This window comes from Amphiura filiformis, chromosome 2 (genome assembly GCF_039555335.1).
Source record: "Amphiura filiformis chromosome 2, Afil_fr2py, whole genome shotgun sequence".
Lineage (NCBI taxonomy): Eukaryota > Metazoa > Echinodermata > Ophiuroidea > Amphilepidida > Amphiuridae > Amphiura > Amphiura filiformis.
In genome coordinates this window covers 17,110,501-17,242,086 of record NC_092629.1, presented here as the reverse complement: position 1 = coordinate 17,242,086, position 131,586 = coordinate 17,110,501, and the positions used below count along the sequence as shown (strand labels likewise).

Sequence of the window (131,586 nt, the reverse complement as noted above, 5' to 3'; positions counted from 1 at the left end):
CATGGCACATGGGCCTGTGCCCACTCTGCCCTATGGTAAATCTACCCATGGGCCTATGCGTACAAACTAATTTTGCAATAAGAAATATAAACTGAAGTGTGCAGTTTACGTGCAAATAAATCCAATGTATTTGCAATATTTTCTTGATTTAGTTGTATTTTGATCAGATTGGTACATAATCATGTTTTTTCAATCAAAAGCACTGAAAACCCAAACTTGCCCATGTTAAAAGTGATATATAGAGGATCTCAATGCGCGCGAAGCGCGCGAAAATTTTGGGTTTTAAAGCGGAAAACTTTTTGGCCCCCCCTTTCCCACCACCTAAAACTTTTTGGTTCCCCCTCTTTTAAGGTCCAAAACTTTTTGTTTTGGCCCCCCCCCCCCCTTTTTACCATCCCCCCCCCCCCCCCCACCAAAGTATTTCTGAACACTCCCTGAGGACCACTCTTTAAAGACCCATCAGTGATTCCAGCGCTGGTATTAAGTGTAAAAACAAAATGTTTATAAATTGCTTACAAGTGAAGGATTAGTCATTCAAATTGCCATGTGGTGTTTTTGAAATGTAAAATGTGGCAAAAAACGAAGAAAACAGAAGTTTTGACAAAGTTGAAGCCCCATTCAAATACATGCAGCTATTTTATATACGGATGCCTTACTTTGTCTTTAATATATGGCTTTCGGCTGAACCACTAGCAGGCTATGTTAGTACATCTATGGTAATGACAATTAAAGGTACCAAAATCTGAATTTTGATGTTTTTACGATCTTCCGGATGAGCAAATCACTGAATGGGTCTTTAATGTTGTCGAACGATTTCTTCTTCTGACGACCCTCTTTCTTTTCCCTTCCACCTTTCCTTCGAGAATTTGGAGCTGTCTTGTGGCCTTCCAAAATACTGATCTCTGCGCATGTCGTCTACCATAATCCTGTTCTCATCTGCTTTGCAAAGTGTGCAACTTCCTGCTGCATAACGGAGAGCACTACCTTTCAAGGTCTTCACTGTCTCTTCTTGTAGCAATCTATTAAAAGATGAATTATGTTCTTCATTTTGTAACATACTTTATGTTCATGTTTCCATGATTGTTTTTTTTTTTTTTTTTTTTTTTTACAGACGAGCATTATGGCCGTTCTTCAACTAATGATCGTAGTATCGCTGATTTATGGACAATTATATCTTGTCAAAGGTAAGTTCAGTGGCATATATACAAGGGATCAAAAGAGTTAGACTGCAGCAGACTAGAAATTTAAAAGAGTTCACGGCGTAAATATAAAAACGTATGGTTTCTTTACAATGATATCCGGCGAACGTTGCTTGTGTTTGGCCCTCTAGTGTTGCACCAAGTTAGGTACCACCACACTTGATTTTGCGCGGGACATTTGATTGCAGCCTGCTGTAACTTCTTTCATGCTCTTACATAGACTATGCCATAGTCGATTTTTGATAAATAAAAATATGATATCAATCAGGATGAGCGCATTTCAGATGTGTATCACAAGTAAGTATTCAATAAATAGTCATAACAAAAGGTTTATAAACAATTAGTGACAGTAAAAGTAATGTGTACGTATGTTATCGAATGCAACATATCTTGGCTTAATTATGAGGGGTCACGTATTGAACAATTCTGATTTGGGAATCAAACAGTTTATTGACTGCGAAACCCTCAGTTAATATCACTTGGGGGAGCTAGCAAACAGAGGGAGTACGGTGACTGAAACAACCCGATCTCCCTATAAATTAGTAACAATTCTACAGCTGGTCTTAAAATTATCAGATGAATCATAGTGCATTGATAGCACCATCTTTTGTTATTAAGTTCATGCAATATATTAAACGTTTTAAAGCAATATTTTACATCATAGAATATAAAAACATATCATTTGAGGTTGGGGGGGGGTATGAGGAAGGTTTAGGTATGACACATACACATTTGTGGGCGAGTTTTTCAAATGTCAAAAAGGAAATGCGTGTAAATTGAAGTGGAGTAAATTACAAAATATCTAGTAAATTAAGCATATAGACATATTGGAGGTGTAGTCGGGTGAAGTATGAAGGACTTCAGTATTGTTAGGAAGTTTGTTTAACCGAAAAAAAAAGGAATTGAAAGAATGCAAAAATCAATCATGATTTAACATAAAGTCAGTTTCAAATAATGGTGTCTTTATAATATTATAATGGTGTCTTTATTGCGCATTGTGTGTTCTCATTCAAAATACATGGTGCCTCGTGGATAAAAAATTAAATTGGGTATCGCAGTAAAAAGGTTCATAAAAATTAAACGGTAAGAACGAGTTACTTCATTTTTTCACAATTGGTGATTGTTGAGTGTGGTATTGATAGAAACGTTCTACAATGGGAAAGTTCAACTTGGTTCTCACGCACCCTGTATTATGTTATTGTGAATACGATTAATATTATTATGAACCTATAAGCGAATTTGTAACGACTGCGTTATTTTCTGAGAAGTCTTTAGCAAGGATGATGTATACGCACTTTTGTGCGTAGATAGGAAACTGGCATGTACAATCTGAAGACAGTGACGGCATACCTTCGAGCATAACCTTTGATATTAACCCAGCAAACACAAAAACGTTTTAAATAAGTTATATTTTGGCTTTAGGTTTAGGTAAAAACGTTTTAATAACATTAAAATGTCGGGTTATATAAAGGTCATGATAACGTTTTGTATAAAAACACACTACAACAATATTTTTAAATGTTTTCAAAAAATGTAAACCATTTTTGCAAACATTTTTGCCAAATATTGTGTCAATACTTACAGACTTGACATTTAATATGGAATATTTTTCGCAAAGTTCCAAGACTGGTCTGGACGGAGTGTGCATAGACCGCATGGGCTAAATATTCATTGGGGTGTGTCGGGAGATGGTGTAAAATAATTGTTTGATAAAAAATGTGCTTTCGATATGTTTACATTATGGTGCTCATAATGTAGTGAATTTGCCTAAAATGGCCGATTTCGGGAGGCTGAATTTGAGCTTTCTGTGGGACACAATTTTGGACTTTATGCAGCGTGGTTCTGTTATTATCAAATTTAAAGGGGTTTGAGGTGATATTTCTTAAACTTCGTCAGCAACTGGCATTCATCACAGCTGAAATATACTTACAATGTACCAAGTTTTTGAACAGGGGAGGAGCTTAAAAATAGGGATCTTAAAAGCAGTACGTACTCAGAAAGTTTGAATGGCCCCCCGGGGTCAAATTTTATAAACGTACCGTACAAAAACAACTGTGCGGATTCCCGGTTGTCCAATGAACTCACAGTGTTTCTTTGTGTGCAGTAAGATTATAAAATTTGGCCTCAGGGGACCATTCAAATTTTCTGAGTGCATACCACTTTATTGAGCCATATTTTGTAAAGCTCCTCCCACTTTCAAAACTTTTAGATCACAGGTGCATTTCAGTTCTGACGAACACCTATTGGTATTTAGGTTCAATAAAATTCCTCAAACCTCAATAAATTTGATAATATCAGAATAATGTTGCTCAAATTCAGAAATTTAACCCCACAAAATTCAAATTCAGTCTCCTTAAATCCGCCATTTTAGGCTAATTTACAACGTTATGAGCGCCATATTGTAAACTAATTGAAAGCACATTTTCTGTCAATCAATTATTTTACACCATCTCCCGACACACCCCAATTAATATTTAGCCCGTGCCGTTTATGCAGACCTCTACAAGACCAGTCTCGGAATTTTGCGAAAAAGTATTCCATATTAAATGTCAAGTCTGTAAAATAACATTATGTTAAAATGTTGAACCTAGCAAACACAGAAGTGTTCTTAAAATGTTTTTTCAAAACCTTTTAATAACATTTAAATGTCGGGTTATATAAAGGTCATGAAAACGTTTTTAAAACGTTATTGAAAATATTTTGGGCAAACATTTTTCGGAAAATATTTTTTCAACCCCAAAATATCATTCTGTTTAGAATGTTTTGTATCAAGTTTTCAAGAATGTTTTTGGAATGATATTAAAACGTTTTTATACCCTTTATATAACCCGACATTTAAACGTTTTCTGTTTGTTGAGCAGTAGATTATCAAAAAATGTTTTTTAAGGTTATGAAAACGTTTTATACTCGTAATATACCCTTTATATAACCCGACATTTAAACGTTTTCTGACAACCTTTTATAACCTTTTGCGAATGATGTCGAAAACGTTTTGTGTTTGCTGGGAATACACTGCTCAATTTTTTTTCGTTCTGTTTTTTTTTTTGTATTTTGTTTTTACTATTATTATAATTACGTAGTACTTTACGAACGCACCGCCGGGTAGGCGTGTGCCGCTGTCAAAAAAGCGTATGTTGGAATAAATAAATAAATAAATAAATAAATAAATAAATAAATAAATAAATAAATAAATAAATAAATAAATAAATAAATAAATAAATAAATAAATAAATAAATAAATAAATAAATAAATAAATACATAAATAAATAAATATATAAATACATAAATATATAAATATATAAATATATAAATATATAAATAAATAAAAAAATAAATAAATAAATATATATATTATTATTAGTGAAATTACCACATCGTAATACAAATTTGTTTCGTATGGATGGTTTCACCCATCCACACTCGTCAGTTGCAATGTGTAAAATGACAAAGAATATGTCTTGAGTTTTGATGCGCCCGCAAGAGGAATTAACGCAACCGCGTATCTTAAAGTTGCGCAACACAATACGCGTCTTAAGTGCGTATCCATGTCTGGGCCTACTTATTGCTAAACATGCTAAAAGAGCGACTTATTTATAGTTACACAGTAAATGTTTTTTTCTATGCCTGCAGCCACTTGCTAGTTCGTTTCTGTGGTTCAAGGTTGACATTTGTGGTTTAGTTATAAATATATAATTAAATATATAAATAAATAAATAAAGATATAAATAAATATATAAATAAATAAATTAGTGTATGATTGCAGTGGCAGCATCATTTTTCTGCTCCATGGGAGCATTATCATTTTTAACATGACAACATTAGTAACTACATTGTTAAAAGAATTGCTAAATAAATCTCAGATCCATTAACAATAATTTGTAATCTCTCTCAGGGAAGGTGTCGTTCCAGATGAATTAAAAATAGCAAAAGTAATTCCTATCTATAAAAAAGAGAATCCTGAATGTTTTTCTAATTATCGTCCTGTTTCAGTTTTGCCATATTTTTCAAAAATACTTGAAAGACGTGTGTTTAACAAATATAACATATTAAATGATAAACAGTTTGGATTTAGATCAAAACATTCTACATATATGGCAATCTTAGAATTTATTGACAAAATCAGTAATTCAGTTGAAAAAAAAAGAAACAACTTTAGGAATGTTCCTGGACTTGTCAAAAGCCTTTGACACTATTGATCATAGCATATTATTAATATAAATTGGAATACTGTGGATTTAGAGGTAATGTCCTGAAATGGTTTGAAGATTATTTATCAAACAGAAAACAGTATGTGTATTATAATTCATGTAAATCTCAATATAAAAATATTCAATGTGGAGTGCCCAAAGGATCAATCCTGGGCCCAATATTATTTCTTTTGTATGTAAACGAGATCACAAACACCTCATCGATTCTTGAATTTGTATTGTTTGCCGACTATACCACCATCACCTATTCACATACAGACATTTTGTCTAAGTATGATCTAGTTAATAAGGAATTACTTGAAGTCAATAATTGGTTTAAGGCGAATAAGCTGTCAGTTAATACAAGTAAGACCAATTATATGGTACTTGGAACTAACCATAAAACATCACGCAAATCAAATAACATAAAAAAGATATCATATTGGACAATACTACCCTAGAACGGGTTGACAAGACCAAATTCCTAGGAGTGACAATTGACGAAAATTTGTCATGGAAAACTCACATTGATAATATCAAAGAACATTTCTAGAGGTATTGGAGTAATAAACCAAATTAAGCACTTTGTACCAGAAAAATGTTTTATATTCACTATATTGCACATTAATTCTTCCTTATATAAATTATGCTATTTTAGCATGAGGAAATACATGTAAGAAATACTTAGAGAAGATTTTTGTACTGCAAAAAAAGGCACTTAGAATCATTTCAAATAGTCATTTTTTATTTCACTCTGCTCCTATTTTTCAAAAGTATGAATTACTTCATGTTTATGACACATATCATATGGAATTAAGCATATATGGTCGAATCCAACCAAAAGTGTGCACGGGCCAAAAATAAAGGTCCAAAATAAAAATGTCTTCACAATTTTTTCCTTTTGCCCATTGATTGAAAGCATGTTGGCCTTATAGGAATCAAAAGTGCCATTACTAATCTTGAAAAATAAATCCAGGACGTGTGATGGTAAATGTGACATCATAACCCAATCGCAATACGAATCACTGTCGCAATACGAATCAACCTAAAACAAATGGAATATTCCCATTAATGCTTTTTTCATGTAAAGTAGACCACAGGGTGTCAGGAAAATGCTCAACCAGAAAATATTTGTTTTCATTTTTATAACTCGATCAATATGATCTTATTCAATTTATGCTAGTTTCTGTCAGTTTCTGTGTTTTATTTATCAAATGAGTATGAATCAATTTACATATTGTATAAGAAAGAGTGGGATATCTGTTTTCAGGAATATTAGGACTATACGCGTACACCTAACGCTTCTGATAGGTGAAGAAACCCGGATATTCGTAGGTAACATGATAGATTTAATAATATCTATATTGAGTTTGGAGGTTCAGATTTTGCTATTATGTTAATGAATGAATACAATGGTTGTTTTTAGATCTGTTTCAGATGGTACGTCCAAATGTATAAATGTTATTACCTTAGATCAAAAATATTTTGATGATTTTAGCAAGATTTTGAACACTTCATTTTGATATACAAGTAGTTAAACAGCAAATTTACATAATAAATATTTGTTGAATGAATCCGCATATGGGTAATAATATTGTCCGGGGGTACCGCTTAAAGTTTTTGACAATTAATTTCCATTGGTAGGGACACTTCATTACACATGTGATGTATTATGCTGTATTCGTAAGGAACATATCAGTATTTGTAGGTAAGAATTAGACTTTTGGTGGATATCGCAATCAAATCTTCATTTTATAAAGCACTTTGAATGTATTAATTTCTTTATGTGCGTTTATTGATACTAGAGACCCTATCGTGTATTGATAATGTCGGTTCACCGCGGTTGAATGAGGATTGAAGTAAGAAACAAAGAAACTAAAGTGACTTTAATTTGCTTAATTGCACACAAATCGCTTAAACCCGTTATTACAGACCATCACTGTGTTGTCTAGATCATGAGACAATGAGAACAGTCGTTTTTGTCCATGGTATTCGTAGGTAACCTTAGCTCAGAAACCAGAAGGTCGGTAAACGTTTAAAATGATGCACACATGACAGCTGACAAATCCAAGTATTTATCCCTTTCTAATCTTCCTCGAATCTGATTTTTCTTTCAAATGATCAGACCGTCGCGTCGTCTATTTCAGTACATATTTTCAACAATTAAGCCGTATTCAGTTTTGCATGGCAGGCATGTAGGCCTATGTGAATTCGCAACTTTCATTGACATATAATTTGATAGGGAACGTACGGGCCTTCTCTATGTACCGATATGGGCATTGGCATAAATGGCGGTGTTTCACAATAGGGTCATGAAGTCAAATTGTATTTGTAGGCAACATTCGGCTACCAAAATCTATCTACGAATACTTACTTATTTTGTTAATATCTCAGAAATTGTTAAATACAGGCTATTGAAACTTGGTAGTATTAAAGAGTGTATTACCCTGCACCTATTGCTTAAATATAATTTACTATTCTCCCAGTTTGTGGAAATTACAGAGCTTTTAACATGTATTCGGAGGTAATGCATACCTTTGTGCCATTTAGAATTTCTGGCAGCTAAACACAATAATAAAGATATCTGAATGCAATGCATTTCAGTATTGGACATATCAAAGCTTGTATCAATCGCGCATTTATTAGTGATTTCTATTTTTTAAAGATATATCTAGGGCTATGAAAAATTGTATTCGTAGGTAATGTAAAAAATATCACTCAAAAATTATCACAAAAAATTCATAATTATGTACAAATTATGTGAAAAACTGAACAGGCAATCTTTGAATACACACCGTTCAGGAAATCAATGTAGAGGCAATCCAATGACTGCTTTTCATAACTGATGTAGATGTTTTTAAAAATACCTTAAGAAATATTTTGAAAAATGGTTCAAAATAGCATTTTTTGGGTCTCTGTGTCTAAGCTTTTCACAGATGGGGGTCTTATTATATATGGCGCGAAGCGTATGATCAAGGCGAATAAACACAATACAAAAACGAAAGCCAATTGTGTAATAATTTTAAGTTATGGCCCTGAACATGCCGTGAACACTTTTCGTTGGATTCGACCATAATTATGTTTAAACATTTCTCAAATCAGCTACCTGTAGCATTCGACAACTATTTCATGCAGCAGATAAATCGACATAAGTATCACACAAGAAATGCCGACGACTACAATTTATGTCATACAAAAACAGAATTTGCTCACAAAACAATAAGAGCTGCCGGTCCTAGGAAATGGAATATTACTGATAAATATATAAAGATGGCAAAATCAGTAAACCAGTTTAAGTTACAAATAAAGAAAAGTATAATAAAAAAATACATCTAATATTTAGGCATTATTCAATGACCTCCCCCATCCCCACCCATCTCCACCCCAACTATCAATTTCTTGTTTGAACTGTGGAATGTCTATTTATTGAAATGTTTAAATATTTACTTTGGTTCTTTCTTTGCATGTAGTAGTATACAAGTAAGGGTTCATGGACAACAGGTATTCCTGAATGCCGCACATCCACTTTGACAGAGCTATGTCTATGAACGGTCATTCATTGAGCAAAAAAAATTCGCGCATTCGCGAATTGCCGCGCCCCGCGAAAAAAAATTGGCTTAGGATTTTAAAAATTGGCTTTAAAAAAGAGTTCGGGAATTCAAAATGGAAAAACTCGCAACGTTGGCCGGGATCGCGAGTCTCAAATCCGAGGCGACGAGAAATGAGCTCTTGAATTTTTCGGCTCATTTCCGTCGACAACTGGGCGTGGAGTATAAAGGATCCAAGAATTTTGCGGAGGCTTGCAAGAACGGGGAATCCTTGTGGCGTTGAAATGGCTCTTTGACGAGACTCAACTCGAAAGGGCGATGCAAGGTGCCGCTGAAGAAGGACGCGAAGACATCGTGAAACTCTGCAAAGACTGGGGTGCCACTGATTTTGACGAAGCGATGGCATGTGCCGCCGAAGGAGGGCGCAAAAACATCGTGAAACTCTGCAAAAACTGGGGTGCCACTAATTTTGGTTGGGCGATGGCACGTGCCGCCGAAGGAGGGCACGAAAACATCGTGAAACTCTGCAAAGACTGGGGTGTCACTGATTTTGACGCGGCGATATCATGTGCCGCCGGAGGAGGGCACGAAGACATCGTGAAACTCTGCAAAGACTGGGGTGTCACTGATTTTGACGAAGCGATGGCATGTGCCGCCGAAGGAGGGTACAAAAGCATCGTGAAACTCTGCAAAAACTGGGGTGCCACTAATTTTAATCGGGCGATGGCATGGGCTGCCGGAAGAGGGTACGAAAACATCGTGAAACTCTGCAAAAACTGGGGTGCCACTGATTTTACTTGGGCGATGACATTGGCTGCCGGAGGAGGGTACGAAGACATCGTGAAACTCTGCAAAGACTGGAGCCACTGATTTTGACGCAGCGATAGCATGCCACTGACATTAACTCAAGAAAAAAAGCACGCGCTCGGAATTTCCAAGCGCGTGCTTTTTTTGTGTCGCGAGCAAAAAAAATTAGCTTATGGCCAGCCCAATAGAAAAAAAAATTGATTTAAAAAAATTGAAATATATAATAAAAGTATGCCGACCGTAAAAGAATTACGATCCATAGCCAAAGATGCTGGCCTGAGGGGTTATTACCGTTTGAATAAAGAGAATTTGACGAATTTGTTGCGAGAAACTGGCAATTTACCGATACCTCAACACCTCCAATCTGAAAGACCAATACCAGCTCCCCGATCTCAAAGACCAATACCAGCTCCCCGATCTCAAAAACCAATACCAGCTCCCCGATCTCAAAGACCAATACCAGCTCCCCGATCTCAAAGACCAATACCAGCTCCCCGATCTCAAAGACCAATACCAGCTCCCCGATCTCAAAGACCAATACCAGCTCCCCGAACCCAAAGACCAATACCAGCTCCCCGATCTCAAAGACCAATACCAGCTCCCCGAACCCAAAGACCAATACCAGCTCCCCGATCTCAAAGACCAATACCAGCTCCCCGATCTCAAAGACCAACACCAGCTCCCCGAACCCAAAGACCAACACCAGCTCCCCGACCAAAGACCAATACCAGCTCCCCGAACCCAAAGACCAACCACCAGCTCCCCGAACCCAAAGACCAATACCAGCTCCCCGCACTCAAAGACCCGTACCAGCTCCTAGACTCTCATTGGAAAGAAGAAGAAGGGCGCTTGAATTTGAGCGAGTCGCGTGCACAAGGGGAAAATGCATACAAAATTTTCAAATGAACGTACCCAAAGGTCACATTCTCGAAAAGGACCCTAACAAGTTTTTGAGCGGAGTAAAAGAGAAAATTATCGCTAAACTCAAAGAACAGTTGAAAAAGATGAAGGGCTTTAATTTTTTGTTGTGCCTTCAAATTTCGATGGCAAGAACGAATGGTGATGAAATAGAAACCATGCAGGCTTATTTTAATCACGGACGGCGACTATTATCGAGCGAGGAGGATATTGATCTCAGCGAACAATTTTCTATTATCTTGAACAAAATCGAAGAGTTTCTCAAGCTCGGATCTGGGTGGTGGGTTGAACGTATAGAAGCATTGTGTCTTGACATATGGGAGTACAATCCGATCCAAAGACCCGGTGGTTCGTACATCGAATTACCAAAGTGGTTGAAAGACAAAAAGGCGATCGTCAACGTAAAAAACAAGGACAATAACTGTCTAGATTGGTGCTATCGCGCGTGGAAATACCCCGTAAAAGTACACCCAGAAAGAACATCGAACTATTCAAAGCACGAGGGGCTAAATCTTAAAGGATTCGAACCAAACACTCCTATTCCAGTTGAAAAACTTTACAGAGTGGAGAAGCTAAACGACGTGGCATTTAATGTATTTACTCTAGAGGGTAGTACTCCCGCTCGAATACATCTAAGCAAACAAACAACCGAAATTCCTAGAATCAACCTCTTGCTTCTAGAGGAAGGAGATAATTCTCATTACGCTTTGATCAGGAATTTTGATCGATTTCTCAGCGATATGAATAATAACAAAAGAAGAACGTACTTTTGTGACAAATGTCTTCATGGGTTTTCTAAGCAAGAACTTTTACAAGAACATTACCCAGAATGCGAAGGCCCCGGAGAAACGGACGCTAAAATCGAAATGCCAAACTTTCCTATAAGAAAGATTTTAGATGAAAAATGGGAAGAAGGGAAGCAAATGTATCTGGTCGAGTGGAAGGATAGCAATAAAAAAGAAGAGTGGCTGTCGAAGGATGAGATTTTGAAAATGGAGAGCAATATACTCGTGAAATTTAGGAATTTTAGCAAACAATTAAAAGCACCCTACATCATCTACGCCGATTTTGAGTCTTTGATCACCAAGGTGGAAGAACAGAAAGTGAAGAATACGCAAAAAATACACCTGCACGAAGTATGTAGTTTTTCGTACATTGTCGTGAGAAGTGATGGTCATACCGAAAAAAGAATCAGTTACAGGGGGCAAGACGCTGACAAGAAATTTCTCAAGTGCGTTATACGGGCCCCCCCAAAAAAACTCGCGCGGCAAAAATTGGCCCACCTCTTTTGCGGGAAAGCGCCGGCAAACCTTCGAGCTTCCAATTTTGTCGCGGAAATTTTTTTTCGTCGAATTTTTTGCGCGCGTTGTCTACGCGCTTTTTTTTTGCGCTAGATTTTTGCGGTCGACAAGTCCCCATGGCAGCGGCGCGACAGCTTCTCGGCAGCGGTGCACGCTCGAGCAAGTGCCGGTGGCAGCGGTGCCAATTTTTGTCGCGCCAAATTTTTTTTTTGGCTTGCGGAGAACCAAATGTTTTTTCGAGCGAGAAATAAATGGCGAAAAAAAATATAGCGAAAGAAAAATCGACGAATCGCGAAGTTGGAGAAGTGGTAGCACCCGCGGCAGCGACGCAAGCCCGCGGCGACAGCGTACACCACACCTTTCGGGAAATGGGAATTCGATCGGCCAAGACCGTGGGCAGACACATTCTGCTGGAAAACGCCTACGATTCAAATCTTGTCGCGGACATCGCCAAGGTAGACTACGCGGGCGAAGAAAAGTATTATTTATTTATTTATTTATTTATTTCACAATATTTCAACAGGGTAACCTGCTCAATAAAAATTGATTTTCAGCAGGCCCTGCTTAACGTATAAAACACAGTTTTACATGTTAAAAGAAAATGAATATTTACATAAACATATAATCCATCCATAAAACCATGATTAAGAGACACGTTGACGTAAAAGACATAAAAGATATGTATATACATTATTGAATATTTGATAAAATCATTAGAAACTTCATAAGAATTGCATAAGAATATAAATATCAATAAACATATAATCGAACCATAAAAAACCATAATATTGAGAGACATGCTGATGTAAAAGACATAAAAGATATATATATATATATACATAAATAGGATAATTGATAAAAAAAACACATTAGAAAATACATAAGAAATATACATTGATATGCTAAAAAACCTATTGCAATTGAAAACATAATTTAAGAATGCAGAGCAAGATGATGACTCATAAATGGCAAGATACATTAACATAATTTCAGATCTTTTGACATATCTTTGATGTGTGTACGGAATGGCATACATAAAATAATTCTCATGGCAGTATTCTGGAGTTTTTGAAGCCTATTTATATTAGTTTCCGTACAACTACTCCAGACAACCATTCCATAATCAAAGTGAGGAAGTATCAATGTGTTATAAATTGTGATAAGGGAACTCTTTGGTACAAATGGCTTAATTCTCCTCATGATACCAAGGCCATTACATACCTTTCGGCAAACGTTGTTAACATGATCATTCCATTTTAAGTTTGAATCAATAGAAACACCAAGATACTTAAACGAATTTACATTTTCAAGTACAATATCATTCATAGTTACATTAAAATCACTAATTTGTCTTGTTTTAAAAAGTACCTTCGCGGAACCGGGTTGCGTCCGCTCCCGGGACTCGATCTCTTTGTGGACGATATCTACGTGTACGGGTACCTCGAGCGAGACGAAATTGTCCTTCGAGGGAGAAAGGCGACTCTTCTTCTCGGAGATAGCGGGCAGGCCAAGAAAGTGGTGGCCTCGATCCAAACTTGCGTCGGCAATAGCTTTGGAATAGGCGAGAAGCCAATGCACGTGCGAATCGTACAGACGCTGCTCTGCGGCGGGGGAGGAAACATCTGCAAGACGATCGCCAGAATCGAGCGAGACAGCGACGGCAAGACCTTGGAAAATTGGAAACTGCAAAGAGGAGCCGATCCCGCGGCCTACGTGGTAGCCAAGATAGACGTTTCCAGGGTGCCGATTCGAAAACTCCACGAAAAGATCGCGAAATTCGAAAAATGTCTCTACTGCATGGGCTACGGAATCTACAGCATAGACTACACCCAAGATTTCTCCGGAACCATGGACAGAGCGGCTCTCTGCGAGCACCTGGTTTCCGAACTAGGATTTTGAGAGGAGGGCGATCTCGCGCGTGCCATGGAGAACGTCGAGCCGACAATCCTCGACAACACGAAATCCGTAGGAAACAACGTTTGCACCTGGGTTTCCTCCGACGCCGAGACGGGGAAAACGATTCGAGCCATCGTCTACAACAAGATCGTGTCGAATTTCGAAGCCGGCGAGGTTCTCGAAGATTTTGGTGGACACCTGGCCGACTACGCGCACTGCAGCAAGAAGACGTTGCGAAAAGTCTTCGAGCATCCCGACGTGGCCGAGCGCGGTTGCACCAGGGTGGAAGTCTCGCTGTACGCCTGTTCGGTGGGCGAAGAAGTCTCGATCGAGTTCGGAGAGGGCGTGGTGCGACGAGTTCTCGACTCTACGAGCCAAGAAGCTTCCAAGCTCGAATGCGCACCGATTTTCGTGGTCCAGCCCGCCGCCGAGCAGTATCGGCTCTTGGCCGAGGCGGTCGATCGTTGCGCCATCCTGGCGGACGTTCCCAACGACACAATTTACGCTTGTTGGTACGCGAATACCCAGACGGGCAAGATGGGCGGAGTGGTCGCGCGACCGACCAAAAATGTTTGCGACGATCCCAAGAAGTGGGACAAGGCCGTGCTTTGGATGGCGGCTACATACGGATTTCAAATGTGTCCAATTTTTCGCGTCGACGTGCTGGAGGACGACGCGAACCTGAAAGAGCCCGAAGCGCAGGGAATTCGCTTGGGAAAACTTCGATGCTACACGAAGCCGCGCGAATCCACCACGATCCTCTCTGCAACAAGCCCACGCAGGTAGAAATTCTAGAGGACCGCGATCGAGAGCTATCCAAGATTCTTCCTCCCACGGACAGAATCGAGTGGGCTTGGCGCGTCGACAAGACCAAGCACGCCATCGGCGTCGAAAAGATTCCTTGGAACCTCGAGGAGGTGTCGACCGAGCGCGAAGTGTCGACTCTTTCTCTCCGAAATAGGACGGAGGTGCTTCGCGAAAATGCCGAATTCGAAAGGATCGAGGAGTGGCGAAGCGAAAACGAAGCGGCTGTACGCGGGAACCTAGACCGAAGAGAACTCGAGATGCGAAAATCGAGCAGGAAATCGACGCTCGAAGAGACGCTATGAAAAAGAAAAAGAAAGTCTTTTGGAAGGTTTCGACTCTGCTAGAGAGGTACTCCGAGAAAAGAAGGTTTCCGAGATACCTCCCGGCACGGAAATTCGAATCCTAGGCTTTCGATTTTTGGAAACGAGGTTCGGACCCAGCGCCATCGTCGCGACGCAGTGTCGACCACTACCGAGTAGAGCGGAAGACTCTGCCACCGCTCCGCATTCGTGGAACTCGGAGGGAAAAGAAGCGATCGATTGGTCTCGAAGTCCGAAAGAATTCGGACTTTGGTCGACGTCGAGTCTTTTCAAAATTCTCGAAAGAATGTGGAGCGTCTATTGCTTCCATCCTCTCGAAAAGTTCGATTCGCGTTTTCCCGAAATGCCCCCAAATTTTTTGGAGAGTTGGAAAAGGGGACAAACCTTCTACGCTTCCGACGAGAACGCGGTCCTAGTTTTGGAGACGAAAGAGCCCGTAGAGTTTTTTGGCCGAGAAGGCAATATGATCCGCTACGTACCCCTCGAGATTGTTTCGGCACCGTCGGATTCTCTTCGAGACGAGATTCGCGAGCTTTTGCGAGGCGTGGAGGAACCCGATCAGCGAATCCGATCCGCGACGCTACAGGAAATTTGCTTTCCAAAACCCAAAGAAAAAAAGACTCTCGCCTAGCTCGAGCCGGGAGAGTACCTATGCCACATATACGCAACTGGCAAGTGGGCGGGCAAGACCAAGACGGTGCTCTTTTTGGTGTCCGCGGAAAAAGGAGACGCTCCCGATGGACCGGGCGTCGAGATTGCCGTGCATGGACCATCTTTGGAGGAAGAGATTGGGAAGATGGACTTGGCCTCGTGCAGCGCACCGTTGCGGTGTAGGATCGGCGATCTTCGATACACCAAATCGCGAAAACGAGATCGATTCTTTTCTTGCGTGGTAGAAGGGTTTCTTCGCAAAAAGCTCGTATATTCCAGAAGAAGTTTCTCGAGCTCGAGTAGGAAGAAATCGCGCGGAGAATCCGGGGCAAGAGTTCGAGGATTCTCGAGAAGACGAAAAAAAGCACGCGTCGGGAAAAAATTCCCGACGCGTGGTTTCTTTTTCTCGCTGGCAAGGGGTTCTCTCTCTCTCGCCGCGAAAGACTATGCGCGCTAGCCTAGGGAGACAGCTGCTTCCTCTTCTTCCGAGGAGGATCGAGGACGAGCGATCCCGAAGGATTCCGTAGCTTTCGACTACCGTCCGGAAGCGATCGTTAGCAGAGCTCGCCATTCTCGCGGAACAATTCTATCCTCCCGTTGGAGTGCTGGTGTCTCCACAGATTGCCTTCTTTTTCGCTCCGTCCGGAAACGTTTCCGAGTCGAGACTTCCGTCGTCCTCGCGATACCAGCTCTTCTTGCCCTCGGAATCCCTTTCGAAATACAGCGTCCCGTTTTCTAGCCGAATTTTTCTACCGAGACCGCCCCATCGGGTTTCTATATGCGGCAGACCGTTTTCGTGGAACGTTGTTCTAGTTTTCTTTTCTTTCAAGATTTGGTGGCGGCCATTTCTTTTTTTCCTAGTTTTCTTTTTCCCCAAAGATTTTCCCAAAATCGTTTGGTGGCTGCGCTAGCGCGCGTCCACGAAGGATTCTGCGCGCGGCCTACGCTTCCGCGAGGCTTTCGAAGCAAGTGCCAAGGGGATTCTGTAGACGCGCTAGCACGTCCACGGGCTTTCGAGGCAAGAGCCAAGAATTCTCGAGGCAAGAGCCAAGAATTCTCGAGGCAAGAGCTAATAATTCTCGACGCAATCCTGCACATAGCCTAGCAAGAGCCAAGGATTCCAAGGATGCTGCTGCGCGGGCACGATTCCGCAAGAATTCTCGAGGCAAGAGCCAAGGATTCTCGAGGCAAGAGCCAAGGATTCTCGAGGCAAGAGCCAGGATTCTCGAGGTAAGAGCCAAGAATTCTCGAAGCAAGCCTCGAGGCAAGAGCCATGGATTCTCGAGGCAAAGCCCCGAGCGTAGCCCGGCAAGAGCCAAGGATTCTCGAATCTTGCCTCGAAAACCGTGGGCGCGTGCTAGCGCATCCGCAGCAAGAGCCAAGGATTCTCGAGAGGCAACCCGGGCGTAGCCCGGCAAGAGCCAAGGATTCTCGAATCTTGCCTCGAAACCCGTGGACGCATGCTAGCGGGTCCGCAGCAAGAGCCAAGGATTCTCGAAAAGCAACCCCAGGCGTAGCCAAGGATTCTCGAATCTTGCCTCGAAAACCGTGGGCGCACGCTAGCGCGTCCGCAGCAAGAGCCAAGGATTCTCGAGAGGCAACCCCGGGCGTAGCCCGGCAAGAGCCGAGGATTCTCGAGAGGCAACCCCAGGCGTAGCCCGGCAAGAGCCATAGATTCTCGACTGGCTTGCCTCGAAACCCGTGGACGCGTGCTAGCGCATCCGCAGCAAGAGCCGAGGATTCTCGAGAGGCAACCCCGGGCATAGCCCGGCAAGAGTCAAAGATTCCGAGGACGAGCGGGCACGCTTCCACGAGCTTTCGAGACAAGAGCCAAGGATTCTCGAGAGGCAACCCCGGGCGTAGCGCGGCAAGAGCCAAGGATTCTCGAATGGCTTGTCTCGAAACCTGTGGGCGCGTGCTAGCACGTCCGCAGCAAGAGCCAAGGATTCTGCGCGCAGGCGTGCTTTCGCGAGGCTTTCGAAGCAAAAGCCAAGGCAAGAGCCAAGGATTCTCGAGGCAAGAGCCAAGGATTCTCGAGGCAAGAGCCAAGGATTCTCGAGAGGAGCAACCCAGGCGTAGCGTGGCAAGAGCCATGGATTCTCGAATGGCTTGCCTCGAAACCCGTGGGCGCGTGCTAGCGCATCCGCAACAAGAGGCAAGGATTCTCGAGAGGCAACCCCGGGCGTAGCGTAGCAAGAGCCATGGATTCTCGAATGGCTTGCCTCGAAACCCGTGGGCGCGTGCTAGCGCATCCACAGCAAGAGCCAAGGATTCTCGAGAGGCAACCCCAGGCGTAGCCAAGGATTCTCGAATGGCTTGCCTCGAAACCCGTGGGCGCGCGCTAGCACGTCCGCAGCAAGAGCCAAGGATTCTCGAGGCAACCCCAGACGTAGCCTGGCAAGAGCCAAGGATTCTCGAGGCAACCCCAGGCGTAGCCCGGCAAGAGCCATGGATTCTCGAATGGCTTGCCTCGAAACCCGTGGGCGCGTGCTAGCGCATCCGCAGCAAGAGCCGAGGATTCTCGAAAGGCAACCCCGGGAATAGCCCGGCAAGAGCCAAGGATTCTCGAATCTTGCCTCGAAACCCGCGGGCGTGTGCTAGCACGTCCACAGCAAGAGCCAAGGATTCTCGAGAGACAACCCAGGCGTAGCCAAGGATTCTCGAATCTTGCCTCGAAACCCGTGGACGCGTGCTAGCGCATCCGCAGCAAGAGCCAAGGATTCTCGAGGCAACCCCAGGCGTAGCCCAGCAAGAGCCGAGGATTCTCGAATCTTCCCTCGAAACCCGTGGACGCGTGCTAGCGCATCCGCAGCAAGAGCCAAGGATTCTCGAGGCAACCCCAGGCGTAGCCCAGCAAAAGCCGAGGATTCCGAGGACTAGCGGGCACACTTCCACGAGCTTTCGAGGCAAGAGCCAAGGATTCTCGAGGCAAGAGCTAGGATTCTCGAGGCAAGAGCCAAGAATTTTCGACGCAAGCCCCGAGCGTTCGCGGCAAGAGCCAAGGATTCTCGAATCTTGCCTCGAAACCCGTGGACGCGTGCTAGCACGTCCACAGCACGTAGCGAGGCAAGAACCAAGGATTCCGTGGAACGTGGCATCGCGTCCACAGCGCTTCCGCGGGCTTTCGAGGCAAGAGCCAAGGATTCTCGAGAATCTTCAGAGATTCTTCGCGCTGGGTTTTCCAATTCGGAGAAAGCGGAGAATCTCTTTTCTTTTTTTCGAAATCGATTGGAAAATCGCGCGCGCTCTCTCGAACCCGAGGAATCCTAGCCGCTAGCCTTTCCTTTCGGAGTCCACGGAGGAATGACAACGGGGATTTCGGACTCGGGTCTTCCGGGGCACTCCCAGATCTCTCGACGCCCGCTGGGAAACGTACGAAAGCGAAGCTCGCCGTTGTCTCGGAACCACTCTATTTTTCCATCGACGTGTTCGTGGCGTAGTAGCTTTCCTTCGCGAGTCCAAGTTTTGCGGGATTCGTCGGGAAATACTTCCATTTTCAAACTGCCATCGTCCCTACGGTACCAGGTCTTCTTGCCCTCGGGATCTTCTTCGAAGAACAGCGTCCCGTTCTCTAGCCAGATTTTTTCGCCCCCTCCCCAGAGCATTTCGTAGTATTTTCGGCCGTTGGGGTGGTACTTGGTACGCGTTTTCTTCTCCTCGTCCCAGAATACTTTGTCGTAGCAAGATTTGGTGGCGGCCATTTCTTTTTTCCTAGTTTTCTTTTTCCCCCAAAGATTTTCCCAAAATCGTTTGGTGGCTGCGTTCGCATCCGCAGCAAGAGCCAAGGATTCTCGAGAGGCAACCCGGGCGTAGCCCGGCAAGAGCCAAGGATTCTCGAATCTTGCCTCGAAACCCGTGGACGCATGCTAGCGCGTCCGCAGCAAGAGCCAAGGATTCTCGAGAAGCAACCCCAGGCGTAGCCAAGGATTCTCAAATCTTGCCTCGAAAACCATGGCATCGCGTCCACAGCGCTTCCGCGGGCTTTCGAGGCAAGAGCCAAGGATTCTCGAGAATCTTCAGAGATTCTTCGCGCTGGGTTTTCCAATTCGGAGGACGCGCTACGCTTCTCCGCGGGATTTTCTACGCGCCAAAAAAAAATCGCGGCTACGGAGAATTTCGAGCTCTCGCGAATCCTTGCCGCGGAGTATTCGGGAAGGGGGAATTCGGTTCCGAGAATGGTTTCGAGAATTCTTTGGCTCTTGCCTCGAAAGCCCGTGGACGCGCGTCCAAACTAGCAGGGCTGCTCAGCAAACTAGCAGGGCTGTGAGCGGGATTTTTTTTTGCTGTAGATGATTCTCCAGATATCTGTATGATTCTCCAGATATCTGTAGATGATTCTAGATATCTATAGAATCATCTACAGATATCTGGAGAATCATCTACAGATATCTGGAGAATCATCTACAGATATCTGGAGAATCATCTACAGATATCTGGAGAATCATCTACAGCAAAAAAAAATCCCGCTCACAGCCCTGCTAGTTTGCTTATAGATGATAAGCAAACTAGCAGGGCTGTGAGCGGGATTTTTGCCTATGCCCGGGGTTGCCTCTCGAGAATCCTCGGCTCTTGCTGCGGATGCGCTAGCACGCGCCCACGGGTTTCGAGGCAAGCCATTCGAGAATCCTTGGCTCTTGCCGGGCTACGCCTGGGGTTGCCTCGAGAATCCTTGGCTCTTGCCAATCTACGTCTGGGGTTGCCTCGAGAATCCTTGGCTCTTGCTGCGGACGTGCTAGCGCGCGCCCACGGGTTTCGAGGCAAGCCATTCGAGAATCCTTGGCTACGCCTGGGGTTGCCTCTCGAGAATCCTTGGCTCTTGCTGTGGATGCGCTAGCACGCGCCCACGGGTTTCGAGGCAAGCCATTCGAGAATCCATGGCTCTTGCTAGGCTACGCCCGGGGTTGCCTCGAGAATCCTTGCCTCTTGTTGCGGATGCGCTAGCACGCGCCCACGGGTTTCGAGGCAAGCCATTCGAGAATCCATGGCTCTTGCCACGCTACGCCTGGGTTGCTCCTCTCGAGAATCCATGGCTCTTGCCTCGAGAATCCTTGGCTCTTGCCTCGAGAATCCTTGGCTCTTGCCTCGAGAATCCTTGGCTCTTGCCTCGAGAATCCTTGGCTCTTGCTTCGAAAGCCTCGCGAAAGCACGCCTGCGCGCAGGGAATCCTTGGCTCTTGCTGCGGACGTGCTAGCACGCGCCCACAGGTTTCGAGGCAAGCCATTCGAGAATCCTTGGCTCTTGCCGCGCTACGCCCAGGGTTGCCTCTCGAGAATCCTTGGCTCTTGTCTCGAGAATCCTTGGCTCTTGTCTCGAGAATCCTTGGCTCTTGCTTGCCTCGAGAATCCTTGGCTCTTGCCTCGAAAGCTCGTGGAAGCGTGCCCGCTCGTCCTCGGAATCCTTGACTCTTGCCGGGATATGCCCGGGGTTGCCTCTCGAGAATCCTCGGCTCTTGCTGCGGATGCGCTAGTGTGCGCCCACGGTTTTCGAGGCAAGATTCGAGAATCCTTGGCTACGCCTGGGGTTGCTTCTCGAGAATCCTTGGCTCTTGCTGCGGACGCGCTAGCATGCGTCCACGGGTTTCGAGGCAAGATTCGAGAATCCTTGGCTCTTGCCGGGCTACGCCCGGATTGCCTCTCGAGAATCCTTGGCTCTTGCTGCGGATGCGCTAGCACGCGCCCACTGTTTTCGAGGCAAGATTCGAGAATCCTTGGCTCTTGCCGGGCTACGCCCGGATTGCCTCTCGAGAATCCTTGGCTCTTGCTGCGGATGCGCTAGCACGCGCCCACGGTTTTCGAGGCAAGATTCGAGAATCCTTGGCTCTTGCCGGGCTACGCTCGGGGCTTTGCCTCGAGAATCCATGGCTCTTGCCTCGAGGAAAGCTACTACGCCACGAACACGTCGATGGAAAAATAGAGTGGTTCCGAGACAACGGCGAGCTTCGCTTTCGTACGTTTCCCAGCGGGCGTCGAGAGATCTGGGAGTGCCCCGGAAGACCCGAGTCTATTCGAGAATCCTTGGCTACGCCTGGGGTTGCTTCTCGAGAATCCTTGGCTCTTGCTGCGGACGCGCTAGCATGCGTCCACGGGTTTCGAGGCAAGATTCGAGAATCCTGGCTCTTGCCGGGCTACGCCCGGATTGCCTCTCGAGAATCCTTGGCTCTTGCTGCGGATGCGCTAGCACGCGCCCACGGTTTTCGAGGCAAGATTCGAGAATCCTTGGCTCTTGCCGGGCTACGCTCGGGGCTTTGCCTCGAGAATCCATGGCTCTTGCCTCGAGGAAAGCTACTACGCCACGAACACGTCGATGGAAAAATAGAGTGGTTCCGAGACAACGGCGAGCTTCGCTTTCGTACGTTTCCCAGCGGGCGTCGAGAGATCTGGGAGTGCCCCGGAAGACCCGAGTCCGAAATCCCCGTTGTCATTCCTCCGTGGACTCCGAAAGGAAAGGCTAGCGACTAGGATTCCTCGGGAACGAGAGAGCGCGCGCGATTTTCCAATCGATTTCGAAAAAAAGAAAAGAGATTCTCCGCTTTCGAAAAAATATGACTACAAAATTACACGGTCTACCGGGAGATGTCTGGGACGAAGAAAAGAAAACTAGAACAACGTTCCACGAAAACGGTCTGCCGCATATAGAAACGCGATGGGGCGGTCTCGGTAGAAAAATTTGGCTAGAAAACGGGACGCTGTATTTCGAAAGGGATTCCGAGGGCAAGAAGAGCTGGTATCGCAAGGACGACGGAAGTCTCGACTCGGAAACGTTTCCGGACGGAGCGAAAAAAGAATGGTCCCGCGAAGGCAATCTGTGGAGACACCAGCACTCCAACGGGAGGATAGAATTGTTCCGCGAGAATGGCGAGCTCTGCTACCGATCGCTTCCGGACGGTAGTCGAAAGCTACGGAATCCTTCGGGATCGCTCGTCCTCGATCCTCCTCGGAAGAAGAGGAAGCAGCTGTCTCCCTAGGCTAGCGCGCATAGTCTTTCGAGGCGAGAGAGAGAGAACCCCTTGCCAGCGAGAAAAAGAAAGCACGCGTCGGGAATTTTTTCCCGACGCGTGCTTTTTTTTCGTCTTCTCGAGAATCCCTCGAACTCTTGCCCCGGATTCTCCGCGCGATTTCTTCCTACTCGAGCTCGAGAAACTTCTTCTGGAATATACGAGCTTTTTGCGAAGAAACCCCTTCTACCACGCAAGAAAAGAATCGATCTCGTTTTCGCGATTTGGTGTATCGAAGATCGCCGATCCTACACCGCAACGGTGCGCTGCACGAGGCCAAGTCCATCTTCCCAATCTCTTCCTCCAAAGATGGTCTGTGCACGGCAATCTCGACGCCCGGTCCATCGGGAGCGTCTCCTTTTTCCGCGGACACCAAAAAGAGCACCGTCTTGGTCTTGCCCGCCCACTTGCCAGTTGCGTATCTGTGGCATAGGTACTCTCCCGGCTCGAGCTCGGCGAGAGTCTTTTTTTCTTTGGGTTTTGGAACGCAAATTTCCTGTAGCGTCGCGGATCGGATTCGCTGATCGAGTTCCTCCACGCTTCGCAAAAGCTCGCGAATCTCGTCTCGAAGAGAATCCGACGGTGCCGAAACAATCTCGAGGGGTACGTAGCGGATCATATTGCCTTCTCGGCCAAAAAACTCCACGGGCTCTTTCGTCTCCAAAACTAGGACCGCGTTCTCGTCGGAAGCGTAGAAGGTTTTTCCCCTTTTCCAACTCTCCAAAAAATTTGGGGGCATTTCGGGAAAACGCGAATCGAACTCTTCTAGAGGATGGAAGCAATAGACGCTCCACATTCTTTCGAGAATTTGGAAAAGACTCGACGTCGACCAACGTCCGAATTCTTTCGGACTTCGAGACCAATCGATCGCTTCCTTTCCCTCCGAGTTCCACGAATGCGGAGCGGTGGCAGAGTCTTCCGCTCTACTCTGTAGTGGTCGACACTGCGTCGCGACGATGGCGCTGGGTCCGAAACTCGTTTCCAAAAATCGAAAGCCTAGGATTCGAATTTCCGTGCCGGAGGTATCTCGGAAACCTTCTTTTCTCGGAGTACCTCTCTAGCAGAGTCGAAACCTTCCAAAAGACTTTCTTTTTCTTTTTCATAGCGTCTCTTCGAGCGTCGATTTCCTGCTCGATTTTTCGCATCTCGAGTTCTCTTCGGTCTAGGTTCCCGCGTACAGCCGCTTCGTTTTCGCTTCGCCACTCCTCGATCCTTTCGAATTCGGCATTTTCGCGAAGCACCTCCGTCCTATTTCGGAGAGAAAGAGTCGACACTTCGCGCTCGGTCGACACCTCCTCGAGGTTCCAAGGAATCTTTTCGACGCCGATGGCGTGCTTGGTCTTGTCGACGCGCTGCCCACTCGATTCTGTCCGTGGGAGGAAGAATCTTGGATAGCTCTCGATCGCGGTCCTCTAGAATTTCTACCTGCGTGGGCTTTTCTACCAGCACGTCGACGCGAAAAATTGGACACATTCGAAATCCGTATGTAGCCGCCATCCAAAGCACGGCCTTGTCCCACTTCTTGGGATCGTCGCAAACGTTTTTGGTCGGTCGCGCGACCACTCCGCCCATCTTGCCCGTCTGGGTATTCGCGTACCAACAAGCGTAAATTGTGTCGTTGGGAACGTCCGCCAGGATGGCGCAACGATCGACCGCCTCGGCCAAGAGCCGATACTGCTCGGCGGCGGGCTGGACCACGAAAATCGGTGCGCATTCGAGCTTGGAAGCTTCTTGGCTCGTAGAGTCGAGAACTCGTCGCACCACGCCCTCTCCGAACTCGATCGAGACTTCTTCGCCCACCGAACAGGCGTACAGCGAGACCTCCACCCTGGTGCAACTGCGCTCGGCCACGTCGGGATGCTCGAAGACTTTTCGCAACGTCTTGTTGCTGCAGTGCGCGTAGTCGGCCAGGTGTCCACCAAAATCTTCGAGAACCTCGCCGGCTTCGAAATTCGACACGATCTTGTTGTAGACCTTGGCTCGAATCGTTTTCCCCGTCTCGGCGTCGGAGGAAACCCAGGTGCAAACGTTGTTTCCTACGGATTTCGTGTTGTCGAGGATTGTCGGCTCGACGTTCTCCATGGCACGCGCGAGATCGCCCTCCTCTCGAAATCCTAGTTCGGAAACCAGGTGCTCGCAGAGAGCCGCTCTGTCCATGGTTCCGGAGTAATCTTGGGTGTAGTCTATGCTGTAGATTCCGTAGCCCATGCAGTAGAGACATTTTTCGAATTTCGCGATCTTTTCGTGGAGTTTTCGAATCGGCACCCTGGAAACGTCTATCTTGGCTACCACGTAGGCCGCGGGATCGGCTCCTCTTTGCAGTTTCCAATTTTCCAAGGTCTTGCCGTCGCTGTCTCGCTCGATTCTGGCGATCGTCTTGCAGATGCTTCCTCCCCCGCCGCAGAGCAGCGTCTGTACGATTCGCACGTGCATTGGCTTCTCGCCTATTCCAAAGCTATTGCCGACGCAAGTTTGGATCGAGGCCACCACTTTCTTGGCCTGCCCGCTATATCCGAGAAGAAGAGTCGCCTTTCTCCCTCGAAGGACAATTTCGTCTCGCTCGAGGTACCCGTACACGTAGATATCGTCCACGAAGAGATCGAGTCCCGGGAGCGGACGCAACTCGGTTCCGCGAAGGTACTTTTCTTCGCCCGCGTAGTCTACCTTGGCGATGTCCGCGACAAGATTGGAATCGTAGGCGTTTTCCAGCAGAATGTGTCTGCCCACGGGCTTGGCCGATCGAATTTCCATTTCCCGAAAGGTGTGGTGTACGCTGTCGCCGCGGGCTTGCGTCGCTGCCGCGGGTGCTACCACTTCGCCAACTTCGCGATTCGTCGATTTTTCTTTCGCTATATTTTTTTTCGCCATTTATTTCTCGCTCGAAAAAAATTTGGTTCTCCGCAAGCCAAAAAAAAAATTTGGCGCGACAAAAATTGGCACCGCTGCCACCGGCACTTGCTCGAGCGTGCACCGCTGCCGAGAAGCTGTCGCGCCGCTGCCATGGGGACGTGTCGACCGCAAAAATCTAGCGCAAAAAAAAAAAAGCGCGTAGACAACGCGCGCAAAAAATCGAAGAAAAAATAAATTTGGGGGGTCCGTATAAAATCAGTGGCACCCCAGTTTTTGCAGAATTTCACGATGTTTTCGTACCCTCTTCCGGGAGCCCATGCCATCGCCCGATTAAAATTAGTGGCACCCCAGTTTTTGCAGAGTTTCACGATGCTTTTGTACCCTCCTTCGGCGGCACATGCCATCGCTTCGTCAAAATCAGTGACACCCCAGTCTTTGCAGAGTTTCACGATGTCTTCGTGCCCTCCTCCGGCGGCACATGATATCGCCGCGTCAAAATCAGTGACACCCCAGTATTTGCAGAGTTTCACGATGTTTTCGTGCCCTCCTTCGGCGGCACGTGTCATCGCCCAACCAAAATTAGTGGCACCCCAGTTTTTGCAGAGTTTCACGATGTTTTTGCGCCCTTTTTCAGCGGCACATGCCATCGCTTCGTCAAAATCAGTGGCACCCCAGTCTTTGCAGAGTTTCACGATGTCTTCGCGTCCTTCTTCAGCGGCACCTTGCATCGCCCTTTCGAGTTGAGTCTCGTCAAAGAGCCATTTCAACGCCACAAGGGATTCCCCGTTCTTGCAAGCCTCCGCAAAATTCTTGGATCCTTTATACTCCACGCCCAGTTGTCGACGGAAATGAGCCGAAAAATTCAAGAGCTCATTTCTCGTCGCCTCGGATTTGAGACTCGCGATCCTTCCAACGTTGCGAGTTTTTCCATTTTGAATTCCCGAACTCTTTTTTTAAAGCCAATTTTTAAAATCCTAAGCCAATTGTTTTTCGCGGGGCGCGGCATTCGCGAATGCGCGAATTTTTTTTGCTCAATGAATGACCGTTCATAGACATAGCTCTGTCAAAGTGGATGTGCGGCATTCAGGAATACCTGTTGTCCATGAACCCTTACTTGTATACTACTCATGTTCTTCTCCTCTTTCTTTTTTTTTCTTTCATTTGTTAAGTTTGTGCAATATATTGTAACTTAGCCTTAGGGGCAGTGTAAGGGGGTGCTCGCTTCAGGCCTTTGGGCCTTTTGAGCATCTCCTCATTCAAATTTTGTGTCTTTTATATATATTTTGTTGATTTGAATGAAAATAAAATACGGATGTATGTGTGTATGATGATGTATGATTAGTCTTTATAGTAATACGCGTAATCACTACTAATGTTACGCAGGCTTCTCTAAAGAGCCAGCATCATTTTTTGTGCTTCAAATGACCTTTAACCTGTAAGATATACGTTTGTGGTGTCGTCACTTTCTTGTTTTGTGCTGCTATCGGAGTTGCAAGGGCCCGTCTTTAGTTCGTCTTATACCGTCACTGTTCTTTTATAGATCTCTATTTCCTTATATTGGTTTGAATTTCAGCATTTTATTTACCATTTGGTGTCGACTATGATACGCTATTTGCGGATGGATGTAGTGACTGTATATCCGACCCTATCTCGTTTGCACCTACTGTACTGAACTTCTACGGTGACCAATACAGTGAACTCAGGGTACGTATCATTTTATGGCCAAATTGTCGTTCCCACTAACCTTGTGTTCTCTTAAATTTAGTGTCCTCCTGATTTAAGAAGTTCCTGATTTTTACCTGAACAAAAATCGTCCTCAAGCTCTAGGCTAGGCAAAGCAATCGTTTTCAAAGCTACTATACAGAGTGGTCGAAAAACAACTTTACCCAATTTCATAGGTTGATTTCGGTTGCATATCCTGAAAGAACATCTTTCTAAAAGTATTTTGTAAAAATGAATGCAAATTATAAATATGGCGTCAGTTTTAAGGTAAAGAGTCGAAATAAGTCGAACCAAAATTCATGAAAATCCAAAATTTTGTACTTATTTGACCTCAGATGACCCCTGATGACCTTGAAATAATTGTGTAAAATTTGTCTTTCCATTCTGACCAAGTTTCATGTAAATGCAACAATCTTTAATGATTTGACCTCATTTCACCTCTGATGACCTTGAAATGACGGTGTAAAATGTTGCCTTTCTATTTTTACCAAGTTTCATAAAAATTCAATAATCTTTACTTATTTGACCTCTGATGACCTTGAAATGACCGTGTAAAATTGTGTTTCTGAATACTTTCCATATTGACAAAGTTTTATTTTAACCCTAACAATTTACTTCTTTGGTAAATCCCATAAGCCTTTGCGAGTAGACCTGTGATGTCGTCACGCCCACGCGCACATCGTGCGAACTTCACGGCTTTCAAATGCATATACATATACATACATACAAAAGTTTCTTAGGACGCAATTCGCCAAAGCAACATTGCGTTTATAAAAATAACATGAGCAAAATACATAAGCCATTACAACCATAAAGTCAGAACAAGTGTGTTTTTAAAAGTTTCTTGAAAGTGATTGTAGATGAGGCTCCCCTGATGTGTTGTGGTAGACCATTCCATGCTTTGGCAGCAACAACAGGAAACTTGTGTTCTCCAGCAACAGAGTTGAATCTGTCAATTGCAAGACGTGAAGGATCATTTGAAGATCTGAGTGGGCGAGCAGTAACATAATAAGAGAACATTTGAGCAATATAAGCAGGTGATTGATCATGAAGTACCTTGTACACAAGAAGCAAGATCTTAAAAGTTACTCTGTGTGCCACAGGGAGCCAGTGCAGTTTTGATATTAAAGGCTTAATGTACGATTTCCTACAAATTTTAAATTTGTCATATACTCAAAATGCTGAAATAATACTAGTAATAATGATCGGGAATGGTTTCTGTCCATTTTGAGCTGAAATAACGAGGTAACGTGAAAGAAACACTGCTTGTTATTTTGGCCGTTTAACACGCAGTTCTATTTAGGTGCAAGTTGTGACATGTGTAAACATTACAAATATGCCAAAAAAATTCATATTATAAGATCGTACATTATGACTTTAATGGCGCAGCTTCAGTTCGACGACCAACAGCATAGCACGCGCTGCACTGTTCTGTAGGCGTTGCAAACGGCTCATATTCTTAGATGACAGGCGAGTATGAAGCGCATTTGGAATCAATAAATCTCCGGATTCGCCAAATATTTCTGATGTGGAATCAAATACAGCGGCGAAGATTGTCAATGTGAGAATTAAGTGACATTGTGCTATCAAAATAGACACTGAGGTTTCTGACGACTGTGGATGGCGTGATCTTTGATGAACCAATAGTGAGTTCAATGTCAGTTAACTGAAGATGCCTGATGTTGTACGCAGAACCAGCGACAAAAAACTCTGTTTTAGCATCATTGAGTTTCAAATAGTTCACAGTTAACCAGGCTCTGATTTCTGATATGCAACTTCAGATCTTGTCAAGAGCATTTTGCTTGTCACCAGTAATCCGAGGATTGAAAGATACATATAATTGACAGTCATCTGCGTAAATGTGGTGGTTGATTCCATGCTTCTGAACAATGTCACCTATCAGAACAGTGTATGCAGAAAAGAGAAGTGCAGAAATGCAGAAAAATGCACAGTAACGTTGTTTGCTATAAACTTATTTACTTTTTTTGTTCAAAATACCTAAACTGAACAATACGAATATTTGTTTTAAGCATGTTTAATATCCTCTACCGTGTGATAAACGACAGACAGGTTCAATATTTTAATCGTAGTGGAACCGGGCACCGACATCGCCTGGTTAATAATTACATTGTACAGCAGAGACACTAAAATGAATACCCGGGATCGATACGCGTGAATGTGCTATGCACGATCTGATATTCAGACGATAAATCTTTGGATAACGGGGTAGAAAATGATAAATATCTCCCGTAATTTGTTTATTCTAAAGAAGCCATATTTTTATTCTTGGACTTGAATATATGTGTTGAAAGGATATGATAGTCGTTAGCTTGCGTATTGAGAAAGAACTGTGCGTATTGAGCTCAAACACTGACAAAAATTCTGATTTTATATGTGCCGAACTATAGCGCAGCGTAGGCCACTCGTGGAGGCAGTCTAAAAGCTGATGACCCCATGTAGTCCTGGCCCTGTCCTACAGACCCGTATACATTTTTTCAAAGAGGAAAGTTTGAAAGTTGATTCGAGTAGGATATGCATAGGTCTTCCAAATTCTACTAGGTGGAAAATTCCAAACCCGGGCAAACTCTGTATAAAAAAATGGCCATTTTACAAAATGGCCGCCAAAATGTACTTATGAACCAGGTAAAAGGACAATAACTCTGAAACTACTTGACCTAGAGGGGTGATTGAGGTGTCTATCCCCACTAAATGAAGGTTGTCTGATTGAATGAAGGGGGTTTCATGGATGTCTGAGGTCTGGTACACCTGAAATCCAAGATGGCCGCCCGTAGCAACCATAATCATCATATTAGCCAGGTGAAATGACAATAATTCGGAATCTGCTTGACCTACAAGGGTCATTGAGGTGTCTATCCTCACTAAATCAAGGCTGACTGAGTGAATGAATGAGATTTCATGGATGTCTGAGATCCAGGACACCTGGTATCCAAGATGGCCGCCCATAGCAACCATAAATCATCATATTAGCCAGGTGAAATGCCATAATTCGGAATCTGCCTAACCTACAAGGGTCATTGAGGTGTCTATCCCCACTAAATCAAGGTTGGCGGAGTGAATGAAGGGGTTTCATGGATGTCTGAGGTCTAGAACACCTGAAATCCAAGATGGCCGCCCGTAGCAACCATAATCATCATATTAGCCAGATGAAATGACAATAATTCGGAATCTGCTTGACCTACAAGGGTCATTGAGGTCTCTATCCCTACTAAATCAAAGACTGTCTAATTGAATGAAGAGGGTTTCATGACTGAACATGTTCATCAGGACTGTTATCGAAAATTATAACAAGATTTCATAGTTCTAGTCCAATAAGATAGTACTCACTGTGGACGTTTCGAAGTCTAGAAGACTTCTTTTTCAACACTTTTTATGTTGTGACGATCTTCAGTTTACCGCAAAGGATGCTGGTTGCTTAGCAATGCGGTTGCCAGATGTATTTTTCTTGAGAAGATCGTCAAACACGTGACTGAGATTGTATTGCCCCTCGTCTCTGTTCATGGTGGTCCCTTGCTTTGTGATTGCTACTGCCTCTTTAATCCAACGTGTGTACCTGTCTGTCTCTTTGCCCAGTACCTACTCATCCTAATCTATGATATGGTCTCTCTCTAGCACATGATCTGTAATAGCCGATTTGTTGACCGTAGATTCAGAAGCTTTTCTGTTCGCCCTTGTGCGAATATTCACACTCGCCTTATCAGCCTCTGCCCTGTGTTCGTCAAGCCTTTTGCCAAACTTCCTGCCGGTCTCACCTACATACGAGACGTTACAGTTCTTACATGGGATAGAGTAGATTACATCCGTGGTGTTAAGCGGATTCCTCTTATCTTTGGGGTGAACAAGCATGTTTCTTAATGTATGTGCAAGGAAAGGACAGTAAAATACCATTTCCAGACATTATTGTTCGACGTGAGGATGGTACCATCAAGTACCATCCAGTATCTCAATTTCAATTCTTATCATCCATTACATCGCACCTTATTGGAAAGAAAGAACAAGATCATCACAGAAGAGCATGATAAAGAAGAAGAAGAGACCACCATCAGGAAAGCACTTCATACTTGAGCTATCCACTATGGAGCATAGACAAGGTTACTCAGCAAATGGATACTCCCAAACAGAAGAAGAACAAAAAGAAAGATGATACCATCAAGTCCAAAGGCATGGTTGTAATCCCATACGTAGAGGGGGTTTCTGAACGCATTGCAAGAACATTTAAGAACTATAATATCTCGTCTGCCATGAAACCACACTGCACAATAAGAAACATGCTTGTTCACCCCAAAGAGATGGATCCGCTTAACACCACTGATGTACTCTACTCTATCCCATGTAAGAACTGTAACATCTCGTATGTAGGTGAGACCGGCAGGAAGTTTGGCAAAAGGCTTGCCAACACAGGGCAGAGGCTGATAAGGCAAGTGTCATGTGAATGTTCGCACAAGGGCAAACAGAAAAGCTATTACAGATCATGTGCTAGAGATAGAGTGACCATATCATAGCATAGAATGAGGCTATTAAGGGTACTTGCCCATGAATTTCATTCAGGGGCGTGTTTGAAAAACGGCACAGCGTATTAGTAAAAGGAATAAAAAATACTAATATTTACACCAGGGTTCGAACCACTGCCGATATGGATGCTGAACAGTGAACGATGCCACAGTGCCACATGCCTGACATGCCTGGTACCATAATAGCTTCCAATAGCCTACCCCACCGTAAATAGCTCTCTTCAATTCCTCGCTGTGCCAATTATACTTGTCATGTCCGTAATTTCGAGGCATATTTTGTTCAAAAATGATAGGAAGGACTGTTTTCAGCCAAAATATTGGCTGTCACCAGATGCGCAATGGTACCGGGAAGTGTTGCAGATAGGTAAGCGTACTCATTATTTATTCAAAATATATTTTAATGAATTCAGATGCGAAATCCGAAAAGGGATTGACAGGTCAAAATTCTCACACTAGAAATATTGTGAAATAAAATCAAATCAAATTTAAGCTCCGCAAACAACGTCCAATTATTCCTATTGGTGTTTGCTACTTGTGTATATAATAGATTATGATTTGGGGCTAATTTGAGAAGAGTTATGGCCTCGAATTTCAAAATACACCGAGTGACGTTTTTTGATTATAAACCTCGTCAATTCAAGACTCTGTAAAAACAAATCAAGAATTTTCTGGGATAATTGCAACTTAAGTATATGAAAGTTATGATCTAAGCTACCAGATGCATCATTAATTTCCTGACTATGATATTTAGTTGTGGGAAAAGATTACTTCAAAACGCCAAAAATTTCAACCAAAAAGAGCATGTAGCCTTAAAGGTACTGGGCAAAGAGACAGACAGGTACACACGTTGGATTAAAGAGGCAGTAGCAATCAGAAAGCAAGGGACCACCATGAACAGAGACGAGGGACAATACAATCTCAGTCACGTGTTTGAGGATCTTTTTAAGAAAAATACATCTGGCAACCGCGTTGCTAAGCAACCAGCACCCTTTGCGGTAAACAGAAGATCGTCACAACATCAACAGTGTTGAAAAAAGAAGTCTGCTAGACTTCGAAACGTCCACAGCGAGTACTGTTTTATTGGACTAGAACTATGAAATCTTGTTATAATTTTCGATAACAGTCCTGATGAACATGTTCAGTCATGACACCCTCTTCATTCAATTAGACAGTCTTGATTTAGTAAGGATAGAGACCTCAATGACCCTTGTAGGTCAAGCAGATTTATTTTCATTTCACCTGGCTAATATGATGATTCATAGTTGCTATGGGCGGCCATCTTGGATTTCAAGTGTCCTGGACCTCAATCATGCATGAAACTCCTTTCATTCACTCAGCCAGCCTTGATTTAGTGGGGATAGACACGTCAATGACCCTTGTAGGTCCAGAAGATTCCGAATTATTGTAATTTCACCTGGTTAATATGGTGATTTATGGTTGTTATGGGCAGCCATCTTCGATTTCAGGTGTCTTGGACCTCAGACATCCACGAAACCCCCTTCATTCACTCAGCCAGCCTTGATTTAGTGGGGATAGACACCTTAATAACCATTGTAGGTCAAGCAGATTCCGAATTATTGTAATTTCACCTGGCTATATGATGATTTATGGTTGCTATGGGCGGCCATCTTGGATTTCAGGTGTTCTGGACCTCAGACATCCATGAAACCCCCTTCATTCAATCAGACAGTCTTGATTTAGTGGGGATAGACACCTCAATCACCCCTCTAGGTCAAGTAGTTTCAGAGTTATTGTCATTTTACCTGGTTCATAAGTACATTTTGGCGGCCATTTTGAAAAATGGCCATATACAGAGTTTGCCCGGGTTTGGAATTTTCCACCTAGTAGAATTTGGAAGACCTATGCATACCCTACTCGAATCAACTTTCAAACTTTCCGCTTTGAAAAATGTATACGGGTCTGTAGGACAGGGCCTGGACTAATGGCGTATACCATGCTCCCTCGGCTCATTATGCGTCTAAAAATTATTAAACAGGTCGGAACAAAATGGCCATGCGTGGCTGTGGATTCAGCCTACCATGGCGATTTCTGTCTCACACATGGTAAAAGAAAACATTTTATTATCTTAACCATGAGCGACACGCAAACATTGCGGAGTCGATACTCTTTGGCTCTACCTCATTGGTTATTCCTCATCTATTTATTGGTCTTCTTATTTTTTTGACCCTCTTTAGATAAATACCAACAATTGGATTCTACTTCCTGGTGATCCTGGGTCGACAGGTAGGTGGAACTTCGCTTCGGGTATAAATGAAGCATCTATTGCTACTCACGCTTTAGACTACACAACTGAAAATGTGGGATCCATGTTCTATAGGAGCATAACTAGAGACTCGACAAATGAATCTCAATTCAATAGTGTAGACAAGTTGTTGAATTTGTTTGATGTACCTAATACCGTGTCTGCAACTTGGATGTTTGTTTTGACGTATGATGGCGTTCAAGATTGGTGGAACAGCGTTAACTTGGTAAGTTTCATTTTTACATTCGATTTTCGTTGACTGAAGATTCTTCCAATCCAGAAGTTGAATTTGTAAGCCCGATTTTCCGTGCTACATGGTTCTTGTAACTGGTACGGATCTCGTAAATTAATATCTCGTTATTTTGTCGTGTCATTTGTTTAACACCATTTAATTTTAACTTTAGTTTTAAGGAATCGGATAGCAACGTTTGCCTAGTATTTTGTGGGACATGACAGCACATCAGACATATCGAAATGGATTCTGATTACGAGGAATTTCCTTCTGATATCAAATAATTTTGATTTTTTGAATTCGCGATATAATACAAATTTCATGACAATTTATTAAAAATTGACCATCATTTGAAAATGTTGACCACAGGCGGATTTTGTGGTATGAAACTTTAACAACTCACGTCCGGCGCGTCTGCGTGGTTTACTTCGAAGTTAACCACGCGTGCGACGCGGCCGCATCGTTGTTAATCAGTGATGAACAACGGTAAAACATGATTGAATCCCTAAATGTCTGTTATGCTCTCATGTCCAACAAAAAATACTGTGCAAACGTTGCTATCCGATCCCTTAAGGTTGCGCATTAAAAAAAAAGCTATCAAATTTAACCAAGCTGGTGTTTTTTTAGCCATTTCCAGTATACCTTTTTTTATGTAAATATTTATTCATGTATCTATGTATAATTAAATATCTGAATACAAAACCCACCCAAGTCCAATTGAGCTAAGCATGGGAATCGGTATAAAAGAACAACACAAATCACCCTCTACGTGCGTGTATTGAGCATTTGAAATCCATCATATGGAAAGGTTTGGCTACAAAAACGATTGTCTTATAAACCATCTATGCACAGTTTCCACCTCGATACACCTCACCACACAATTTCGTCCAAGCTAGCAGTGAATTGTCTCTACAGTCTTTCATTACATTACACGGTTGAGTGCATGTCATTAAATGAAAGAGCTCACTTATATTGTCCATATACGAGCTTCATTTCAATGAGCAATTCGCTGTCGAAGTGACGTAATAATCGGATTAACTACCATAGCAATAGATTTGGCACACCAGCCATCTTGCGAGGGCATTATAACATGTATGCCAAACATATTAATTTGCAAAGTTCATTGAATTTAAACTGTATGACAAAACAGGCGAAAATAGTAACTTTTTGAATAGATTGCCCTGCACTACAAGCAGGTTGCACTCATCACCTGTGTATGTTTGCAATCATAGATTGAATACAATACCGTTCTTTTCAAAGATAATAATCTTACAGGTGCGAGTGATCAGCATTTCTTTGACATCTACGTAATGGTTCAATGCACAGATACCGCGTAAATATTGTAGTGCCGGGCGATCTATTCAAAAATTGTATAAATCTATTGCTATGGTAGTTAATCCGATTATTACGTCACTTCGACAGCGAATTGATAGAACGTTTAATTTTGATTGTAAAAAATAGGTATACTGTGATCAGCTCGTAATCGGCGGGAATATTAACATCGCGGATTAATATCAATTTATTTTATTTAGAGAATTGTCTTGTGACACCTCGCTAGAAAAATCACAAATTATTAATTCAAGTCCTGTACTTGTCTACTTTCTTTAACATGCACATTTTAGATCTTCCAGATGAACAATATCACTCTTAACGTGGATCTACTTTTTTGGCGTAGTGGTAAAAGCCTAACAATTTCCTAACAAGTATAAATGCTGACTTTTTCTGGTGATTATTGATCGTGCCCTGTTCAAACTTCGCAGGTAAATTCATGGCAGTGTATTGTGGTGGCATCGGGGTCAGAGTCATACGTCATTTACAAATGGGAAGATATGCAGTCATCTGAAGAAGCCGATGGAGCGTCAGGGGTAAGAATAAAAGACATATAAAGATTGCAGAAAGCGTTTGTTATAATGTAATAACGCACGCAACGATATGCCCTACAAAGTGTTCTCTGCTACTTAGGCTAGATGAAGGGGTCTGTTCTGGCCCATTTCGTGAAAAATGTAGAAGAAATACCGTAACAATATTAAATCATAATAGCTGAGATTATTCTTGCTTATTCCATAGGGTTTGATAATCCATATGACATAATAATTTGAAAATGGGGGATAACTTTGCACGGTTTCGTAAAGTTATATTTTCGCGACCTGGTTTTATTCTACATAATGCTCATAGAGAGCTAACAAACTACCCAGCGAACACACAACGTTTTACAAAAAAATGTTTAAATGTCAGGTTATATAAAGGGTATAAAAAGGTTTTAATAACATTCATAAAACATTTTTGAAAACGGAATGCAAACAGAATATTATTTTAACAAAATATTTTACAATAACGTTTTAAAAACGTATTCATGATCTTTATATAACCAAAATATGAATGTTATTAAAACATTTTAAATAAAGGTTTTAAGAACATTTTTGTATTTGCTGGGTACATCAATAAACCATTCACCTTCACTTAATTTATCCTATAAAGGAATGTTTGTGGTTATTTCTTGTCTAATATTAATGAAAATAATGTTATGCTTAAGCCTTAAGGCGACATACTCTTTATGTTAAAGTAATATTTTCAACAACTAAATATCATAGTCTGGAAATTAATGATGCATCTGGTAGCTTAAATCATGACTTTCATATACTTAGTTGCAATTATCCTAGATGATTCTTGATTTGTTTTTATGAAGTCTTAAATCGTCGAGGTTTTTGATCAAAAACATGCATTCGGTGTAATTTTAAAACTCGAGGCCACAATTCTTATCAAATTAGCCCCAAATTATAATTTGCGGAGTATAAATTTGACTTGATTTGATTTCACAATATTTCTAAGGTGAGAATTTTGCCAGGTCAATACCTGATTTTTTGAAGCCATTCGGATTCATAAATATGTGATATTTTGAACGGAAATTGAGTACACTTACCATTCTGCAACACTTTACCGAAAAGACGCTGTCGGTCTCGCGTGATCAATTCCTCTCATGAAGAAGTCGTTTTTATTAATAATTATGTTAATGAAAGAAAAAGTGCCCCTCTGACAAAAAATGAAAGAGAAAATCAGGAGGGCAAAGGAAACTAGAAGGCCTTATATTTGTACCCGCATGTTATCGGTGTACCCAAACTTACAGTCCTTATTTGATGAGGACTTAAAAAATAAAGAAATTATAAAAAGTCGCCCAATTGGGCGGAAAATGTGTAAAAAGTGAAAGTCCAAGTCACAAGCTTTAATTTAATGTAGGTTGCACTCTCGTAGCACTTAAAATAAAGAAATTGTCAAAGGCCGCTCACAGGGCAGGCGTCTCTCTTACTCTCCATAGGTTGCTGTTGTCAGTCTCTCTTATTCACAGCGAGGCTATGCAACATGATTAGGGGAAAACTATTCCAGAGGGAGTTTGTAAATTAAATGGAACAGCCATTTCAGAGGGAGTATGTAAATTAAACGGAACAGCCTATTTTGGGGCCATTTCAGAGGGAGTATGTAAATTAAATGGAACAGCCAATTACGCTTCACGCTGGTGTTTCCAATTATTATATTATTATACGGATCTGTCTGTTTAGTCCTGTGTGTGTGGGGTGGGGTGTATGGGTGTTAGTAACAATATAATTTTCTCAGGTGCTATCTCTGTACAAATTCTGAGCCCGGAAGCTGCTTTATTTGATGAGAAACGGCCGGCCCTGGGGCACATTATATTTGACTTATGAGGACCATGTACATATGCGGGTATAAAGAAAATCCAGCCCGATCTGGGCAAAAATAGTGTAAAATACTAAATTGTTGCACGCTACGTGCGCAAATTGTCCCAATATTAAGCCGTTTTTTGGAAGCTCGAAGATATACAGTCTGTATTGTATGATGCAACTGCAATTGTTTTCGTCTGTGCCACGCCCCTGGCTCCACCTCCGAAGAAAATTACAGCCCCCCTTAGGTACAGTCAAATATAAGTTTGAAATGGAATCATTTACTTTCAAACGGGTTACCCGATTTTAGGTACAAACTTTCATTTTTTGCGGCCATTAAGGAAGTTTTGATTTTAAAAGTTGTTCAGTTCAATTTGATGTCAGAAAATATGATTAGACACCATTTTTTCAGTATCCTTCAGAAAAGTCAAAACCCTTTAGTCGTAACTATAAATTTCACAGATAGAGCAAACTATTCATTGGTTCACCACCAGCTCGGTAATGACAATAATGCTTTATCGCGGTTGCGTGTATCGCGGTTGCGGTATCTGTTTATTAACCCTAACACCTGTAAATACCACAAAATACCACGATGAAAAATTCTGTGCATGCATTAATCCCAGGGTCTGCGATGACGCAATCGCCCTAAGTGTGATATGCTCACGGAGTTGCTTGCCGGGCAGCAATAACCCGTGCAGCTACCGGTCCGCGAACGTGTGGTTGGCATGCGGGGGTCAAAGGTTCGAATACCGGGGGTGCCAAGTCAAAAATTCTTCTTCTTCTTGAAAAATTCGGATCTTCTTTGACATCCGATATCAAAAAGCATGGGTCAGTGTTAGGGTTAATACGGACATCAGTCGTGGAATCCTTCGACCGATATCCGTATTTAAAACAAGAGAACGGATATGGGTATGCTTACACTTGCATGTTTTCTCTGCGCGAGTAATGTTATGCGCGCGAAATACGCACATAGGTCACAACAAGGCGAACCAATGTATATAGGCCTACATTTTTGGATTTCTCTATGGCAAGACGAACTTTGCAACAAAGTTGAGAACTTGAGATATCTTTTCATTTTTTCCCTGTTTAACCTTCTTTGGCCCCTACCAAAAATTGCCAAAAATCCTTCAGGCATGTCAAAACATTGCGGCTGTTCCTCTACTAAATTATGCAACACCATGTTATGCAAATACAAAAGCGACAAATGCAGCACCCTCAATGCACACTCAGTGTATAAGCACTACCACCATAATTATTATTGTACACCGCGACTCTGTCACCGTTAAAACGTGAAGAACTACTCCCTACGGCGACTATACAGTTTTGTCCCCTGTTTAACCTTCTTTGACCCCTACCAAAACTTGCCAAAACTGTGAACATGTTGAAGAGGGCAGCCCAAGCTAAATTTGTTCAGTATCCTTCAGGCATGTCAAAAACATTGCGGCTGTTCCTCTACTAAATTATACAACATCAAGTTATTATTATACAGAGCCGTGATACTAAATATCAACATAATAGCATTATACCACGAACATGAATGTACTATACAATAAACATTCTCAACAACAAAAGATGATGGAAAAGTAGTTACTCCTTTGAGCATCTTTAGCAAAAGTGATATCTAGCTATAGTTGTATGATGTGACAGAAGATTATAATCATGATTATAATGAATCTGTGCTTGTAAATCAAAATCAGATCTACGGCGACAAAAAAATTCAGATTGTGCGCGATTTTGACAAGCATATGTCCTCATTTGAAATTATACAGCCATTTCACCAATATAGCTCCACAGTTAAGGGGTACTACACCCATTGATTTTTTTTGGCATTTTTTTGCATTTTGTGAAGAAATTACAAAAAAAAATTGGACAAAGTGGTATGCAAAATGAAGGGCAAATCTTCTCGTTTTATTGGTGGCATCTGTATCAATGTAGCTTACATGCTTTTAAAGATAGAAGCCAAAAGGAGGTACATCACTGATGATTTAAATTCACTTCATTTTGGAAAGCTTACTATCAACGGATTTCGTTAAAATTTTGGATATGTGTTGCTAACAGTTAGGGAAATAAAGTTGATATGTAAAATGGGAATAAGTGGTTCCTGATTTCTTTTATGACTTCATGAACTTGGTGCTCCACAACTATCAAAAAGGAACTGGTTAAAATGCTTCTATTTTCAATGTTGAGCTATATTTTGTATTTTTAAGTTGCGACATTATTTCACTGAAACTTAATTAAGCCATAGGTAACAGGTTACCACAACCATACTACAGCAAGGTTGAAAACAAAATTGTATTTCTTGTCACCTATACCACCATATTGGGTAGTTTTCCGTAAGCTTAACTTTTGTGATTTTGGTAACTATTTTATATTTATTTGTGAAATCCATCTCAACTAGGCATTCTAAATTGTACTCACCATTTACATCCCAATGTATATTAGTATATCCACCTTGCACTTCTCGATATATATCCAGTTAAAGACAGACTATCAAAATTATGCCTCATTATATGATATCACAGACTCTCACATGTGTATTCAAAATTGATGCTTACATTTGACCTGAACCAATTGACCTATAAGGCCGTGTGTTTTGAACTCGCCACCCTCGCGTTACATCACAAATATTATGAATTTTTACACCAATCAAGTTTCAAATTAGAATATCTCCACAACTATCAACCCTAAACTAGCAAAAGTATACATTTTTGGAAAGCTGAAGGCAAAAGCAATTTAAATATACACATTTCAACTCATTGTACAGGGTGACCTTGAAGTTATACAGGGTGGAATAAAAAAAATCCAAATAAAAAATGGGTCACTTAATGCATTGCTTATTACTAACTTGCAGTTATAAACTGAAAGTAAACAACATTGATTTGGTTAGATGTTAGGGGGAGCCTACTGACTTTGGAAGAAAAAAATCACAGCTGTTTGGTAATCTCGGAATACAGGGTGTCCCAAAATATGTTCAAATTTTTTTACAATTCAACATATTTTGAACTGAAACATTTTACCCCTAACCCATGCAAAAAAAGTAAGTCCATATTTAGATTCCTCATCAAATTTCCTCTCAGAAAATGCAAACTTTGACTATGATAGGACAAGTAATTAAAAATTTAGGGCAACTTTTAGATTTTGAAGACATCCGCATTGCTTACTACAGTGTTTAATATGAAAACAGGTAGTTTTGCACATAAAAGTTTGCATTTCATACACTAAACCAATCATAAAGAGTTCAAAATGATTAAAAACAATTAGCAGAATAAATAATCTTTCAAAAGAGCTCTTAACCATGTCTGTAGCCCATATGGATGCAAAGATATGATCAGTTGATTCAACGCGCACACACAAAATCTTTATTTTCCATAGACTTTACACATACCGCCACCGCCTCATCCGCCACCGCCTCATCCCCCACCTCGGTCATTCTGAACTCAAACAACTCTAACTCCACTATCTTAGCTGATAAACAATTCTCCTTTGGAGGTTTGTTAGGGCACACATTTAGCTACAACATGACACCAAACACACTTCAATACCTTTTGTTTAAGCGGAGATATAACAATTTGAACGAGTCTCGATTTGGAAAAGCGTAACAACACTACCATTTTTGGGTGGCGAGTTCAAAACATGTGGCCATAACCTGACATACGGTGACCTAATAGCCTTTTCTTCTCCTAACAACACATTATAGTATTAAATTGACTAATGACTATGTATCCATTGTATAAGTGTTTATTTAATTTATTCAGTGTTATATTTTGCATGCACCACTAGATTTTCTATAGAGAGTATAACAAAGGATTTAATGTATTCTATTCATGTACCCTACTTGAACATGTTGAATAGAATAAATTATGGTTTGTTATGAAACACAGATCTGAGTTACTAGGATACAGTAAACAAAAAATATATAGGGCGAAAATGACTTACTAAAATGGTTAAAAAAGTTCAGGACATGAGGTGATGAACATATTTATGTACTTCATAAATTTGCAAGAAAAAAAAAGAGGGGTACTGATGAAAATCAGGGTATTATTCCCCCTTAAGCGGCTATGTGGTTTTCTTTTTTGGCTTAAAATGATCAGGGCAAAGAATAACAAAATTAAAATTTGAGCGAAATTATACATTATGGCTTGATGCGCCTGTCACACTACACCGAATAGGTCTTCCGTACAAGAAACGGATGGTATTTTAGCAAATCCGTTAGTGTTCGTCAATGTTCGTTTTATGTTCTTCGTATGTCCTGCTATTATCCGCCAAATGAGTTTCGTGTTAGGTGATGTTTGTTTAGTCCGTCGACAATCCGTTTCAAGTTTTGTGCATGCACAAAACTTGAAACGGAGTGTGCCGAATACACATGTTCGGAAGTTGTCCGATGTGTGTTCGTACTGTCCTGTATATATACCCTGCGTGTGTTGCTTATCTTCGAGTTTCGAGTCTCGAGTCAAATTTTCGAGTCTCGAGTTTCGAGTCTCGAGTTTCGAGTTTTATACTTCGAGTTTCGAGTCTTATTTTTCGAGTTTCGAGTCTCATATTTCGAGTTTCGAGTTAAATTTTTCGAGTTTCGAGTCTTATATTTCGAGTTTCGAGTCTTGTATTTCGAGTTTCGAGTCTTGTATTTCGAGTTTCGAGTCTTATATTTCGAGTTTCGAGTCTCATATTTCGAGTTTTGAGCCTCATATTTCGAGTTTCGAGTCTTATATTTCGAGTTTCGAGTATCGACAGTCAAATTTCGAGTTTCAAGTTTATAATATCGAGTTTCGAGTCTCAAATTTCGAATATCGAGTGTCAAATTTTCAGGTTTTGACTTTATAATATCGAGTTTCCAGAAATACAAAAAAGTATTTAAACAAACAAAACAAGCAATCACAAAACATTCACAGACATACATATTAACACACATATTCACAAAACGTGCATTTTCACGATAATGAAATTCACAACGGACCCTTTCTAATGGACAAATGACATTCAAAACCCACTCATATTATTTCTTGGTCAAAATACTATAAAATGGGTCAGAAATAACTAATGAAATTCTGCCTTCTAGAGAGTTATAATCGAGACTCGACATTTAGACCCAATTTCGAGTCTCGTCATTTTAAAGAAAACTGACCTTTTCTAATGGACTAATGACATTTAAAAGCCACTCATAATATTTCTTGGTAAAAATTATTATAAAGTAGGCGAGAAATAACTAATTAAATTCGGCCTCCTAGAGAGTTATAATCGAGACTCGAAATTTAGACCCGATTTCGAGTCTCGTCATTTTAAAGAAAACTGACCTTTTCTAATGGACAAATGACATTTAAAAGCCACTCGTAATATTTCTTGGTAAAATTATTATAAAGTAGGCGAGAAATAACTAATTAAATTTTGCATCCTAGAGAGTTATAATCAAGACTCGAAATTTAGACCCAATTTCGAGTCTCGTCTTTTTGAAGAAAACTGACCTTTTTTAAAGGTCAAATGACATTCAAAACCCACTCATATTATTTCTTGGTCAAAATACTATAAAATGGGTGAGAAATAGCTCATTAAATTCTGCCTCCTAGAGAGTTATAATCGAGACTCGAAATTTAGACCCAATTTCGAGTCTCGTCATTTTAAAGAAAACTGACCTTTTCTAATGGACAAATCACATTTAAAAACCACTCATAATATTTCTTGGTAAAAATTATTATAAAGTAGGCAAAAAATAACTAATTAAATTTGGCCTCCTAGAGAGTTATAATCGAGACTCGAAATTTAGACCCAATTTCGAGTCTCGTCATTTTAAAGAAAACTGACCTTTTCTAATGGACAAATGACATTTAAAAGCCACTCATAATATTTCTTGGTAAAAATTATTATAAAGTAGGCGAGAAATAACTAATTAAATTTGGCCTCTTAGAGAGTTATAATCGAGACTCGAAATTTAGACCCGATTTCGAGTCTCGTCATTTTAAAGAAAACTGACCTTTTCTAATGGACAAATCACATTTAAAAGCCACTCATAATATTTCTTGGTAAAAATTATTATAAAGTAGGCAAAAAATAACTAATTAAATTTGGCCTCCTAGAGAGTTATAATCGAGACTCGAAATTTAGACCCAATTTCGAGTCTCGTCATTTTAAAGAAAACTGACCTTTTCTAATGGACAAATGACATTTAAAAGCCACTCATAATATTTCTTGGTAAAAATTATTATAAAGTAGGCGAGAAATAACTAATTAAATTTGGCCTCCTAGAGAGTTATAATCGAGACTCGACATTTAGACCCGATTTCGAGTCTCGTCATTTTAAAGAAAACTGACCTTTTCTAATGGACAAATCACATTTAAAAGCCACTCATAATATTTCTTGGTAAAAATTATTATAAAGTAGGCAAAAAATAACTAATTAAATTTGGCCTCCTAGAGAGTTATAATCGAGACTCGAAATTTAGACCCAATTTCGAGTCTCGTCATTTTAAAGAAAACTGACCTTTTCTAATGGACAAATGACATTTAAAAGCCACTCATAATATTTCTCGGTAAAAATTATTATAAAGTAGGCAAAAAATAACTCATTTAATTTGGCCTCCTAGAGAGTTATAATCGAGACTCGAAATTTAGACCCAATTTCGAGTCTCGTCATTTGAAAGAAAACTGACCTTTTCTAATGGACAAATGACATTTAAAAGCCACTCATAATATTTCTTGGTAAAAATTATTATAAAGTAGGCGAGAAATAACTGATTAAATTTGGCCTCCTAGAGAGTTATAATCGAGACTCGAAATTTAGACCCAATTTCGAGTCTCGTCATTTTAAAGAAAACTGACCTTTTCTAAAGGACAAATGACATTTAAAAGCCACTCATAATATTTCTTGGTAAAAATTATTATAAAGTAGGCGAGAAATAACTGATTAAATTTGGCCTCCTAGAGAGTTATAATCGAGACTCGAAATTTAGACCCAATTTCGAGTCTCGTCATTTTAAAGAAAACTGACCTTTTCTAATGGACAAATGACATTTAAAGCCACTCATAATATTTCTTGGTAAAAATTATTATAAAGTAGGCGAAAATAACTGATTAAATCTGGCCTCCTAGAGAGTTATAATCGAGACTCGAAATTTAGACCCAATTTCGAGTCCCGTCATTTTAAAGAAAACTGACCTTTTCTAATGGACAAATCACATTTAAAATAATTTTTACCAAGAAATATTATGAGTGGCTTTTAAATGTCATTTGTTCATTAGAAAAGGTCAGTTTTCTTTAAAATGACGAGACTCGAAATCGGGTCTAAATGTCGAGTCTTGATTATAACTCTCTAGGAGGCCAAATTAAATGAGTTATTTTTTGCCTACTTTATAATAATTTTTACCGAGAAATATTATGAGTGGCTTTTAAATGTCATTTGTCTAGGAGGCCAAATTTAATTAGTTATTTCTCGCCTACTTTATAATAATTTTTACCAAGAAATATTATGAATGGCTTTTAAATGTGATTTGTCCATTAGAAAAGGTCAGTTTTCTTTAAAATGACGAGACTCGAAATCGGGTCTAAATGTCGAGTCTCGATTATAACTCTCTAGAAGGCAGAATTTCATTAGTTATTTCTGACCCATTTTATAGTATTTTGACCAAGAAATAATATGAGTGGGTTTTGAATGTCATTTGTCCATTAGAAAGGGTCCGTTGTGAATTTCATTATCGTGAAAATGCACGTTTTTGTGAATATGTGTGTTAATATGTTTGTCTGTGAATGTTTTGTGATTGCTTGTTTTGTTTGTTTAAATACTTTTTTGTATTACTGGAAACTCGATATTATAAAGTCAAAACCTGAAAATTTGACACTCGATATTCGAAATTTGAGACTCGAAACTCGATATTATAAACTTGAAACTCGAAATTTGACTGTCGATACTCGAAACTCGAAATATAAGACTCGAAACTCGAAATATGAGGCTCAAAACTCGAAATATGAGACTCGAAACTCGAAATATAAGACTCGAAACTCGAAATACAAGACTCGAAACTCGAAATACAAGACTCGAAACTTGAAAAATTTAACTCGAAACTCGAAATATGAGACTCGAAACTCGAAATATAAGACTCGAAACTCGAAAAATTTAACTCGAAACTCGAAATATGAGACTCGAAACTCGAAAAATAAGACTCGAAACTCGAAAAATTTAACTCGAAACTCGAAATATGAGACTCGAAACTCGAAAAATAAGACTCGAAACTCGAAGTATAAAACTCGAAACTCGAGACTCGAACATTTGACTCGAGACTCGAAACTCGAAGATAAGCAACACACGGTTTGTTCGTTATTCTTTCGTTTATATACCGCAGGTGTTTGGGAGGTTTCGCAGGCGCTTGTGCCGGATGTAGGCCTATATGGCGAACATGTGCATCGATCATGGGGGGGGCACTTTCTGAAGGGTGTGGGACGCGATATCAAATTCCTACCAGTTTTAGTTATTGACAAGATAGAAAAAAAAGAGAAAACATGGAAAAAGTTAAATTGTACGTTATTGAGTAGGCCCAGGATAGTAGTAAGCCTAAGTATAGGCCTGTGATTATTATAAGAAATGCTTAAATGTGGTTCCTTGGTCCAAAAGCCTGTGAAAATTACTGCCGGCCAGTCCATATGCAGGGCCCGTGACATTTTGTCACCAAAGTCAGTATTTAAGACGGACTTAGTCTATTCCTGACTTTAACATATCTATCCATGCATGCTTGAAATTACGTGTCTGAAATCTTATATCTAAGTGTCAGTGGACCAGCGTAACATTTTAAATTTTGCAAATTCAATTCTGGCCTTCTTTGTTTATTGTTTAAAGCAATAATAGTGTAAAATGATGCACCAAAAACAATTTTCCAAATTTTCCATTTTAAAACTAAATTTTTACACAATAGGCCTAATGATGTAAATACAGTCCCCATGCAAATGGCTTCAATTGGACCTTCATTTTGAAAAATGGACAAGTCTGTCTTTTTGCATCTGCTTTGGACATCCACATGTTATGTTTAAAACAATTGTTTATATTATACAATAACCAATTTGCGGCTTTTTCAAAGTAAAATAGTATCCAATAAGAGTGCTAAAATTAAATTGATCCACAAATGGCTTCAATTGGGCCTTCATTGTCCAAATGTTTCTCACCTCTATTGCCCACCGGACGGTGGTTGCCCTGATATGTAAGATTTGTAGCCCCTTTTGTACTTTTTAGCCCATTTTTGACCATTTTCGTCAAAGTTTTTCCCCACTTTGTCCACCCTCTGAAAACGTGCTTGCTACGCCACTGCCTCTGAGGGGCCTCAAACCCTCTCAAACACCCTCTCTTCCCCCACTTTCCTGAAGACGTCCCTGCTGGTGCCACGTACATGGGACGAATTCGCCGGTCATTTATCAGACGTTGAACGATCGGATAAGACGCCTGCAGGATTATTAGCGGCCACAACGCACAGAGAGACGAATGGGCATCGGAGCCCAAATCCGGTCATTTGTCGGACGTTGAACGATCGGATATAAGACGCCTGCAGGATTATTAGCGGCCACAACGCATAGAGAGACGAACGAGAATCGGACCCGCTAAATCCGGTCATTTGGTGGACGTTGAACGATCGGATATAAGACGCCTGCAGGAGTATTAGCGGCCACAACGCATAGAGAGACGAACGGGAATCGGACTGGTGATTTTTCCACCGGATAAAATATTTTTGTATACGGTGATGTTCGTTAACCCAGTCCGTTGTAGTGTGACAGAGCTATTAATTGGAGTTACATTTGGAATGTCGAAAGGGGTGGGGGAAAACTTGGCATGCTTTTTGCGGCCGGTATGGTGTATGATTGTGCCTGTCCATACCAACTCGATAAGAATTTCTTCGTTTCCATTGTTTGAATAGGTTGGGTTCCATAAAGGAAATGGAATGGATTCTTTTATGGCAAGTGGTATAACTGACTTTCTAACACTACACACAGACATATGGAACACCGGATGTGCAGGACTACGAGCGTTTCGAGTTGATACTGATCCTCCAACGGAATTAACACCAGACTATTCTGCATCTGGTATGTAAAAAGAAGAGAGTGGACTAGACTAGACCCCTGATATCTATATTCGGCCCTAGGTTAGGTACGGAAACCAACAAAGTGTGTCAATCTTCTTATCTCCGCCAAGTTTAGCACCTCACCAGCAGTGTTTAATTGTTTTCAATAGTTTCACACGATCCGCCATCACGACAGTGCACGAAAAAGATGAAATAGCAAAATCGGTTGTTTGTGTTTAAGGGGGGTGCGTAGGGGTGTGTGTAGGTATGTGTGACGGGGTGTGGGTAAGTGTTAATAGAAATATAATGGCTGTATATATTTTTATAAATTTACTCTTAATAAATCTATCATTCTGAATTGATCCCCTTATTGGTGTACATGTATTTGATTAATTCGCAGCACCTGATTTTACCGTGACAAGTGACGCAGCTGACCCAACCAAACTTATTGTGTCATTTACATCTGTTCCGTCACCACCACCGGATGGGATTGTAGTTGAAACAGAATATCAATTGACAAACAGAGACCAGTGTGAAGTTATTGCCACACCGGTTACAATGTCTGGTGGTGAATCCGAGATCACGGGTTTAGAAGCTTACTCCGAGTATACAGTGAATATTGGGCATATTTACAGCCATTGTGGAGATATCGTACCTACCGTAGGACCGACCACCTTCTCCGTGACTACTGGAGAAGATGGTATGAATGTGTTTTTATTTCTACCCCATGTATTTGCCTATATCAAACGTCATATACAGTTATATTTGGTAACGATGTATATCTTTGGGTCGTCTCTATCTAGTGATACCAAAATAAGTAGAGACATTCGAACAATGTCCATGTGTATGGTCGCTATGGCGTCATAATGTTTGCGCACCCTCTCAAAATTGGGAAAATCTGTAGTATGGGTATTACGATTCTTAAGTTATGGGGAAAATGAATGTCAAAAGTGTCATGCATATATTAGGTGACTATCAACGGGGACTCCGTTGATTGCTTCTGGCTAAATCCATGTTAGCTCATGTTGGTAGTGTTGGAGCAGGTTGTTTGAGTCTATGTGATCTATCATGGCATGGAGGGATGATATGTTCCATTAACTTTGTAGTCACACAAGTTAGCGATACTGGGCGTACATTCCCATTGCCCTTCTTGAAAATAGCTAACATATTTGCAGAAAGTCAATCTTGAGGCAGGTTGCCAGTTTGGTAAGCATGAAAGCATGGTAAGATTGGGTAAATATGACCTACAGGACTGGTGCGATCTGCTGGCTGTCTCTTTCAAGGTGCGGATCGGAATAAGATCAGGTCCTGGAGCTTTGCCTTGGTTTAATTCCTTCAGCAGCTTTGCTATGCCCGTCAGTATAGTTCAGTCAAAAACCTCAATTCCGTGACCACTCTCTGGCTAGTAAGGTTTGACGAAATTGATTCGAAAAAAAAAGTAGCCTCCATGTCCCTCGCGAAAATCCCGGCATTTTTCGCTAGAGGCTAAAATCCAGAATGGCCGCCACCACCATTTTGAAAATTCAAGTTTTGAACCAGAGCACCCATAATCATGCACAAAGACACTTTTTCGGGTATGTCGAGTACTAGGATTCCGATTCTGACATTAGTTTAACATTACGGCATCATTTTCACCCAGAAATCCAAGATGGTGGCCGGCACTACCTTGAAAAATTTAGTTTTGAACCAGAGGACCTAAAATCGTGTACAAAGACACTTTTTTGGGTAAGTCGACCACAAGGATTTCAAATCTGTCATTACTTTGATATTACGAACTCATTCTTACCCAGAAATCCAAGAGGGCGGTCGCCGGCGCCATCTTGAAAAATAAGTTTTGAACCAGAGTACCTAAAATCGTGTACAAAGACACTTTTTTCGGGTAAGTCGACCCCAAGAAATCCGAATCTGACATTAGTTTGACGTTATAACGTAAATTTTGCCCAGAAATCCAAGATGGCCCAATTTGGTAGAGCGTAAATATAAATAAAGACGCCTTATCTGTGGGTTAGACGGCCTTATCCGGGCTTTACGTTCCTTACCTGTGGCTAAGATGCCTTAACCTTAGCATATCGCAGTCTAAATCCAGATAAGGCATCTAAACCCCAGATAATGCGCCGTAACTCCAGACAAGGGACGTATACCCCAGATAAAGCAGTCCAACCCCCAAATAAGGCGCCTTAACCCTAAATAAGGAACATAAACCCCAGATAAGGCATCTAAACCCCACATAAGGCATCTAAACGTATCAATCGTCAAACCTTACTAGCCAGAGAGTGGTCACGGAATTGAGGTTTTTGTCTTAACTCGTAGTAATATCTGGCATTGGTGGGTAACTACTTGCTGTTTCCCTTGGTATGTGCGATGTGTTCTCTTTGGTGAATACTGACTGGTACTGTTCATTCAAAGCTTTTGCCTTCGTCTTGCTGTCTGTCGCTGGCCCATTTCAGTCTTCAATGTTGGTATGTCTTGGTGTCCTAATTGAGACTACTGATGTGTGACCAAAACTCCTTGGTGTCTCTTTCAGTACGTTGTCCTGGATTTCACCAATATACTTTTCATGAGATTTCTTCATCTCAGCTTTCACTTCCTTCCCCAACTTTCTGAAAGTTTCCCAATCTTTCTTCATTCGTGCCCTCTTTGCTTTGTTCCGTTGTCTCTTTTTCTTCTTTATTAATCTTTTGATGGTGGTAGTCATGGTAGTCATACAAGGAACATGTTGCCAGTTCAGATCCTACAGTTCTTGAAATACACCAATACAACATTATGTTAAACTATTTGCAATAAGTTGTCAATAATGTTTTTTAATGTTATGAAAACGTTTTATACCTCTTTATATACCCTTTATATAACCCGACATTTAAACGTTTTCTGACAACCTTTTTATAATGACGTCGAAAACGTTTTGTGTTTGCTGGGAATCTCTCTTTAACACAACAAAAACACATCCTTCGTGTCTGTTACGGTCCTTCCTATCATCAAAACTTAGTGCCATAAATAATGTCCGGTCTTCTTGTTGTATTAAACTCGGGAAGTCTCTGTGTGTCCTCTTGCTGTTTTAATCCTTAGCAATTGATAATAAGAAATTAAAGTTTATACATTTTGGTTTCTGTCTTGTTGGCCCAATGTGCTCATTACTTGCCTCTGATTCTGTTAAGCTTGAATCATGATTAGGATTATTAGGATTGTCGGATGATCTAGCATTGGTACCAGCACCATTCATATCTTCCTTATAATGTCAAAACTGTAGATGAATTTTCAGTATTCAGGTTCCGATTCTGAGCTGCCAAATGAAAAATTATCAAATCCACACATGTGGTTGATACATGTAAAACTAATTTTTCCCAAGTTTACGTACCCAATTGGTGTTATATCGTCACATTTGTATCAATCAAAAGCTGTCTTAGCCACTGGTTTACTGATTTTGCATGGCTACTTAACCGGCTCAGCGTCCCCTTCTAAAACCAGAAGCAACAATGTTCCAATAGTCTAGTTTTAGGACATTTGGTTGATGATTCTTTGATTTACCATGATCAAGTACATGAGTAGCAACGCAACCAGTTTATACATGATTGGTAACCATGACATCGTTTTATCATTCACCATTTTCTTACTACGTCGAGTCATTGTCCCGGGGGGCACTCGAATTTTTTTTTGGTAGGGGTGTGCCACCGCCAGTTTCGAACTCGAGGTCTAAGGAACTGATCGGCCGGCCAAAAGGGGTCTAGGGAACTGATTGGCCGGCCAAAAGGGGTCTTGGGAACTAATTAACCAGCCAAAAGGGGGGTCTTGGGAACTGATTAGCCGCCAAAATCTGAAAATGGGGTCGCGGAACTAAACAATGCAGGCCAAACCAGGGCTCAATTTCGTTACGTTTTTGCCACAGATTTTTGAAGGAATCGATTTCACTTTGATCAAGAAAATCATTAATGTAAAATTGGTCTGATGGGGTGGCCTACGATGGAAATCTCAGCAAAGCAAAACAGCATTCGGATCAAAATTACTAGACCCTGCAGACCTACCTATAGCCTACTGATAATTATAGCAGCAGCGAGCAGCATTTAAAAGCCCACCATAAAAACAAACCCACAAAAATATTTTTTCAGTGCCGTAACTAAAGAAAAACATTTAGGCTACATTGAAATGTCATGCATACATGAGACCATTGAGTGAAGTATGCAGAATTTGACAACCATTCCACTATTGGCACTGAACCAGTAGATCGTAAATTACCTTTTAATTCACTGTTATGGCTAGCTGCAAGGACGTGTACATAATTATTTGAGGTACTTTTCCTTATATTTGGCAATTTTATTCCCAAAAGAGATCTCAAAATCATTTATTTCCAGCAAAGTGTTTATCAGCTGAAGGCCTCGGCACTCGCCGGCCGGCAGTGCTGCAATCACTGTTTACAATCAACCAACCAGTGTTGCCACTACTACAAAGTACAAGGAGCCCAAAATCCCGCCCAAAATCCACCTTATTCCTATATACAATGTGTTTCAATGGGGAAGAAATCGATGGAAAATTCCCTTTGAAGCTTTTTGGGCTCGAAATAGTAGGACAGAAAACACGCCAATCAAAATGCCAATGAGAGCGGAGATCGATGATCTGAGGGTCTATGGAACGGCTAGAAAATTTTGGGGCTTCAAGAGCGGCAATCAATGAATTTAGTGGGTCTAAGGAACGGCTAGCGGCTCTGAAAAAGGGGGTCGTCGCCGCGGCACATACCCGTATAGCTGGGGAATGTGAGTGCCCCCCCCCGGGGTCATTGTAAACATTGGATTGGTATTGCACGGTTTACAGAATGAAATTCAAAATACCTTGTCATTTAGATTAAATAAGTAAAAGCGTCTTCCGTTGTTCAATCTACACACAAGTTGATGTCAAATTTCTTTATGTATGAGTTATATCAGTAATGTTGCAGTAAACAGTGATTCTATATATTGAAAATTATTGACAGAACCCGATAAACCGCCAGCCAGCGTTACGAATACAGACTTGGGATGCACGGACGCAACGTTTACGTGGGATGATGTTCCATGCGGTGATCGCAATGGAGCTATCATAGCATACAAATATTTCGTTCATGATGAATCTGGTACTGAAATCGCCATGGGTGATATTGCAGATCCCTCAATAACAACGGTTAATGTGGATAATTTGATGCCAGGTACTACGTATGATTTCACTATCAGTGCGGCAACCAGTATTGGCTATGGACCATTCAATAATGTTACTTTTACAGGTGCGTGAGTCTTTAACATCCAAACACAGTTAACTGAGCATTGAATAAGGTAAAATGACTCAGAATAATTTTGAAAACTTCTACTACATTCCTTCTTTTTTCATTTCGCTTAGGGGAATCCGCGTCATCAACCGACGTTGTCAGTTGTGATGATGTGTCAGGCCAGATAGAACTAATTTCCACTTTTACATTAGGCACGATTTAAAAATTGATTACAGTGCACATCACCATCATTGGAGTAGTCTACAAGCCAGAAACAGTTGTCATGAACGACTTTATTATGCAATTAGACAATACGCTGAACATATTCACCGAAGAGAAAAAAAAACCCTGTTATATCACTGTTGATTTCAACAATGACCTCCTCAAATATGATTATAGGCCTGAAGTAAATATTCTGTACACTTTTTGCTCGTACCAATTAAATTCATCCCATGAATAGATAGGCCTACCCGTATTAAAACAAATAAGAACGGAATTACCAGTGTTTCCCTTTTGACAACCAACAAGATACACAAGTAACTGCAATTTTATTACCGACATCTCTGATTACTTTCCAATATTTACCCCATTTAACATGTTAGGCCATGGGCTAGGAACCGATCCCCCAGGGATTTTTGGAGACAACATTTTTTGGAAACCTTACCCATGTGGGAATTGAAATCAGGTTGTCTGCAAAAATGTCTACCCTTGGTTAGGCGGTGAGGGCGCTTTTTCAGAATCCCATATAATGTCATTTTAATAGCAATTCATTGTGAGATTATTTTATTTTATTTGCAAATATGGTGTAATATTGACTCTAGCCTACTTTATTAAAAGAAAAAAAAAACAATGATAGAGGGCGCTTTTTCAAAATGCCTTAAAATCCCATATAATGTCTTTTAAATAGCAATTTGAAGTAATTGTGATTTTTTAGAATTCTATTTGCAAATATATTGACTCAAGCCCACTTTTGTAACTGAGAAGCTATTATAGAAAAGAAGCTTTTTGAAAATGGCTGCCAAAATGCATTTAAATGACTCAAATGAAAAGTTATTAACATAGCCTTTGTGCTATTTAATTGAAAGGTGCTGCTAGGGGAGGATTTACAAAATAGAACTCGAATAACCACTTAAAATAATCGACATTGTATTTCTTTTTTGTTTTCCTGAACCAGTCTATACAAAGGTCATTTCAATTGTATCTCCCCTCTTATGTGGCATAACACTCTTGTCAGTGTCCAGAGAAAAACAGATGAAATGAGAGAAACAGGTTTTGAATGAGGGGTTCTTGGTGCACTTTATTTATACCGGGATATGACCCCAAAGAAAAAGGTAATATCATATTTTATCATCCATTTGAGGTTGAATGTCACAATGATTATGCACTGCTCGAGTCCCATGGTACATGCAACACCTATTAGTGATGTTGAGGAAAACCTTCTATGGGCTTATGGAACATTTGCATAAGAAAGTTTAGACGATAAAACATTTGCAAACCTGCAAAGTCATTCAAAAATGCAGCAAATCGCTAAAGATAAATCATTAATGCAGAAAGAGATGTCTCCTGTCAGTTTTTTTCTTGTAGGGCTAGGATTTCAGGTCACCTGAATAGGAAGGTTAATTAATAAGTATGTAAGTTGGATCCCTGATATGAGCATTTTTTTAATTTAATTTTATTTGCAAATAAGGTGTAATATTGGCTCAAGCCTAATTTTGTTAATTAAAAGCAACGACAGAGGGCGCTTTTCAAAAACATGGCCGCCAAAATGCCGTTAAAGGACTAATGTACTACAAATAGCTAATTTTAAGTTATTACCAACGATTTTCGTTTGGTAAATATGCATTACTTACTTGAATTAAATCTTTCATCTTATATGGCATAAAACTCATTAGCCATTACTTCAAATTGATTGTTATGTAAATGCAGTTATATGGGATTTTAAGGCATTTTGGCGGCCATTTTGGAAAATAGCGCCCTCTATCTATGGTTTTCATTTACTAAAGCAGGCTTTAGACAATATTACACCACATTTGTAAGTAAAATAAATAAACAATCTTACATGACTTCAAATTGGTATTTAAATGCCATTGTATGAAAAACGCGCCCAGGGTCAACATTTCAATTCCCATATGGGTAAGGTTTCCAAATAAGTTGTCTCCAAAAATCCCTAGAGGCGGTTCCTAGCCCAGGGCCTATATCATAATCATATCCAAGAAAATATCACCAAGATAATATCAGAGGTTTTAAAAGTGCTCTTGAACTTGTGGATTAGTCATTCATTACAAACAATAATGATACAGAAAGTGCCTATAACGATTTCAATCACAAATTAACCATCTTGTTAGGTATTCATTGTTCAATCAAAGCAACTAAACATGGATTACCTGTGGCCTAATAAAATCAATTAAAACTAAAGACAAACTCTATAACAAAATATATCGCTAAGCCCAATATCGGTAATAAAATGAAATATAATAAATATAGAAATTGCATATAATATCAGAAATTGAATTTCACAGTCATAACCTGAAACAAAATGTGGCAAACACTAAATAAACTCTTAGGTAGGAACCAAATAAAAAAAGAATTTCCTGATTTCATCATTACTGGCAGCAAACTTGTGTCATGTGTGTTGTTACCGCCCAATTGGGTGGATTAAAGCCGTTTAAAAATCAATGTTATATTGTATTGTTTTGTAAACTCTTATCATTCTTTTGTGTAAGTGCAACACAGGTGATGGAATGCAGTTTAAAATCCCCGACAAGGCCGCCTCATTTCACATTTCAGGTGGAATTAATGCAAACTTTTCTTGACCTTTATTATGGTATATCAGTGATAGAAAAAATGTGCGGTATTTAATAGAGCAGTGTCTCCTCTCACTTACATCACATTGGAATTCCACTGGGGTCAGTTCTTGGCCCCTCCTCTTCTTATTAATTATTTACCACCACCCCCCTGTGTTCCAAAATTCCACACTTTAATCTTTTCGCAGATGATACCAACATAAAAATTACCATCATTTTGAATCAAACATTAATTCTGAGCTTAATTTAATATCAAATTGATTTATTTTAAATAACCTTTCATTAAACGTTAAAAACACTAATTTTATCCTTTTCAAAAATAAATAAAACAATAAAGCCGAAAGAAATATAAATGTACTAATTGATAATACATAATTAAACCTGGTACATACTACAAATGTCTAGATATACAACAGTATTATCCGTAAAGTCCGCCCTTTTCTACCGGAGGCTTCTTTGCAAACTTGATACTGGTCCTTCACTTCTTAACTTACTGTGCAATTGTCAGGGCAGAACACAACGCTAATCTGTATTTTCTTGTTCTTACATAAAAACGAATTATTAGGACCTGTGTTAGTGTTCTTAGTTGCTCGCCCAAACTGACCCACTTTTCCACCATTTAAATATGATTACATCCATACACACGACAACAGACATTTTCAAGACGTTTACGTGATTTATCAGAAAACTCACATTTTGACAAATTCGCTGTCTTCGTTCGTGAGTTCGGCTCACGTACTATTCTTCGACACAGGTGAACACAGCATTGTTTTTGACATCACAGATTGTTAGAGACTGTTTCAAACTACGCAAGGTTATCTCATACACACATTTCGTTTCTGACCCTGTGTGCAGTCAGGTCTACAACTGGGTTTCCAGTGCAAAATAACAACTGGTTGACTTTCGGGGCAAAGGGAATTTACGTCATTATGACATCATAAAGTAAGTGCGTCTTCGCAAAGTTGGATGTTTCCGGCTATTGTACAGAAATTCGTACAAACATATGATTTGCTACCGCAATTTTGTATATGAATGGAAATTGATCTAATCTAAATAAGCTCGAAACCATACTGTGCATTCGACTTTTTATTTAACCAAACAGTACCGTCACCAAACAGCGTCACCAATGTATCCGTCATGCCTGATCCATCTGCCGAAACAAAGCTGTTAGTGACATGGACTCACCCTTTACCAACCTGTTCTGTACCCGTCAGCTTCATTGTAGAAATTGAACTCACCAATAGAGATCAATGTGAAGCAATAGCTTCTCCAGTGCCAATGACTTTCTCCACCACAACTGACGTATCTGTTGATATCACTGGTCTGCAACCGTTTTCGACTTATACCGTGTACGTGACAACTACCGCAGGATCTGTACGTGGTCTGAACGTGTCCGATAGCGCAACTACAATAGAAGCGAGTAAGTTATCATGTCTCGAACTTACTTTGTTTAGTGACATTACGGAGTGTATTTCGGGAAACCATGTATAATGCGAATGAATCAAAAATAGGGTATACATCCGGCTTTTGATTGTATCGTATACAAACATTATACTGCCATGAGAGGTTCAGGTTAAAACTATGGACGCGAGGTGAGTTCAATGGTACTATTTTTGCGCCCCTTAGGAAAAGAATAATATTTATCATGCCGAGGGACAATAGTTTTAAACAGAACATCGAATAAAGGCAGTTTTGTTTTATAAACTTCATTAATATTCATTTTTTTAATTGATTTGTTAAAAGATAATTATCAAATATTGTACGCAGCACAACCTATATTTTCCCTTCAAAAATGTTGTTGTTGTGGTTGTTTTAGCTGTTGTTGTTGATATTGTTTTTGTTGTTGTTGTTGTTGTTGTTGTTGTTGTTGTTGTTGTTGGTGGTGGTGGTGGTGTAGATATCATTGTAATCACTTTATTATGCTTACTGTCCAACTTCATTTGAATTCATGTTTTTAAGTTTGGAGCAAAAAGTTATATTTAAAATCTTAATCTTGTCATTATTCCAGCACCCGATGGAGCTCCAAGTAACGTTCAACTGGTTAGCTCGACCGACACCTCGCTTGTAATATCTTGGGATGAACCACCGTGCAATGAGAGAAATGGGGTTATTCAATATTATCCCTATGAATTCTATGAATTCCGACAAAGAGTTACCCATGGTTCTTCAACGACAAAAACTCTTACTCGAGACCATTTGCAGTGCAACAGAGTGTATCTGTTTCGAATAGCCGCAGGGACAAATATTGGCAAAGGACCTTACAGTTCTCAGATGATGTTCGCGACAAATTTTAGTCCAGGTATTGATTCACTTATGCAAAACAAATATCTAAAATATTCTTGTTAGTGTTCTCTCAGATTATGAAGTTAAAATGACAACATGACATGTTATAGCAAGCCCTAAATTTACCTTCCCTACCTGTTACACTAATTCATAATCGTATAATTGTCTTTTTAAACCATTTTATTAAATTTTACTACGTTGGCAGTACACATACTTTTAACAGCGAATTGTAATAAACTATTGTAAACCTCGCCTACAAGTATTTAGAGTGCTTTTGATGAAAGTTAAATTAATCCAGGCGCCATCCATCGACACAATAATTATAAAATTGTGGAGTTTGGGCAAATGGATTACCGCTACAAACACGTACAAACAAGTACTATTGTAAGACCAATCTTTTGGTATATTTACGACTGTTTCATATTAAATTAGCTTTGATCAAAACCACCTTACATGCTTGTAGACGAGGTTTTACGGTATATCATAATATGAGAGAAATTATACATATTCTTAAACTAGGCTGGATGCATGCTACATTCACTACTCGATAAATACAGGTAGGTTCTGCGCATCTCACATAAAATGAGTTTTTCCGCATTAATTTCTTTGCAATATTGACAAATATTTGAAATTCATACACCCCACATGATGCAGAAAGATATGACCTTAGACTTAAAACCTGAAATAGTGTCACTCATTCAGGTAATTCAAATCGAAATACATATTCCCTATTATGAAAGATTACATACTGCAGTTACTGTCCGTTTTCCCATACACAATACACAGTGCTCTTACCATTGACGCGTGACCTCTACAAATAGCCTACGTTAAAAGTATGGGGATTTGCCTAATTAACGTCGCTGTGTGAAAAATAACCCGCCAATATTAAAAGTACTCTTCTAAAATTCTAGAAAATATAGTTTTGTAACATGTCCTAAATTTTTAGCTAATTTAGATGTTTGGAAATATGCGTACTTTGGTGTTTTAGGAAGGATATGTAAACGACAGATAACACCAAAAATTATGAAGAAATTATTTCCAAACCGTGTTAAGTCTGCAAACCACCATGCTTCTCATTTTCAAGAACGCTGGTTAACAATAACACGTATTGTCTCATTTCGTAAACAAAGACCACACAGAATTGTTCTCTAGCGCTCGCTTTATAATCGTTCACCCAACTGAAATTATAATCCCAGCTCATTGCTCCATTGTACGTGTAAAGCAGAAACATATGTTGTGTGTATTTAACTAGAGAAGATATGATTTAATCAGTTGAGCTGTTTTCAATGAGTGTTATCTTGGTTTAATAGCTTTTAAAGGGGTTTAAGTCCTGCAAAGGTCGAGGTGAATTCTACTGTAGACATGACTGCATCATAAAGATCATGTTTCTAATTAATTCGCTTCATAACTTGAAATTTCCTCTGATGTTTTACTTCTGTCATCAGCCAGAGTTGACCACAAAAACAGCTTGTCACATAGATGAGTCAAAGACTTATTCTTAAATGTCACTTATCTTTGTTTGAAGCATTTGGTGGTCAAATGTTAAGTGTCACTACATGGGGTATTAATACTACAATCACTGTTTCGTTGAAAGATTGCAATATTCAAATGTTTAACTAGGGTATAAAGCAAACGTTATGTGATTCATGTTCTCAGTTCAATGCTTGCTTTCAGATCCATTCATACCAAATACAGATGTAACCGTTACACCTGTATCCAAGAACCAGGTGATTGTTTCTTGGGAGCCTTCGAAATGTCCTGCTTCTGACTTCACCGTTGAACACACGCTGCAAAATGAGGACCAGTGTAATGAGCCCCAGAGCCTGAGAACTGTAGTAGGAGTAGAAGTGCTTAACGACGAATCGGCAATCATTAATGACTTAGCACCTTTCTCTTCGTACACCATATTTGTTAGTGCAAGATCTGCGGAAGGAGCTGTGGTCGAGCGGAGTATAAACATCCAGACAAAAGAAGATGGTTAGTACCATACAAGTAGCTCTCCATAGAGTTAAGCATTTTCCTCATTTGTGAGATTCTTATTTTCTTTGAGTAGGTGAGTTAAGTTGCCGTTTCCAAAACATACCGCCACATGATCACCTTAAACTGCCTTCGTGAATATCAGCCCTGAAATACCTCGGTGTTTCCCGAAGGAGAACGGGTTTTAAATATCATTCAAATAGGAAGTGCTAAATTATTTATAAATAGGAACCAGTTCCTAAATCTTTGATTTTAAAATCTATGTGGCATGTTGCAGGCACTGACTGACTAAATGGTTTATTACCATCTACCCCAGGAAATAATTGTTTCAAGCAAAAGTATCAGGTATCAAGTTAGACTTCTCCGTAGTCCACTTGCCCATTTTGCATACTCTGGCCATTACATTTAAGCATACAACTTTGATTTATATTGATTTGTGTGCAACTGATAGATTTTCACATCTGTATCTGATCTTTTCAGTCACCGCACTCCCTCTGTTTGTTAGCTTCCCAAGTGGACTACTGACTTTGCCTTGCGGTTAAGATTTTTAACACGGGACTCTGTGGAGAGTTAGGCCAATTTCTGGCCTAACTAAAATTGGCCATGATGTAATGCATCTTTAAATGGATCTGTCTTGTGATTGGTCGCCCATATCTCGCTATTGTTTAAATCTTCCAGGCCCGCGCCATTACCATCGACTACACCGTACACAGCTATCTGTGGTATTTGCGGAGCTTTTGTGTTGACGCGAAAGTTAATCTCTCATCAAACATCTAGCGCGTCTTGTACAATAACATGCTTAGTACTTGTGGTTAATGGACTGATAAACAAGTATGCTTGACTGTGTGTTTTTAGAGAGCAAAGTCCCGGGGTAAGGTTCTGCTTAAAATTCAAAGTCCATAGTCGGATTTTCGGGGTTTGCTATCAATAAACTGGTAGATTCCAAAATCAGAATTGTTCAGTATTAAAGTGAGCCATTATAATTATGCAAGATAATGTTGCATTCAGTTACTTTTATTGTCACTAATTATCTGATATTTTTAACTCTTTATGACCATTTTACTATTGAATACTTTAATTTGAATAAACATCAGAATACTTTTGAGTTCAACGAAATGGGTTCATCATGACTAATAATAACATATTTTAAATAAAATTCGACTATGGCATAGTCTAGTATCAAGTATGAGATCTTTGTCCACGAGGACACGGATCCCCGTATAGACCGTCCCTCGGGTCCGTGGATAACGACTGGCCATATGTAAACTTTTATCATTATTAATCAACCCGAAACACGAGGTCAGAGCAATTTGTAATCAATAAAATGAGTACGGTATATTGATTAAGTTATCGTCAACACAAAGTGTCACAGTTGTACTGAGGGACGGGTAATGTTAGGAAGGGGGTTTAGCTCTGGGAATTTAGTCGCGGATTTGAAAAGTAACGGAATCGAGGCTTTGGGACAGTCTACGACTCTACGTTCAAGCAAGAGCTAGCAAGGAAGCCAAATTCTAGCATAGGGCACTATTGATATGTCAATGTGTACGGACACTTAAATACATAATTACTAGACGTAATTGATGATAGAGCGTGATATTTTTGTCAAATTTAAGGTATAGATCAATTCGAGGTTATGAATTTAGCAAGTAATTTTGTACAAAATATATGTGCTCTTAGGGTTGATTTTATATACTTGCTTCTTTGATCGATGCATTATCAATACTTCGCAACAGGCTGTTTTCATGTGTAAGAACCAAGCCACTACAAAGCATGTAAGATTCCTCCACCGGAACAAAATAATTTGTCAATTTAAAAACACAAACGAGCAACAGTTGATAAACATGTTACTGTGTCCAATGTTCATTGACATATTTCTAAATTAACACATTAATTGATGAATGTTTACATAGGTTAACACTTAGAGAATAAAGGTATTGGTTTTTAGCCCCTGGAGTGTATCTATCGTCTCATATAACACGGGCGACATCATTATTTTAAGTAAAACAACGAGGCACAGCCGAGTTGTTTTACACGACAGCGGCTAAAAACAATACCTTTATTCTCATTCTTAAACACTTCAATTCAAATAGAAATATCATAAGTATTACACATTTTAATCAAATTAAATCCTATACATTTTAAAAGGAACTACCTAGGGCTTAAAATCGATCAGTCCTGTTGTTGCTATGCGCCTCCGATTGGTTCAAATAGCGAGCACGCGTATCGCGTTGATGCACACGCGCTCACCCGTGTGATATCGTATCATATCACACGGGTAAGAACCAATGAGATTGCAGGAACGTTCTCAAGTTTTTAAGAATTATTATTAGCACATTATGGTATTTATTCAAGGGCAGATCTATTGCAAAAACAAGTTTATCTCTATTCGAGGAGAATATTTATTAAGTTACAAGTTGACACTCGTTGCATTTTTTTATGCGTATTTCTCTTGAAAAAAGAGAAATTGTGTGGGTTAAGTTCGGGCTCGTACGTGTTCTTCCCCCGTTGAAGCGAAATTAATTTTCAAGGCAGCCGGCTGATGACGTAAGTAAATGAAGCGGACACTGTAATTATCATGCTCTCATTTACTTGTGTGACACAATCACAATCACTTTGACAAGTTTGACATTAGCAACAATGAGTTGTACTATTATTTACCATAACAATGCTGTATAACGCAGACTATTCTCATTTCGGAAACAAAGCCTCACCCAGTATTGTTACTATGCGTTTGCTTTGTATTATATTTCATCCAACTGAAACTATAATAACTATAGCATTGCAATATCGCACAGGGAAATCAGATACATGAGTTTGTGGACTTAACACGGTTTATATGCTAGTCTCAGATTGATCACGCTGAATTCTAAGCTCAAATTATTTTTTTTATTTTTTGGCCCAAATATTTCTCATGATATTGATATACATATATATAACATAATATAGAAAAAAAGAAACGGCTGATTTTATCCATATGTTTAAAAACCATTAAATTTGTAATACTTAATTCAGAGGTTTTTTTTTCTGTGAACAACAACAGTATACGTTCTGTGCATTGAGAATGTTTATAGTTCCTTCTGGCAAAGCAGGCACAGTCATTTCATGACATCAACTTTTTTCTAGGTCAAATCTGTCTCGTTCGAAGGAACTCATCGCTTAAGTTGGTTTTTTGCCAATTTTAAACGTCTTATTCTCTCAACAACAAAAAAGAGTCATTTTCATTGTCCTCAAAATATTAGCTTGCCAATGATATGATGTTGTCCGAGCAATATATATGACCTTTAAATGTTGCTCAAATAGTCTTCTTTATCAATAAGCATAAATATTGCATTGTGGTTTCTTTCATACACCAGATTGGTACTTAAAATTAAGGAGCGGAGCCTATCAGGCACATATTGCATCAGAAATAACAAAATTATTAATTATATGTGATATTTTTTTATCTTGGAATAGGCCCAATTATAAACAGCTGTTGACAGGTGTAAACAATAAACAACGTGTTTTTACAGTGAAGCGTGTTTGGAATTATTGTTTTTAATTTCTTTATAGTACCCAGCAAAACTCCGGCTAATGTAAGAGCAACTAGTGCATCATCCACGACAATAACTTATTCCTGGGATGAGATACCGTGCGGTAACAGAAATGGTGTTATAACTGGATATAGATATGAAGTAACCCAGTCAGATAGTGTAGTACTTGCCGATGACACACCCCTGAGGTCCATTACGGTAGAGTCTTTGCTGCCAAACACAGAATATAGTTTCCGTGTAGCTGCTAGAACCAAGGTTGGGCTAGGAGATTTCAGCCCTGATTTAACAGAGACAACTACTGTTGGTGGTATTGATGGAAGCCTGCAGACACCTCCTCCTAGTAAGTATCCTCGAATCCCGGGGGTGCCAAGTCAAAAATTCTTCTTCTTCTTGAAAAATTCGGATCTTCTGTGACTTCCGATAGCAAAAAACCTGGGTCAGTGTTAGGGTTAATGTAATTTGTAAAAGAAAAACTCTTGTTGTACTGTTGTAGTGCTCGCAATACTCATACATTACTGTAATGAGTTCTTTCCTCCCGGAGGCGATCAAAAGGAACTTTTACAAACAAAATATAGTTGCCGAGCTCTAATATGCAATAGCAATAGTAACATCTTATTGTCTGCAATTTCTCAGATTGTCAACAAAGGCCTTGTTCGTTCGGATACCACGTGGGTGCTGATGGAGAGTGCCAAGGTATTTGAGTTTTCCTTGTTTGTTTTTAATAGCTTAAAATTTCTTTTTATGTATCAAGCTTTTGTTTTACTTTATCACTTTAGTGGTCACCTTTTCTGCCTCTGCACACCCATAGTGTGTAGGAGAACATGAAAACTAATATGAGATACTGTATTAGGATATCATATTAAGTATCATGTGAGAGTATACTCTTGTACTCCAGAAGACAGGATCACATATTAAAGAAAAAGCGCCCTCTGTTGTTATTAATCGTATTTAATGCGTATTTACAACGTTGTGAATAAAAATTTGACACCATAGAATATAAAAACTAGTAATTTGATAAGTTAAAATAAGATTTTTAACGGAATAAATCTAAATAATATGATTATGCAGTTTATTCCGTTAAATATTTACCCCATAATTTCCCTCATTCTTCAGGCCCTGCCCTCTATCGGGTGCTAATTTAAAGTTTAAGCTTGATTGCTATTGTTTCTTTGTAAGACTGCGGCGCAACCTTGAACAATATTGTCCTTGAGATAACGACCCGTAGCCACCCCCAGCCAGCCCCATACCTCATTTCAATTTTTAACATACCCATATCATGCTTTTTATATTCCATAGTGTCGCACACTTTAATATGTGATCCTGTCTTCTGGAGTAAAAGAGTATCCTCTCACATGATACTTAATATGTGATCCTAATACAGTATCTCATATTAGTTTTCATGTTCTCCTACCCACTATGGGTGCTCTGCAAATATATTTTTACACGGCAAAACTAAATTTTGACGCAAAAGGTGTAAAAATACTAGTGGTCTTTTACGACATCGAAGATTGACACCATTCATTTATACACAGCTTACTCGCTGCGAAAAAATAGCTGTTGCGTCTCTCGCAATGGCAAACCGCAGTACGCCGGTAGGACGTCGGAGTATACTATGGCCTTATAGTTGTGACTCAACCCAATGGCGATGAATTTAAACGTCGACTCATAGTCCGGGCTCGTAGCGTCTTTTTTCAGTTACTAGTTTATTCGTTAGTTTTTTTTTTTTTTATTGACAAAGTTTTGTATGCATCATTTCACAGTTGCCAGAGTGATATATTTTCAACTAACGATAACGGAGATAGATGGACGTCCTGCTACGTTCAATTTTAAACTAACAGATACAACATCTCAGGAGTATTTGCAGCTAACTTGCCGGGTGATATCATTGGTGAGTGTCACGTCTCCATAACTTTACCGGTATTTAATAACATAGGTTCAATAATTATGTGTCTTACAGTGACCATATATTGGCTGTAGACGTTTTGTGTTGATTCCTTTTTGTTTGTTAGTTGGATACAAGAATGTTTTGGACCGCTATAGTGAAATTGTGTTTTCCCCAAAAACATTTAAATTGGCAGTGTTGGCAGTTGATAAATATCAAAATGCCCGTATAACCAATTAGTATTGTTCTCTTTGATTTTCAATCAATAATCACCTTTGACTACCCCGTATTTTATTTCCAATGTATCTGAAGCTCAAGCCGATCCTGAACTTGCCTATTGAAATCCATGGTGTTTCTGGAGGCAGTATTGTATTTGACGTGGCAGTTGTCCTTGACAAGGACTCTTTAATAACTGTGGCAGATGTAACCTCCATCGTGAATGCTGCTGTTGATGCAGATGGATATCTACCAGATACCTTAAGAGTGGAATCTGTGGCTTATATCCGAGGTGAGATGCCAGATACCTTACAAATATAATTATACAAAATATCGTAAAATTCATTTGGCATGCAGGGGCAACGTTGGCAGCTTTTGCGGATATTTTTACAAGGTCAACTCCCGGGGGGCACTCCCATATACAGTAAGCCAAAGAATTAAGGGACCAGTTATGTTTACCCCTGCATATCCTAAACAAAGACAACTATGTCACAATTGGAAACAGCAGCCAATAGCTGCATCTTTTAGCTCGAATTTAAGACCTCATTTTTTGAAATTGTCCAAGAAATAAAAACACAACGATCCAAAAACCCAAGAAAGATGCCAATTTAAAAGTTGCAGTTGCTTCATTGCATGCAATATTGATTTGTACACAACGCGTTCGCTAACAAGAAAACGAGCGCCGTGTTTCCATTGATTAGCACGTTAAACTAGTGTCATGTTTTCATTGATTAGAACACAGAAGTACAACTTTTGATTTCGTTTCTTCATTAGGTTTTACATGTTTTAGATCACCGTTGTCAACCAATTTTAACAAATAAGGTCTCAAACCAGAGCTAATGAGCACAGGTACTGGCTGTTTGTTTTAATTTTGATATATTTGTCTCTATTTAGGATATACAGGGGTAAACACAACTGGTACCTTAATGTTTTGGCTTACTGTATTGACATACGCAGCAGCCTACACTGGATGATCCCCTTTTTTGAACAATTAGTCCTCAAAATTGACATTTCAACGCGCTACTCGCGCATTTTCAGCAAAATTAACGAGTTTTATCTATTTTGTACTGTAAAATTGGGTATTTTTGATTGTCAATGATGTGAAATTTAGGGCGCTCAAATATAAAATCACCCCATTTTTGACGTTGCCAACATCGAATGATCCCCTTTTTTCTGAAAATTTCAACACCGATAGACCCCTAGTTTCATACGCTGGTGGGCACAGGTACGCCACTTTCATATTCGCTCACCCCGGGGGCTCAACTCTATGCCAATCTATGTAAATCTATCAGATATTGATTTTGTTGGAAAAGAACGAAGTTTGCTCAATCAATTTCTTATATATTTAGAGCTGACATGAGAAGTAGAAAAGTCATTGAAAAAAGAAAACTTGAAAAAAGATTTTTATTTAGAGTTGATCTTGTAAAACGTGACATGAAAACATGACAATGTTGCCAAAGTTACCCCTACATGCGCAAGTTAATCACTTTTACGGTACTATATTGTCTTGCAGTCTTTGGAAATCTAAAAGCTACCGGTTGTTCAAATATCCAGTGCCGCCAACTGGGAGGTATTTACAACCCCCGGTATTTCCCCCCGTCCCAGTAAAGATAAATTGGTAAAACGTTCTACCAACAATGTTCTTGCCCTCTATAAAATTCTGCTGCCGCCATTGAAGACATTGAAATGTAGCAATATACAATAACAATAATTTTGCTTTTAAGATGAAAATAAAAGGGGTCATAGCAACAATATTATTTTCAGTAGAATCAATAATATCTTGGCTAACAGAACAACTTTATTTGGTTTCTGTACTGGTTCGGGCTCAGACGCTATGCTCAATTAACTAAATTCCCCCAGAAAACGAGTTGGGTCACTTTTGACATGAGCGCGCACATCAAATTTGCACCACATAAAATTTGCTTTCATGATATGCAAATTCATTGCTGCTTTTCAGAAAAAACAAAACAAAAGACGTTATGGCATAAATGTTATATGCATTAGAATCAGTAATATTTAGGCAAACAGGAAAACTTAACGTGATGTCTTTCCTAGTTCGGGCTCACACGCTATGCTTCATTAATCGCCCAGAAAACGAATTGGGCCAATTTTGACATGAGCGCGCATATCAAAGTTATTCGCACCGTATAAAATTGATTATCATGATTATGTAATTGCATTGCTGCTTTTCAGAAAAAAGAAAACAAAAGACGTCGTGGCATAATTGTTATATGCAGTAGAATCAGTAATATCTAGACAAATCTATGCCCCATTGTCTAAAATTACCCATCTTAAGAGCAAAGACCAGATGGTTCATAATTCAAATCAATTCAGCAACTTACACAAAGACACGAAAGTGGCCCAAGCTGTTTTAGGTCTACTTTACATTATTGACCAAATCTTTGCTTGTAGACGACCACTTTTATTGAAACAAACCTTATAAAATACGAGCTTATGTAGCTTAAGAAATTATCTTGACGATAAAGTAATATTTAAAAGGACATTTCGTGCTCCGACATCATCGCTCATTTTTGTCAACAAAAGTTGATATTTTTATACCATTGGAAACCTCTGGCTACATAATGTTTGTGTACAAACAAAATTCTTGCAGATTAATTCGTTTAGTACAAATATCGTGAAATTTGAAATACGTTCTGGTACACCAGAACGAGATAACAACACATTTTCTATGGAGCAGAACATAATCATGCTTAACTCGCAAACGCAAACTCGGAATGAAAAATGATACTAACTGTAAAATGTCATAAAGAGAGGATGCTAGGATCATAAAATACTCCTTTAAAGTCATATTATAACATTTTCAAACAAAATAGATTAGCATTTATTTGCCATAAAATGTTAGCTTTTACTGTCAGATATATCCCCTTTTATTTTTGAGCCGAACAACTACAGCAAAGCAAAGAAAATTGGAATTTACTACCAGCGCACCATGTCGCCAATACGTACCACTCCTTCGGTCATGCTGTGGTACGACCGTTTGTTGTGTATATCACCGTCCCGCACGCCGTGTACGTACTGTGTGTTATGAACATCGTGTATGCGTTCGGCTAATAATTCCATTGTAATAATAAAGCGCCGGTTCCGGCGTTTTATTCAAAATCTCGGATTTTGACAAAACTACAGCACCTAGAGTCTTGATTTTTGCAGGGTATATTGGTTTAATAAAGTACAATTTAATCGTGTAAAAAAAGGAATTTAAAAATTCAGTGAGGGCGTCTTCCTCAGCAAATGTTATAATATGGCTTTAATACAATCAATAAGTGGCATGTTTGCCTATAGTATAGGCTATACTAGTACTATTTACTAAATTGTATGAATTATTTTGTTACATCCTGTATAGTACAGTTACTATCCGTTTAAAATATTTGTGATCTAGTGTGATGAATTTAAACTCTTTGTAGATCTCTGTCCCTTTGGTTTCTGCTCTAATGGTGGGACCTGTGTGACTACCAATATCAATGCACCAAGTTCCTGTATGTAAGTTGCTTTATTTAGTACTGGTAGTAGTTGCGGTGGTGGTCATTGGTGGCAGTAGTTGCCGTGGTGGTCATTGGTGGTGATTTTGCGAATTTTCGTCGCAGCTGTTGAAATTATATCCTATATAATTTCGTGCAATAAGAATAAACAATGGGGAAACTAAATATAATTAATAAGAAAGAAAAAACACTTTACAAGCCCAAAGTGTTACAATTAAACAAGACAACAAATAAACAAAAATCCCGACCGGCACACAACCCGACATGGAATTCGAATCCACGACTTTCCGATCTCTAGACGGACGCTCTATCTATTAGACTACCAGCTCCTACTGATAAACGGTGGTCAAAACTGGGTACTAATGTAGGTAGTCGAGCTATACAATACACACAAACAAATTAGTTAGGAGAAAAAGTTCAATTTGGTGACCACTCTCTGGCTAGTAAGGTTTGACTATGGACCATTTAGAAAAAAAATAGCCACCATGTCCCTCACGAAAATCCCGGCATTTTTCGCTAGAGGCCAAAATCCAAAATGGCCGCCGGCAAAATTTTTGAAAATTTAAGTTTTGAACCAGAGCACCTATAATCATGCACAAAGACACTTTTTCGGATATGTCGAGTACAAGGATTCCGATTCTGACATTACGGCATCATTTTCACCCAGAAATCCAAGATGGTGGCCGGCACCATCTTGAAAAATTTAGTTTTGAACAAGAGGACCTAAAATCGTGTACAAAGACACTTTTTTGGATAAGTCGACCACAAGGATTTCAAATTTGACATTACTTTGACATTACGAACTCATATTTACCCAGAAATCCAAGATGGTGGCCGCCGGCGCTATCTTGAAAAAAATAAGTTTTGAACCAGATTACCTAAAATCGTGTACAAAGACACTTTTTCCGGTAAGTCGACCCCAAGAAATCCGAATCTGACATTAATTTGACGTTATAACATAATTTTTGCCCAGAAATCCAAGATGGCCCCTATTTGGTAGAGCGTAAATGTGATTTTTGAATGAGAGCAGAAGCATTATAAGTGTGGCATTCCGCCTTATCTGGGGTTCATGTCCCTTATATGGGGTTTAAACTGCCTTATCTTGGGTTTACATCCCTTATCTAGGGATAAGGCGCCTTACCTGTGGTTTAGACGGCCTTATCCTGGGTTTACGTTCCTTACCTGTGGCTAAGATGCCTTAACCTTAGCATATCGCAGTCTAAACCCAGATAAGGCATCTAAACCCCAGATAATGCGCCGTAACCCCAGATAAGGGACGTAGACCGCCGATAAAGCAGTCCAAACCCCAAATAAGGCGCTTAAACCCTAAATGAGGAACATAAACGTAAGATAAGGCATCTAAACCCCACATAAGGTGCCTTAACTCTAGATAAGGGTCGTTAACCCCAGATAAGGGTCGTAAACCTCAGATAAGACATCTAAACCCAAGATAAGGCGCCTTAACCCCAGATAAGAGATTATTTACGCTCTAACCCCAGATAAGAGACGTAAACTCAGATATGGCAGTCTAAACCCCCGATAAGGCGCCGTAACCCCAGATAAGGGACGTACACCTCAGATAAACCAGTCCCAACCCCAAATAAGGCGCCTTAACCCTAAATAAGGAACATAAACCTAAGATAAGAGAATTAAACCCCAGACGGCGCCTTATCAGGGGTTTAGACTGCCATATCTGAGTTTACGTCTCTTATCTGGGGTTAAGGCACCTTATCTTGGGTTTAGACGCCTTATCTGAGGTTTACTACCCTTATCTGGGGTTAACAACCCTTATCTAGAGTTAAGACACCTTATGTGGGGTTTAGACACCTTTCCCGGGGTTTATGTTCCTTATTTAGTGATAAGACGTCTTATTTGGGGTTTAGACTGCTTTATCTGGGGTCTACGTCGCTTATCTGGGGTTTATATGCCTTATCTGGGTTTAGACTGCGATATGCTAAGGTTAAGGCATCTTAGCCACAGGTAAGGAACGTAAACCCAGGATAAGGCCGTCTAAACCACAGATAAGGCGCCTTATCCCTAGATAAGGGATGTAAACCCAAGATAAGACAGTTTAAACCACCATATAAGAGACATGAACCCCAGATAAGGCGGCAATGACACACTTATGCTTCTGCTCTCATTCAAAAATCACATTTACGCTCTACCAAATGGGGGCCATCTTGGATTTCTGGGCAAAAATTATGTTGTAACGTCAAATTAATGTCAGATTCGGATTTCTTGGGGTCGACTTACCGGAAAAAGTGTCTTTGTACACGATTTTAGGTAATCTGGTTCAAAACTTATTTTTTTCAAGATGGCGCCGGCGGCCACCATCTTGGATTTCTGGGTAAATATGAGTTCGAAATGTCAAAGTAATGTCAAATTTGAAATCCTTGTGGTCGACTTATCCAAGAAAGTGTCTTTGTACACGATTTTAGGTCCTCTTGTTCAAAACTAAATTTTTCAAGCTGGTGCCGGCCACCATCTTGGATTTCTGGGTGAAAATGATGCCGTAATGTCAAATTAATGTCAGAATCGGAATCCTTGTACTCGACATACCCGAAAAAGTGTCTTTGTGCATGATTATAGGTGCTCTGGTTCAAAACTTAAATTTTCAAAATGGTGGCGGCGGCCATTTTGGATTTTGGCCTCTAGCGAAAAATGCCGGGATTCTTTTTTTTCTAAATGGTCCATAGAAGTCGAATCAATCGTCAAACCTTACTAGCCAGAGAGTGGTCACCAAATTGAACTTTTTCACCTAACTAAATAGTAATGATCTGTTGTACTTGTGTGTTAATGCACGTACTAGCAAATCCTATAAGTTTGTCACATTTGTCTTATTTTCTCTCTCAAAATAAGATGCTTCGACGGTTTTGAAGGAGATCGATGTGAAGATGGAAAGCAAGGTGCCCCCGGGACTGAATCAGGTGCGTTTTGGGTTGTGCACTAATGATGATAATAATAATAATTATTAAAGTCAAAAGATAAAATAACATAACTGTAAGATTGTATAATAAATTCATCAAACGTATTAATAATTCTTGAACCTTTGAATTGCCATGGTCAAAATTTGGCATGGATCTTGTGCATCCATGATGAAATTCATGATACTCTGAGCTCACTATGCTGTAATAGGGGGAGGCTGTTTTTACCAGACAGTAACCTCAACGTAGAGGGTTCATAATTTAAACCTAGGGAGGTGGCTGTATCGTCCGCTGGCTTCGATAAAGGAGGCATACAGTCAAAGAAAACACATGCAGTTTATTTCAAGAACTTAATTAAACCTTATTCAAAGGCCTAACATTGAATCCGAAGTATAGATTTCCTACAATTTTTATTCGAATTCAAAATTTCTACAAATAGCTGATCTATTTTGAAGCAATAATGGTCAGACAAATAAATGTAACCTTTCCGATTTCTTTCTTCATAAACAGACACTGATGAAACTAGAGATGTAATTCTCATAGTTGTGTTCGGCGTTCTCTTTATCCTTGCCTTACTAAGCGTATCTTGTTGCTGCGTCATCTGGTGCCGGCGACGACGTTTGGTGTCGTCTACAACATCAGCACATTCCAGACCAGGAATTGAAATGACAAACCTCTCTGACCATTATCTGTACCCCTGCTACTGAAAACTCACCATGGACTTTTGGACCAGCTAATTCAAGCACGTTGGTTCCCAACTATGGTGGAATTCGCGCGATGTATAATTCCAGGTATCAGCAAGTAAGAGCAAAATGTCACATTTGTTTCTCTTTTTTCCATATTTATCCCTTCCATTCTTTCTTACTTTGTTTGTTTGCTTTTTCTTTCTCTGTATATACTAGAGTGTTTGTGACGTTCCATACGCATCGCCCCTTGGACCCGTTAATCCGTACGTTTATTCGTACGTATGCATACCGCATGATGATATGATTTACCATTTTTTTAAACAGTCTAGGATCTATGCCCGGGTCGCAGTGTTTTTTTCCGTAGTTAACATTTGCGTCGCATACATAATGTACATTAGTATTATAAGGCTAGATTCCACAAAATCTTACTTAACAAAAAGAAACGAATAATTAGATTTAAAATTCTACCAAGGACCGACCGGGGTTCGAACCAACAACCTATGGATCCATAGTTCAGACGCTATACCACTGTTTTACATTTCAATATATTTTCTTCTTTCTTTCTTTCTTTCTTTCTTTCTTTCTTTCTTTCTTTCTTTCTTTCTTTCTTTCTTTCTTTCTTTCTTTCTTTCTTTCTTTCTTTTTTCTTTCTTTCTTTCTTTCTTTCTTTCTTTCTTTCTTTCTTTCTTTCTTTCTTTCTTTCTTTCTTTCTTTCTTTCTTTCTTTCTTTCTTTCTTTCTTTCTTTCTTTCTTTCTTTCTTTCTTTCTTTTATTTTATTTATTTATTTATCTATTTATTTATTTATTTATTTATTTATTTATCTATTTATTTATTTAATTATTTATTTATTATTTCAGAATGGAACCTACATCTACTGACCAGTGGCATTAACCCACTTGCTGTTGACGAATATTGCGTACTAAATTCTGGAACTAATCCCCATTCCAGAAATATATAGCGGTGATTTAATTTTACATGTAGCTTTACAAAGTTGGCCTTTAAAAATACCGTCACAATTGGCATGGCGTCATAATTTCATAGACGCAAAATTTAAACAATCAATCCCCATTTCAAAAAATATACAGCACGTATTTTATTTGGGGGATTAATAAAATGTTATCAGCTTTTGCTCAATTTAATACAGCTCGATTCTAATTATTCATTAAGTTTTAACTAGCAACAAAAGTTAAATTACACTATTTGGCCAAAATTGCGATTTACGGGCCAAAACTTGCATTTTACCGTGTTTTTTACATGCTGTACGAAGTCTGATTTCAATTTATGCATTGCATTCTAATTTTTGGAAAAGACACGTTTCATTCTTATAACCAATAATTTATAAACACAAAACAGTGAATATTGGAGCAAAATTACTCAAGATATTGAATGCTTAGACTTGTTCCATGTCTTTGATTTTTGTGACTCGATTGTCAGAAAACATGCCGAAAATACATACTTTTGGCTCTTTTTTCATGAAGTTAGTAAAATAGTGAACTTTTTTTTCCATCTCCAGATAGTACTAAATGAACAATTTGGATTGAGCTATGTTTCATTTGACAGAACTTGATAATAGTTTTTTAAATCCCAAACAATTAGTGTTACATTTTTCTGACATGGGGAGTAAATTATGCGTCTATGAAGTTATGTGTATGACGCCATGCCAATTGTGATGGTATTCTTAAAAGCCTGCTTTGTTTGATTGTAATATTATTTAAGTCTTTAGCACCTGTTATATGCAAATCAGGCTTACAATAAATAGCGCCCTCAATATTTAAGTTAGGTAATAATGGCACATATTTCTATAGGACTAAGGGGCTGTGCAATAATTATGAGCCCCCGGGGGTAAAATTTCCAAACGGCTCGCCAAAAATCGCTCGCCCAAAAATCGCTTGCCCCCCTCTCGGCCTGCCAAAAATTCTTTGCCCCCCCCCCCTTGAACATGCCAAATTTTTGGGATCCCATATTCCAAACTTTAAATGATCTGTATGTATGTTGCGAGCGCAGCGAGCAGGAAAATGTGCATATTTAAGCGTTTCCGTACCGTTTTCCTAAGCCTTTTTAGAGCGTTTTATTAAAAAGGCTCCCCGTGAATGCGTGCCAAAAATCGCTTGCCCCCCCCCCTCTCGGCTTGCCAAAAATTGCATGCCCCCCCTTTTGGCTCGCCAATTATTTCTTGCCCCCCCCATTTTACCCTCCCCAGGACTCATAATGTATGTTGCGAGCGCAGCGAGCAGGAAATGTGCATATTTAAGCGTTTCCGTACCGTTTTCCTAAGCCTTTTTAGGCGTTTTTATTAAAAAGGCTCCCCGTGAATGCGTGCCAAAAATCGCTTGCCCCCCCTCTCGGCTTGCCAAAATTGCTTGCCCCCCTTTTGGCTCGCCAAAATTTCTTGCCCCCCCAATTTTACCCTCCCCAGGACTCATAATTATTGCACAGCCCCTAAACAGCGATGAGTTTTGTAAATGATAAGTTTTCTTTTCTTTTTAATTTGATATCCAATGATTTGATGTCTGGAATATCAAGTTTATGTTTGCTTTCCTGCATGGGAGATTATGCTAAACATAATACCGTAAAATAAGTAATGATAGAAATATCTGCAGTAGAAATGTGTTGGTATTAGTATCTTCAGATGCTAGGAATATATGGCTATGAAAAATGTGTATAAGCGGTGTGCATGTGTATATAAATATACTAGCAGGGTATGTTGGGTATGATACATAGGAAGCGATAAACAGTTATGTTTTAGACTATAGGACACTAACCGGTACCATTGTAACCGGTAGTAAAGTTATTGTTTTTATTTTTTGCAGCTGTCGTGCATCTATAGTCTTATTTAAAAACTCGCTCGACATGATTATTTTAAGTAGAACGACTGCGACAAAAAAACAAAATCTTTATTCTTATTCTTAGACACTTCGATACAAATAAAAAATATTAGTCACAACTATGCCGATTTTTAATCAAATTAGATTCTACATTCTACTAGGAAATATCTAGGGCTTAGAATCGATCTCTTGTTGATATGCACATTCGATTGGTTCAAACAGCGCGAACGCGTATCTATTCAACACGCACGCGTTAAACCGTGCTATATCGTGTTATATAACACGGCTAAGAACCAATGAGATTGCAGGAACTTTCGCAAGTGTTTAAGAATAGACAATATTGATATAATAATCTTGCCAAGCTGATTGGCGTATTCCCTTGTCTGTGCCGTGTTATACGACAGAATAGAGACGGTTTTACCGGAACTACTCGTCCTGTTGTCAAGGTAACATTACGATCGTGATGAGCGGAAAGCACTAATTTCGCTATAGTTTAACACGGAGATTAAAAACAATAATATCGAATGCGTGAGATGAACACTTCGTTATTAATTGTTTCGTGTATATAGATGATGACATCATCACTAAATTAATTACATTAAATGAGTGAGTGAGTGAGTGAGTGACAGACATAGGGGGTGTGTGAATGGATAATAGAAGGAATGAGGGGAGAAGGGGAGATGAGAAAAGTAGGGAGCAATCCTACGGGAGCTTTATTAGTTAAGGTTACATACCACTACTACATGTACTAGGTCTAGGCGATGCATGGAAATAAGACGACGAACTATATTTGTTTGTATGCCATCTGAAAAAGAAAAATTGCAAAATTTGCATTTTGAGATTTGATGCCTGCTAATGGTATGTTTTTTCTTCATTATTCATGTTATTCGAAAGCTTTTTTTTACAACTCTCGGTTTCGATGACGAACTGCCATTGAAAGCAATTTTCCTTTTGGTCATTTTAGGCAAAATGTTGGCTTTTAATTGTGAAAATTCTGAATAGGAGAACATTTTGCATGCAATTATTAGTAGTTACCCCTGTCAACTATGTAACCACCAGCAATTAGTGGTATTTAACCTTAACTGATACTGCTGCTCCATAAAATAATGGATTGTATCAATCCCCGTTAGTTATTTTCTTGTAATCCTGGTTTTGCTACCTATAATAATCGTAATTTGACAATAAGGTGTATAATAAAATTATATCTTCATTTTATATAGTAGTATATAGACATATTTACATGTAGTAGACAAACGGCAGAGGGTTTAAAGGCACTATCAGGGATTTGGTAAATCAAAATATCTACAAAATCATAAAGTATCAGGAATTGCACCTTTGTAAAGACGTATCGTGCAAAGTACCTTGCAAGTGATAAGATCAAACACGGCCTACTATCAGATAAAATGTCACATTTACATTTTGTATTTTCGAGGCATTAGTGCTAGAATGACCTGTCTGCAATAACGGCCCCCATAGATATGTTTATAATTTATAATAAAGAATCAATATCCAGTTTGTCAACACACTAGTGACTAGTACCCAGGGAGCAAACCCCCATATTTTGATGCAAACTGACTTGGCAAGATATAAAAACGTGTCCTATATAGACGGATTCTATGGACTATAGGCTACATCCCTAGGGTGGACACGTTTTGAAATCAGCTGCACAGGGGGTGTTATGGGGGGTCAAAATTTGCCCCCTGAAAACCTAATTTTGCAGCGTAATATGTAATATAGTGCACTATAATGTGACAAAATCACCTTTTATTTGCACAAAGATTAGTAAATTGATGCTTAAAATTATGCCATACATTTGATTGGACTTAGGGCTAGGGCACCATGTTGGGGTGTGTGTGTAGTGGGGGGGGGCGCTCTGGATAATGGGGGGGTTATCAGATGAAGTAGAGCTGAGCATATATGGCATGTGTGGTATCATATTTCATTAAATTTTGCAATCAATACACTGATCTGATGTGCTGTTTCACATTCTTTCCATGTTTTTGGATAGATAACAAGTAACTAGATCCTCTTCACGATCGATTCACGTTCTTGTTGACCCACTCCTACTTTAGAATTGACACCTTTTTCTATCCTGAGTACCCTCTGCCTAGTAACAGAGACCCGACGCCATTGACCTTACCCAACCCAGTCCTTGACCCAGCTAGCAATCATCAGTGTCGTGTCTGGGGGTGCTTTGGGGGTTGAAGCCCCCCCCCCTGCACTTTGTTAAAAATCATGTAAAATCAGCCGTTTTATGGCGATTTTAGCCATTAAGCCCCCCGCATAACCCTGAAAGCCCCTCTGATACCCGCAGGAACAGATCCTGGACATGCCAGTGATCATATAGCCTAATGTAGCATCATATCTGCGTCTTTCAGTAGTGGTCACCTCTCTCTCCCTCTCTCTGACCACAAGCAAGCATGGACCCTGGGTTTGAGAGCTTGTGTCAATACTGAAAAGCCCTGAAGGAGGAGACTGGAGTGCAACCTGCTGAAGATATCTGGCGTCCCACATATTCCATTGTTAGCCCCAGTGTGATTGTTGATGCATTGTCTGTCATTCGCAAGTGGTCATTTAACAGAGATGCTCCTTTTCCAGATATTGCTGACCAATACAGACGATCACTAATGTCCAATCTATCCCAACGTACAGAGAGCATACACTTCTGTTGCGACAGATATTATGCCAACAACCTGAAGTCTACAGAGCGTATACCAGATGGGCTGAAACAGGTGGAAAAGTGTATGAAGTGAGCAGCCAATTTTGTGCACCTGATCCCATAGCTTTTTCAGCGTATCTAACAACAAATCAGCATTGCCTGTACCTCTGTGAGAAGTGGGTCAGTGATGAGATGGTCAACCCATTTCTAGGATCGATGAAGTTGTTTCTTGCAGGAGGTTTCCGTGTTGAACAAAAATGCACCCTGTTGACCAATGGAAGTGAGATTGCAGTTGAGCAGAGAAGTTGTAATTACTTCCTTACATATTCTCTGAGTTAAGCAACTAATGTCAACTCATGAAGAAGCAGATACACGGATGTTGCTACATGCTGTCTGTGCTACTCAAGTGGGAGGTGTGAAGCGGATAGTAATCTACACCAATGACACTGATGTTGTTGGGTTATGCATCTCCTACTATCTATATTAAGACCATGCTTTAGGAAAGTTTTGGATGAAAACTGACCAGGAGAGCTATCTCTTTATCCATGAAATAGCAGGCAAACTAGATACAGATCTGTGTCAGGCAGGGGTAGCGTTGGGTTTTCAAACAAGGGATCAAAAATTGCACATTTTGTAAAACTATGGAGCCAAAACAATAGATATAAGGGGTTAAATTGACCCTTTAGCAACCTCTAAATGGTAATTATGTGCGCCAAATGCTAAAAGAATGCGCCTATGACCCCATGGTGCATGTTAGCGCTACCCCTGGTGCCAGGCCCTTCCACTGATCCACAGTCTCAGTGAACGAGACATTACGGCCAGCTACCGTTTCTTCATTGGAAAACCTACATTGTTAGAGAAAAGCAAGACTGTTCCACTGGATCATCTTGCTAGTTTTGCAGAGGCTGACCACAACCTGACAGATGACGTCATTGACCAGGCACAGCAGTTGTTCATTTCAGTCTGCTCTTCCAGCAATGACATCGCCCGGTGTAATAGTCTTACAGAGCTCAGGGCTCATTAATTTCTGGAGAATGATACTACTAACTTGAAGAGATTACCACCAACCGAGGATGTATTTCGCCTTCACCTGGAGAGAGCAGCATATGCATGCATCATAGACAAAGCAGCATACATCACAAAGGAATGTGGATGGACTTTAGAGGGGGAGATCGTAGTTCCACAAGCAATGTGAAATCCACCATGGCCACCAAATGTGTCAAAAGGAACCAATTGCTCCTGCAGGAAAGGGTGCCAGAGAAATTGCAAGTGTTCAAAAGCATCCAGACGCTGCAATATCGGCTGAATCGGCAGAGGACATCCTGACGGTAGTCGAGCAAAGCTGCAAGAAGACTTGGAAATGGAACTGGCAGGTGAACTGGAGTCAAGTAATGAAGAAGAAATTGGATCTGAAGAAGACATCCAATAGGATATTATTGTATGACTTCAACATTTGTCATGATAACACAATGTAGCTAAGCTTAGTACGTTTAATGGACTCTAAGACAAGAGGTACAAAGTTGGCTTTGATGTGCATGTGAATGTACATGTAGTATCATCCATATATTATAGATGATGGTCATGTTGACAAAGGATTTACAGAAAATAGTTCCTATAAGAATGAAACATTCCACTGAAATAGCTGGAAGTCTTAAGGCACCTTTAGCATTTTCTAGTATTCTAGATAGGGACAGTAATATACACGATGTATAGCCTCATTAAGGACCCGGTGCTTAATCTCGCCGATTACCTCTGCGTCGTCTCGCAGCATTTCGATGGCTCTACTGCGTCTTGCAGTTTCAAGCCGCAGCACGCCGATGAATTAATATAGTGTAGCCATATACCTGGTTGCGAATTCGCGAGCAGTTATGGGCATCGAGTTCGCAACATCTTGCCATCTTCTTGCTCTGCGGTTTGCCATTCATTACTCAAAACCTTTATATTAATGTTTATTGTAGTACTTACTTGAGTTTACTCACCGTGAGCAATTTGCGGATCAGTCGATATAATCCGGCAAAGAATATACATCGGTTTCATTCATTAACGCACTCAAGGACACTAATTTGTTAGGGTATTGTTGTCAAGTGTTATAAGCCGGTTGCGAGAAATGTAGGAGTTGGGCCGATCAAGCCGATGAACGGGTGACTGAACATGGCTTTTCATCGAGCAGACACACATTTTGTTAGTGCATATCGCAACAGTATTTTATTTCTCAGCATAGGCGCATCAGCTTGGGTCTGCGTCTTGGGTTGGGGGCACGCCGCAGACTTAATCGGCGAGATTAAGCACCCAGGCCTAACCATGTTAGCGTTTCAATCATCCGTTACTATATAGTGTCTTTGCAGGATGATAAATTGACAAAACAAACACCACTTTCTGTGTTTGAAATTAAATTTCCTTTCATTTGACACCAAACACGATATACTTTGAGCAAAAATTACTAAAATGGACCCCCACACGTGACCCCCCCTGTTGTAGACCCCGTGCAGAAGATTTTTTTACGTGTCCACCCTAGGGGTGTTTATTTGACCCCACTGAACTGTTTGACACCCATGAGGTTTTTATATCTTCCCGATGCAGGTGGACCATCCCTGCTCCCTGGGTAAAAAGTGTGAAATGAAAAAATGGTTCTTACATTGTATGGTTTTCTGATATATAAGTTGAAATTATTGTACTAGAGTCCAGAAAAAATTAAGCACTATTTCTTTTGATTAATTTGTTTGGTAAAGAAATATAGCTAATTCATAACCATTCAGTATAGTATTAACAGATAATAAAGTCATATGTCAATTTTTGTTGGGTTATTCTTTTTTTATATTTATTTGAGGGACATGGGCCAAAAAATTCCAGTCACAAAATCCAAGGTCTTGACACAAGTCTTGATATTCAAGATTTAAGTAAATGCTCTAAGCTTGCAATTAATTTTAGTATTGTGTTATTTTTGATAATTGGTTATCAATGAGATTAGAAAATGCGTTTTCAAAAAAAAAAAAAAAAAAAAGAACGCATGGCCTGAAATTAGTCTTAGTACAAGTCTTTCAGCTTGACTTACCCAAAGTACCAAAAAAACCTAAATACACATAATCTATTGCATTTCTCACGAAATATTTAAGTTTGACTTTTATTACCAGTTAGTTATAACTTATGATAAGCTATGTTTCATTTTGCAAAAAAATAGTGCTGTATTTTTCTGGAATCGGGAATAGGGTAAATTAAGTATAAAAATTGTAACCATGTCCATGTTATATGTAGTTAAGGATAGTTTGACAAAGTCCACTCCGCCACTTCTAATTTACCATCAGCAAATACCTCACCGGCCGTATGGCTATAAGTGCAAGTACAAATCTGAAGTCCCGGGAGGGGGTCTTCGCAAATATTTGTACGGGATGGTGCCACACGAACTTTTTGAAGCTGACTTTCTCTAATATTGCTGTTTACAACCCATCAGCATACTAATTTATTTGTCACAAAAAGTTGCTCCAATGTGTTTTGCTCAATACCAAAATCGCTGACAAGGTACCCTAAACCGTGGCCCACCCCGTACACCCTCAACCAGGAAGCGCCCCCACACCCGGGCAAACGAGGGTATTGCATGCAAACATTTGTGTATTTCGAAAATTGGATGAATAAGACGACCTCGTCTGAACTTTTTAGACAACAAAAGTGCTTATTATTAAAAATGTAATAACAAACTACAATAATGTAGAACAATTTAAAACTGATTCACACAAGTAATAGTAAATTTTCACTTACGAGTGGAATTTTCGTGCCTCATCCGAGGTCACTTCTTCAGCACTGAGTTTGCGTAGTACTGGAAGACGTACCGCTACTCGGGACACGTGATCTGGACAATGAACCCAAACCACTTGACCCGAGTAGCCTCTTGTAGGCGGCTGGAAGGGGGTGGCGTCCCTGATCTTTATTGAGGTCCGGTTCGGAGGCTGCGATGTACACCGCTTCCTTAACCCCTCGCTGAAACCACCTGGAATCGCTGTCCAACACCTTGACCTCTCCAGGGTCAAAGGAGTGTCTAGCAGATCTCATATGTCCTCCAGCCGGCGAGGACTCTCTTTTGTGTTCGGAAACCCTTTTTCCGAGAGCTCTTTCAGTCTCACCTATATATTGTGATGGACAGTCTTTACATTGGATTTGATAGATGGACCCCGTACGGTCCAGTGTCTTTACTTTGTCCTTGGGCGACACCACCATGCTCCTGATGGTGTTCGAGGGTTTGACATGAACAGTTACACCAGCACTCCTGATTTTCCTGTTTATCGCTTCCGTCACGCCCTGAACGTAGGGTAACGAGACGTGACCTTTGGAGGGGGTGTCACTCCTGCGAGGTTTGGGGTCCCGTTTCCTACTGCTCGGCGCAGTCCAGGTCCATTTGGTGTATCCGCATATGGACAGTGACTTCTTGACATGATCAAGTTCTTTTTCAAGAAGAGTGTTGTCAGATAACAAAGTTTTTGCGCGGTGAATCAGAGTTCTAATCACTCCTAGCTTGTGTTCCAATGGCTGGTGACTGGAGAAATTTAAGTACTGGTCGGTGTGGGTACTTTTGCGGTAGACACTGAAGACCAGCTTACCGTCAGGAGCACGAGTGATTAGGGTGTCAAGCATCGCGAGTGCATTGTTGCTTTCAAGTTCAACCGTGAACTTGATAGATGGGTGTACAGAGTTCAGATGTTGAGTGAACGTATCTACCTCAGCTTTGTCCTCGACATAGCGCCCCTAGTATTTGGGGGGGGGGATTAGCAAACGATCGAAGAGCCTTCTCTTCAAAGTTCTCCATGAAGAGATTCGCAATGATCGGGCTTACGGGGGAGCCCATCGCCGCACCCTCGCGTTGAACATAAAACTTGTCGTTGTAAACGAAGTAAGTGGTTTTAAGACAGGTGCTCAGAAGGTCAGTAACTTGCTGTGGGCTAAGATCAGTTCTGGACTCTAAGGTGGTGTCAGCTGTTAACAAGTCCTTAACAATCACTAAACTTTCATCCACCGGAACACACGTGAAGAGGGCTGTGACATCAAAGGACACAAGGCATTCATCGGGACCGAGAGTGAATTTAGATATCTTGTTAACTAAGTCCTCACTGTTCTGCAGATGTCTTTCAGATTTACCAACAAGGGGGGACAGGGTGTTGGCCACAAATTTAGCTGTGTCATACGTAATGGAACCGCGACTCGCCACTATCGGTCTAAGGGGGCACGAAGGTTTACGGACCTTAGGAAGGCCATAGAACTTGGGTACAACAGCCGTGGTGGGGTACAGCTGTCTGTACAACTTAAAGTCAATCCACTCCTCGTCTTTGAGGACTTTGAGTTGATCCACCAAGAGATTTTTATACTTGGCGGTGGGGTCTTTCTTAATGAGTTCATACGTGTTCTTATCAGCTAAAAGTTCATTGGCTTTGTCTTGGTACGGGGTTTTGTTCATTACCACAGTGGCCCTTCCCTTGTCGGCAGGGAGGATCATGATATTATTGTCTGATTTCAGATCACGAAGCGCTGCTCTTTCCTCTTTGGAAATATTACTGTCAGGGACCTTCGCATGTTCTAAAATATCCACACAATCGAGTCTCAAACGCGACGCCTCGTCCGAATCATGCCCTATCAATTTGGTCGCTGATTCAACACCGGTGATGAATTCGACTACCGGGATTTTGGATGGACTTACCGCGTACTTGAGTCCCTTTTGAAGCACTGACAACTCCGAATCCGTTAGTTCTTTGTCTGACTTATTAATCACCCATCTGTTACTTCCTTATGCTCCTGCTGGTTAACTGGAACAATCGGGCGGTTTTTATCCCGTGTTTTGGTTTGTTTATCACTCGATGACAAGCGAGCAAATTTGGTTTATTGACGTGATCTGCACTTGTCCCATTCGGCTTTGTGCGCATGCGCGACCCACTCTTTGACTTCCGAGTACGTCTCCATAGGCAACTCAGTAAACAACTGTTCATCTATGTCCGCGATTTGTTGTTTGATGTTATTTAGCGTAGCATAGATCTGTCTGATCCGTTCCCCTACTAATTGATGTTGAGCCCTTTGTAAAATCCTTTCCGCTGTTACACCTTTCACTGACGATTTCAAATTAAGGCTCGCCGGGGTCACACCGTGGTGTTTGCAATGTAAAGTAAAATGAAGGTGGCTCCTAAATCTGGCCGATTTCCTTTCCAGAAATTCCATACGTCTGACTAGTTTAGTCGCCATCCGGCCATGTTCGCTTTCGAGACGGAATGTAATTTTAACTGCTGTGGCGTAGACATAATGTAGAACAATTTAAAACTGATTCACACAAGCAATAGTAAAATTTCACTTACGAGTGGAATTTTCGTGCCTCATCCGAGGTCACTTCTTCACTGAGTTGGCGTAGTACTGGAAGACGTACCGCTACTCGGGACGCGTGATCTGGGCAATGAACCCAAACCACTTGACCCGAGTAGCCACCCGACAAACTACAATGTTCAATCATGTTGGGCAATGTATTATTGATTGTGCTGATGAATGTCTGCCTCCTCAGAAAACACTGCTGGACCATGCAGCATGTTGCCTGCGCAAGCAACATAGGCCTAACGGGCTATACCATTTAAAACCCACATTACCCCTGTTGAAGATTTAGCTAAATCTTCCACACAGGGAGAATGATCTTTGAATGCAATAGACAATTGGGTAACTTCCATTTGAAATACTCACACCAGCTATGGAAGATATAGGTAAAGCCTTAATACAGGGGGAGTATGGGCTTCAAATTGATTAGCCTTGACATTTGAAAAACATTATCCCTCTATGGAAGATATCCATTGTTCATGGTGACTTCATTAAAGATCGGGGGAAAGGTTTTTTTTTATACACATGAGTTTAATATAATTTGACAATTTTTCACTGGGCGTAATAAATCACATGGAAGAAAATAATTTAAATAACAAAACATTTTCGTAAGGTTTAAAAAAAAAATTCAATTTCAATATTGAAATAATCTTTATTTTAATTAAAATACTACTGATATCAGTAGCACAGTGTATCAAATATTATTTATTTTACGTACTTATTTCTCTAAACCAAGAAATAATGGTCTATAAAAGAGATTCTATTTGAAATAGAGCGTTACATTGTGGGATACCATGTTGCCTGCGCAGGCAACATGCTGCTTTGTCAGGAAGTGTCGGACCGGACTGTAAATTGATTAGCTATGAATTTCTTGATCTAGTTAACTAGCATGATTGTGAAACAAAATGTGTAAAATGAATGATACAATTAGCATGATTAAACAGTAAATTAATGAATTGTTGTAAACTTAATTGTAAACATTAAGGACACTAATTCACCCGTAGCTGTGAGGTTCATGTTATATTGAGGATTTCTTTACCACTTTTAAGCCCGATTGGGCATACTCTAACATTTGACCCCATATGACCTTTGACCTGAAATGACCTCAGTTTGATTTTGTTCATGCTCCCGTAATATGGAGAATTACTTTCACTAAGTGTATTAAGGCAATCGGGTGAAGTATAAATTTTAGCCTCTGGATGACCTTTGACCTCGGATGAACTTGATTACATTTTTTTTAAATGTTCCCCTCATATGCAGGATTCCACCCACCAAGTTTAAGCCCGATCGAACGAAGTTTGAAATTTGAACCCTCCGTGATGACCTTTGACCTCGGTTGACCGCGATTTTATTTCGCGTACATATTCCCCTCGTATCAAGGATTCCACCCACCAAGTTTGGGCCCGATCGGACAAAGTTTGAAATCTATGATTTTTGCCTTTTTTTTCGATGACCTTCAAAACCAGCCGAAAAACATGCTTTTCCCGATATCTATCCATATCCGAAATATCGGATCGATGCGTCGAAGCGCGGCGAAACGCATAGCCGGACAGACAGACACCCACAAACACACCCCGACACACGCACTTCGCTCATTATTTTAGTATAGACGAATCCAAATACACGCATTCCTACACCTGACTAGCAGCCTTTAGTTGGGTCCCCGCCGGCTATAATGCATCCAAAATGTGAAATGATTCGGCCTTGGCGGAAATTTTAAACTGCATTCCATCACCCGTTTTACACCTTCCGCGAAAACACAGGTAGACAAAAGAAGTTTACAACACAATACAGTTCCAACAGTTGTGCAAATAAAGCCGCCTTACACCTAGAGAAGGTCGAGGAGGGTTAATAGAATAATACAATAGAGATAATTCCGCAGGTAATCCCGTCGTATCTATTCATAGAATACAAATGGATGAACAAAAGGACTATGTATGAATAGATGCGACAGGATTACCTCTATTGTATATTATTATTCTATTAACACTCCTCGTCTTTGCATCTTCTCTAGGTGTTAGGCGGCTTTTATTTGCACAATCGGGTGCTCAAAACCCCAGGTTGGTGCTAGCGGGAAACCAAAGATGGCCGACCAAATCCTGGCCATGACTTGGCTCGTTGGATTCGTCTATAGACGAATCCAAATCCACGCATTCCTACACATGACTAGCAGCCTTTAGTTGGGGAAAAAATGTGAAATGATTCGGCCTTGGCGGAAATTTTAAACTGCATTCCATCACCCGTGTTACACCTTCCCCGAAAACACAGGTAGACAAATGAATGGTTATACAACACAATACAATTCCCGTCGGCAAAACACACAGCTTCTACATGGTCTATTCGCTGTTGAAGTGCCATATAATAATCGGATTAACTACACGCGGTATCTATGCATACACCATATCAAACGCTAAAAATGGATCTACTTGCGAGCAAAAGGACTATGTATGAATAGATGCGACGGGATTACCTGCGGAATTATCTCTATTGTATATATTATTCTATTAACCCGCCTCGTCCTTGCATCTTCTTTAGGTGTTAAGCGGCTTTTATTTGCACAATTGGGCACTCAAAACACCAGGTTGGTGGCCGACCAAATCCTGACTATGACTTGGCTAGTTGGATTCGTCTATAGCAGATGAATTACCTCGGACATAAGCAATTTATTTTCACTATGTTTCCAGATTAAAACGAGTGGAATACCATAATACACTGCAACCTTTTCAACAGGGACACTACGGTCCAAGTAATTGTACATGCAGTAGGCCTATAATACCAGTGATTTAACCATATCGTCGGTCGCAACCAAAGAGCTTTTAAATAGAAATAGAGTCGCAATAGATTATATAATCTTTTGTTCGTTTGATGCCGATTAGAAGTTGTGACAGGCTATTCATAAAAGTGGTACCATTGTTTCGAATAAAGGGTTCCGCCATTAAATTGGTCACTGATCCGGCATCATATTAACGCTCTACACAACAGGCGAGTATCAATAAGTGACCACACTACAGTCATGTGTAAGGGCAGTCATGTGTAAAGTGGTACCATTGTACTCATGTATCCCAAATGTGTGCTTGTGTGGGTCTGAAGACTATAAGGAGGCTTTAGCTGTCGATGCAATCATCTTTACCACCCACCTGACGATAGGTGTTTCATTTAAATAAATTGAATGCTCTTGGTGATCGATTACACATTAGAATGTATGAAGGCTGCCATGTCCAGTCCATATATCTATATTACACTATAATGGTAATCGCTATACGTATACATGTAAGTATACGTATAGGCCTATAAAGGTTGTTTTTAAGAAATTTCCATTTAATTTTATTTTAAGGAGATTGGTATAGAAATAGTGGCGTACCCAAAGAGGGGAGGGGGTTGGGGAGGGACAGATTTACCTCTGTGAGAAGTCTTGGGAGGGGTGAGGGAGGAAGAGGGGAGGAGGGGATATGGAGAATGAGAGAGGGCTGGAGGAAGGAGAAATAAAAGATATAATAAAGACAAGTAGATAAATAGAAATATAAGGAAAATGATGGGAATGCGAGAGGGAGGGTGAGAGGGGACAATGAGAGCGAGGGAGTGATAAAATGTAGGCCTAGGAAAGAATAAGTACAGAGAAGGGAAAAGAAAGGAATGATGAATACATTTAATAATAATTATTAGGCCTATATAATAAACAACTAAACACATAACAGCACTGGGCAGCCATTCGACTATGTCAATACCTTTATTCGTTACGTAATTAAAACGCCCAGTCAAATGTATTTCACACCTACCAAACACAACTCACCCAATTTTGCAAACTGGACGTTGAATGTACACTCTCATGAATATTGATTGGCAACATTTTCCAATATGTCAGCGCTCTAATCGGAAACAATAAAACCACACCACTCCACGCCATACATAAATTCTCCCAGTCACATTTCCCCAATATGAAATTTTTAAAAAGTAAAATTTTAATTTTAATTCTTTTAAAGTTTGGCAGAGGCGGGGTTCGAACTCACGGCTCACCGCTTTGGCTAGTATCACGTATACCATACGTCCAGCGCCTTAGACCGCTCGACCACGAAGAACTTGATAGTCTCATCGTGAAAATTTATACATATAATATTAATAAATCGCAACTTCATTACTGCATCATATTTTGGAATTGTATCTGCTTAAAACATTAATGTGTATTATAATAAAGCTACCATTATTTATATTGTATATATCTCAAGCGCATAGAGACAATTAATACGAGGGTCCTATGAATAGGCCTACATACACAATACATAAAATCGATTTTGATATCGGCCATGTGCTCTGCTGTGCATGTGGTTTCCCGCAGTGGCGGAAGTTGTATTACGAAGTGCATCCGAACTCCATTTTGAAGCAAATGATTTTGACAAGGCATTGGATTGTTCCAGTTTGCATCCTAAATCCACATTAGACCCCTAATTTTATTTAAAAAATCAAAAGATTAGATTATCATAACAACAAAACGGTAATCTTTTGTCGGGTCTAATGTGAAAATTACATTAAAAAAATACAGTTTTTATAGAATTAATTTTCACTTAATTCCACAAAAAAATGGCGTATATAAGATTGAAATAAATTATCTACCTTCTATACTAGATCAATTGTGACGCAAGTTGTTATCAAAAATTGTTGTGATAGATGTACAGTTAATATTCATATATTCCATTACCTATCTGATGGTACAGTTTTTACACAGAAAATATTTATTTGAAAAACCTGCCACTCGGCTTTTTCCGGAAAGGTCACAGGGTCGCCGTGACCTGTGCAATAATTACAATTAAAATTTTCCTTATTCTAACAGCAAGCGTTTCTAGAATATATTATGGCGAAATGTGGTGTACAATAAAACAATAGACCCTGCAGAGCGTTGGTCGCAACACATAGTGGCGTACATATTGTGTACAATTGTACACATGAACTTCTATTGCACCCTGTGTGCCAGTGGAAGCCTATTAGTATTACCATGATTATTGCAAACAGTCACCAAGCGTACAATTGTGTATTCATACATAGTGCAGTTTTGTCCACGGCAAATTCACCGTGACCTTTTCAGCCACAAACCCGCTTAGTGAAGATTAAACCGAAATATGCAGTACTATCCAATCGATAATGACGCTATTGACATGTACGGGTGGAGCTCCACTGACTGAGTTTTGGGGATTTTTCACTGGTATGCTATCATTTACTCATCAAGGCGCTCCACCGTTATTATAAGGACTGTGCTAATAATTTAAAGATTGATATGTAGAAAATGTACTTGTAATTTTTAAATTTGTACATATTACGCTTTGGTGGCACTCCTCTTCCAAACGCGGCCAAGTCAGTGCGGCCCGGTGAAGCAAAATGTGCTTTGGATTAACAAGTATACGTAATTCTTGGCAACACTGATTACTATTGATTAATTTATATTAATCATGTTAATGTATATTTCGACGCTGGGTTATTTTCAGGAGATACTCCCGCTTAGGCTGGAGTACCTATACACCCAACGCAAGTCAATTGAAGCCGTACACTTTATCGCGAATTTACGACCGTAAAATTTAGACACTTCTTTTGTCTAGATTAGCATCAACCCTCTCATCTCACGTTTTTCATGTCAGAAATTAACATAACTCCCGAAACCGAAACAGAAGTTATCTTCGTTCAACTTTTCTGTAGTCAACAAAAGACTAGAATAAAAGGATTGTTCACACGTACCATGCTAACACTTCTAAATAACAATGAGATCCAAAACCGAAACCGGAAACCGAAACCGAAACAGGAAAGATGAAAGGACCCCATGTGTTGATCACGAAAGTAATCAGCACTACATACTCGATACTAATGCGAGTATTTGACTGGACAAAAAGAATTGGCATGAGAAAAAACTAAATTTGGGAAAAAACAATAGACAACCCGGACTCCCGCCAAAGAAAATTGTGCAGAAAATTTAGAATTAAAAAACAAAAACAAAACCTTTTTTTTCTTTCTTTTTCCTTTATTTTTTTTTTTTACCCACTATCATGACTATAAAGAAACATGCCTGTATACTCAAACCAGTCTTTTTTTCTTTCTCAATTTTATATTGAAGATTTAAGATTCTATTGAAATCTTCAAACAAACAAAAAAAAAGGAGAGAAAAACAAAGGTAACTCCAATAAATCATACTCAAACGACCGATCACCAGGATAAAAATAATTATTGGAGCAATAGTTATTCTCATCTTTTTTAATTTTTTTTAAATACATGTCTAAACACCACGTAAAATCATGCATGTATACTCAAAAACAGTAATTTAATTCTTTTGAAATTTTTAGAAATCCTGACTTAAATAATTCATACTGAAACAATCCAACACCAAAAAGAAAAATATTGGTAGCAATCAGCTAGTTTTTCTCTCTTTTTCTGAACACTCATTTCTGCTTGGCCAAAATGTCTAACTTGACATTTGATATCAGCACTGAGTTAATTAATTACTGTCTTATATTCATATCAGCGTAAAAATTATTTGTATGTTGACCCATTCCATGTCAACTCCAGGGATGTGCACCGCAGCACCTCTTCAATTTTTTTCTTTTTCTGTGTGGTAGTAGATATTGATGAGAAAGTAAAATCCCGAAAATTTGAGCTTCGTACTCCATTTCGTTTTCCCGTGGCATCAATTTGAAATTTAGGGGGGTCAGCGTAAAAAATGTGTTGCAACGCATTTGACGACGTTTGGAGGTCCATAAATGTATAAAGGGAACCCTTTACAACTTTGAAAAGTATGTATCCTGGGGTACTTATTTATTTGTAGAATTCAAATCTGGCATCAGAAAACTTGTACCTCCTTTACTTTAAAAGATACAGGGCCCTCAAATGCAACTTCGTCCATCCAGAACCAACTTTGTACATAAGTCAAATACAAGTGAAATCAAAATTGTATAACTCTATGGAGTAGGACAAACTCTTATCCAATATTGATGTATTAGTTTTTAGCTGAGATATTACCATCAAGACCCCAAGTACAATATCTCTCAGAAACCAATATCAAGACATTTTGATCAACATACCTGGTAGTTGATGGTGGGGACAACATGTCTGACATTGGTTTTCAGGGGGTCTCAAAATGTACAAAAAATGTACAATTGGGGTTTTGCATGGGTAATATCTCAGCTAAAAGTATTCTAATAGGCTCAATATTGGATAAGAGTAATGTCCTACCAAAGGGCTCTGACTGGCAAAAAAATGGACGCTAAAATTATTTTTACTTTTGGAGTTCTGACCCCCCAAAGTTGGTCCTGGATGGACGAAGTTGCATTTTGAGGCCCTATATCTTTGAAAGTAAAGGAGTTACAAGTTTTCTGATGCCAGATTTGAATTCTACACAAACAAGTACCCCATTATACATACTTTTCAAAGTTGTAAAGGGTTCCCTTTATACATTTATGGACCTCGAAACGTCGTCTTTTGCGTTGCGACACATTTTTTATGCTGACCCCCCTAAATTTCAAATTGATGCCACGGGAAAACGAAATGGAGTATGAAGCTCAAATTTTCGGGATTTTACTTTCTCATCAATATCTACCACCACACAGAAAAAGAAAAAAATTGAAGAGGTGCTGCGGTGCACATCCCTGGAGTTGACATGGAATGGGTCTGTTTGTTTTTCTTACATGTACATAATATACTTGTGGAAAAACAAACATCGCAGACTCTCAAGTGTAAGGTCCTCAGAAACACAAGTTCTCCCTAAACATGCAAAATGCACTATTTAAACTGCGCCATCCGCGAGAAGGCTAGGAGATGAACCAAGATCACTGTTTAAGCAGTTGCGTAAGGAGTCTTCAACTCTCGAATCTCCAGCTTCATCTTGCGTTCCCTCAACCTCTCTGTTGTTATGCGTCCTATCTCTTCCATCTTCTACGCCATCCATCACTGTAACGTCGCTGGTATCGAGAGTATTATGACTAACATTATGAGGCGAGTCAAAACGGATGTGTCGAGGTGTCTGTGGTTGTTGCATTTTGGCAACATTCATTCCATAGTGGAATCTTTGTCCACAAATGAACAGGGCAAGATCTGTGTCAATCACCCGAAAAGTGCGACGTAGCTTTGCTTTCGCTGCTTGGACGTAGTATGGCCAGAGTTCTCGTTTTTGTTGCTGCAGTTTGGGTGGATAGTGCTGTTGAACAGTAAATTTCTGTCTCTTTCTTCCGTCTCTAGTCGGAATAGTGTGGTTCTTGAGATAATTTGCATGGCTTAGAACAAAGTCTTTGTCGCTCATCTGCACAAATTTTGCAATGACTGTACGTGGTTTTGAACCAACCGCAGATCCTTTCATGCGGTGGCAATCGGCGATAAATATGTTATAGGCATCTCCTTCCAGCATGTCCATGTTCTCAACACAATGCTGTCTTAGTACCTCTTCAGTAGCTCTGCGGGTTTTTTCATTTCCCGTTTCTGGAATGCCCGTAAATAACAAATTTGCACTGTAGCTGCGAATGCTGCGTCTCAAGTCTTCTTTTTCATATTGATCACGAAGCTCAGTGACCCTGTTAATAGTCGCATAGTTATTATGTGCATCTTTGTATTTGAGATTGTCAACCTCCGTGTTCAAGTCGTTCATGCTCTGGTCAATGTCTTTCATTTTTTCATCTATATCACTTTTCCACTGTTTTATTTCATCTTTGAAAGAACTTACTTCTTTAGATAGGTTGTTTACATCAGTAGGACGCGCAGATAGCGCTTGTAGTGTGCATAATATTTCGTCCAGTTTGTCGTCTTTCTGTCCTGCCATGACTGTGTATAGGCCTATACCAATTCGAATTCAGAGAAGAAAATGTAAAATCACTCGTGTATAAAAAGTCCTATTAAAAATCAATGTAAATGCGGGAGCCCGTGTCGTTTCACGTCTTTAGTCTCTCAAGGCCAGTGTTGCCAGTCATGTTAGGTGGATGTGACCATAGATGAACTCCTGGATGGGGCAGCTTTAATTAGCATGAGGCCGCATTGATATGTAAATAGCGTATTGTTATTTAAATTTGCGCCCAGACGTATTGAGGGCGACAGTCATGTTATCCAGACGGAGAATGGCTGCATATGCCGGGCATGTCAATTTGCTGAGTGAAGGCTGATAATCACCTTTATGTATAGGTAATAAGCTAGTATATTTCGTGTACCAGTTGGTTATAACAAAAAATTAGTATCATATTAAATATATTAAATGTATAAACTTTGAAATTTACATGAATTTGAAGAGCAGAGCTTCGAAATGTAGCTAAGTCAGGTGATGTGAAATTCTGCTGCGTGACCCCCTCTGCGTGGTAGAATTATATTCATAAAACATTGAATTTAACAGATATCATGGGTAGCCAACCACGATTTATCAGCATTTAAAATATATGTTAATTAACAAAGATAAATAATAAAGAGTACAAATGGCAATTAACTAGTAAACAAGCCTGAAATCTTAAAATGTTACCACGTGAATTCCCGAACACATGATATGTTAACATGTGACCACTATTCAGATTTACCGTAAATATTTGGAGTATGCTTGCACATCATGCACATACACTGTGCATTTCTTTACTTCCGTATAAAATCAATAATTCATGCTGGGAGCCAAGTAACATTGTCTGCTCAGAGCAGATTGGTATTTTATTTTACTTGAGAGCATAATAGAAATACATAAAGACGAATAAGGCGCCATGATGGAAGGTCAGGTCGGGTATCAAAGGTTATTATAACTTAAATACTACTTGTATTTCCCACCTTGCCTCTGTCACATAATTTCCTTCATATTATTGACAGCAAGTCCTAATTTTGACTTTGCTATTGCAAAATGTCATTTCATATCAAATTAGTAGACTTTCTTTGAAAAAACATATCACTGGTGCCTGATGGGAATACCCGTCCGCCATTTCATTAAACTGGATCGTTTTCGCCTGTTTTGTGCCCAGATGTATTGGGGGCGCGCTATACTCTCATTGAACAGGCAAAGTTCGCAAAACTAACAACGTTGTTATTTGCCAAACTTAATTAACATGATCCAAGGGGTCGAACATGAATTATTCATAACGAGCTATAACGGATCGATAACTGGCCTCACTTTCTAGCTAGTAAACCAGCTGAATTTTTCATAGATTTTGCGTTGCTAATAGAACAACCGTGAATTTAGTGTCACCCCCTTGATGTGACTTCCTAAGAGCAATGTCGGGGATTATAGATCACAATTTTTCAATCGATGTAGAGAGATGAGGTCCCACCAACAGCCATTGTAACGAATGGTTCATGTTCAACTAATTCCAGCGGACGGTCTGTGGCTAGTAAGGAATCGTCTTTGACCATGCGCTGATCTGGCTGGTCAGGAAGATATTTAATATCCCGAATTTATAATATGCCTACCAGTTCCATCGTATAACTGATTTGCAAGAGAATATTTCTTACCATGTTTAATAAATTCGTATTTATTGTATAATAAAATGTGCCCAAATGTATATTTGTGTACATAGTGTGTGGATCCACTCTTCTACGGACTTGGCTACTAAGCATGTCGGGAAGGATATGGCGGTATGCTGACCTGGGTCAATATGTTCTGAGCAGATGAGGTCCCACCAATTGCCTACGACCTTGTGTGCGATCATGTGTGACAGGCAATTCCCGATAATAATAGAAGTTCCCTGGTCATGTCATCATGGCGTCATGTCAAAGGTTCATTATATCCCGTATGTTTGTCTAAATTAATTAATATTTTCAGAACAATTTCTACACCCATTTAATATATACTCAGGTGGAACCCGACTTTTTTTAAATTTTCATTTCTTTTTATTTAACACATTCAGGTTTTTCCATTGCGCGGGGCTGCCGGGCAATACAAATTTAATGCTAATGTGACGGGATTCGAAATATTAAATATTATAAGTAGTATCCTTTAATTTTGCTATCCAAATCACGTAGTGCGCCTTTTTAAAGGCGAATTTAAACGAATTTAAAAATTCGTTTTGCATTACGTCATTATCAATCAATCAATTAACTGGTAAAGAGCCGCGCTGATTGGCTGCTTACCACGCGGTCCCACCGGAGTGGAAATTTCCCCACTCCGGTGCGGACCGTTCTAGGTAATTATATTTCTCTTGTTCTTCCGTTATTCTTTTATTATTTTTATTATTATAAATGGTTCTGGGAATTAAGTCATTCCAAATTCACTTAGATTATTATGTATTGAACACGCAGAGGTGATTTGGGAGTCGTGAAATTAATTTTAGAATGTATTTTGAGCAATTTTTGTGTGAGCAATTCGGGTGATGCTTCGTTGTTTTATTTTCCGTGTGCGTGTATACGGAGCATAGTGCATCCCTGCACATTTCTTGTCGTTTTGGCCACAAATTCACCCCCAAAATCATGCTTTATCGTGTTCGTATTTCAAAATCATAGTTTCTAAACAATATGGTATTTCTTGCTGCTCATGTTGGTGCGTAACAGGATTTTCTAGGTAAAGCGGAAAGAGAGAAATGGCTGATTTAGTTCGTCTATCTTATATTATTTTGTAATTAAGTTTATATGGTTTCCATTATTGCTGACATGGCTTGGCGTACGTGCAGAATTGTGCATAGCCACGTCATCGAGGTCAAAGGTACACATACCGCACAGTGCATTGCTGAGTAGCGCATATACATGTACATGTACTAATTGCGTCAATTACTCGGGTTTTCCCCGAATAGTATTTTGGATCTTGGATTCATTAATTATTTGAGATGGTGAGTTGCGTATAATATTAATAGGGATTATTATATTTTCGCGTTGTATTATTTTCGTTTGGAAAATAATACTCTCACTCTCTTTCTCACTTTTCACAATTTATTATGTGTTTATTTATATTGTCTGACTTTTGACATTCATTATTATTAGTATGCAAACATTGTAGCCTCAGCTAAAAGCATTTGTTAATAACGAAATTACATTTTGTCAAATCATGGAGGCTTTAACATTTGGATCAGATTATTTATGGGAAACTCACGCAAGTCATACCCAGATACTATTTTGAATTAATTAGGGTTTTATTACAAAACATGTCGTGTGCAGGGCCTATGATCTTATTTAGGCCTATAAATTGTGTGAAGTATATTTAAATATTCATGTATTTTTATTTTTATAATATGTGAATATTAAGTGCTCACGGAAAGTTATTGGTAAGATGATATGGTATATTTTTATCATTATTATATGTGATTTCAACAGACATTGTGTTATGGTTCCGTGCACGTGTATGTTTGTTTTTCAGTGCATGAAGGAGAGAGGCAATGGATCAAAAGGTACTAGCACGGATCCATAAGAGAGGAGAAGGTCCAAGGGGCCCATGCAGTAGCGTGGCGCAGCCCAGGACACATCATCGGGGAATGTAGAGAGAGGAGGTCTGGGGCCTAATTGCTGCGGAGAGTAATATTTGGCGAGTTAATGGTAGCAGAGAGGAGGTCTGGGGGCCTAATTGCTGCGGAGAGTAATATTTGGCGAGTTAATGGTAGCAGAGAGGAGGTCTGGGGGCCTAATTGCTGCGGAGAGTAATATTTGGCGAGTTAATGGTAGCAGAGAGGAGTTCTGGGGGCCTAATTGCTGCGGAGAGTAATATTTGGCGAGTTAAGGGTTGTAGAGAGGAGGAACACGTCGGGTAGGACTGGTGTCCTGGTTCTACGTGGACTGGTGTCCTGGTTCTACGTGGACTGGTGTCCTGGTTCTACGTGGACTGGTGTCCTGGTTCTACGTGGACTGGTGTCCTGGTGCGACGTGGGCTGGTGCCCTGGTACTGCGGGTATTCTGAGGAGAGTTAATCAATCCGAGTTTTGAGTGATGGAGGGCTTGGAGTTTTGAGTGGTGGAGGTAGTAGACCAATCCAGTTGTGAGTGATGGAGGGCCTGAGCTTTGAGTGATGGAAGTAGTTGACCAATCCAAATACTGAGTGGTGGAGGTAGTGACAAGGCCTAATGGTATAGTAGGGCCTAATGGTTTGTATAGTGCTATTGTTTATAACACATAGTCTGTTGAAATCTATATTGTTTACCATGTCGTAATTTTAAGAGTGATGATGCATAGAGATATATACGTCATGTATCGTAAAGATACATACGTATGTCATCTTTTATGTATTGTTGAAAATCTGGTCGGCACCTAGAGAGGGGCCTCTATGTGCAAATTTTTAATTGCGTTCAAAAACTTATGTTTTTTTTCAAAATATTAATATGTGCCAATGCATACTAGTATGTCATTTGCATGTATTATACCTATTGGCATGCGCCGCGTGGGGCCATGCTGCCCAATTTTTCGTATGCCAATAGGTAGTTGTGTTTTATATCATATTTGTCAAACTTTGTGATGATATCTTGCCACTACATGCTTGTGTACCGCGCTGGGGAAGGGCTCGAAATATTCGTCAGGATGCCTTGTGCCCAGACCCCAGGTTAGTATTATTTTGCTTAAACTGATGGAGGCTGGCCCGCCTGGATATCAAAATATCCAGGACCCGCTTGAAATACGAACACCAGTCGGCAAGGTAGACAATTTAATCCAACACGTTTCGGCAGCTTGGTTCACGAGTCATTTATTACTACTACTAGTTCCCTGATCATCATCATTAATCAGTACATGGATTGGTACATGGATTTGTGTAACTTAACTTGTACACGTATATGGTCAATTCCAGCGAAAGCGGACAAAATTCTCTCTATGTTAACTTTCCACTTTAAAATGTCATTAATAAAGGAAATCACGTTATTGATGGAGCATATCATGTCACGTCCAATGTGCTCTCTTTGTGCATATATGCGTTTACTAGCAAGTCACACCAGGGGACAAGTTATGATAGCTTAAATGATTTGGCGTTACCCACGAATTCAAAGATAAAGCACCATATATGTCATTGAATGTCCTTCAATCAAAATGAAATTATTACCGTTAGAAAGACGTTTGCATGATCTCTCATCATATGTAAAACGATTGAATTCCACCAAAGTTTGTGGACTCTAGAGGCCATTAAGTCAATTTGGCTAATAATTTTGTTACCCGCGTATCAAAAATAAAATGATCGTTCTGAAAAATGTTAAGTGAATATGCCATAAATGACTATATCATGAAACGAAGTTTCGTTCTATAATTCTGAGGTCCAAGTGATTATTTTATGCAAATACGTTTTACCCATAACATTCCATAAAATCAAATTTGACGTTACCCACGTATCAACTGTTACCCACGAGTCCAGCAAATATAATCGCCATAACTTAAATTAACATTTAATGACTTTGGACACTGAATTTAGTTTGACAAGCGCTTAAAATTGTAAATCGTAAAAATACGTTCACCGCTTTAAAAAAGAATCTACGGCGGTTTAAACTTTTGTTACCCACGAATCCCGAATAGATGCTAACCTTGAAAAATAAGGAGATTGTTTATTTTAAGTTTAAATCAGCACATATTCAAGCCATGGGTATGCTATAATTTTGACAGTACTTACAGTTTATACACCTAAGAAACGCAAACCCCAAACGGTACTATAGTACTTATAGCTTTACCCACGAATTCGGCGTTACCCACGAATCCAAGGATTTACTCGTAAATTATATGTTTCTTATGCATCTTAACATTTTGAAAACATGCGAAATAGGTTCCAAAACAGTCCTGTTTAATAGCGTCCTCTTGAAGGTATACTGAAGCTGCATCATGAAGTTTTGATTGATTATCCTAAATTACCATTTTTGGGGTAAATGCAATTAGTTAGAGAAACGGAAATCATTGAAACACAATGGAGGAATAACCGCATGGTGGTTTCCAACCTTCTGTAATAGTTTCTATGTTGCCGCTTACCAATACATACCTTCAAATATGTGTTACCCACGAACATTTTGGTTACCCACGAATCCCTACTTAAATTATAGTTAACAATGTATTGATAGTGTTTTAGTTCATAGGAACTGTCAAACACGAGGTTATAGAATATTGCTGCATGAAAATATGGAATGATTTTACTAAAATAATAATATAAAACTGTTTGCTCTGTCTATTTGAATTTGGCAACTTCATTATTCTCAAAACTTTTATACTCAAAATGCCATAATGATCCATTCTAAATATTCCATGTAGTCTGTATTTTGATTAAAATTCATTTTAGTGCCATTGCAGCCTGAATTATTGACATACGGAAAAGTATTTTTTATTTTATTAAAAAAATTAATAGGAATTGCTATTTTCCAGACGCTGTTACCCACGAATCCATCCGAGATCCTCATCCTGCGACGAGATACAAAATCTAACTTTATATTTATATGAAGCATTTATTCTAATCTTTCGAAATAATACAGTAATGTTAAATGACAGCCACTTTGGAAAGAGTTCGAAGAATTGACACAATCTTAACTGTACACCTGGTTCTTTCTTAAAATTTGTAATAACCAAAATATTTCTTTGTAGATATATGTAATAAAATTATATTTTACGTTCAAAGTCTTCACCGGTTTCTAGTGTATATGAGTCACACATAAAATATTGAAAGATATTAAAGAAAGTGAAATTTTATGGCATACAACAGGTGAAAAATGCTTGAATTCGTGGGTAACATTCATATGCCCATTTAACACTTTATTTGGTCTAGCAAGAAAAGTTATTTTTCAATCCGATGGCACTTCCACCTGATGATTCACTAGACATGATCGTCTCATTTGATAAGTCTAGAATTGAAAAGGAAAACATTTTCAAAATGGCCCCCAGAGAGAATTTTGGCCCGCTTTGGCTGGAATTGACCATATATATAGCATGGAGGGCGTGCTCATATTGTGGGTTTCCCTCCTATAGATTACCTACAGCACGGGAGAGATAATATACAAAAGTTGCACTTAATCTGAGTACACAATATTTATATGTATGTTTAAGGTATGGCGTCACTGTCCTTTTACAAAATACTATTCATTCACAGCTTTCACGATAGTTAAGTTCTGCATTAGGCTTCACTCATATTGAATATTTATCTATAGAAAATGCTCGCTCACATGGGTAAAGCAGCAAAATATCATATAGGGCCTATGACAATAACCTGTGGAACCACATGGGCAAGAATTAATGTGCTCTCGTTTCTGAAACTGTCTTTTGAAAGAAAACTCTCAATTGTATCACACAGTATAATGCACATTGTATACCTAGGAGTAGTGAGCGGACCTTTTCATATAGCATACATGTCTCTACTATTAACTCGTTTCATGAACTGAAGTGTAAACTCACAAAATATAACTCTTTACATAAAATATAAATATCCAACAGTGTTATGAAGTTAGTATACTGTAATATGAATGGAATGTATAAATGTATGAAGAACATGATGAGTGGATGATGGGTGGAAGGTTAAGTGGAAGAATGAATGAATGGAATGAATGAATGAATGAATGAATGAACGAATGAAAAATGAATGAGGGTGAATGTGAATGAACAAGTGGTGCATGAACATACATAAATATAAATATTACTATACACAAAAGAATATAAATTATCATTAAGAAATATCATCCATAATCACTGAGATGTATAATTTTGGTTGTACACACAACACTTTCACCCTTTAACTAGATTATAACTTTTCTGGGTTACATGACATATCTGAAACTTTTTGATTATCAAAAGATGGCTCATTATGAAAATATAATATGGCCTATTGGTTATGAAATCATCTTTATACTAATCTGCATAAAACAATGCACATGATATGCAATTATTCTCTGAAACAATTTCCTGATTAAAAGTACAGGTAGCACTCATGTCTTTTCCTTTTGGACGGATAAATATAATCCTGAAGTCTTTGATATACATGTAACATAAAAAAATGTAGCTTCTGCTTTGTAAACATAATATAAAAATAATGTACACTTCTTTGGTGAGGTACTAGTATATCACACACAATTAACATTAATGTTCTCAGTCACTTTATAAAAGTCTTTGGTAATATTTGTCCAATCAGCTGGTGTATTACTATTCAGCTGAATCTAAGGCCATAGTGGTCACGATTGATGATGTCACAAAATTTGCATACAAAAATAATGGTGAAAGGCAAGATTATTGTTCTAGGTAAAGCATCATATTATAATGCCAATCTCCATGAGTCATGATAAATAACAAGTTAAAATTAACTGCATCTGATCTGATGAGGGCATCACTTGGCAGGGCATGCAGAAAGGTCACAAAAGGTTGTTGACATAAAAATTATCAGCATTCAGCTCCAATGTTAGAAAATAAGCTGAACGATATGGGTTAAGGTTCAAATAACTGACATATCAAAATTACTGTAACTGAGTATTTTGGCCTAAAATATGCACACATTTTGATCAATCAAGCGCTGCTGAATTGACTCTGAACATGTCTTGCAGTTACAATTACAATGTATATATTTATGAATTAGCGAAAGAGGTACATGACACTTGCGCTCGTATATCTTTCATAATATGCATCAAATAAACTGAACATTATAAACATCCAAAGCTATACTAACCTACGATACCTATGAATTATTCTCTGGGATCGCTTGAGGCCAAAACAGCAACATATGGGTGATTTCTACCACATCTTACAGCCTTCACGTATCACTCGTGTAATATCAAAACAAAGGTCAGAGGTCGCGCACACATGAAGTACATTGTAAACATACAAAATTCTCCTTTAAAGGGGGAAGGTCGTGCGAGGGGAAATTTTGTTACACAACCCCCCGCCAAGCCTTTAGCCGTCCCTGGCAAAGAGCTGATAAAACTTATTGAACAAAATTTTGTTTACATGTAAAGGATATGTTTCCTAGTAACATCTTCCAAATGTTCTGACTGGTCAACCAGCGACATCTTACACCACAAGCCACGGGATGAAAACTCCTAGGTGATAGTGACGTTGACTCCATCCTGTCCAACTTTACACTCCTAACTTGAGGGTTCTAGATCATCCACTCACTGTCACTTGTCTCATTTCACTCAATTGGTGTATTAAGAGTGTTGCTGTTGATTTCTTTACATCATTATACGCATGGTAAGGCCATCAACCTTGTTTATGCTATTGTTCTTCTCTCCATATTTCTTATAATTAGTCCATCAGGGAAAATGTAAAATCCATGTTCACATCCACAGGTAAAGTCACTGCAAGCCATAAATAATGTCCATATCAGGATGGGGCTAGTAATAGCATAACCAATGTAGGAAATATTGCATCAACTACGGTGGTCACAGTCAATCAGACGTTAGATATATGGCTACTTTCATATAGTCTGGATTACTATTGTTTCTTAGACAATGCTTCAGTATGTCTAAATAAATGATTTCCTTTTCATTTTCAAGGTGATATGATAGAATTTTCTAGCAATATGTCCAGATGCTGGATGTTGCATCAAGTTGCTTATGACCATGATGACTGCCATTAATACCTCTGCTGAAGATATATCTGTAAAACATTGCATGATGATGTACATGGAGAGCAGGAGAGAAGTGCTGCTGCCTGCTGGTTACTTCTCCATTTAGCCAATCTATTATATTCTATTCTATAAATCCCAATTTGGCCAATCCAGCATGTTCTATGATATGCTGATTGTCTCTTACTTTTGATAAATTCCAGATGACACTCACCAACTGTGATGCTGCAAGGTGTCAGTAGATATCCAAACTTTTTGTTTGATGATGGGAACCCTTGTGTTCACTTAGCAAGTCACCTCCATGTTAACTCTCATGCTAATGAGCAAAAACGTATAAATCCCAATGGCTTAATTCATCAACCTCCATTCAACAATCCTATTTCTAAATCTGACCTCAAGTTATGGTGTGAGAGTTTTAGTATCCAGCATATTCAAAGGTCATTCTTCCAATGCACAAATTAATTTTGGTTGAAGAGCTGTTTCCAGATGGATGAGCAAGTATAGGATCCTCCGGACAAACTCTTGTAGTCTATGAGACGTCTTATAAATATATTACATATTGTTCTCAGCTTTACGGTACCTCACGGGTAACCGCTTCTGCCGGGTCGAACGACGCAGCTGAACAGTTGGTTCCTGGCTTTCTTCACTAACACTGTCGACTCCATGCGCTTCTTCCACAGGTACTAAGGTCACTTGCTCCACCTCATCTGGAGGGAAGCTCTCCTCTTGAACTTCTTCTGACAGTAAGTTCTCGAGCTGTCTCTCGTCTGTTTCAGTTCTCTCAACTGTATCTGTGTGGGCGAACTGTTCCTCGTCTGTTCCAGTTCCATCAACTGTTTCTGTGTGGGTGCTTTCTAGGGGTACTTCTGATGTCTGCTCAGTGTCTTCCTGGTGAACTTCTGGTGTTACCCAAGAATCTAGTGGTTCTCCTCTGTATGGTTTCAACCTATCGCCATGCACTACTACAGGCTTACTTCTACTAGTCTTCTGGACTCTAAACACTACATCTGCCAGTACCTTTATGACAAGGTATGGGCCTTCCCACGGAAGTGATAACTTCTTTGCCAGGCCTGGCTTCCTGGCCTTTTGAAGTAGCCATACAAACTCTCCTACTTTGAATGTTCCACCTACTGCACGTCTATCGTAGTTCTTCTTCTGTCTTCTCGTATTCATTGTCGCTACCTGTCGGGCTTTATCATGGATCAATCTTATCCTCTCCCGAAGCTCCTCGACGTAATCTGTGTCACAATCTGGTTCATCTGGTGGTCCTTCGACTATCAGATCTAATGGTAGTGTCACCTCTCTTCCCAACATCATCATATTGGGGCTTTCTCCGATAGTCTCATGTACGCATGACCGGTAAGCGAACCCAACATGAGGAAGGTATCGGTCCCAATCACGTTGCTGTCTAATTGGCTCCAACATCAGCGACACAGCATTTGCTATAGTTCTGTTGTATCTCTCCACCATGCCGCCTGATTTTGGATTGTACGGCGTCGTCCTCGTTTTGGATATTCCCAACATTCGACAGAGTTCCTGAAATACTTTGGCCTCAAAATTTCTTCCCTGGTCGGAGTGAAGTTCCAAAGGAACGCCGAAGCGGCAAACAAATTCTTCAAATAGCTTAGTGGCGACGGTCTCGGCAGTCTGATCTGGAATTGGGTATGTTTCCATCCACTTAGTATGGTAGTCTCCGACTACCAACACGAATACATTTCCAGACTCAGTTTCTGGGAGAGGTCCTAAAACGTCTATAGCTATTCTCTCTAAGGGTCCTCCTACTCTATATTGACGCAAGGAAGCTCGGCGGTGCCTCTGTGGTCCCTTCCTCCGTGCACACCCATCACATCTCCTGATATGGGAGCGAACATCTGCAGCCATACCAACCCAGAAGTAGCGATAGCGTACCTTCAATAGGGTCTTCTTCTCCCCCATATGTCCTGCTGTATTTGAGCTGTGTAATTCCTTTAGCACTACAGGTCTCAGCGTTCTGGGTACAACAACCAGCCAACGTATCTCCTTCCCATCTCCGCTCTCCCACTTTCTATAAAGGACTCCATCCTTTACAGCCAAGAGTTGCCACTGTGCCCAGTACGTCTTCAATTCTGGTGGTCCAGGGGACACATCTTCCCACTTTGGTCTGGCTTGCTGGTTTTCTATCAACACTATCAGGGGTGCCATAGAGGAATCTTTCCTCTGTTCTGTCTTTATACTATCAAGGTTGTATGTTGGCTCTACTGTAGCTGTACAAACTCTGTAGATTTTGCTATTTTCTGCTGACCACTTAAGGGCATGCTTTGCTGCTGAGTTTTCCCTTTCTGACTGACTCTGTCTGTTCTCTGAAAAGGGGTTGGAGTCTTTACGATGATGCCTTCGCTGTGAACGACTCTTCCGATAGTACCTGACTTCTACCAATTGTGCATCTGGCTTCCACGTAACAGACTTCTTGGTCGAGAGGGTAGTAACTCCACCTTGTCTCTTGAGACAACTGAGCCTTGTGGTCTTTTCAGGTACCTCTTCACTCCTTGCCATCTCTTCTTTGCCATTCTCATCTCTTCCACACTCATTCCTAACCGTCTCTTCTTTGTTATTCTCAACTCTTCCACATTCACTATTAACTGTCTCTTCTTTGTTATTCTCAACTCTTCCACATTCACTATTAACTGTCTCTGCTTTGTCATTCTCAACTCTTCCACATTGTCCGCAAGGAATGCGGGACAATCCATCCGCATTCTGATGGCGTCGGCCTGGTCTGTATTCTAATTCCATGTCGTAACCTCCTAATACTTCTATCCACCTCGCTAACTGACCTTCGGGACTTTTAAAATTACATAACCAGCGTAAAGACCCATGATCAGAGCGAACTTTCACCTTTCTTCCCCACAGGTAGTGTCTGAACTTCTTGAGAAACAGAACGACAGCGAGCAGTTCCCTTCTCGTAACACAGTAATTGCGTTCTGCTCTTTTAAAAGATTTGCTTGCATACGCCACCACGCGTTCTTCTCCGTTCTGTTCTTGTGATAATACTGCTCCCACAGCAAATGCGCTAGCATCCGTGTCTAGTACGAATTGTCCATCCGGTTGTGGGTAGGCTAATATAGGTGCGGTGATAAGAGCAGTCTTCAACTTCTGAAAAGAGTCTTCGCATTCGGTACTCCATTCAAACTTCGTTGCTTTCTCTGTCAATTTCAACAATGGGCGAGCCACGTCGGTGAAGCTCTTGATAAATCGGCGATAATAGGAGGCCAATCCAAGAAAACTCCTAACATGCGTTTGGGTAGCAGGTGTAGGCCAGTCGCTCACGGCCTCAATCTTCGCCGGATCAGTGTGTATACCTTGTGCAGATACAACATGGCCCAAATATGTAACCTTCGAGTGGAATAGATTACACTTTGCTGGTTTTAGTTTCAGTCCTGCGGTCTGGAGTCTTTTGAACACCTCTTCCAAGCGAGTGACAGTCTCCGAAACAGTCTTTCCATAAACGATGACGTCATCAAGATAGACGAGTAAAGTCTTCCAGTGCAATCCGGATAAGACCCCTTTCCATAAGACGCTCAAAGGTCGCTGGGGCGTTGCAAAGGCCGAATGGCATAACATTCCAATTGAAGAGTCCGCTGGTAGTTGCGAACGCCGATTTCCGCCGTGCATCGTCATCTAATTCGACCTGCCAGTATCCTGCAGCCAAGTCCAACGTACAAAACCATCTTGCTCCATGGAGTGCATCTAGACTGTCGTCAATGCGAGGAAGTGGAAAAGCATCCTTTTCGGTAACCATATTCAATTTCCTATAATCTAAACACAGGCGAAAGCTCCGTCTTTCTTCTTAACTAGCACCACCGGGCTAGACCAAGGGCTGTCAGAGGGTTCAATGAGGCCCCGTTGCAACAGGTCAGCTACTTGCTTTTCAACTTCTTCTCTCTGACCCAGTGGCAAACGTCTAAGTGGTTGACGAATTGGATGCGCACCCTTGGTATCAATTGAATGCTTCACCAAGCTGGTCCTACCCAAGTCATCATCGCCTTTGGAGAATATATCTGGATATTGCCATAGGAGTTCTTGCACCTCTATCTGCTCCTCCTTATTAAGCTCAGTCGCACTACGTTGGTATAATTCTGTCAAATGTTCAGGTAACTCTCGCTGTGCAGTATCGGCAGGCAGTTCAGCTTCGGTAATTTCCGATGGCGCCTCAAGTACATTCTCCGTACATACTGGTGTTAGAGAAGCTACGGCTGTTCCCTTCTTAATAGTTCGGGGTACATCTTGTGCATTTAACAAGCGTATAGGGATGGTATCTCCTGCTGGCACTAGTGCTCGTGCAACGCCAACTCCTTTCGACTGAGGGACCCCATCTATATACGGCTCCAACAATCCCCATTCACTAGTAACTAAGGGCTTTACAACCCGTCCTTGTACAACCATCTCTTGCAGTGGTGGTATCTGAATTGTTTGAACCAAGGCAACTCTGGTACAAAAATAATTATCCTCCGCTGTTCTACACGGTATCTCTACTCCCCGTATTATCAAAGCCATCCTACTAGTGCTAAGGTCAGCTCCGGTAATAGAAAGAAAATCCATGCCCAATAGTCCTTGGTGCCGTATATCTGAAACCAACAATTCTAACACTTGGCGTACTGGTCCCACCTTCAATTCAACTGTTATCCTACCCTTCACTTCCAGTGGACTGTCATCCGCTTGTTTGACATCTTCATCTGGTTTAAGAGGTATAAGTTCTGGTCGGTTATGTTCTGGGATACTCAAATACACAGAGTATGCTAATATAGTGTTCTCGCACCCACTATCTATCAACATGTGGAGGGGCACACCCCGTATTTCCACTGTAGTGTAAAGACTAGTAATCTTGCGGTGCGGTGCTGTTAATGTTGCTGGTTCGCCGCTGGTTGTCTCGAATTGTTCCCCGATGATCTCTCGTAACTCGCTTCCTTCATCTCCCCTTGCTTCTCCGTGGTCTGCATCTGTCTCTTCGGGCCCGTCTGTCCCACCGGCAGCCTCCCCATGGCCCTCTGGGTTGGCTGGCGTCCGTTTCCCTGCTCCCAACAGTCTGCAGCTTTATGTCCTTGGCGGTTACATACATAACAACGGGGTGGGTCACGCCTAGATTGGGATCTCTGATCAGGGTTTGGCACCTGTCGTTCCATTCCCCTTCGCCCTTGTTCAGCAGCTTGCATCCGTTGTATTTGCACCAACGTATTACTCATCTTTTGTTCCAGGGACTCGAAACGTCGCAGGAATTCACTATCAGCTTCCGACTGTGGCTTACTAATTGGTCTGGTATAGATGTTGGTCTTAGCCTTTCCTCTAACCTTTTCTGTGTTATAGTAGGATTCAACTTCTATTGCTGCGGTAATGGCTTCATTTAATGTACTTGGTCGAATTCTGAACAAATCTTTCCGAACTTCAGGATCCGCGATTGCCTTTTAAAGCATTCTGTAGCAACGCGATCTCTCTCTTTCCTGTCTGTCTTTGGGTGAGCCCTTTGTGTCAATCTCCTGATATCTTGACCTAGTTTATATAAAGTTTCTCCTGGGCGCTGCTCTCTACGAGTGAGTTCTAAGTAGTAACTCTCAGCACACTCACGTGGGCCAAACTCCTGTGTCATCTCGTCCTCTAGTTCCTGATAAGTCATCCCTTCTAGCTGTATTTCATTCACTGTAAGGGCGCTTAAGGCATCCCCTGTGCAGCTTGCAAACAGATGAAAAGTCGCTTCGTCATCAGTCCATCGGTTGTACCGTTTGCATGCCTTGAAATGGTTCAAGAAGTCCTCCCAAGGGGTCTTGCCATCGTACTTATTAGGTTTCTGTTCTTTCCTATACTTGGACCCGAATCGCCGTCCAAAATCTTCATTTCCACATAAACGTCGCTCACGCCTCAATGGCCATGGTTTCTCAGTAATATCATCCGCTGTAGTCTTCGGTGTTGTCGGTGGACATGACCTATCTTTCTTGCCAGTCGATGTATGAAGTGGAACCGTTGCCCTGTCATCGGCTTCCCATGGTGGCCCATGGTTCTCCCACTGTAATGGTGAATCTCTCTCATGTCCAGTTACGGTACCTTCACTTACGTTACTGTCTTCCATTGCGATTGTGGAGAATGGAGAAAATGTATTACCAGACACTCTGTAAGATGGTGGTATGACATCACTCTTGCCCAGGACTCTGGGTCTGGGTTCGGGTCTAGTACCCCCGCCAGGATCATGCTATCCCCTGAAGGTGCAGATAAAGCATCCACAAATGCAGGTGTACCTCTGTTTACCATAGTCGGCATATTTACATCAGTTGGAATACGCTGCTCTTCTGCCCACTTTGAATCTGGACCAAAATTAGACTCTCCACCTCGACTGCTATGAGCACCACCCTCCATGCTATTAAATACTTGTGGCTGTAGCCTAAACCCAATTTCTGGGTCATATCGATCCCTTGCATATAATCCTGATGTACTTGGTGTAAAATCAACTGTGGTCCGTCTATCTATTTCAGCCTTTGTTGGTGATGATTGTTCCCTATTAGTCGGGGAAGCTGGATATTTGGACAATATGCTTCTTTGTGCCTCGATTTCCATTGTTCCCATCCGACTTTCTATGTGAGCTTGTTGTTGCTGTACTTCTGTAACTCTTTCCAGGAGAGCCCTTATTGATTGGTCCAAATCTTTATTCCCTTGCATTACAGTGTTGGTCATCTGTTTAGCAACTTCCGAGATAGCGATGTCAGTGCGGTGTCTCTCCTGTTGCAGCATACTTCTCATTCTTTCTCCTTCATCATAATCTATCTGGGGTCCCGCAGGATCCAATCCTTAATGCCGATTCCCATTACTTTCTGACTGTACATCGCTATCATCGTCACTATTCTGGGCGACCATTTCGTCTTCATCACTTCCCCAAAGGTCTTCTTCTTCCTTAAGTTCACCCAACTTAACTTGATTTGGCCACGACAAGTTTTTGATGCACAGTGAAGTGAGTACCACTTAATTCCTGCAAGGTTTGGTCTACCGCTGCGTTAGTGTTACCAACAGTCTTTCTTAGGATCCCACTCCTGACACCACTTGTACCGCGCTGGGGAAGGGCTCGAAATATTCGTCAGGATGCCTTGTGCCCAGACCCCAGGTTAGTATTATTTTGCTTAAACTGATGGAGGCTGGCCCGCCTGGATATCAAAATATCCAGGACCCGCTTGAAATACGAACACCAGTCGGCAAGGTAGACAATTTAATCCAACACGTTTCGGCAGCTTGGTTCACGAGTCATTTATTACTACTACTAGTTCCCTGATCATCATTATTAATCAGTACATGGATTGGTACATGGATTTGTGTAACTTAACTTGTACACGTATATATATAGCATGGAGGGCGTGCTCATATTGTGGGTTTCCCTCCTATAGATTACCTACAGCACGGGAGAGATAATATACAAAAGTTGCACTTAATCTGAGTACACAATATTTATATGTATGTTTAAGGTATGGCGTCACTGTCCTTTTACAAAATACTATTCATTCACAGCTTTCACGATAGTTAAGTTCTGCATTAGGCTTCACTCATATTGAATATTTATCTATAGAAAATGCTCGCTCACATGGGTAAAGCAGCAAAATATCATATAGGGCCTATGACAATAACCTGTGGAACCACATGGGCAAGAATTAATGTGCTCTCGTTTCTGAAACTGTCTTTTGAAAGAAAACTCTCAATTGTATCACACAGTATAATGCACATTGTATACCTAGGAGTAGTGAGCGGACCTTTTCATATAGCATACATGTCTCTACTATTAACTCGTTTCATGAACTGAAGTGTAAACTCACAAAATATAACTCTTTACATAAAATATAAATATCCAACAGTGTTATGAAGTTAGTATACTGTAATATGAATGGAATGTATAAATGTATGAAGAACATGATGAGTGGATGATGGGTGGAAGGTTAAGTGGAAGAATGAATGAATGGAATGAATGAATGAATGAATGAATGAATGAACGAATGAAAAATGAATGAGGGTGAATGTGAATGAACAAGTGGTGCATGAACATACATAAATATAAATATTACTATACACAAAAGAATATAAATTATCATTAAGAAATATCATCCATAATCACTGAGATGTATAATTTTGGTTGTACACACAACACTTTCACCCTTTAACTAGATTATAACTTTTCTGGGTTACATGACATATCTGAAACTTTTTGATTATCAAAAGATGGCTCATTATGAAAATATAATATGGCCTATTGGTTATGAAATCATCTTTATACTAATATGCATAAAACAATGCACATGATATGCAATTATTCTCTGAAACAATTTCCTGATTAAAAGTACAGGTAGCACTCATGTCTTTTCCTTTTGGACGGATAAATATAATCCTGAAGTCTTTGATATACATGTAACATAAAAAAATGTAGCTTCTGCTTTGTAAACATAATATAAAAATAATGTACACTTCTTTGGTGAGGTACTAGTATATCACACACAATTAACATTAATGTTCTCAGTCACTTTAGTCACAGTCACATATTTGTCCAATCAGCTGGTGTATTACTATTCAGCTGAATCTAAGGCCATAGTGGTCACGATTGATGATGTCACAAAATTTGCATACAAAAATAATGGTGAAAGGCAAGATTATTGTTCTAGGTAAAGCATCATATTATAATGCCAATCTCCATGAGTCATGATAAATAACAAGTTAAAATTAACTGCATCTGATCTGATGAGGGCATCACTTGGCAGGGCATGCAGAAAGGTCACAAAAGGTTGTTGACATAAAATTATCAGCATTCAGCTCCAATGTTAGAAAATAAGCTGAACGATATGGGTTAAGGTTCAAATAACTGACATATCAAAATTACTGTAACTGAGTATTTTGGCCTAAAATATGCACACATTTTGATCAATCAAGCGCTGCTGAATTGACTCTGAACATGTCTTGCAGTTACAATTACAATGTATATATTTATGAATTAGCGAAAGAGGTACATGACACTTGCGCTCGTATATCTTTCATAATATGCATCAAATAAACTGAACATTATAAACATCCAAAGCTATACTAACCTACGATACCTATGAATTATTCTCTGGGATCGCTTGAGGCCAAAACAGCAAAATATGGGTGATTTCTACCACATCTTACAGCCTTCACGTATCACTCGTGTAATATCAAAACAAAGGTCAGAGGTCGCGCACACATAAAGTACATTGTAAACATACAAAATTCTCCTTTAAAGGGGGAAGGTCGTGCGAGGGGAAATTTTGTTACACTTGCATGTCGTACGCAAGTGTCGTCGAGATTAGCATGGCGCTTCGCGGGGCCACTATGCCCAAATTTTCATTTTGTACTAAATAACTTAGATTTTTGTAGGCCTTACATGTTATATAATTATATTAACACATTTTTCTTATTCACTCCGGTGCGGACCGTTCTAGATTCTGGTGTGGACCGTTCTAGCATGTTAATTTGGCCCGGGTTTACAAATCAGACTGTTGCCGTTGTGTAGCGTGTTAATTGGTGGTACGGCAACTTGCGTTTACTGTTACCTGCTGCCCGGTTACTGTGACGTGTGAAACAGCCTGCTGGCCAGATTGAAAGCTAGTGTATCATCAATGAATCCCTTCATACTGGTGTTTTTCCTGATAACCTGAAGCATTCTATTGTCACACCCATTATCAAAAAACCATCTCTCAACTCAAATGACCTGAGCAATTTCAGACCTGTGTCCAATATTCAATTCATATCAAAACTTATTGAGAAACAGGCTGTTAAGTCTTTGAATGATCATATGGAAAGAAACAACCTGGGTGAAAAATTACAATCTGCTTATAAAAAGGCACACAGCACAGAAACAGCATTAATGCGTGTTAAGAATGATATCATGAAGTGTATTTCCAACTACAAAGGTGTTTTTCTAGTACTCCTCGATTTGAGCAGTGCTTTTGATACTGTAAATCACAACATGCTGATCAACAGATTACAGAGTGAAATTGGAATACAAGTATTATGACTCAGAATTGATGTGAAGATCCACCAACCAGTTATCTGATTACTAGAAATTAAACCAAATACATGGCTAGTAGATCTTCCATCTGAGACGGGGAAAGACTCAACAGAAACAAACGGAGAGCAAAATATAACTTCACAAATAACTTTAATTTCTCATCAACAAAGTGATCACAATAATATAATAGATGAGCGAAATATTCTTAGTTCATCCTCCGGCTATGGCTGGCTGACAACTGCCCCGAATAATAGTCCGGGGTAATTGAGGAGACGGAGCCGCGGAGCGATATATTTAAATTAGCTATGGAAAGCAAATAGCGTCATAACACACGCCCTGCCTTTCTGGAATTGGCGCCTGACAATTCTAATTTTAAGAATATAACTTTTAAAATAGCAATTTAAATTGATTCAACATATGATTTAAAATAATTATATCTTTTAACATAAACTTTACATCAGACATAACATTCATCAAGTAACTGCATGACTAATAATTAACTGCATCTTTTTAATCTGAAACATTTAACTCCAAAACACGATTGGATGGGGAGAAAATTATTTTTAAAAACAACATCTTTTAAAACTCTGAAGCTCGTACAGTAGACAAGGAAAAGGGGAAAAGGGGATAACAAACTAACACAATTCTGAAAGACATCGACCAAGACCTTGCACAATCCCCAAACTGGGCATTTACAATGTCAAGTTCCATGTGTTTCAGAAAGTGCGAAGATCTTACTCTACACCTTAAACTACACCTTAAAATTAACCCTAGAGTTCATAATCTTGAATCGCTGAATCCTGGCCAGTAGATCCACCGCTGTCGACTTGAACCCATTCGCTGCACTGTACTTGACGCTGATCTTGACGTTGAACTTGACACTTGCGTGATGAACTTGACATTTAATTTGTCGGTGTGATTCAGATCATGTTTTCCATAAACTTTTAAACATGACGTAATAAAATTGCTTTTTGCAATTAGACGATAACTGATGACGGATGTCAATATAAATAACAGAAGAATTTATTTCTTCATATAATTGCAGTTTTAAATGCACCAACATTATAAAATAAGACGCAGTTCCTCCCGTAGACACAGTACTTGACGAACACGACGAAACAATTCCACACGACGAAATAAACATTCAGCGCTGAAGACAAATAGCTGGATAATATTTGATTCAGAATATAACGGGCTTACATGAAAATCGTATGCAAAGTTCTCGAAAAAGGTTTTAAAGTTGCAACATACTTTGCATGAAATGATGTCATGTATCAGGTCACAGTTAATTATCCCGTATTTTATTATTTCCTGAATCAAATCTTATTCTGGAATCACACAAATATTGTACTGACGAAAATTCACAATCATTTCAGAATCACACATATTGCATACCAACTGGAACAAAATTCTTCTGTGTCAAGTTCAAATCCAAATGCACCTATTGTTCAGATGATTGACCACGAAAATGACCGAAAAACTCCATAATCCATTCAGCACGACTCGAATTCTCTGAAATATAAACTCAAGCAAAATACACAGTATAAGTATAACACATACATACTATCTAATTTAGCATATTTCTTAATTCCATAATCATAAGAATACCGTATACCATATACAATATAACATGAAATACAGTACTTCATCATAACATAACACACGCTGCCTTAAATTCTTCCCAAATTTTGAAAAATTAATACAGCCAAAATTCTATAAACACGCAATTTTCAATTCAAAAATTCATAATTGAAATTACAATCTGCTTTATTCTTCACATAATTTGAAAAATGAATACATCCAAATTTCCATAAACACAGTTTTCAAAAATTCATAAATTACAATCTGCTCTATGCACAACATTAGTATTACAAAATTCAATTGCAACACATTCATCTGCTTTTGCCAGATATCTTCACAGGATTACTTTTCAAAAATTCCAAAGCAGCTGGGTTTAAATTATCAGCAGGCTCCCAAGTATTTCTGGAACTTGGGAAATCACGCCACTTGATAAGATACTGAAGCTTGTTGTCCCTGTACCTACCACGTAATATCTTCTCTACTTCATACTCACTACTTCTGGTAACAGGAGTCAAAGGTAGACCCGGTATAAAAGATGTGCGCTTATCCAATTCCTGGGATGCCATAAGTGGGGCAAACGAGTCATCTGGACAATCAGCATCTACAACATCTTCTAGAGGATAAAAATAAACAAAATCTTTGGGCATGACATGATTTTCTGGTCTGGCATATCGATCATAGGCAAACTTCATTCGATTAACATGCACTGGGGCTGACATCAACTTATTGTTTGTCAGATTTCGAACACGGAAATTCACGGGCCCCGTTTGCTCTACGAGTAAGTATGGTCCTGACCAAAATTTCATGAGCTTCTTGGACAAGCCTGGTTGAGTGGCTGGAATATATAACCAAATTGTATCACCCACCTGAAACTGTACATCACTTGCATGTTCATCATAACGGTCTTTCATGCTAGCTTGATTAAGTTCAAGATGTTGCTTAGATATTGCACGGAACACTTCTAATTGAGATACCAAATGATGGATATGTTCTCTCACTGTCTTCTCTGGGTATTCACTCTTAGCCATCAATGTCACATCCAGGGTAGTCTTGCTTCCCTGCCATATAATAAAAAGAAAGGGCTAAATCCTACAGAATTGTCTGCTGGTGTAGACCTATATGCAAATTGAATGGCTGGAATATACTCATCCCAGTTTGTCTGATACTCATTAGCATAGTGTGACAAGGTATCTAAGATAACAGAGTTAAAACGTTCCTGAATAGCATTACACTGTGGATGATAACTACTTGTATTCAACTTTGATGTACGCATAATCCTACACACTTCAAGCACCAGTTTACTGAGGAAATTTGTACCTCGATCACTAAGCAAATATTGCGGACCACCATGTTGACATATAATATGATCAAAGAATGCTCTAGCTACTGTGGCTGCATCAATAGTCTTAATTGGAACTAAGATAGGCCATCTGGTACAGTGATCTGTAAAACACAATACATACCGATTACCATTGGTTGTAATAGGTAGAGGACCCAAGATATCCACACTTACACGTTCAAATGCACTGGGGACCTTCATGGTCATCATGGGAGCTCTAACTTTGTGTCTATGTGTTTTCTCTGAGCACAAGATATACACGATCTTACCCAATTGTCAACATCTCTATACATACGTTTCCAGAAATATCTTTGGCGGATTTTGTGATATGTTCTCTGAAAACCAAAATGAGCTGCTAAAACATTATCATGACAGTTGTTAAGTATGATATCAATCATGGTTACAGGTACATAAAATTGCACAGTATTTCTTTCTGGCATGTGACGTTTGGCGGGTGTGTGCCATATATGATACAAAATACCTTCATGGACATAGTATTGATCTGACTGCAATAAAATATCACGTGCTTGTCTTTGATTATCAGGCAATATGTCTTCATCCAAAATCTTATCATGGGACCAGCAAAAGGATCAGCTAATTGAGCATCTTTGAAATGGTCCACATTAACATCAGTTGGTAAAGAAGGAACTTTTTGAATATCTACATACTTTTTGTCTCCATCCAGTCGTCTATTCCTCTGAAATCTCAGATTTCGAACAGTATTCACTTCTGGATCTGGCTTTGTCTCTGACGCAGGAGAATCATTGATAACATCATCAGTCATTGTCTCCAAGCCACATTCTGTCCAGTTTGAATCTGTTGCTGAGGAAGTAGGGGAGTCAACATGATATGAGTTACATAAATTACAAGATTCTGACACTTGAGTTGGTATTCTACTTAGTGCATCTGCATTACCATTCTTACATCCTCGTTTATGGACTACTTCATAAGTATATGATTGTAACTTCAGTACCCATCTTGCGAGGCGACCTGTTGTACGCTTTTGACCAAACAACCATTTCAATGCACAGTGATCAGTCTGAATTATGAACTTTACAGTATGTTGAAGGTATGGGGAATATTTCTTAATCCTTCAACTACAGCCAAAGCTTCAAGTTCAGTAGTTGTATACGTCTTTTCGGAATCATGCAAAGCTCTACCTCCATAACAAATTACCTTCTCTTCACCATCTTGTACCTGTGCTAAAATGAAACCAAGACCTCTTATACTGGCGTCTGTTTGCAACATAAATTGAGTACCATCAAAACGAGGGTAGGCAAGAATTGGAGGTTCTACTAGCTTTTGTTTCAGGATTTCAAACGCTTCTGCACACTCTTTTGACCAAATAAATTGAACATCTTTCCGAGTGAGATATGTTAAAGGTGCGGCTATTTTACTGTAATCTCTAATGTACTTCCTATAATAGCCTACAAAACCTAGAAATGATCTTACTTCCGATACCTTCGTTGGAACTGGATACTCTTGGACTACTTTGGTTTTCTGGATCAGTAGCTATCCCATCTTTACTCACAATGTGTCCTAAATAACGTACCTGTTCTGGAGCAAAAGTACACTGTTTAGGCTTGAGCTTCAAATTGGCTTCTCTCAACCTCTGAAATACTTGTCTCAAATGATCTACATGTTCATTAAAAAAGAATTGGAAAACACTATTACATCATCAAGATATATTAATACAAATTTCCAATTTAAACCTCTGAACACTTCTTGCATAACTCTTTGAAACGTGGCTGGAGAATTTGTACACCCCATTGGCATTACATTAAACTCATACAACCCATCTTGTGTAATGAAAGCGCTCTTTTGTTTTGAGCTTTCTTCAAGTCCAATTTGGTAATAACCTGACGCTAAATCTAGTGTGGAAAAATAATTTGGTGTTCCTGCGCCTAAGCTATCTAACGCATCATCTATGTGAGGTAAAGGAAAATTATTCTTTTCCACAATTTGGTTACATAATCTCATATCACAACAGAATCTTAGTGTACCATCAGGTTTAGGAATCATTACAACAGGAAAACTCCAACTACTGGTGGATTCTCTGATTAAACCATCTTCTAACATCTGATTGACTTGTTTACGTATTTCAGCTTGCACATGAGGAGGTTGTCTATAAGGACGACATTTGATTGGCGGATGATTACCAGTTCTTATGACATGCTCAATTTTCGTATATCTTCCTCTAGGACTATCTTTGGTTTGAAAAACGTCTACATACTCAGATATAAGATCAGATAACATATCTGAATCGGTTTCGGTTAAATGAGAATCATTGAAATTGACATGAGAAAGAACTTCACGTACCTTAGGATCTGGCGAATTCTGTGCCTTTACATGGACTGATGCTACAGGTACTTCATCTACTACAGAGTCATCTATATCGGTAAAATGAATGATTTCACTGTTATTTACAAGTGTAAATGTACCAAGTTTTGTTCTAGGATACAACACAATTGGTTCATTGCTAGTGTTTAACACAAGTAATTGAGTACTACAACTAGATTTGTTAGCAATAGGTTGAACACTTGATACTGTATTGGCAATCAATACTCCTAAAGCAGTGACTCTCCGTCCTCCTGACATAATCCTATTGTGCCTTTTGGAAGATTATTCGATAACCTCGCACGCACCACTGATTGTGAATGAGGCGGAATTTCTTGCCTTTCAATTACACGTAAATTACTCCTCTTAAACAATCGCAATTTCTGTGTGTTAAAATCTAATCTGGCCTTATGCTGTTTTAGGAACCTCTTTCCCAGCATGATTTCCTGACTAAGATTTCGAGCAATATACATTGGCACGAGAAATTTTGCACCTTCAATAAACAACGGAACAACAACAAAACCACTGATTTGCAACACAGATTTGTTAGCGGTACGGGCTTTTGTTAATCGCGGTTTTGACACTACAATTTGGTGTGACAATTCCAAAGAATGCCAGTACTCATGATCGATTAGATTCATTGTACAACCAGTGTCAATTAAACAGTCAATGTTTTGGCTACCAATAGTGACAGAAATATAAACTTCTTCATCAAAATCTGTTTCAACGTTATCACTATCGCATTCAGACGCGGCAAAATTTGAATCAAATTTTCCTTGCGCGGAACTTGGGCTGAATTACACGGAGAATTACTGCTCTTGTTTACATTACAATCATTCGAAATAAATTTCTGTACAGTTTGTGCGTGTATTACCTGTTCATCAGTTGGATACAAAGTATGACTCCGATCACAAACATCTTCACACGGAGAGTAATTGTTCACAGGAGTTTGACAATTTAATCGTTCAGGTAAGATACCTATTTTCCCATCTGAATTTTCCTGAACTTGTTTTGAATCCACACTTTGAATAGTATCAGATGGGTCATTTAGTTTAAAGGACGCCCATCAATATGGAACCTTTCATAACAACGACGACGCATATGATTATATCGTCCACATCTATAGCATACAATGGGCGGCCTGAAATTTCTGGACTGGCCTGAGTTGAATGACCCATTTGCATTGTTATGTGCTTGATGAGGCGACTGATATTGATTACGATGAGTTCGTTCAACCCTTTGTTCAGCGTCTCGAATATCTTTTTCCAAACTCTTGAATCTATCGTCCATACTCTGTAATTCAGCCATTATATCGTCTATTGAAACTTCACCTTCGCCTTGACCTCCCGCACCTTCACCTGTGTCTAAATAGGCCTTGCCTAGGGCTAAATGGCTTATTATCGGAGGAGCCATAATCACATTTACTTTTACATTAATATACACTGTATCAATACAAGAATATCACGCTGCAATATTATTCACAAAATGGCCGAAAACAGAAATCACGCAACAAAATTCTTCGCGCCATAATTCAACTTTGGCGGGAAATCACTAGAAGCGTATTTCACTTAATCTATCAAAAATATCACATAATATATATATACAATGAATCAATCCAATATTGCTATAAATAATAATACCAAATTAACTTACCTGGGGTTGGTTTTTCCCACCAGGGCAGCTGACAGCCAGTCACAGCTTGCTTGGTACCGGAAAAGATCGGATTCTCCACCATTTATTATGACTCAGAATTGATGTGAAGATCCACCAACCAGTTATCTGATTACTAGAAATTAAACCAAATACATGGCTAGTAGATCTTCCATCTGAGACGGGGAAAGACTCAACAGAAACAAACGGAGAGCAAAATATAACTTCACAAATAACTTTAATTTCTCATCAACAAAGTGATCACAATAATATAATAGATGAGCGAAATATTCTTAGTTCATCCTCCGGCTATGGCTGGCTGACAACTGCCCCGAATAATAGTCCGGGGTAATTGAGGAGACGGAGCCGCGGAGCGATATATTTAAATTAGCTATGGAAAGCAAATAGCGTCATAACACAAGGTAAAGCTTTGCAATGGTTCAGATCCTACCTGTCTGAGAGAACCAGCAGAGTTTGCATTGATGGTACTTTTTCTGACTCTGTTGAGCTCGAATTTGGCCTGCCTCAAGGTTCAATCATCGGACCTTCAGGGTTTTCTTTGTATATTTTACCAGTTGGTCGTATCATCAAATCATTCAACTTATCCTACCACTTGTATGCAGATGATGTACAGTTGTACACCTGCTTTGATCCCAAAGACCCGGTATCCATTGCTGCTGCTTTAGATAATCTATCTCGTTGCATTGATGCTCTTAAGGCTTGGATGAGAATGAACATGCTGAAACTTAATGACAGCAAAACTGAGTTTTGTGTGACCACTACTCCACACCTGAAGCGCTCAATGATACCGGTTGCTTTGAGGGTTGGGGACAAATCCATCTGTCCTTCAGATTCTGTGCGTAACCTAGGGGTTATTTTTGACTGTCAAATGTCTATGTCCATTCACGTCAAGACTCTTTGTTCTAACCTTACATACCAGCTTCGCAACATTTCCCGGATACGTCGGTACTTGGATTATGACACTTGTCATCTGGTCATAAGAGCCCTTGTCCTTTCCAAGATCGATTATGGCAATGGGCTGCTTCTTGGCTGTTGTAAAGCAGACATTCAAAGACTACAACGGATCCAGAATTGGGCTGCGAAGCTGATATGTAAGGCCCTCAAATATGATCATGCCACACCGTATTTAAAGCAGTTACACTGGCTCCCTGTTGAAGAGCGCATCAATTTCAAAGTTTTAGTCACTGTGTTTAAATGCCTTACCAAGAGTGTTCCTGAGTACCTGTCTGATTGTGTTTCCCTGCACTGCCCTGCGCGTGCAGGCCTGCGTTCTGCTTCTGATACTACCCTCCTGACAGAGCACAACACAATCAAAACACTCATGTCAGCTGAACGCAGGACCTTCTCCTATGTTGCGCCTCGAACCTGGAATAGACTGCCAATTGGTATCAGGGAATCACAATCAGTGGGTATTTTCAAGAGGGTTCTAAAGTCACACTTGTTTCCATAGATTTTGTAGCCTTCATAGGCAGTTCTCATTTATTTATTTTCTTCATGTTCTTCTTTTGCTTTGTTTTGTGTTTTTTGTTTTGAGCGCTACGTTCTAAATGTAGCAGCGCTATATAAATATTTATAATGTATGTATGTATGTATGTTGATTAATATGTGAGATGGTACTACTTTGTGGAGATAAAGTATATTGTGAGAACCCGTAGTATGTTACATAGATGAGACAAGTGCCATAAATAAATCAATAATACATTGTTGAAGTAAAACGAGATATCACTGCAGTTTTCTTTGAGGTTCATCACAGTCTCCTCCAGGGCGTAGCCGGATTCTAGCTCCGGCAAACCCACCTATAAAACCACTTGCTAAGTACCTAGCCGCTCGGTCCCGTCACAAGTGGTGGCAGCGGTGGGATTTGTTTTGAGATTAGGAGGAGTTGTGAGTTAGATGGACCCGGAAACTACTGTGGTGTGAACGGAGAGTAACAAGTCGAGGGAATTGAGCAAGTATTAAACCCGGAGTCGTGAAAGACAGTGAATTTAAAGGGAGGTGGAAGAACAAGTTGAAGTACCAATAGAGGAACAGTGAGAGTATTGAGCAATGTCGGGGAGTGAAATAGGAAAAGATGGAGGTAGCCCTGGATGGAAAGAGAAGTGGGAAGGGCCTCGGCCCGGTGATAGTAATGCATTGGAGTTAAAGTCAACGGAGGGCAAGGTTGAACCAGAGCAACGGGAGGAGGCAGGCAGTAATGAAAGTGATATTGAGAGTGAGTCCGGAAGTGGTTCAGGCGCTGTCAGTGACTCTGATATGTGGGATGAACCTGATGATAGAGGGCGAAAGGCTGCACGTTCTAAGAATATAACTCGGAAACGAAGGGATAGTACTTCTGAGGAAGGGAAACAGACTCAGAAGGAGAGAGAAGTAGAGCGGTTGTAAAAGAGAGGTAGAAGGACTCGAAAGGTGTCTGAGGAAGAAGCACCTGGTAGTGATGTAGAGATTGAGGGTGATGGCGCTAGACAGGAGCGCAGAGGGAGACGGTACAACCTTAGATCTAGAGGATCTGAGAAGATGGCTTCAAGGTTGGAGGCAAGTGAGGATGTTGACTCTCGAGAGCAAGATGCCCTGATGAGAGCAGCGAGGAACAGGCTTGATGTGTGTAGTAGAGATTTGGAACAAGAGTTGATGGAGGAACATCAACGTCACCAGTCGAAAATGGCAGAGCTGGATAGGGTCAGGCGCGAACACGAGAAAGAACTTGCGGATAGGGAATGGGGGGTGAAGGTGAAAGAAAGAAGAATAGAGGATGCAAGAAGGGCTTTTGAGGAAGCCGCTCGGGATGCCCAAAACCTGGAGATGGCACGCAGGGAACGGGAAAGAGAACAAATGGAGGAAAATGCACGGGCAGAGCGTACGATGCAGAAATTTGAGGCTGATGCCCAAGAGAAGAGACAGGAAATGCAAAAGAGGAGACAAGAAATGCAAAAGGAGGAACAGGAAATGAAAAGGGAGGAACAGGAAATGCGAAGGAGGAAAGAGGAAAGAAGACAGGAGTTACAGATGATGGATCAAGATATGCGATTGATGGAACGGGAAGAACGAGAGAAGCAGGAGAGAATAAACCAGTTGCGAGATAGTCGTAGAGAGCAGGAATTGTGTGAGAGGGTGGAACGAGAAATGGCGAGAAAACGCGAAGAGACTGCGCAAGCACAACGTGATGAGCGGCAGTGGAAAGAATGGCAAGAACGAGAAAGGAATAGCAACCAGCAGGCACTTCAAATAGATATTGGGAGTCTGAACGGAGAGAGAGAACTACAAGAGGAATTGCGAGGCATGCAGCGTGAGCAAAAGTACGGGCCTGTGAATATGGCATGGCCATCCAGAGACGGGGTGGAAGTAGGCTGTCAGACCGATGATTCCAATTCCGGAGAAGAAGTGAGACAGCCGTCTAAGAAACAAAGTCGGCAGAATAGAAGAAAAGGACTGCGCCAAGGACACAAGGATAGTGACACTGCAGAGCAAAGCCAGCCACCCCCCTTAAGGCGTGATAAGAGGCTGAAGGGGAAAAGCCAATTTGAGGCCAAGTTTGGATCCCTTTCGGGAAAGACAAATGAAAAGGACACTTTGCATGGTCGAGAGGCTAAGTCAGATCAAGTTAAGGGTAAACAATCCAAGAAGAAGAATAAGTTGAGGACAAGTTCGAAGAAGTCACAATTGGCTAGCGAGACTGAGACTAGCAGTGAAAGTGAATCAGAGTCCGACTTTAGGCCTAAATCATCTTCCAAGAGAGCATCGGAGTCCAGGAAGAAGAAAGCAATAAAAGCAAAAAGTGAAACTGAGAGTAGCAGTGGGAGTGGGAGTGATTCTGACACAGTGTCCGAAAGTGATGACAAGCGTAAGAAAGTTAGTAAAGTGGCCAAAAGGAGCACGCCAGCGGTAAAGCTTCTGAGAGAGTCCAAGGGGTCTAGTGACGATGAGACTAAAGCTTCCTCAGGAGTAAAGTCAAATAAAAAGAAGCCTTCAAAGGGAAGAAGTCGCGGGAAGGAAGAAAAATAAACCTGCATTGACATCCACGGATGAGTCCACCAGTGCAGACGACACCGTTAAGAAACGGGGAAGCATGAAGCCCCCAAAGTTCAATGGGAAAGGCTCATTTAAGGACTTTGCCGCCCAGTTCGATGCGTGTAGAGACTACAATGGCTGGTCAGATAGGGAGGCAGCCTTCCAGATGTTTTCTTGTTGCCAAGATGAGGCACTGGCCACGCTGAATGTGAATGATATTAATATTCCACGTGAGGCTCGTTATGCCAAAGTAGTGAAGGTACTTAAACGAGAGTTCGGCCCACGTGAGTGTCCCGAGAATTACTTGCTGTCTCTTTCTCGGCGTGAGCAAAAGCAAGGAGAGAGCCTCCGTGAACTGGGGAAGCAGATCAAAAGGCTAGTGGAGTTGGCACACCCGAAGTCTGAGAAGGCGGAGAAATATTACATAGCTAGAGAGCATTTCAAGAGGGCGATAGCTGACACAGAGTTGCGCAAGGAACTCTTCCGGTCGACCCCTAAAACTCTGGTGGATGCTATAGGGCTTGCTGAGAATGTGGAGTCATTCTGCAAGACAGAACAAACCAGGGGTCGTGGGAAGCAGGTTGGCTATAGTAGAATAGCGAGTGAAGAGAGATACTACTCACCCAGAGATTCTGAAGTGAGTGAGTTGATTGCACGTGTGAGCGAGATGGAACGTGACTTGAGGTCAGTTAAGCAAGCCAGACCCGAAGTTGCCTCTGGTAGGGGAGAGAGAAATGATAGTCTTGGATACCAGAGCCAAGATGAAATGGTGAGGGTCTTGCTAGAGAAAGTGGAAGGAATGGAGAAAACGATGAGTGGTGTGAGCCAAGGTCCAGTTAATAAGAGTCCTCGGCCATCTCCTGTAGCAAAGTCACAGCAACCACCGCCAAATGGTAGAGTGAGTCCGCGTTCTCCAGCTCGTCAAGACTTCCCACGGAGATGTTTCAAATGTGGAGAGCCAGGGCATATGCAGAAGTCCTGTCCACAGCTAGCTGGTGAAAGGGTAGACCAGTGGAGTGAGTGTCGCAATTGTGGAGGCCGTGATTATATTTGGTGGCAATGTGAACGCCCGTTGGCATGTTTTGAGTGTCATCAGGAAGGACACATGTATCGGAATTGTCCTGCAAGATGGCAGGGAAACGAAACGAGGCCAAACCAATGGTCCTGGGGGAGGCCACCTATGAGGAGGGACCAAGGCTGGAGAACGAACCAATTTGCGAGACAGGGGAACAATCAGAGTCAGACACCGGGGAGACCGAACTTCTCACGGACATAAGAGAATTCGCCTTGGGGATAGGGGAGAATGAGCCCGGGGAAATAAAGGATCTATGGGTTTCAACTGTCATACAGGGAGAGAGAGTAATGCTTTGTGTTGATTCAGGGGCCTCCAAAGTAACATTAACACCAGAGCAGTACCGTCAGATCCCGCAGGCGAGACGACCACCATTGAAAGAAGAGAAAGTATACTTGAGACAGGCTGATGGGTCCAGAGTGCAGATAATGGGATCAGCCTACATGGAAGTGCAAGTGGGTAGTCATGTTGAGAGTGTACCAGTCTAAGTTGCACAAGTCAGCGATAACTTGCTGGGAACGAATTTCCTGAGGAAGTGCGGAGCTAAGATAGATTTTGATAGTCTGCAGCTGATAATCCGTGGCGAGAGAGTGGATTGTCGCACAAAAGATGACAAACCATTGTATTCAAAACTGGTTATGTCATCAGAGATTCGTATACCTGCGGAACATGAAATGGTGGTCCCTGCATGCTTGGCTGGTAACAGGAGAGGTAGCATGATGTGCTTGGTGGAACCCATAGATCAGGGGATAGAAGATGATGACTTGATGGTAGCCCGAGCCGTAGTAGACGCTAGCTCGGAAACCATACCAGTGAGAATCATGAATTTGGGCTCAGAGGAAAAGGTGCTTAAGGCGGGAAAGGTAGTTGCCCGTTTGCTCCAGATTGAGGAAGAAGACGTTGAGGTCGAATGCGAACAGTCGGTACGCAGATGTGAAGAATTAGGAGCAGAAGTGGAACTTCCAGAGCACCTGACAGAGTTGTATGAGCGATGTGCCACTGACTTAGAGCCTGAGGGGAAGAGGCAGATCTTCGAGTTGCTCGTCAAGTATCAGGACATATTCTCGAGAGGCGAGTATGACATAGGGCGTACCAAGTTGGTCCAGCATAGCATTGACACACAGGGTGCCCAGCCTATTAGACAGCCATTGAGACGCTCTTCACCTGAGCAGAGGACAGAAGTTGAGAGACAGGTGGCTGAGTTATTAGACAAGGGTCTGATACAACCTTCTGATAGTCCGTGGGCAAGTTCTTGTGAAGAAGAAGGATGGGTCAAAGAGGCTGTGTTTAGATTATAGGAAATTGAACGAAGCTTCCGTCAAAAGCGCTTATCCGCTTCCGCGGATTGACGACTCGCTCGATGCGCTAGGAGAGGCGAAGTTCTTTTCTACTTTGGACCTTGCGTCAGGACGAAGATGCCCGTGACAAGTCTGCATTCAGGACAACAAGTGGCCTGTATTCCTGGAATGTACTCCCCTTTGGGCTGTGTAACGCACCTGCCACATTCGAGAGGTTGATGGACAATGTGCTGGCAGGTCTGCGTTGGGAAGCGTTGATGGTCTACCTAGATGATGTCATTGTATTTGGCCGTACAATTGAAGAGTCCCTGAAAGTTTGAAGAAAAAAGTTGAAAAAAAAATGAAAAAAATTTCAAAAAAATATTTCAAAAAAAAATTTCAAAACATAAATTAAAAAAAAAAAAATTCAAAAAAAATTTCAAAAAAAAATTTCAAACATTTTTTTTTTACAAATTTTGAAAAAAAGAAGAACAAAAATAGAATTTTTTCAGAGTGACCCTTGACCCGGAAGTGACCTTTGACCCGTTTTTGTTCTAGAAACACCAAAATTTTAAAAATAAGTGAAAAAATTTGCCTAAAATAACGCGTCGTATCGGCCGTATTACGGAAGGTAACGGCGTCAAATTCAGTATATACGGTAAGGGGCGAATTACAAACTATCCGCGGGGGTCTAGGGGTCGAAAGGTCAAATCGCTTAAAAATTAATTTTGTCTAGGGAAATATCGTATTTTTCATTCTATACTACGTATCAAAGTAAAAAATTCGGGTTTTGACCTCGTGACATCTTGACCCGTAAGTGACCTTCGACTCAAACGCTTCGATCGCGTAAAAGAAGCGTAAATCGAGTCGATGAGCGAGGAGTGAGATGAGCGCAAAAAGGAGCGGTGAAATGAGTTGATGAGGCATCACGATATAGAACCGGATAAAACAGGTTAGAGCCGGATACAACTGATTATCCTATCCCACCACCACCACATATACGATAAAATGCTCCAATACTTCAAAATGCTTTGACCGCGTAATGAAATGCATCAAAGCGTAACGAAATGCGTCGATCGCGTAACTTAATGCGTCAACATGTAGCAAATTGCGTCTAAAATGCGTCATTGCGTCCTAAAAAGTAATAAAAGCGTAACAAATTGCTTAAAAATGCATCATTGCGGCGTGAAATGCGTCGAGGCGTAACGTGATTCTTTACGCAATTTAACTCTGACAAAATGGCGTACTTCCGATACAAAATGGCGGAACTTCAATTCACCTTTTCGGTAAATCCCATAAGCCTTTGCGAGTACACCTGAGAATTCGTCATTTGACGCCACGCCGACTTGCAATGCTCAGTAACGATGTTCGATAAACGATGTGCGCATCGACGCAGCTAGGTGTAACGTCAAATGACGAGGTCTCAGGTGTACTCGCAAAGGCTTATGGGATTTACCGAAAAGGTGAATTTCAAAATGGTGACACTTGACCCCCTTAACTATGACCTCGTGAATCATAGCGTATTGCGTCTTTTCATAACGAAATGCATCAAAACCGTAACAAATTGCGTCATTGTGTAACGAAATGCATCAAAATGTAACATATTGCGTCAAATTGCATCGATCGCGCGACGAAATGCGTAACGCGAAAGGAATGTAAGAGGTTTAAAATTGGGTTAATAACGAGTAAAAGAGTCGATTGTATTTTTTCTCTATTTTATTATATTGTGAAAAATACGGGAAATATTAAGCGAGGGTTAATCTTCGTCAACCTCTCCCATGACAGATTCCGAGACATTATCATCTTCATCGTACTGGAACAGCCCGTCGAATTTGGAGCTGTGTTTAGCCATCGTTCCCTTCACGGCTTTGTCCACCTCAGCCGTACGCCATTCTCCATTTTCTCCTCGAGATCATCCGCAATCTTCGTGTAAACTCTGTCGTCTTTGAGAAGCGCGTGGCTTCGTAGAAACGTGCTGTACCGTTCGAAAAAGTCGCGTTTTACTGCCCATACCGTTTTCAAATTGGCCTTTTCCCTCGCCATCTCCGGATCCATGTCGTCGCCGACGTACTTTTCGTATTTTGCCCTCCTCATGTCTTCCGTGGCTTCTTTAGCTCCCTCGTACCATTCCCGATAAGCCTCGTTGTCTTCCAGTTCGTCACCGGATTCTCTGTCCGAGACAACCTCCGAGTCGTTATCGTCGGACTCCTCCTCTTCCTCCTCCTCTTCGTCTTGTTCTTCAAGGTGTACGTGTCGCTTGTATCTCTCGAGATCGTACTTGCGCGAGAACGTCCTGCCGCACACGGAGCAAGGATAAGATTTAAAGGTATTCATGTTGAATCTTCGGAAGTTAGGATAGAAATGATCGATAGGTTTAAAATAACGAACTTATATATATATTCAGCTTTTGCGTTACGCTAATCATTACGCAATTGACACAGTTCTACGCATTTCATGACGCAATTGACGCATATTGCAGCGTAATGGACGCAATTTGCTACGCTTTTACGCATTTTGCTGCGTACTTGACGCATTTTAAGACGCAATGACGCATTTTTGACGCATTTCATTACGCAATCGACGCATTTCGTTACGCTTTGACGCATTTCATTACGCGATTGACGCATTGGTGTATTTTGTCGTATGTGATGGTGGTGGGAGGAGGGGATAGGAGAACCGGTTTTATCTGGTTCTAACTGGTTTCATCCAGTTCTATGTCACACCGATCATAAGTCATTTTATACGGGTACGTAGACACGTAGGGATCAAAGTTCGTCAAAGGGTCTCTCCGGGTCAAGCATCACTTCCCGGTCGAGGGTCGCTTCCGTGTAGCATGGTCAGGGCTTTTTAAAGTTTTACCTCGATACGTAGTCTCTCTAAGGTCACATTGCATACACGTATGCAGGTGTGGTTCGTATGAGAGTATGCCATCGAATGCGGTCAGCGGCAGCCCTGGTAGCCTCAGTGATGCTCAGGCCAGTGATAATTTTGATGTCGTTAAGCCAGCTCGCTGCAGGTCTGCCTCTCTTGCGTTTTCCCTTAACCATTCCTTGGACAATTGTTTCCTTGGCCAAAGTATGATAACTTTCTAGAAATGATGTCGGCTCGCACGGTCTTCTGAACTCCAAGCTCTTGAAGAACCCACTCATTTGTTTTCCTCGCAGTCCATGGAATCCTCAGGATTCGTCGATAGCACCACAGCTCAAAAGAATCCAGTCTCTTCCTGTCAGATAATTTCATCGTCCAGGATTCAGATCCATATGATGCCACAGCAAATGCTGTTGATTTTAGCAAACGAACCTTGAGGGATGAAGGAAGTTTACTTTTCCACAGTTTGGTCAGGTTTGAGACTACACCTCGAGCTATTGCTTTGGAATGTTTGGAATAGGCATAATACGTATATAAACATATTCTACAAGCGTGCCCCGAATGCCACAAAACCCCTTGCCATATTGTCTTATAATATATAATATTATATTATATATAGAAATGTTTGGAATAGGCATAATACGTATATAAACATATTCTACGAGCGTGCCCCGAATGCCACAAAACCCCTTGCCATATTGTCTTATAATATATAATATTATATTATATATAGAAATGTTTGGAATAGGCATAATACGTATATAAACATGTTAGACAAGCGTGCCCCGAATGCCACAAAACCCCTTGCCATATTGTCTTATAATATATAATATTATATTATATATAGAAATGTTTGGAATAGGCATAATACGTATATAAACATATTCTACGAGCGTGCCCCTAATGCCACAAAACCCCTTACCATATTGTCTTATAATATATAATATTATATTATATATAGAAATGTTTGGAATAGGCATAATACGTATATAAACATATTCTACGAGCGTGCCCCGAATGCCACAAAACCCCTTGCCATATTGTCTTATAATATATAATATTATATTATATATAGAAATGTTTGGAATAGGCATAATACGTATATAAACATGTTAGACAAGCGTGCCCCGAATGCCACAAAACCCCTTGCCATATTGTCTTATAATATATAATATTATATTATATATAGAAATGTTTGGAATAGGCATAATACATATTCTACGAGCGTGCCCCGAATGCCACAAAACCCCTTGCCATATTGTCTTATAATATATAATATTATATTATATATAGAAATGTTTGGAATAGGCATAATACGTATATAAACATGTTAGACAAGCGTGCCCCGAATGCCACAAAACCCCTTGCCATATTGTCTTATAATATATAATATTATATTATATATAGAAATGTTTGGAATAGGCATAATACGTATAGAAACATGTTAGACAAGCGTGCCCCGAATGCCACAAAACCCCTTGCCATATTGTCTTATAATATATAATATTATATTATATATAGAAATGTTTGGAATAGGCATAATACGTATATAAACATGTTAGACAAGCGTGCCCTGAATGCCACAAAACCCCTTGCCATATTGTCTTATAATATATAATATTATATTATATATAGAAATGTTTGGAATAGGCATAATACGTATATAAACATGTTAGACAAGCGTGCCCCGAATGCCACAAAACCCTTGCCATATTGTCTTATAATATATAATATTATATTATATATAGAAATGTTTGGAATAGGCATAATACGTATATAAACATATTCTACGAGCGTGCCCCGAATGCCACAAAACCCCTTGCCATATTGTCTTATAATATATAATATTATATTATATATAGAAATGTTTGGAATAGGCATAATACGTATATAAACATATTCTACAAGCGTGCCCCGAATGCCACAAAACCCCTTGCCATATTGTCTTATAATATATAATATTATATTATATATAGAAATGTTTGGAATAGGCATAATACGTATATAAACATATTCTACAAGCATGCCCCGAATGCCACAAAACCCCTTGCCATATTGTCTTATAATATATAATATTATATTATATACAGAAATGTTTGGAATAGGCATAATACGTATATAAACATGTTAGACAAGCGTGCCCCGAATGCCACAAAACCTCTTGCCATATTGTCTTATAATATATAATATTATATTATATATAGAAATGTTTGGAATAGGCATAATACGTATATAAACATGTTAGACAAG

The 131,586-nt window shown here is 40.2% G+C and overlaps 5 protein-coding genes and 1 long non-coding RNA gene across 7 annotated transcripts; 3 read left to right on the top strand and 3 right to left on the bottom strand.

Annotated features, from left to right (window-relative positions):
- Nucleotides 1–33,938: 33,938 nt before the first annotated feature.
- LOC140135486 (uncharacterized) lies at nt 33,939–47,886 on the top strand. Its single transcript, XR_011856524.1, has 3 exons — nt 33,939–34,219; nt 35,986–36,090; nt 47,784–47,886. It is a non-coding gene; the product is annotated as an uncharacterized lncRNA (long non-coding RNA).
- A 9,182-nt stretch (nt 47,887–57,068) lies between these two features.
- On the top strand, nt 57,069–74,808 carry LOC140135474 (netrin receptor unc-40-like). Of its 2 annotated transcripts, XM_072156991.1 has the most exons (11): nt 57,069–57,378; nt 57,967–58,257; nt 59,916–60,218; nt 63,768–64,088; nt 64,382–64,441; nt 65,509–65,636; nt 65,943–66,138; nt 69,269–69,344; nt 72,203–72,270; nt 72,778–73,068; nt 73,812–74,808. In XM_072156991.1, the coding sequence occupies exons 1-10, from the start codon at nt 57,096–57,098 to the stop codon at nt 72,972–72,974; spliced, it is 1,923 nt and encodes a 640-aa protein (XP_072013092.1). In that variant the 5' UTR covers nt 57,069–57,095; the 3' UTR covers nt 72,975–73,068; nt 73,812–74,808. The 2 variants fall into 2 exon arrangements, with proteins under 2 accessions (XP_072013092.1, XP_072013096.1); XM_072156995.1 differs by lacking the exons at nt 69,269–69,344; nt 73,812–74,808 and having other exon boundaries at nt 72,778–72,931.
- Nucleotides 74,809–82,227: 7,419 nt separating this feature from the next.
- Nucleotides 82,228–83,061, bottom strand: LOC140138686 (uncharacterized). The gene has a single exon (XM_072160437.1). The coding sequence runs from the start codon at nt 83,059–83,061 to the stop codon at nt 82,228–82,230; it is 834 nt and encodes a 277-aa protein (XP_072016538.1).
- Nucleotides 83,062–83,146: 85 nt separating this feature from the next.
- Nucleotides 83,147–83,917, bottom strand: LOC140138679 (uncharacterized). Its single transcript, XM_072160427.1, has one exon. It carries the CDS (start codon nt 83,915–83,917, stop codon nt 83,147–83,149), a length of 771 nt encoding a protein of 256 aa, XP_072016528.1.
- Nucleotides 83,918–106,963: 23,046 nt separating this feature from the next.
- On the bottom strand, nt 106,964–107,980 carry LOC140138664 (uncharacterized). The gene has a single exon (XM_072160407.1). It carries the CDS (start codon nt 107,978–107,980, stop codon nt 106,964–106,966), a length of 1,017 nt encoding a protein of 338 aa, XP_072016508.1.
- A 17,849-nt stretch (nt 107,981–125,829) lies between these two features.
- On the top strand, nt 125,830–126,489 carry LOC140138643 (uncharacterized). The gene has a single exon (XM_072160388.1). The coding sequence runs from the start codon at nt 125,830–125,832 to the stop codon at nt 126,487–126,489; it is 660 nt and encodes a 219-aa protein (XP_072016489.1).
- The last annotated feature ends 5,097 nt before the right edge of the window (nt 126,490–131,586 follow it).

What these genes read in the sequence shown, in the direction of transcription:
- LOC140138686 (XM_072160437.1), bottom strand. Translation starts at nt 83,061, where the DNA reads ATGCTTGACACCCTAATCACTCGTGCTCCTGACGGTAAGCTGGTCTTC.
- LOC140138643 (XM_072160388.1), top strand. Translation starts at nt 125,830, where the DNA reads ATGTCATCAGAGATTCGTATACCTGCGGAACATGAAATGGTGGTCCCT.
- LOC140135474 (XM_072156991.1), top strand. Translation starts at nt 57,096, where the DNA reads ATGCCTGATCCATCTGCCGAAACAAAGCTGTTAGTGACATGGACTCAC. An exon ending in CGCAACTACAATAGAAGCGA is followed by an intron (nt 57,379 to 57,966) that starts GTAAGTTATCAT and finishes TCATTATTCCAG; the next exon opens with CACCCGATGGAGCTCCAAGT. An exon ending in ATCTGTGGCTTATATCCGAG is followed by an intron (nt 66,139 to 69,268) that starts GTGAGATGCCAG and finishes AACTCTTTGTAG; the next exon opens with ATCTCTGTCCCTTTGGTTTC.
- LOC140138679 (XM_072160427.1), bottom strand. Translation starts at nt 83,917, where the DNA reads ATGATCCTCCCTGCCGACAAGGGAAGGGCCACTGTGGTAATGAACAAA.
- LOC140138664 (XM_072160407.1), bottom strand. Translation starts at nt 107,980, where the DNA reads ATGTTGATAGATAGTGGGTGCGAGAACACTATATTAGCATACTCTGTG.